This window comes from Tursiops truncatus, chromosome 15 (assembly GCF_011762595.2).
Source record: "Tursiops truncatus isolate mTurTru1 chromosome 15, mTurTru1.mat.Y, whole genome shotgun sequence".
NCBI classification, from domain to species: domain Eukaryota; kingdom Metazoa; phylum Chordata; class Mammalia; order Artiodactyla; family Delphinidae; genus Tursiops; species Tursiops truncatus.
The window spans coordinates 85,342,095-85,480,063 of record NC_047048.1 but is presented as its reverse complement, the minus strand read 5'-3'; the positions used below and the strand labels follow the sequence as shown (position 1 = coordinate 85,480,063).

At 57.2% G+C, this 137,969-nt stretch overlaps 4 protein-coding genes across 11 annotated transcripts; 2 read left to right on the top strand and 2 right to left on the bottom strand.

Moving 5' to 3' along the window:
• Positions 1-22,307: 22,307 nt before the first annotated feature.
• Positions 22,308-23,030, top strand: BHLHE23 (basic helix-loop-helix family member e23). The gene has a single exon (XM_004331791.2). It carries the CDS (start codon positions 22,308-22,310, stop codon positions 23,028-23,030), a length of 723 nt encoding a protein of 240 aa, XP_004331839.2.
• A 27,934-nt stretch (positions 23,031-50,964) lies between these two features.
• Positions 50,965-66,539, bottom strand: SLC17A9 (solute carrier family 17 member 9). Of its 3 annotated transcripts, none has more exons than XM_033839973.2 (13): positions 66,263-66,534; positions 60,362-60,559; positions 59,817-59,956; positions 58,010-58,109; positions 55,970-56,100; positions 55,395-55,491; positions 55,124-55,220; positions 54,452-54,539; positions 53,631-53,665; positions 53,155-53,270; positions 52,506-52,561; positions 52,327-52,356; positions 50,965-51,900 (listed from the first exon to the last, which is right to left on the bottom strand). In XM_033839973.2, the coding sequence occupies exons 1-13, from the start codon at positions 66,319-66,321 to the stop codon at positions 51,740-51,742; spliced, it is 1,308 nt and encodes a 435-aa protein (XP_033695864.1). In that variant the 5' UTR covers positions 66,322-66,534; the 3' UTR covers positions 50,965-51,739. The 3 variants fall into 3 exon arrangements, with proteins under 3 accessions (XP_033695864.1, XP_033695863.1, XP_033695865.1); XM_033839972.2 differs by having other exon boundaries at positions 50,965-51,893; positions 66,263-66,531; XM_033839974.2 differs by lacking the exons at positions 50,965-51,900; positions 52,327-52,356; positions 52,506-52,561; positions 53,155-53,270; positions 53,631-53,665 and adding an exon at positions 53,897-54,204 and having other exon boundaries at positions 66,263-66,539.
• Positions 66,540-72,202: 5,663 nt separating this feature from the next.
• On the bottom strand, positions 72,203-78,313 carry GID8 (GID complex subunit 8 homolog). Of its 3 annotated transcripts, XM_073793166.1 has the most exons (6): positions 78,164-78,313; positions 77,791-77,884; positions 75,379-75,508; positions 74,274-74,470; positions 73,770-73,967; positions 72,203-73,009 (listed from the first exon to the last, which is right to left on the bottom strand). In XM_073793166.1, the coding sequence occupies exons 3-6, from the start codon at positions 75,494-75,496 to the stop codon at positions 72,836-72,838; spliced, it is 687 nt and encodes a 228-aa protein (XP_073649267.1). In that variant the 5' UTR covers positions 75,497-75,508; positions 77,791-77,884; positions 78,164-78,313; the 3' UTR covers positions 72,203-72,835. The 3 variants fall into 3 exon arrangements, with proteins under 3 accessions (XP_073649267.1, XP_004310764.1, XP_019800249.1); XM_004310716.4 differs by lacking the exon at positions 77,791-77,884 and having other exon boundaries at positions 78,164-78,308; XM_019944690.3 differs by lacking the exons at positions 77,791-77,884; positions 78,164-78,313 and adding an exon at positions 77,524-77,774.
• Positions 78,314-78,467: 154 nt separating this feature from the next.
• Positions 78,468-130,272, top strand: DIDO1 (death inducer-obliterator 1). Of its 4 annotated transcripts, none has more exons than XM_019944682.3 (17): positions 78,468-78,617; positions 97,752-97,926; positions 98,444-98,556; positions 99,333-100,170; positions 100,834-101,155; positions 103,094-103,306; positions 104,098-104,311; positions 113,017-113,494; positions 113,742-113,901; positions 114,682-114,798; positions 114,952-115,056; positions 115,320-115,455; positions 115,679-116,207; positions 116,643-116,796; positions 117,524-117,613; positions 118,420-118,615; positions 125,744-130,272. In XM_019944682.3, exons 4-17 carry the CDS (start codon positions 99,335-99,337, stop codon positions 128,788-128,790), a joined length of 6,597 nt encoding a protein of 2,198 aa, XP_019800241.2. In that variant the 5' UTR covers positions 78,468-78,617; positions 97,752-97,926; positions 98,444-98,556; positions 99,333-99,334; the 3' UTR covers positions 128,791-130,272. The 4 variants fall into 4 exon arrangements, with proteins under 4 accessions (XP_019800241.2, XP_019800247.2, XP_019800245.2 ...); XM_019944686.3 differs by lacking the exon at positions 78,468-78,617 and adding an exon at positions 86,067-86,201; XM_073793164.1 differs by lacking the exon at positions 78,468-78,617 and adding an exon at positions 86,468-86,620.
• The last annotated feature ends 7,697 nt before the right edge of the window (positions 130,273-137,969 follow it).

Genomic DNA, 137,969 nt, shown 5'->3' with positions numbered 1-137,969 from the left:
GGGCATTTCTTTTTGGCCATGACCAAATTCAAATGTACGATTTAAAAACACGCCTGCGGGGCTTCCCTGGTGGCGCAGTGGTTGGGAGTCCACCTGCCGATGCGGGGGACGTGGGTTAGTGCTCCGGTCCGGGAAGATCCCACATGCCGCGGAGCGGCTGCGCCCGTGAGCCATGGCCGCTGAGCCTGCGCGTCCGGAGCCTGCGCTCCGCAACGGGAGAGGCCACAACAGTGAGAGGCCCGCGTACTGCAAAAAAAAAAAAAAAAAAAAACCACGCCTGCACTTCCCACCCCAGTGCCTGTGACGATTGTGCTGAAGTTGTCAAACACCTCATAAATAATAACGTGACATCTTCCGATTGGGCGTCTGATTACCTAGCTGTCATTTGCAGTCTGAGACTGGGACTGTCCCCACAGCCCCCCGGGGGCCCAGGAGTCGAGGCCCCCAGTGAGGTCCAGCACAGACGCGGCCCTCCCCCCAGGGCAGAGGGAGGGGGAGCAGTGCCCCCCACTCCAGGGCTTGCTCTCTGCGTTGGGAGCTGGGCGTCCCCAGCTGTGTGTTTCCCACGAGCCTGCGGCCCCCCAGACACCCCCTCCATCTTCCTGACGCCCGGCCTGCCCGAGTCTGGCCCCGGCAGACGAGAATGATGAGAGAGGGCGGAAGAGCAGGAGGTGTCCCCACCTCCCGGAAAGGGCGGAGGGCGTGATGCGCTTGACGGGCACCAGCTCAGGGCCTGCTGTGCCGGGAGAGCCCCGTGGATGCTGATACCGGCTCCCCGGTCACCACCAGCAGAGGCCTGTGGCTGGCGTGGGGTGGGAGGGCGGAAAACGAAGCCCAAGACACAGGAGGCGTGTTTACCTGCCTCACCTGGTAATCTGCACGGTGCCAGGTGAAGCACAGGCCTGATTCAAAAGGCAAGGAAAGCCGCGAGAGGCATGGAGACACCACGTCTCCCTCTTGCCTTCTCTGCAGCCTTGCATGGGTGACTTTTACTCAGTATTCAGTGTCGTTCTAAGTGAAGAAGAACGAAATGCCGAAGTACTAGCATAACTGTGCGAGGCCGATCGTGAGTGAAGCGTAAGAGCCACGGAAAGCACGGTCTTGCTTTGAGGCTCATATGCGCATTGTTCTCACAGCCCCAAAACACCGCACGCGCTCGTCTCATTTCACAGCTTGCTACGCGACCTTCCACCAGCGTCGCTCCCTCCCTCACCGGTGGGTCCACAGGGACACAGTGAAGGACTCCGGGTTTCTTGTCTTCTCTACCGCTCCTTCTACACCATCCTTTTCACCGTAAGTGGCTGCCTAACAGGGAAGTGACAGGAGTAAGAAAGAGGCCACCGGCTCTGGCCGCCGTGTCCCGACCACCTTTGCTTCCCTTCTGTGTCTGACGCAAGCTCTGGTTCAGAGGGAAAGCGTGGCCCTCGGGCCGTGGGCGGGCTGCGTGCTCCCCGCGACGGGACCCCTAGCTGCCTCGTCCTTGCCTCCATCTCGCGGGACCCCACGCCTGCTGCCCCTGAGCATCCTGAACCCTCCAGGTGAACGAAGGAACGGCCGAGAAATGACAGGCTCGCCCCTTGTCTCGGCCATCATCACTTACGAAGCCCAGGTTCAAAGATAAAATTATTAAGAATCTCAAGATTGCTGCAGAGCGCGGGCCCAGGGCCCCGTCACTGCCATGTCACAGCCTGCGAGGTGAGCCTGGTCCCCACGAGGGTGGGTGTCACCCACACTGGGAGGGCTGGGGAGCAGGGGGCCGGCGGGGCAGGAAGATGAGGCCCCTGGGGCGTGAGAAGCCACGTGGCACACACTCGAACACACGCACACAAACGCACGCGCACTGCCGCACACGCACACACGTGCCCACTGTGCGTACAGGCGCACACAGTGTCTGAAATCCCATCGGCACTTCCTTTCTGTGGGCTTCCCTCCTCGTTCACTCCTGATCCTACGTCCCAAAAGGATGGCGCTGGGCTCCTCCCCGGAGGGTGGAGGAGAGGTGGACCCGGAGATTCGGGTGCTGTGCAGGCCTGACCGGCCCAGAACGCGCTACTGGGCAGTTTCCATGGAGACGGGGATTCCTTCCTGGCCCCCCAGCGGCCGTGCGGCAGGCTTCTGCCTCCTTTCCGTGGACGGGGACAGTGCTCCAGGCTCAGGCATGGGGAGCCCCCCCAGGTCCCAGTCTGAGCCCCGGAAGCCCCGCCAGCCACCCTGACCACCACGTGTGCCCTGGCCGCTCCATGTGGGTGGCCCCAGGAGCCACCTGGGGGCCTGGGAAGGGCTGCCACACAGTCCCACCTTCCCCAGGACCCCTACGAATTTGGCTGGGGTGGGCTCTCTGAGGGCAGCTCTGGGCTCCCCTGGCCGCTCTGCTCAGACCAGCTGCCCAGAAGCAAACCCGAACCCCTCAGCAGCCCTTGTCCACCCCTCCGAGGCCTGCATGGGCTCCATGGCCCCCCAGCACCTCTGAGTGGCCCATGTGGGGAGCCCCGAGTGCAGCTGAGAGGGTGGCGGTCCAGGAGAGGTGGCCTCACGTCTGACTGCTGGCCCTCGTCCTGGAGTCTCGGTGACGACCCGTGGAACCTGCACGTGCACCGGGCACCTGCCATGAGCCCCCCACATGGAGGGGTTCATTCTTCAGATCCACCCCAGCCCAGCAAGGGCATCACCTGCCCAGGTGAGGACGGAAGGAAGTGGAGGGACCCAAGCTCGGCTCCTGGCGCTAGAGTGGGGAGACCGTCCGCCCTCCTGACCCTTCTGTCCCGTTCCAGAGTCACCTCATGCAGGACCCGCCCGGCCTCCCGACCAGCCAGGCCCCACCCGCCCAGCTCCCAGCTTCTTCCCAGCATGTGCAGCTGGCCATAGGATGCCTGCTGGCCTCCGGGAGCTGTGACCCCCGGGGGACACAGGAGACGGGGTGCAGGGTGGATGCCGGCTCACTCGGCCAGACAAGCACGTGGCCTTAGTGACCTGACAGGGAGCAGTGGCCCTGCCTGAACCTTCTAGAAGCTTCTTTCTTTAGGTCAGGATCACATGACCAGTCAGTGAGCAGTTGTGCAGCCTGAGGCTGGAGGCTGGGCCCAGGCTGAGGAGCCCACACGCCCGACAGGCTCAGGAGGCGGGAGCCACCTGCTCAGAGCACAGCCTGCGGGCGGTCGAGCACTGAACGTTGGCAAAGGTCACGCGGCTTCGGGGCTCCAGCAGACACAGGGTATCCGGGGTTCCAGGCCAGTCACTGGACGCCAGCTCAGACCTGGCCTCTGGCCCAGCGCCCCCTGCACCTGCTGCAAACAACCCCCAGACCCTGAGAGGCCTGGTTCTCTGTCTCCAGCCCCGACTCTGCCCCTAGCACGACTGTATCTTGGCGGTTTGCGATTTTGCCCTAAAAGGATTAAGAAAACAAGAAAGCAGAAGGCAGGACCCTCCAGCCCCTCTGTGGAGCCTGCGCTTAACTCTGTGGAGCCTGCGCTCAGTTGAGGATGCGTCTATTTATTTCCTCCCCTCAGTGGTCCAGAACATGAAATAGTTATTTTTCTTGTTGCGCCTCTGCACTCAAACAGCCTCAGACCCACTCCCTGCAGGACCAGAGAGGAAACTGTCAGTAACTCAAATGAGGGCGCAGACCACATGGGCTGGAAGCTCCAGTGGAGCCCAGGCTGGGGCTTCCGTGGAGGGACGCATGCCCCCAGGCAGCTCCTGTCCCCGGCCGGGGGGCAGCCCCACACACTGAGCTCGTGGACCTGCCCTTGGTGGTGCCGTGTCCAGTGGAGCTCGTGGGGGGACCTAAACGCACCCCGCGGCCCAGCGGTCCGGCCCAGCGGGGAGGTGGGGCGTGCAGGCACGTCTTTGAGCTTGAACTGCAGAAAAAGATGGGAAAGGCCTGGGGGGTCTGAAGCGTCTGGATCCTCCCCCAGGGAGGGCAGAAGTCATCACAGGCAGAGAAACAGCCCTGTGTCTCCACGGGGCTCTGCTAGCACCTCCCGGCTCATAAGTAGGGCAGCTGCTTCTGTGGAACATGGTTCCCCCACTTATTCTGAGAGTCGAGCTTCTTAAAACAGAAGTCATTTTTGAAAGGAGGGCACCCCAGCTCCCTGGAGCTGCACGCAGGGCAGCTGGGGGAGCACGGCCTGTTAGGGGCAAAGCAGGGGAGGGGATGTCTCCCGGTCTCCCACCCCCCAGGGCGAGGCTGGAAGGAGCCCCCGCAGGCCTGGCCAGCCCTGCCAGGCCCCTGCGTCTGTGGCGCCTACACCTGCGCATTGGGAGGCGTCCGAGGCCCTTGGAATCGGGGGCGCCCGGAGCAGAAATCCTGGGGGAGGGGCCGTGGGAGATGCAGGGGTGCCTCTCACGTTCCAGACGTTTGGAGGGAGGGAGGGGCGAAGTGCCCAACCCCCTCCCCATCAGAGGACTCAGCACAGGAGAGGAGGGAGGAGAAAAACGGGAATCCTACTGTCAGTAACGTCACACCTTAATATTGTGGCACATTAGGGCAATCTGGTGGCTGCGCCCCCGGAAAGTGGTACCTGTGCTGTCACTGGGCACCGCCTGATGCCCCCTACACACCCTGCCGCCGCCAGCACCCCCTGCTGACTGTAAGCCCAATTCAAGGGCATCGAATTAACTCCACCCGTCTCCACTCAGCAGACCAGCCACAGGACCCTCTTTGTCTCTCTGTTAAAAGGAGGGGGGGGCTTCCCTGGTGGCGCAGTGGTTGAGAGTCCGCCTGCCGATGCAGGGGACATGGGTTCATGCCCCGGTCCGGGAAGATCCCACATGCCGCGGAGCGGCTGGGCCCGTGAGCCATGGCCGCTGAGCCTGCGCATCCAGAGCCTGTGCTCCGCAACGGGAGAGGCCACAACAGTGAGAGGCCCGCGTACCGCAAAAAAAAAAAGGGGGGGGGGAGCACCCACCTGCACAAACTCGCGTCAGGAAGTTAGGAAAAGCAGGAGAACTTGACTTCCTTCCCCCCAAAATGACTCTTCTGACTGAAAGGGGAAACAGTGCAATAAATGAGGGGGTCCATTGACATCGCCAAAGAGTGGCCACAGGTAAATTACCACATTGATAAGGTGCTGAGCCTGGGACTCTGGATGGAGGACAGGTCTGAGCCCAGCTAGGTTTGTGATAAGGAAGACCCTTGTGGTCTATTACAAGTTCATCACTAAAGGGATGTTGCCTATAAGCCTAAATTACACTTAGTGGCCCATCTCTGAGGAACCTGCCTCCCAGGTAATGAGCATTCAGCTAAAATATCTTTGTTTAGCTCCCAGGAAACATCTTGCCCAGGCCCACCTGTGAATGGCTGCAGGAAGGAAGGAATTAACACATCCGCTCCGGAGGCTGACCGGAAGCAGGACATGTCTGACTTTACTCCCTCCCCTTTTAGTGTAGAGGGAGCCTGAATCCTAACTCAGGCGAGAGGGTTCTTTGGGACATGAGTCCACCCTCTTCTCCGTCTGCTGGCTTCGAATCAAGTCACTATTCCTGGTCCCAACAACTAGTCTCTCGATTTATCGGCCTGTCGTGCGGCCAGAAGTAGGACCTTGGACGCAGCAACAATTTCAGTTTACTTTTAGGTGAAAATGTTGAGGCTGCCCACAAGGTAAGTTGTCCAGACACAAGAACCCACATGTTGTGTGATTCCACCTCCATGAAATGTCCAAACCAGGCACAAGTTGTCAGTGGTGGCCGGGGGCGGGGAGGGGCTTCCTTCTGGGTGACGAGGGTGTTCTGGAGTTAGAGGGTGGCGACGATTCCACAGTGTTGTGCATGTGCTAAATGCCGATGAATTGCACACTCTAAAGGATGAAATGTACAGAGTGTGCGTCATATTCCAATACAGCTGCTCCCGAAAAGGAAACCCCAGCCACGTGGTGCAGGCAGGACCGAGGCAAGGGGGCAGCATCCCCGGCTCCCAGCAGGCACCGTCCCACCAGGGTCGTGAGGTCGGCTGTGCTCCACTTGGGGGGACACTCTGGGGACACAGGCTGTGTGGGGGGCTGACTCTTTCCTGCTGTGCATTAAATAGATTCCACTGACATCACCGCTCGGGAGGCAGCTGCAGGCGGAAACTCCTGGACAAATTCTAACCAGGCCTCCTGAGCTCCCTTTCGGATGAGCCTCCACCCTGGCTTCTGGGTCCCCCTCATAGAGTCCAGTTCTGGCGAGACCCCTGCTAAGTCCGCTTAACCAGAACCCCCAACCCGGCCTCAGGGGCAAGGGACCCGGGCAGTCACTCCAAGTCCCGAGCTCAGACATATTGATGATTAAGGCTCTGTAGCTTCCATCTGGGACTCAACTTTTGAACAAGGGCCCTGCGTTGTCATTTTGTGCTGGAGCACATACATTCTGGGCTGGTCCTGCATCCCCCGTTGGGGGAGATAAAGGCTGACCACATTCCCGGCTTCCTGGTGTGTCTGGAGTGAAGGCCAGTGGATCCTCGCCCTGCCAGCCCCCAGAAAGCCACAGCCGCCAGGAGGGACAGCTCTGGGGATGGGGCAGGTCAAGGCCGGCTAATCCCCGGGGGTAGGACCCCAGGGGTCCCGGGCTCTGCCATCCACTGCTCTCAGCATCTGAGCCCCAATGACCAGCAAGGGGCCAGCGCACGTGGAAGGCGGGACGGAGGGGGCTGGCACATGTGGAGTGAGTGAACGAGGCGGGGGCTCGGGTGAATTCGAGAAAAGAAACCACAGGGACAGGGGCTTCCCTGGAGGTCCAGGGGCTAAGACTCCGCACTCCCAATTCCGGGGACCCGGGTTTGATCCCTGGTCAGGGAACTAGATCCCACATGCTTCAACTAAGAAGTCCGCGTGCCGCAGCTAAGGATCCTGCGTGCTGCAACTAAGACTCGGCACAGCCAAAATAAATAAATAAATAAATATTTAAAAAAAAAAAAAAAGAAAGAAAGAAACCACAGAGACAGCCAGGGAGGGAGACGGCAGGAGGGTAAACTGTCCGTGCCCCACGTGGTTCTGGCCTCCCTGTTACGAGCTGAATCGTGTCCCCCCAGATTCGTCTGCTGAAGCCCCAACCACCAGGACCTCGGAATAGGACCTTATTTGGAAATAACCCAGAGGCCACTGCAGATGCAAATAGTTCAGGTGAGGTCCTTAGGGTGGCCCTGATCCGACCTGGCTGGTGTCCTTAGAAGAAGGGGACATTGGGACACAGCCACGATCATGGGGGGACAGACGCAGGGATGGGGTGAGGTGTCCACAAGCCCAGGGCACCGAGGAAGGCCGGCACCACCAGAGGCTGGGAGAGCCGGGACAGACGGTCCCCCAGACCCTCAGACCCAGAAGGACCAGCTTTGCCACACCTTGACCTCCGATGTTGGCCTCCAGAACCAGGAGAGAATGGATTTCTGCCGTGTGAGCCCCGCCACAGCGTGTGCGCTCTGACAGCGGCCCCGGCTGGTCCTGGGGGAGGCGGACGCGCCCGAAGAGGCCGGGACTCCCTGCGCTGATGGTCACCGCCTCGCCGTGTGCAGCCCTCCCCCCACCCCCGTGCGGATGGAGGGCCTCTTCTCGCGGCTCCCGAGGGTCCAGTGCCCAGCAGACCAGGCCTTCGTGGCTCCCTGGGTCTCCCTCCTGGTGTCACTCAGAAGCTGCTGGGATGGCGGCGGCCGGGCCGCCCACCCAGTTCCTCCAGCTCCCCGGGACCCCCGGCCGGCCCCACCCTCTCGAGGCCCACGGGGCCAGTATGTCGCTTCCCGAGCCATGGAGCCCCACGGTGAGCGTGTGTGCACACGGCAGAGAACAGCAGGGATGGACACAGAAACGGCAGCTTCCGAAGAGGCCTGAATCCCAGCCACAAGCATCTATCGGCTCAGAGGAGCGAGCTCGGCACCTCGGTCAGCTAAGCGCCCGCTGTTCCGAGCTTTCATCCTCACGGAGTCCTGGTCGTGGCGGTGGATGTGAGATCGCGCCCGCCTCGCGTGTGGACACGGCAGGGCCGCCCCCAGGCCCCCAGCCTCTGACCAGCCTGGGGAGCGTCTCGGCACTGGGAGGAATCTGGTTTCTCAGACATGAGAGCCTGGGGCTCTCAGGAATTCCGTGTTTTCCCCAATGTTGACCGTTTTCATCATCAAAATAGTTCAGTTGTTTACTCGGGTCCTTTCTTCCTCCACTTTCCTCCTCGCTCTGTGCTGCGCTCAGCCCTCGACGGGAAAGAAAACTTTGGAGTACGTGAAATATGATGGGCTCAATGCCACCCTCCACCCCATCACCCCCTCCCATCAGCAATCCGACTGGAGAAATCACAGCAGGACCCCCTCCAGGGGCTTCAGAGAAACTGCTGGAAATGAAGGGGCCCCGAGAGAAAGTGGACAGAGTCGCTGACGCGTCAGCACGACCTCTGCTCACGGCAGGGCCTGGCTCCAGTGACACCGACCCCACACCGCCGCTGGCGCTCCAACAGCCCGGGTCCCAGGGTGCATTCCCAGGGACCAGCGACCCCACAGCGATGGACCCAAAGCCATTTCTATCTCGTCAGGAGATGCTGTGTGCGTGTGCACGCGCGTGCGCACGTGTATGTAGGGTGGCGGCATTTTTTGCTAATTAACATTTTTATGCTGAAATCTCTAATTTTCACATTGTTCTAGAGTCTACTTTGTGTGGAAAATGTGAAATAATTCTGAGCTCCCACCCTGTTTTTAAAAGTCGCTCACATTTGACTAATTTCAAAACCTGGGGCCAGGTCAGCTGCAACTGTCGCCCGTCCCCACCAGGTGGCGCCACCATGATGAGCTGCTTACTCGGGCCACAAACGTGGATGCCGGTAGTGGGGCTGGTCCCAGCCGGGCCAGGGGGCATCTGGCCACATCTCCTTCGGGTCGGCACCCACGGCTGCGGGCACTCTGCTGTTGACACGCGTTGGAAGGTTCCGGTCGCCTCCGGGGCACACAGCCCTCGTTCCCTCCCTGCCGCCCATTCCCCTTAATTAAGCAGAACGTGGGGCGACACTGTCCCTTTCACTAGGGTGCACCCGGGAAGGCGCAGGCACAACGGAGAAGTCCCAAGTGCCAGCTGGGCTGGGGCAAAAGGGATGGCGCTGAGTCCGATGCTGAGCAGACCCAAGTCCAAGCCCTCCTGACGAAGGCAGGAGGCTGGGGAGACTGTGCCTCTCTGGGAACCAGAAGTGACGGGCGGGCAGGGCCCTGTGCAAGCCGAGGGGTAAGACCAAGGGGCTGGGTCTGCCCAGCTCTGGCCCCCAGGGAGAGTGATGGGGGAGAGGGCTGGCAGCTCACAGCACCAGCGCGGGCCAGTTCCCAGCAGGACAGCAGCCCTCTGCTCAAACAGGACACCACCCAACGCAACCTCCTCCAGGAAGCCTTCCTGGAACCAGCCCAGCTACGTGACTCCCCATCTTCCCACTCCCCTCCCCTGGGCCTGGGTCCTGCCGCTTTCCAGACTGGCTTGGGGGGTCTGCAGGGTATGACGGAGGGAGAGGGGGAACCCACAGGAGACGATCAGTCTAGGTTGGGGGCGGCTCTAGGGACTGGGCTGCCTGGGCAGAGGCCAGGTGCTGGCACTCGCTGGACTAGACGGAGCTCGGTCTCATGTGGGAGGTGGAGGGGCGGGTTCTGATGGCTGGGTGCCCATCCCTGGAGATGGGGAGAGTCAGCCACCCAAACCGCAAGGACCAAGAGTAGGGAATGAGACTCTGGATAGAATGTTCAGGCTGAGCGAGCAGCTGCTAGAAGGGAAACGAAGCGCCTGCTTCCCCTGGGGCTGCTGAGCTGGTAGGACGCTAGCCTGCAGCTCCTGACACTCTGGGGGGCCCACCTGCCCGAGAGCAAAGTCAGCACAGAACAAGCCGAGCTGAGAGACGGGGACGAGTCCTCGTGCCGTCATCAGGGCACCTAGACCCAGCTGTGCCTGAAGCCATCCTCGGTTCACAGAGCTGAAAACTCCAGAGGCCCCTGTCTTCTTAAACCACTTGGAATTAGTCAGGATTCCTTCCATCAAAAGTGACTGGATTCCAGCAGGTGGTGACTTAAAGAGAAGCCAGACGGTCACAGAGTCAGTACCAGGAAGCTAAGGTGTCGGCTGAGTCAGTGCCCTACACACAGATCTCTGGACCCCAGCGCCCCGTGCTGCTCACACTCTGTTGCTTGGACGCCCCCTTCCCACCCCCCACGGAAACGGTGGAGGGGCGGTGGGTCATGTCAGAGGCTGTGCCTCGTGTCTGTGGGTCTGGAAGGAGGAGAAGGCCCCACTCCCACCTGCCTCGCCATGATAAATGGCAAACACCCACTTAAGGAAGCAGGGGGCCAGGCCGTACGGGCTCCCTGCCCCCTGTCACGGGCGATCCCCCTCCTGACCCCAAGACTCCAGCCAACAAGCTTGCTCCAACAAACACCATTCGTTTGCTTTTTTTTTTTTGCGGTACGCGGGCCTCTCACTGTCGTGGCCTCTCCCGTTGTGGAGCACAGGCTCCGGACGCGCAGGCTCAGCAGCCATGGCTCAAGGGTCCAGCCGCTCCGTGGCATGTGGGATCCTCCCGGACCGGGGCACAAACCCGTGTCCCCTGCATTGGCAGGCAGACTCCCAACCACTGCGCCACCAGGGAAGCCCCATTTGCTTTTAATTGTGCCGTAAGTAATTGTTTAGGGGGCTGAAGATCTCCTTTTTAAATTTTCTATGTATTAATATTTAATCTTAACGAAGTACAGAATCGTTTGTGCAATAACGTGGGAGCCATGGAAGGAGGAATCAGCCACTGACACGTCACCAGGGTCCCCGGGCTGCTGCAGGCGTCACGCCTCCACACGCACTGCAGGCCCCTGGGTGCTGCGGCCAGAAGGGCTGCCGGGGAGCAATGCAGCCAGGGCAGCTCCGGGTTCAGGCCAGGGCCCAGGCCAGGGTCCTGGGCCATGTGTGATGTGTGGAAGGGGACATTTGGGGGAGACCGGCTCCTCTCCTCCTGCCTTCAGAGGGTCCAGGCATGCAGGTCTCCACATCCTCGCAGACCCCTCGTCCATCCAGGCTGCCCTCACACCTGCTGGAGGCCCTGACGCAGACAGCTGCGGCCACGTCCATCCAGCACTCGCCCACGTGAGACACAGGACATGGAGATGGGGGGAGGGGGCAGAGCCAGATGGGCCTCAAGTCCCCCAGGTGAGAGTGCAGCACCCCCGCCCAGGACCCTGCACCCTCCCAGCCGGGGTTTCAAGCCCAGGGCGCCCCTGATCCCGCTCTGTAGCCAGAGAGAGGCCAGTACAAGCTCGGGCTCTGCCCCTGAGGGCCGTGTGACCCGGGCCACGCCGACCCTGCTGTAGAGCAGGAGGAAAGAGGGCGCTGGCGCCTGGCAAGGAGCACAGTGTCGGCAGAACCTGCCCCTCCGCTGTTCAATAAACATCAAAGCCTCAGAAGCCCTGGGTTCCAGGTGACGGGGAGAAGAAGACCCCCGAGAACCCAAGGTCAATCCAGAGACGAGAAATACAGCCGACGCACAGAGACGGAATGGACACGGGGAGAAGAAGACACCCGAGAACCCAAGGTCAATCCAGAGACGAGAAATACAGCCGACGCACAGAGACGGAATGGACACGGGGAGAAGAAGACCCCGAGAACCCAAGGTCAATCCAGAGACGAGAAATACAGCCGACGCACAGAGACGGAATGGACACGGGGAGAAGAAGACCCCCGAGAACCCAAGGTCAATCCAGAGACGAGAAATACAGCCGACGCACAGAGACGGAATGGACACGGGGAGAAGAAGACCCCGAGAACCCAAGGTCAATCCAGAGACGAGAAATACAGCCGACGCACAGAGACGGAATGGACACGGGGAGAAGAAGACCCCCGAGAACCCAAGGTCAATCCAGAGACGAGAAATACAGCCGACGCACAGAGACGGAATGGACACGGGGAGAAGAAGACCCCCGAGAACCCAAGGTCAATCCAGAGACGAGAAATACAGCCGACGCACAGAGACGGAATGGACACGGGGAGAAGAAGACCCCCGAGAACCCAAGGTCAATCCAGAGACGAGAAATACAGCCGACGCACAGAGACGGAATGGACACGGGGAGAAGAAGACCCCCGAGAACCCAAGGTCAATCCAGAGACGAGAAATACAGCCGACGCAAAGAGACGGAATGGACACGGGGAGAAGAAGACCCCGAGAACCCAAGGTCAATCCAGAGATGAGAAATACAGCCGACGCAAAGAGACAGAATGGACACGGGGAGAAGAAGACCTCTGAAAACCCAAAGTCAATCCAGAGATGAAAAATACAACTGAGGCAAAGAGACAGGATGGACAGAAGTAACAGATGAGACTTTGCAAGAAAACAAGTCAATTTGAAGACAGCAATATTAATACCCAAAAGGAAGCCCGCAGAAGAAAAAAATATCAAAAAAAAAAAGAGCAGAATGTCAGCGGCATGGGGGCAATATTAGGGTGGGTGGTGGAGGGACAGAAAAGTGGACCCTAAAGCGTGATGGTCAATTTTCCAAATCTGTTGGAAATCCAGAGATTGAAGAAGCTTGCCGAACCCCAAGCCAAATTAACGTAAGAAACCACCACAAGCCTAACAAAACCGTCAAACACCAGTGAGGAAGGAAACTCTGAAGCCATCAAAGAAAACAGACAAATGACATAGAGACGGACAGGCGTCTGAGTTAGAGCAGGATTCCCGTGGAACCACACAGGTTAGAAGACTCAGAGGTGACGTACTGCAAGTGCTGACAGAAGGAGGAAATCGATCCAGCTAACCGCTCCGTCCAGTGAAAACATCCTCGCCATGAAGTTCCTCTAAACCGACGCACGAAAAGTCAGCCCCAGGGCACGCACAGGACACAGGAAAGTTCTTCAGGCAGAAGGAGGGTGACGTCGGATGGGTCTACACAAAAGAAAGTGGGCCAGATGTGGGAAAGCCGTGGATCAATAGAAAAACTGTTACAATCATTTTTGATTTTTCAAAGGTAATGGACGGTTGAAGGCAAAAATATTAATCACGCGCTGTGGGGATTATAACCTCTGTAGATGGGTAAAATGCACGACAGGCGTAGCACAAAGGCTGAGGGTGGTAAGTGTGTACAGTCGTGCATACATGACGGGCACACGGCTGGTCAAAGACCGCGGGGCCGTTTGCAGACTTGCGTCCTACACCTGCCGGGTGTGAAGGATCAACCCCTGAGGATGTGAAACGCGGAGGAGAATCTCAGAAGCCAACAGTAAAGGTAGAAAGGGAATCACCTGAAAACTCAATCCAAAGTGACGCAGGAAAAGAGGGGAAGAAGAAACAAGAAGAGACGGGACAGACAGCCAGCAAAACTTGTAGGAGAGGCGGATTTTCAAAAGCGAAAAGCATTGAAGAGAAAAAGACGTAAATAAACACAGAGACCCCGAAAGCGCCTCAGTACATGGAAAACAGGCCATTCAACACCGTCGAGACAAACTGCGCTGGGCTTCATCAGGTGAAGCCCTGCCCGCAGAGGACCCCGGGGGACACCCGCCAAACTCCACAGATGATGGGGCTCACGGGCCAGAGCTGGATGGACACACGGACAGACAGACTTTCCTCAGCACCGCCGACTGGCAACGGCCCACGTCCAGGCATCCACACGGGGTCTAATGCGAATATGGCAGCCAGGACACAGCCCGCGGCCACGAGTCACCCACGCAGCTGTGGGCAGGGAGCTCAGACCGACGGAGACGCAGGACTGCGTGTCTGGGGAGGGGGGGGCGTCCGATGCCAGGACAGCGCCCAGGGCACACACGCCCCAGGACGTCATGACCACTAGCCCAGTGTCGGGTCCCTTCACCTGGACACGCACCACGCGTCAGGGCTCAGAAGTGGTGCGTCCAGGCTGAGGGGCAAGGAGAGGGGGACCCCCAGGGTGGGAGACCGACCTCCACAGTCTCTCCAGGCGACCTCTCGGCCTCACTACCCCACTTTGCGGAAGGGGAAATGGCTGGCCTCCCACTCAGGAGGCCCGTGGAAGAGCAGGGCCTGCTGGACGGCCAGCTCCACACGGCGGTCATCCCAGCGGGGCTGACCTGCCGGAGTGCGCGGGGCGGGTGGCACAAATGGGACCCTCCCCAGACTCGCCTAAGCCCACAGCGCCCGAGAGGCAGGTGCCACAGCTGGGCCTCGGTTTACCCATTTTACAGGTGAGGACAGAGTTGGGGGTACAGGGTGGGCTGCCAGCAGCCTGGCTCCGGGACCTGGGCCCTGAGCACCGTCCATCTGTGCCTGACGCTGACTCCAGCCCCTCCCTGGGGCTGGACCCACCTCCCTTCCGGCACCAGGCAAGCATCACACAAACGCCCGCCCCCAGCCCGCTCCACTGCCCTCCCAGCTCAGTGGTGCCCAGACCTGCTGCTGGTGTCCGCAGCACCCCCTCCAGAGCTCACCCTGACCCGAGGCTGCTGCCTCCAGAGCAGGACGGTGGGGCTGGGGGTCAGAGGTGGGACAGCAGGCACCCGTCCCCCCCTTCTGAGCCACTGTGCAGAGCCCAGCACTGGCCGCCCTCCTGGCTACACCCCCATTACTCCAGAGGGTCCAGGGCCTGAGGTCTGGCCCAAGGGCACCCAAGGCCACACTCGGACACCAGCATCCTGCTGCCCCCAAGCCTCCCCCGGACTCGGCCACGCAAACCCCGGGCCTTGCTGCCCCCTGGAGGCCAGGAGGCAGATGGCCCCTAAGGGGCGGCCCTCCTCCGCCTTCCCCAAGTCAGAGGAGCTGGGTGGGGGCAGGGGTCTTGCCCTGGGCACCCAAGCTGTCCCCTAGCCGGCACCACGAGACCTCCCCTGGGCAGCCCCCCTGCCCACGCAGAGCCCGCCACTCACACCCACACCTATTAAGTGCTCAGCAGGGGCTCAGGGCCCCTCGGGGGACCTCAGGGAGGCCCGGGCGGGTGGGCGAGGCTCAGCACAGCTAAGCTGGCGGACAGGGGGCGGGGAGGGACACGGGCCTGCGGGAGGCCTCTGCATTTTGTTGATTTCCCATCAGGGGTCCTGGCCTGTGACTTTCTTCTCTCCTGTCCTTGTCTGGCTTTGGTACCAGAGCAATGCTGGCCTCGTAAAGTGAGTTTGGAAGTGTTCCTTCCTCTTCAAGTTTTTGTAAGATTTTGGGAAGTCGTGTTAATTCCTCTTTAAATGTTTGGTAAAATTCACCAGAGAAACCATGGGCCTGGGCTCTTCCGTGTTGGGAGGGTTTTAATTACTGATTCAATCTCCTTACTGGTGACTGGTTTGCTCAGAGTTTCTGTTTGTTCATAATTCAGTGCCGGCAGGTTGCGTGTCTCTTGGAACTTACCGATTTCTTCAGATTTGTGCAACGCACGGTGTCTTGTCCACAGCAGCCCCTCCCGGTCCTCCGTGCTCCTGTGGCACCAGCTAGAAAGCACGCAGATGTTTATAGCAACTTCACTCACAAGTGCCAACCGCTAACAGAAGAAACAGACGATATTTGTAAGTGTGTGGACATGGTTAACAATGCACTCAATACATTTGATCACATTAATTTGTTTAATATTTATTTATTTTGGCCGTGCCGGGTCTTAGTTGAGGCACGCGGGATCTTCATTGTGGCACGCAGGATTTTTTAGTTGCGACATATGGGATCTAGTTCCCCAACCAGGGACCGAACCCAGGCCCCCTGCGTTGGGAGCGCGGAGTCTTAACCACTGTGCCACCAGGGAAACCCCAAGCAAATTAATTTATAAAGAACACCACACTCCCCAAAAAAGTTCACAAAAATTGAGCAGATAAGTCACAGAGGCTTGGGGTGAGGGAGAAACAGGTGGGGAACAGGAGATTTTTGGGGCCATGAAACTATTCTGTATGGTGGACACATGTCATTATACCTTTGTAAAAACCTGTAGAGTACAACACAAAGGGTGAACCGTAACGTAGACTATGGATTTTAGGTAATAATGATGTATCTGTTGGTTCATCAGTTGTAACAAACGTAGCAACCAGTGCAAGATGTTAATAATAAGGGACACTGAGGGTGGGGTGGGGGAAGGGGTGTGTGGGAACTGTGTACTTTCCCATCCATTCTTCTGTAAACTTTAAAACTACTCTTTAGGGACTTCCCTGGGGGTCCAGTGGGTAAGACTCTGAGCTCCCAATGCAGGGGGCCCGGGTTCGATCCCTGGTCGGGGAACTAGATCCCACATGCATGCCGCAACTAAAAGTCCACATGCCACAACTAAGACCCGGCGCAGCCTAAATAAATAAATAAATCTACTCTTTTAAAAAAAGTGTATAAAAATCTTTGATTGACCATACGCTGAGTCTAAACCAAGTTTGAACAAAGAAAATAAGTAACCGTATTAATGTCTTTGGGGAACAAATTTTTCAGATGAATCTTAACGTGCCCAGTAGAAGGGCTTTATGGGTGGTGTCAGTTTTTCCTCGCCATCTGTCAATTTTTGTCTGATATATTCAATAGCACAGTAAAAGACTTTATCACGGCTCTTTCAGCATCTATCAGACAAATACACACACACACACAAAGAATTTGAACAACACAGTATGCTTGATTGAATATATATATATAAAATTTCAACTATGCCCAATAAAATTCCCATCCCCTATTATATATGAGCCATGTTCACTGACCACGATGAGATAAGATTAGAAATCAACAAGAGAGCAAAATCAAAAAGTATTTATACATCTGGATATCTCACCCGAGATTTACTTACAAAATGTAGACTAGCTTTCCTGTGAGAAAATCTTCTAACAGACGCTGCTTCAGAGGAATTCAAAGGCTCCGGGTCTGAACCTGGAGAAGCAGGCAGTGTTCATGAGCCTGGACTGAATGTCACGAGGCTTTTGGCCAAGCTTGTCGCTCCTAATAAACCATGGTGGAGGCGTACCTTGTCCAGCTGGGGGAGGGCGTCAGGAGGGCTTCCGGGAAGAGAGGTGCGTTCAGCCCTGGGGAATGGGCAGGGGTGTTCCAGGTGGGCAGATGGCCAAAGTCAAAGTACAGAAACCAGAAACATCCCACATCACTGGCGCCAGCGTAGCCCACCTGGCTGGTGCCGGGGGCAACACGGGACGTGGCTCACGCGTGGGGATGGGCAGGACCTGGAATGCCCCAAGGAGCAGGGCTCTATCCTGCCGGTGACTGGGAGCTACCAGGCATCTTAAGTGGAAGGAGATCAGGTCAGCCGGGAATCTATGTACTGATGGAGAAAGGGGGGCAGAGAACACGCAAGGAAGGGCAGAGCTGAAGCCACCTGCGTCAGAACCCCGGGGGCCCCCTGCTTCCTCCCCGAGTTTTCGCGCGGACTCAGCAGCTCTCTTTTTATTACTCCAGGTCAACGCTGTGCCACTAACCAAGGCGTCTGTTTGGGGAGGTAAATTCAGGCTGACGCGTTCTGGGCATCCGCCCTGCACGCCCGGCAGGGCCACCTCTGAGGCGATCTGAAGGTCCAGTTGGTGGGACGTGATCTGAGTCTTGAGCAACTCCCGGGAGACGGTCAGTACCAGGGGACTGTCTCCTCTATACCCCACGCAGAGGCCACAAGCCCGCAGCTCATAGGGCGTTAAAACCTCCTCTCCTGCGATGTGGATGGACCTGGGAAACACGCTCAGTGAGAGAAGCCAGTCACAAAAGGCCACATAGCGTATGAGTCCATTTACACGAAACGTCCAGAGCAGGCAAATCCATAGAGACAGAAAGCACGTTGCTGGTTGCCATGGGCTTCATTTGCAAAGGGAGGAACGGGAGTGATAGGTAATGGATACGAGTCTTTTGGGGATGACGAACGTGCCCTGGAATAGACTGTCATGATGGACACTGTGAATGACACTGTGAATAAACTAAAAACCTTGAATCTTAAACTTGAAGTGGGGGGAAGTGTATAGTACGCAAATTATATCTCAGTAAAGCTGGGTTTTTTTTTTAAATTTCTTTTCATCACCCTGGACTAACCTGGCACGGTGTCCGCTAGTGGCGTGGGGGGAATAAGGGAGGGGGGAGGGAGGGCTTTGTAAACTGTCAAGTCCTGTCAAAATGCAGGAGGTGGTGGTTTTGTGGGGTTTCTAAAAACAACTTGAACAAAAACAGGTTCTTGTAAGTGGATTGGGGGCCATCTTTACCTTCCCCCCAGGGGGACATGGAGACTGCAGACGGTCAGAGGCCAGAGCTGCCAACCAGAGGTTCTGAGGCGCAGCTCGGGGGACTTAAAGGACAATTACCAAGTGCTACCCAGAGGCACTTGGTGAGAGGTACACGGAGACACAAGCCCCTAAAATGAGCCTCGGGACTGGCGCTCCATCACCAGAGACCCATGGAAGCAATGGGGGCAGGGGCGGAGTCTCAGCTGAGACGCAGGACCAAGGCTGCCCCAAAGGAGCCTCCGTTGAGCCTCTTCCCTGCCTGGCGAGGCCCGAGGCTGTCTTGGCTGCCCCAACCTGCTGCCCTCGGCCTGCCCCCGGAGACCTCCCCCCGGAGACCTCCCCCCGGAGGAACGTCCACACCAAACGGCAAAGAGCCGTGACCGCGTTTAGCCTTCTGCACTTAGGAAATAGCGCAGAAAAAAAATCACAACCCAAAAGCAAGTGTGGGGCTGCAAAACAAAACCAATAAAAACACGAAGAGGTTTGAAATCAATATTCCTGGGGTGTCTTCCAGCCCAGGAACGGCCATGGGGCTTCTTAACGTTAAAGCAAGCTGCTTGTCAGTGACGACTGCAATGAAACTGTTGAAACATCAGAAATTATACAAGGAATGAGGAATACCCTCTGAACAGGTGGCGGGAAGTTGAGCGGGGTTCTCATGCCCAGGTGTGGAAAGCGGCATCTTCCACCCCAAGGCTGGCGTGGCCCCCAAAGAGGCCAGTGGGTCTGCGTCCAGCAGCCATGCTTGGGTGCCTTGTCTTTTACCTGATTCTGGTGAAGCGCTGGCCTCTGGAGCCCCCGCCTCCGAATTCAGGGAGGGGGGCTTCTCGCTGTGCCCCGCTCTCCCCGTTGTGGACAGGAGGTGAGGCTTGTGTGGACAGGGTCCGGGAGGGCCTGAGAACGAGTATTAACCAGCAGGGCCAGCGGGTGGAGCGCAATCTCCCAGGTGGCCAGCAGGTGGCAGCGTCTGACCAAAAACCATGCCTCTCCCGGCGCTTTCAAGATTTGCGGCCGAGCATCGCCCGGATTGGGCCCTCCGGGGAGGCTGCTTGAGGGTCTGGGACCCCAGAGGAAGGCCCGCGCCCCCCACCCCGCCTCCAGCCCTTCTCTGAGCTGCTGAAGTTCAGAAACTGGCCCAGAGCCCTCGCTTCCCGGACTGGAGTGTAGACATCCCAAAGGCCAGGCTGGACCCCAGACTGACACTGTCAGACCCCTCTGGCCCGGGCCCAACGTCGGATTTAATTTAATCTCCCAGCGATGCTGACCTGCAGCCACAGCAGGGGCTCTACTCCAGCCCCTCTTCTGAAAGCCAATATCCTGGGTGCCTGTGGCTTCAATTACTGAATGCTCTGACGACGTTTCCATGTCCCCGTGAGGGCCTGCCAGACACCCCTTGGGTGGTTCAAACGCCCTCACACTCAATCTGTCCACAGCACACCCGCCCCCTCAACCCTCCCGCCCTCCAGCCCTGAGTCCCAGAGGTAGGAGGTCATTGGCCCCCATCAGGCCACACCGCTCGTGTCGGCCGCGGCGGTAACAGTGGAGCTGGCCCACCTCTCTCCACGTCCCCTGTCACCTCTGGCAGCTCTGCCAGGCCTGGAGGGACAGCCAGGAGGAAGTGCCCCATACCCCCTGACGACAGCGGGAGCAGTGATCTGCAGAAAACGCTTCCTTGAGCTCCTACGGTGGCGGCCTCAGCCCTCCCAGCAAAGACCGAACTCCCCACCAGACTGGCCGCCCCTTGGTCTCTGGGCCCCACCCTGGCCCCCTGCTGCCCCCTCCAATGTGCCACGCCCCTTCCAACAGCCTGTAAGCCCCCTGCCCCCCAGGGTGCTCCCCCACCCCAGGTGCTTGGCCTGACACCCACTCACCCTTCAGACCATGGCCCAAACACCATGGCGGCCTGTCCATGCTGAGCTGTCCCCACCGCCCTGCCCGTGCCTGACCTCAGCCCAGGAGGCAGTGCAGGGGCTCCTTGGAGAGCCCCCCCAGACCCTTCTTGTCCCTGAGCCCACCTTCAGCCCCAGACGGGACAGGCCCCCCTCCCCTCATCCATCCGCAGGGCCCAGAGCACAGCGACTCTGGTGTTTCCCGCGACTGATGACCCACGTGTTTGTGCCTGTCTCCTCCCACCCAGCATGGAAGCCCTTGAGAGCCAGGATCCCCATCACTGCTGGATTTCCAGAACCTTCCAGAGCGCACACAGCTCTCAGCCATTCGCTGCACAAGAGCACCTGCACCTGCTCACGTTCCCCGAGCACTCGACAACACCGAGATCATCTCTGTTACTCCTCTCCCTGGGAAACCTGGAGAACAGAGAGGTTAAGCTACTCTGTCAAGGTCACACAGGAGGGCCTGGTGAGTGGTTCCCAGGCAGTACTGAGCTGGAGGCCAGGGGGACACCATCTCTTGACTGAGTGGGAAGCAACCACCACCCGCCAACTCCACAAGACCTCCAGGCACCTTCCCACCTGGAGAAAGTCTGGGGTCCTTCATCTCTCATTGGAAAGATTGAAAAGGTGAGCCCCGCGGCTGGCAGGATTCCCCCAGATGGGGCTCAATCCGCGAGGAGGAGGCACCTCTGGAAACTCCGCCGAAGCCCTGCAGCCAGTGTGCGCTCCCTGCACTTAGAATGTGGAGAAAGGTCAGGTGGCGCTGCGCTGGCCGTGCACAAAACCGGGACCCAGGTTTGAAAAAGGAACCAGGCTGCTCTCAGCTTCCTACCCTCCCGGGGTTTTTCAACCTGTATTAGAAACTCCATCATTACCCCACCCCTCCCAAACCTTCCGACAGGTCTGGCCTGAATCCTTGCCCCCAACCTCCCAGCCACGGGGACTCTCCTGGCTGGCAGCCCCAGCTCGGCCAGCGCGTCACCCTGAGGCGAGCTGCGCCCAAGGACCAGCCCCCACACCCTCCCCGGCCCAGGCTGGCGGGGAAATTGCGGAACCGGGCATCGTGCATCCCGGGGCCCCGCAGGTGCTCAGGCGACACCCCTGGTCTGACGTCCCCCTGGGGGCACCACAGCCGTCCCTGGAGGGGTTTCTTGGATGAGACTCAGGCCAGGACAGAGGACCCGCCCCCGCCCCAGCCTCTCGCCGGCGCAGCCCCCACCTGCTTTCTGCAGCAGAGCTGCCATGCTCCCCAACTTCATGGTGGAGCCCTCGCCCCCGCCCCCAAGTAGAAAACAGAAAATTCCTCCTCTATGGTAGGGCAAACCATGGAAAAAACCTTTCACTGGAAATAGCAGAGAATTGAAACAAGGTTTTGCCTAAACAAGAGGTTTTTGTCCTTAAGTCTCCGATCCCCGCCTCAAATCACTAAGACTTCAGGGAGCGTGGAAACATCTCCAGGACGCACTTGTCCCCGGAAACGGCGCGGCGGGGACTGGACACCCACGAGAGGGCCAGCTGTGGGGAAGGCCCAGCCCAGCCGGGCCTCGGGGCGTTCGGAGCGCGCCCTTTTCCCCGCGGGTTACCCAGCTGTGAGGCCGCTCCTGGAGGGCGCCCACCGAGCGCCCCGGGCGTGCGCTCCGCACCTCCTCCGGCCTCGGCGGGTCAGGCGTCCGCGGTGGGCTGCGCGCTCCCTGCTCCAATACCTGCCTGCGCGGCGCCTGAGGTGGCTCCTGCAAATGGTACCGAAGACGAGGACAAGGCGGCCTGAGGCGGGTGCCCACGAGCGACGGGGGCGCACAGTGACGGCAACCCCCGGGGGTGGCAGGAGGCAGAAGCTCGAGACGCCGGGAAGCAGGAACAGCTCTCCCGGGTCCCGCGGCTTCCACAGCTGTCTCCAACCAGACCTCCAGCTCCTTCCATCCCGGCGGCGCCCCACCCCTGACCATCGGTCTGCGCCGCCGGTGGAGCTGGGCTCCGGGAAGAGGCGGTCACCAAGTTCCCTCTGATTGGACGGCCGCGAAGTCCCAGAGGGCGCCTCCGCACCTTAAAGCAGGAACGGGAGAGGAGAAGGTAGAGCCCTCCGCAGCCCAGCCCTGCGCGCGGCAGCGAGAGGTGGAGAGGAGGGGGTCGGGGGGAGAGGACAGAGACGAGAGAGGGGGAGGCGACCAGGAGGCGGGGCTGGGGCGGGACCCAGAGGCCCCGGCGCGGGGAGGCCCTGGGACCGACCGACCGACCGACTGCCGGACGGAAGCGCCAGCCGGGAGCGGTACCCAGGCTGCGGCAGCGGCCAACGCGCGCGCGGACCCCGGGGCGGCTCGGGCCGGGCCGCATGAGCGCCTGCCTGCCCGGCGAGCCCTCGGGCCCCGGAGGCGCGGCCATGGCCGAGCTCAAGTCGCTGTCGGGGGACGCGTACCTGGCGCTGAGCCACGGCTACGCGGCGGCGGCTGTGGGCCTCGCCTATGGGGCGGCCCGGGGGCCCGAGGCGGCCCGCGGCTACGGCGCGCCGGGCCCGGGCGGCGACCTCCCCGTGGCGTCCGCTCCCCGAGCTCCGGCCGCGGCGGCCGAGAGCAGCGGCGAGCAGAGCGGCGACGAGGATGACGCCTTCGAGCAGCGGCGGCGACGGCGCGGGCCCGGGGGCGCGGCGGACGGGCGGCGGCGGCCCCGGGAGCAGCGCTCGCTGCGGCTGAGCATCAATGCGCGGGAGCGGCGGCGCATGCACGACCTCAACGACGCGCTGGACGGGCTGCGCGCCGTCATCCCCTACGCGCACAGCCCGTCGGTGCGCAAGCTCTCCAAGATTGCCACGCTGCTGCTCGCCAAGAACTACATCCTCATGCAGGCACAGGCCCTGGATGAGATGCGGCGCCTCGTGGCCTACCTCAACCAGGGCCAGGGCTTGGCCGCTCCGGTGGCCGCCGCGCCCCTGACGCCCTTTGGCCAGGCTGCCGTGTACCCCTTCTCCGCCGGCGCCGCGCTGCCCTGCCCAGACAAGTGCGCCGCCTTCTCCGGGACGCCCTCGGCGCTTTGCAAACACTGTAACGGGAAGCCGTAAGGGCCCCGGGCCGCCCCTTCCTTCCGAACGCGTCCTTCATTTTACCTTGACCCCATGACTGTGTCACCCTGCCCCCACCGGACCCCGCCCACGGGGAGAAGGCGGCCAGGCCTCGCTTCCAGCCCTTGCGTGCTGAACATTTGGGCCCGCGGGAAGCGCAAAGCCCATCCGGGCGCGGGATTGAACCGGACAGCGGGGCGCTGGAATCCATGCCCTGGAGCCCGCAGCGCCCAACGGGCACCCTCCCGACGCCCCAGCCCTCGACCCTGGGGACGGGACGGGGGTGACCAAACGTGCTTTTCCGGGCGCCGCCGCTCAGCCTCAAAAAGAAAACCAGGATGGTCGCGACCCCCGGGCAGGTGGTCCTCCCCTGAGCCACCCGGGGGTTGGCGGAGCGCGGGACACAGCGTAGCCCACCTTGGCGGGTCGTGGCCCTCGCTTTGGAGCGCGTCTTTGGCCCCCGTCGGCCGCTCTCGCCAAACCTCCGGGCCGCGCTCCGGGTGGGCGTGTCCCCGAGGACGCACCGCGCCCGGCACCTTCCCCCTCTGCCTGCTCCAGGACCCCCGCGCCGAAGCAGCGGAGCTGCGGATGAGCCCCGCCCCGGCCCCGGCTCCGCAGTTGTCGTTTTCAAAGAAGCCGGGCCGCAGCCGCAAGAAGACCCTGGCCAGGAGCTTTGCGGCTCCCAAGTCTGTTGTGTTTGTTTTCTTGCTTGCCTAGGGGTGAGCGGACGCTAACGCCGGCTGCAGAATTCGTTCCCTAAACAGCCCCTGGGCTCCCCAGCCACCAATGCCCCCGCCGGATCGTCCACACCCTGGCGCGGCCCAGGTGGAGCTGGATGGAGACCTCGGCGCGCCCTCTGCTTAAAGGCGGCTGCATGGAGGAGGAGTCCTGGGGTGTCAGGGAAGGGCCTGGTCTAGCCCTGGCGACCGGCCAAGCCCCCAGCCCACCAACCCCGCACATTTCCGGGAGAGGAGACAGGGCCACGGTGAGTACCCTGGTGGGGGCCGCGCCCTGGCCGGTGCGAACCGCAATGGGGTCTCTTTTAAAGTCGGTGTGAGGACGGGGTCTGTGTTTTTTAAAGTCGGTGCTCAACTCAGAACTCTGCCACCAGCCGGGGTCCCCCTCGCCCCCCCGGCCCGCGCCCCCCCCCCAGCACAGCCGGCGGCCGCCCTGGGGGACCGAGCTGTCCGCGCCAGTTTGCGCCGGAGCGGCTCTGCTACGATATCCGGCTTTATTAACCCAATTTCTTCGGCTGTCGCTAATGCTATGCTAATAGGGAGAGAGGACCAAGGCCCTGCAAAGCAGCCTGTCTACAGCAGTTAACTTTAATTAATACATTTCAAAAGACCCTTTTGTATTTGCAAAATGAAGTGGGTGATTAAGTCTTATTCATAAAGACATATGCTTAATACTGGTTTTTGCTAATTTCCGTATTTATTTCTTATTGTCTTTTTTTCCCATAACGGACTAGTTTATCAGTTTTGCACATTCAAAAAGCTGAGTGTTGGAAACTGTTTCAAATTTCTTTTAGATAACTGCATACCCAAGTGTCACCAACTTCTAGGGTCATTTCAAAGTGACCCTAAATCAACTTTATAAATTACTTATAATCTGAAACAGAGTTGCTTATTCTGGTTAAAGTACATCATTTATATTCAGAATAAAGTATTTGATTTCAACTAATTTTTTGAATAATATATTAAATTTTAATATCAATTTAAATCGTGTTCATTTGTGACTGAACTCATAATTTCAGTGTTCAGGGAGTTGTGTCAGTTTGGGCCACATGCTTCTAAATCACAGAGTCCAAAAAGTCTCTAAGACACAGACAGCTTATCTGTAAGCAGCCTCTCGGCAAATGTATGAAATAAGAAGAAAACGGTGAAGGAAAAAAATCTCTCTGCCTCCTCTAGGTGAAAAATAAGAATTTTAAAAAAGCCATTTAAGTAATCAGAAGTTCTTCCAATAACTTCGTTTAAGTAAAAGTTAAATTAAATTTAAACTTTTCTTTTTTTTCTTTGCAAAGCTGTTTCTCAACTGTTCTCCGAAAATGTCAGCGTGCGGCTCCCTGGGGTTGTGCGGAGTTTTTCAAAGTGAAGTTTGCTGGGTTTCTTGACAGCAGCTGCTAATCAAGCAACCTGGAGCATCAAAATAAATGGCGTCCGGCCTCTCCCAAGTCTGCACAGCAAACTCACCTGGAGCATCAAAATAAATGGCGTTTGGCCTCTCCCAAGTCTGCACAGCAAACTCACCTGGAGCCTCAAAATAAATGGCGTTCGGCCTCTCCCAAGTCTGCACAGCAAACTCACCTGGAGCATCAAAATAAATGGCGTCCGGCCTCTCCCAAGTCTGCACGGCAAACTCACCTGGAGCATCAAAATAAATGGCGTTCGGCCTCTCCCAAGTTTGCACAGCAAACTCCTCATTCTAAGACAACCTAGACATTGGAAGAACATTCCCAGCACGAAAGGTCTGACTGCCCCCTCCCCACCGCCCCAAGTATAACCAACCAGGGGTGCCTATTGGCGCTGCCTGTCTCTGTTGCCAGAGACTCTCTGGAAACTTCTGATGGGGGTTCTGGTGTTTTCCCTGAAAGCTTGCTCTCCTACAGGGGTGGCACGAATTGCTGTGAATGAACTTGAAAAAATTCATCACCCCACACCTAACCCAGAGCTCGCCCCCCTCCAGCACTGGGGGAGGAATTAAGCACGAAAGAGCTTTGCTAGTAGCTAGGATTTGACACAGCTTGTTCTCAGAGGAACAAGATATTAACGAGAGCCCTTTAAACCGGGGTTGCCGCAACAAGGAGAGTGCCGGCCACGTGTGGAATCTTACAATTTCTGGTGGCCACGTTAAGAAAAGGAAAGAGAAGTAGATGAAATTGGTTTTTTGTTTTTTTTTTTTTGCGGTACGCGGGCCTCTCACTGCTGTGGCCTCCCCCGTTGCGGAGCACAGGCTCCGGACGCGCAGGCTCAGCAGCCATGGCTCACGGGCCCAGCTGCTCTGCAGCATGTGGGATCCTCCCGGACCGGGGCACGAACCCGTGTCCCCTGCATCGGCAGGCGGACTCCCAACCACTGCGCCACCAGGGTAACCTCAGATGAAATTAGTTTTAATGACTTTTATTTGTTCCAACATAGGCCAACTATTATCATTTCAACATGCAATCAATATTTTTTAATTATTAGGAGATCTTTCACGTTCTCTTTTTGGACCGAGCCTTCAGAATCCGATGTCTCACACTCAGAACCCGTCTCGATTCAGAACAGCCCACTTCAAGTGCTCAGCGGCCACGTGTGGCTTGTGGCCGCCCCAGTGGAGACAGCAGCTCTAGACGGTAAAAACGCAAACCATTCAAAGTGCATTCGAATAATGAGCAGGAAACCTCCGCAAAGTCGGGGAATACATTGTAGCGCAAGACACATAGGGAAGGCTTTGTCCTAGTCACTCAGTCCTGGGTCACCAGATCTTGCTGGGGCTGGGGCAGGCAGCAAGAACCACCGTGACTTCTCTACCAAGAGTGGAAGCCGTGTGTCTACTAGTCGCTGGTCCCAGTGCGTCAGCCTTGCACGAGCCAGCCACACCCACACCTAGGGAGCCAGTGGAGTGACTGTGGGGTCCTCCCCGCTCTGGCCAAGGGATTGCCTTGAGCCAACAGAGCCTCTTCCTCTGTTGACCCCACAAATGAAGGGGTCGGCGCACTGGCTGCTGCTTGAGTGACTCTCAGACCAAGACTCCTTCACGCTCAGGTTATGAGCCCGTGAAGCCTGGCTCCTGGGGGCTTGGGGCAGCCTTCTCAAGCCCAGTGGCTCCGTAGGGGTCCCTGGCCGGGGTCAGAGGAGGCAAGTTGCCCCGCCAGTGTCCTGCACCCCATCTTCATTCACTAACCCACGTGACCGGCGTGGCCCCAGCGCTTTTGGTTCAGATGGTGCCCAAAGATCTTTGTTTTCCCCGGTAGGAAATTCACGCACCTAAAGCAGCATCCCTGGTTTCCAGTAATGGCACCCAGACTCTGGGGGCAGAACTCTACCCAAACCTGGCTCTGCCCCCAAGGACCGGGGGTATGGACCACGCAAAGGGCACCCAGCCCACGCGAGTTCATACACAGGCCCGCAAGTACCAGGTACGTGGCTTCCACCGTTTCATTTTGTTGATTTCATCCCAAAGGTGGGATTTCCTTTTCACTGCTTCACAGAAGACTCCTTGGGGAGCCTTGCTTCCCCTTAGGAGTAATCCGACCCTTGCTTTGCCAGATACGCCCGTCTTATTTCCTCGCAGGTTGGGAACGTTCACAGAAGGGGTTCTGCCTCATAAAGGACAGATACTGCTTTCCTGAAATGATGGGGGAAATGCACCGACCATCACTCCGACCGGCACGGCCAGCCTGGCCTCTCCCTTGGCATCTGCGAGGGCGCCCACTGCAGTCTCGGCGCAGAGGCCCCTGGGCCCTGGTTAATCCAGCAGAGAGTGATTACAGCAATGTTATCATGTGAATTTGCTTGTGATATGTTTTTAGTCTTTAATCGCTTTTGGTATCCCATTTGAAGGGATGGAAATAGAGGGATTTATGATGTATTAAATCATTTCTCCAACAATTACCTCTTTGGGCTCGTAACTCTAGATGTTTCAGCTCCCCAACTAAAGCCCGTTTCATAAAATTAGAAAGTTAATACACGTTTGCACATTTAACCCCAAAGGAGCAAAACCCACGTTACCATAAATGCAGAAAGGCTGAAAGAATTAGCAAAGTTACCTTTGACCCAGTGTTTTCCCTGTTTTAAAAAGTGACTTGTGCTGTTTTCTTTCCGGTCTGAAGTGCCCGAGGCCTGTGCGTTCGTATCATGGTATAAAAGCTGATTTTCAGGTGTGGCTCTCTGAGTGGGAAGACGGCCAGAATTTTATTCTGGAGGTTAACATGAGGCGGGTCACACTTGTAAGATGCACGCGTGCGAGGGGGTCTCTGAATAAACCCTTTCTGCTCTGTGGTCGGCTCTGTAGAACTGACCAGCTGGTGCCTGGTGGGGATACAAAGGGAAGCTGCTTCGTGGCCCCAGGGCCTCAGCCTGTGTTTCCCCGAGGCACAGCCCTCAGAACGCAGTGCGGAGCCACGCGTGGGCCTCTGTCCCCCACGGCACACAAGGCCTCCTGGGGTGGCAGCCCCACCCGGTGGCAGCCGGCCTGCGCGTACGGTGCTGCCACCGGGGACGGGAGCGCGGTCCTAGCTCAGGGCCTTCGCGGAGCAGCTCGCCAGTGCGCTGGAAGTGGCCCAGCCTTCCCAGCGGCCTGGTTCCGCCTCCAAGCCCCGTTTTGTCTAAAGCAATGAGCCCACAGTCAGTTGCTCTCCTGGGGGCCCTGATTCGGCCTGACGGGAGCCCAGTCCCCCCAGTTCCCGAGGACGGCTCATGGTGCCCTAATGAGGCCAGGCCAGCCTGGGAACCTGGCTTCAAATCCCGAGACACATTCAGGACCCGCAAGGCTCTCTGATATCCACAAGGCATCTGCCAGGATGCGTTTCTGTCGCCTTCGTCACCCTGCAGCCCGCTGGCCTGCGGCACCGGAGCTGTGTCCCAGCCCTCCCCGTGTGTCCCTGCATTTGACTGCAGACGGCACCCAAGTTACAAGATCCCTGGGAACAAGCGGCCGGTCTGTGCACCTTGTGCATACAACCAGAGCCAGCGGACACCTGGGGACGCGAGTCAGGGTCGGGCTCAGAACGCACCAGCCTGGGGGTCCGGAGAGCGGCTCGCGTGACCCAGCCCCGCATGGCCACTGAGCAGGCAGGAGCCAGGTCCCCTCTGCCAAAGTAACTCCCAGTCCTGGGACGGTTTGTACAGAGCAGCCTGGACGCCGTCCACGGACCACAAGCTGGTCGCTCAGGAGTGGACGCATCTACACGGTTTAGTAATAGAGATGCAGAAACCCACTGTCTGTGAGTCGCTCTCTGGCCTGTGGCGCCCAGAGTGTGGGTGGAGGGGCCGTGTCTCAAGCCTCTGGGTGTTAAGACCCTTCCTCCTTCCAGCACATCCCTGACCAGCACCACTGCTGGTGCCCTTGCAGCCCTCAAACAGCTGAGGGTTCCAGCAGGGCATCACAGACACATGGGAAGGTGTTTATTTTCTGTTCAGGGGTCTGGGTTTCCAAATAAACGTAAAGCCTTTTACCTGAGGCCAGGATGTGAAAACAACTGCTCTTCTCACACCTTTCCTCTGGGCTGTGGGGTCAGCAGTGGTGTTCCAGAGCTTTCCATTAGCTCCTCCCCCATGTCGGGGACCTGAGGCTGCCCGATGGGATGAGAAGCGCCGTCCCAGAATGTCCGAGGGCTGCTTCCAGGCCCCCAGCACACATCTGGCTCGTTCTCTCTCTCTCTCTCTCTCTCTCTCTCTCTCTCTCCTGCAGCTACACTTGGGAAAAAAGAAGGGTCTATAACCCTTTCCCTCCCTCTGGGTAGCCCTATTGCCCTAACACGCATGCTTCTTAAAATATCACAGATGTGGGGTCTCATGACCCTCGTCACTGCCCCCAGTGCAGTGCTGGTTGCTTCTGGTTTGGGAAGGGGTGCCTGATCCAGGAGAACCGCTGACCGGCCGCCTTCGGCCTTCAGCCCGGCCTGGAGCCAGGCGGGCACGGGCCGGGGCAACCACCCTCTCTGCGGAAGCATCACTCACACGCGGGCGTGCGCGTGGCTGAGCACGTGTGTGTCCGTGCCTGAATATACGTGCAAGTCACGCTGTAAACTGTTTCACCCCCTGCCGAGGCCAGCTCGTGCCCACGGGGGCCGGAAGAGGAGCTCGTTGCTGCCCGGCTGTCCCGGAAGGTGGGTGAGATGCCCCTTCGCGGGCAGCGGACAGGACCCGAGAGAGGAGGTTTCCACCTGGTCTCAGGGAATGTCCTCACAGTGAGGGAGCCTGGATGGCCGTGTGGCCACAGTCAGGAGTGACCGCAGAGACGGGTCATGGAGAGCTATACGGGGGTGAGAGTGCCGTTCCCTGAGTTGCGGTCAGTTCCCTGGTCACCCAGCCTGGCCAGCCCCAGCGCCGGACCCTCCCCACCTAACCCATAGCCCATCCTGACTTCAACAGAGGTAGAGGGGAGCCCTCCCTGCAGGACAGAGGCCTCTGGGCGTCAGGGGAAGGAGGGGGCCACGGCTGCTAACCGAGCTGTAGGAACAGGGGCCGCTCAGCGCCTCCTAACAGGATGTTGTGGGCGATTCCGCCCTCATCTTCTGCTTAATAAGGCTGGTTAAACAGTGATTTTGCAGGGCCTTGCATCCCCTAAACCTGTTCGTTCTCATGGCGCACTCCCTCTGCACTGCAGGAGGTGATGGTTAATTAACACCGTGCCGGGAAGTGGCTGTGCTGACAGATGAGGGTCACCGGCGAACTTTCAAGGATGCTGACTTCATTAAGCGGCCTCATTACAGCCCACAGAACCGCTCAAGACGTCGTTTGAAAGGAGGTGCTCTGCGTTCAACTGCCCCTCGCCGCCTTCCCTGTAGGGGAACGAACAATGTTTCCAGAATAATGACAAGTGAACAAACAAGGTCAGGGGACCCCGCAGGCGGCTCCGGCAGGCATCCTGCCCAGTGTCCTGGGCCAGGACCGCAGAGCCCCGGATCCGTTCCCTCCCCGTCCAGGGACCCTGGAGAGGCAGCCGCGGGCTCTGAGCTGTCGGGAGGACTGAGGGGGGTCCTGACATGCGGCTTCGGCCCCCAACCCCCTCGGTGCTTCATCAGCGCCAGCTGTGCTCCAGGCCAGGTGAGGTCGCGTCTGCAACCACAAACTCGGTGTGGCCCTTTGCTGAGGACCACGACCCCCCTCGGGCCACCAGCAGAGCCGCAGTGGAGGAGGTGCAGGGCAGCCACTCCAGAGGGACCGTCCGTTCATTCTTCACAGAGCTGCTCTTTCCTCTTTTTATTGTGGTGAGACATACTTAACATAAAACTTACCGTTTAACCGTTTGAAGTGTACATTCCGCAGCACTAAGTACATTCACAAGGTCATGCAACCAACCCCACCATCTATTTCCAGAACTTCGTTATCACCTACAGTTGGATTTTTTCAGGTCAGGCTTATTGATGTGTAACTGGCACCCAGTAAAATGCACCCCCCCTTAGATGTAGTCCCTTGAGTCTTGGTAAACGCACACGGCCGTGAGCCACCCCTGGGCCGGGTGTGGGATCTTGCCCGCACCCAGAAAGACCTCCTGTGCTCTCCTGACTCCAAAACTGCCGGTCTGCTTTCTGGCCCCATAGTGTTGCTTTTTCTGGAATGTCTTCTAAACGGACGCTTACAGTGTGAAATTCGAGGGTCTGGCCTCTTCACTCGGCCTAGTGTGTCCGAGCCTGGCCGAGGTTACCATCCGTGAAGTGGGGTGGTGATCTCAGTGGCACAGGAGACTTGGGGGAGCTGGATGAGCTAACCCTTAGCCCCTCCTAACCCTTAGCCCCCCGCCTGCCCCACGGGCCGTGCGCTGCCGTCACCACGATCCTACTGCACCCACCGTGGGTGCCAGGCTTTGAAAGTCATGGGCCATGATTTCTGCAGAAGCAGCCCTGCGTGAGCCGCTGTGACATCAGAGGCTTCGGGGGGGGAAGTGAGCAGGCCCACCTCGCTCCTTAAGGGACGGTTTCCAAAGATGGCTCCTGCCGGCCGTCCAGGGCGGGCCCAGAACGAGGCCCAGGTCCACAGCCCCGTCGATGCCGACTGCCCGTCTGTCTCCTGAATGTCTTCCTCTTTCCCAAAACACGTCCTCTCAAGGAACACCTGGGCGTGGTTTCCTCGACAGGGTGAGGGGTGGTGAGGGTTTGGGAAGGAGTCGCTGAAGTGGTCCAGGCTCGGGAAAGGCGAGGGAGGGTGACCGTGCCCGGCCCCCTGAGCTGGCCCGACGGCCACGCGCGTCCTTGTGAGGGGCCGGAACAGCACGGGCCTGCGGTGGACGCCCTAAGCACTGATTAAATGAGGATGACAGCAGTGGTCACGGAGGGGCCCCGGGAGGGCCAGGAGGCAGATGCCCCGTGATATCACTTTTCTGTGAGCTCAGCGCCCTGGGCTGCCACTAAGCTGCTTGTCAGTTAGCATTAACCTGGAGACACCCAGCCCCTTACTGGGAACCACAGAACAGAAGCCAGAAACCACGGACTCTCGTAAGGAAACGGAAACGCTGACACGCGTGCACAGGGCCTCGGCCGGGGAGATGCGAGCAGGTCGTAGCTGGGAGGTAAACCAGGGCCCGAGGGGCCACGCCTCACAGCCACCGTCTGAGGATTTTCTGCTCGCATCTGGTGTCAGCGTTTTTCTCCTGCTGCACTTTTTTGATAGAAAAATATGGAGAAGAGGCTCTAAGAAGCAAAGTGCCTGGAACGGGCTGTCGTCAGGGTAAATGCTGGTGCCGTTTACATGGGCTGCGGCCACGTGTGACCTGAGTGCCCCCGATATGCCGCCTGCCTTGTCCCGGTGGGGCCTGCGGGTGCCCAGGGCACAGACGTCAGCGGGAAGCTGTCTTCACAAACAGGAGGCGTTCCTAATCCTCCGTGTGGCAGCTCAGTTGTCTGTCCGGTGGCGAGGGGACGTCATGGGTGAGGCTGTGATTAAATTTCCTCATGTAACGACCCTAAGTAAATCTTTGCAATTTTCATTTTGCGGAGATTTAATATAGATCGGGGCCCTGTTGTTGGCTCCCATTTTAATCCCAAATCACTCATTAGATGAAGGCCAGCGGACGCCAGTGGGCGAGGCCTGTGGGCTGAGCCGCAGACTGGACCCACAGGAGCGCGTCCAGATGGACGGCTGCTGCCCTCGTTCCGTGATGGGTGCTAATCTCAAACCGACCTGCTTCCTCCCCATTACGCATATTAAATGCAGCCAAAATTCTGCGGGTGGTGCGGTCCACGCCGCTCTCCCCAGATGCCTCTGGTCCCGACCCCGCCTGCCTGCTCCACACGGAAGCAAACCCGCCTGGGAGCCGGGGCCGGGCGGTGCCCACTGACAGATCCACCTGGCCGGACACCCCAGCTGGGTTGCCAGGTAAACACAGGAGTCATTTTGAGTGAGACTCTGCCTGAAATAATTGCGTGGGACATACACTGAAAACGCGTTTCTTGATTATCTGACGTTCAGATTTCAGTGGGTGTCCTGTATTGGGATTTGCTGCCCTGGCCACTGTCCTCGGCCCCTGCACACTTAGCCCTGAGCCTCCCTGAAGCCCACTGACCAGGGCCACTCACGTGGCCGCAGACCCCACCCTGGCAGCCCTGCCTCCAAAGACTCAGTGGGTTTCCTGGGGGCCAGATGAGCTACAGAATAGCAGTCCCAGCATAAAAGGAAAATGTGGGAGCCTAGTCCCCAAATGATTCAGAATTACAGGATGGCGACAGCCTTCTGAGGGCCGGGCTCTAGGCACACTGTTCAGGCCACCAACCGCAAAGCCGGTCCTGCTGGGGGAGGAGGGTCGCAGAGCCCACCCAGGCTGCACGCCCAGCCCGACCAGGACGCCCCCTTCCGACCACCCTCCTCTTCATCCCACATGGCCCCTTTCATTCCGAGACCCAAGAGACACCCCCCGCACGGGCACGCACTTGCACACATACCTCCACGTGCATGCATGGACCACATATTCAGATATGTGCTCACATCTACACGCACACGGAAATATGCACACTTTTGCACACACCCACACACATACTCCATGCGTGCACATGCCTGCACACACGTGTACTTCCTTTGGACACTTTGCTCATTTGGGAACATGGTGACAGGTCTGGCTTAGCTGTGTCGCCCTCTCTGTGGAAAGGCAATCTGGCCTTGTGGAAAAGGCGCAGGCCTTGGGCCAGCAGTTCTGCTGTGGGAACGCGTCCCTCGGCACAGTCGGGGCCCTGGAGAAAGACACCTCCAAGACCTCCTGCCAGCGACAGGGCCAGGAAGCCGCTTGGCCGCACCTATGGGGCAGAACCAGGGTGATCACACTCACGGATACGGGCCGTTTCCACGACTGACCATGTGAAAAAGCAACAAGAAGCACTGTTTACAACAGGCTTCAAGGGGGGATATTTACACAGATGTAAAGCCTCTCTGGAAGGACGAGACCCTGCCCTGAGGGGCTCCTAAGGAGGGCGCTCAGGGCCCGGCAGGCAGGTCAAAGGGGGAGTGGCTCCCGGTGGGTACTTCTATACTCTGAGCCCTCTTCCCACCACCGGGAATGTCTTCTTTAATTAAAACCAGAAAGCAGCAGTCATGGGCTGAGTGGTGGCCCCCAAATATGTCCACATCCGAATCCGTGGACCCTGCAAATACTACCTTACATGGCTGATGACAAACTGAAACTATAAAGGAGTGACCACAGTTCAGGTGAACAAAAGTCGAGTCAAGCGGCCATCGAGGATCCGATGTCAAGACGCGGCCCTGCCCCACCGGGAACTTGAACTTTCTCTGAACTGTACCAGGTCCGAGGACACCACCTGCTGCTGCAACCTTGTGGCCTCAAGGTCTCCCCTGGTGACGATGCAGCCGTTTCGGACCCCAACCAGCAGCCTCACTTCTCACCAGCTCCAATTATAATTCTTTTTTTAAAAAATTAATTTATTTATTGTTGGACGCCTTGGGTCTTTGTTGCTGCGCGCGAGCTTTCTCTAGTTGTGGTGAGCAGGGGCTACTCTTCGTTGCGGCGCGCGGGCTTCTCATTGCGGTGGCTTCTCTTGCTGCAGAGCACGGGCTCTAGGCACGCGGGCTTCAGTAGTCGTGGCTCGTGGGCTCAGTAGGGAGCCTCTGGAGAGAACACCTGCCTGCCTGCATTCTGACCTTGGACCTCTGGCCCCCAGACCAGGAGAGACTGCTCTTCTGCTGTTCAAACGCCAGTCTGTGTACTCCGCTATGGCAACCACGGAAGCCACTGCAGAGCCCACCCTGGAGGTTACAAGGGCGCCCACCGCCCCTCGTGGCGCAGCCGACTCCTCCGTGGCTCGGCCAGGCTCCTCCGTGGCTTTATTCTCCCAGAGGAACAGGAAGGCAGGGAAGAGCCAGTGGCAGCTGCTCCAGGCCCCCGGCCGATGGCGCACACCACCCCCTGGGTGCACACAGCACCCCCGTCCCGTCTGCAGGTCAGCCCGCAGGCCCCCAGAAACAGTGCAGGGCCGCGTAGATGGACCCACGGCCTCTGCACCACCAGGAGCCACGTCGTGGAGTTGTGGGAGGGTCACGCGGACTCAGGCCCTGACAGTCATGTGATGGGCGCGCCTGCTGGATGCTCTGGCAACCCCCAGGCATCAGCCGTCCTAGGAAAACCTTCTTCATGTGTCACAGGTGGGAGGTGACGGAGCAGGTGAAGGGCCGTCTCGGGTCACGGCAGCTGCTGGGTCCCTCTGAGTCCTTTCCTTCCTTCCTTCAACAAGCGCTGCCCAGTCGATGGAGGTGGATGACTTCCCTCAGGAAGGGACTCCGCAGGGTCCCAAGCCCCCCGAAGGGCTGGTGAAGCAGAACCAGCCTTGGCCTCTGACCCCGAGGGGTAGATCGCGACCCACCCAACGGGGTCCAGCTCGTGGTGGGAGGTGCTTTACCATGAGCAGAGCCGGTGGGGACGTGGGGAGAGGGGAGGAGACCCTAGGGCAGAGACCAGGGGCCAAGGGGTCCCCAACCCAAGTGCTGGTCACTCCACAGCAACCTTAACATTTTCTTCCCACCTGGAGACCTGACTGCGGCGTCCTTACCGGGTGTGTCAGGTAGCTGTTGCTGCATTACAAATAAGCCCCAAACTTCGCAGCCTGAAACAATAACACTCATTCGTCATCTCTCCGTTTCTGCGGATCAAGATTCAGGAGTGGCTCCCTCAAGGTGTCTGGTGAGATGCAGCCTGGGTGTCAGCAGAGGCTCTGGTCATCTGGAGGCTGGACGGGGGCTGGACGGTCCCCTTCCAGGTTGGCTAGATCACACAGCCCTGGGCTGGAAGCCCCAGTTTCTGGCCCCGTGGACTGTCCTCACGACGGGGCAGCTGGTCCCCGGGGCCAACAGTGATGGATGATCTCGTCTCAGAAATCATAGACCATCCCTCCCACCACTTTTTATTCGTTAGAAGCACATCATTGGGTCCAGGCCACACTCAAGAAGAGGGAATTAAACCTTTTCCTGAGGCGAGGGTTGTCAAAGAGTTCAGAGATGTATTTTAAAGCTACAACGTTAGCATAGTTCCCTTGAAGGGACTGAAAGAAAATCCCCCATAGATACCCCATCCTACATGTAAAAATGTTCCCACAAACAATCACAGGGTCTGAATTCAACCTTTAGATGCTCATTTCTTTGACTTAAGCATAAGTCAAAGTCCAAGTGTCCAAGTTCTATAGTTGGACGTGACTGTCTCAACCAGGGGTCCCATGTGAGGAACCTCCTCGTCAATCCTTTCCAAGGGCAGACTGCTATTGTCTCTCTGGGGATCTCTGCTGACTGTCTTCTGGGCCACATCTGTCCCCTGGGCCCCACCTTCAGTGCCTGGGTCGTGCTCGGAAGTAGGAGGCATTTGATAGGCAGATGTGACCTGTCACCCTGGACCAGAAGAGGGTCCCCAGCCACCTCCAGTGAGTCGCCCAGCCCCCGACGTCCAGCCCGAGCACTCAGGAGGCGCAGCGTCCGATACACTGGCTCCATCAATCCCCTGGTATCATCCTTTATGGGCAGCAATAAGTGCTGCACTTATTACTGGAATGGGTTTAACTGCGGTAATGATTTTATATCACAGGAGTGGCCATTCCGGGTCTGATATAAAAACCACAATAATAAAACTTCCTCTGTGGCATTTTCGTTGTTCTGAAATGCAGTCTGTGCTAGAAGATTCCGGAGGGGGTGCTCTGCTGGGACATGGAAGGGGTCCTGGGACTGGAACAGCCCGCAGGCCCTGTCCCACTGCAGACGCTCTGATCTGGCTGGAAAGGGGGAGGCTGTGAACAGCGGGTGAGGCGTCCCTGACCAGGTAGGGCCTAAGGCCTGGACCAGCCGCTGGCCGCCGAGAGCCTCAGCGTCCCGGGTTGTGAAATGGGGGTTAAGATTCTGCCGGGCCGGGAGGTGCACCTCAGCCCTGCCGCCCGCGGGACCAGCAAACACCCAGTGGGCTCCGCCCTCTTACTAATGGCCCGCCTGGGTCCCCTGGCATCACATGAAGGGTCGATCAGGGTCCCAGAAACCAACTTGTGCATGACTTTCCCAGCGATAACGCTGTTCTCCAGGACATGACCCTTTTTCTTCCCCACGTGGATCAGCTCCCGGGATTCATTCGGACCCTCACTAGGTCTCCAGACACCAGGGCTAACTGGGGTCCGTGCAGCCACGGGGAGGCCCACGGGGGTGCGGTGCTTCTCGGATGCTGGGACCCAGGACGCAGTGGCCTGAACCAGCACCCCTCCCCCTGGTCTCTGCAGGGATCCCTCCTGAGCTCAAGGTGATGGGGACACCGAAGATCAACACCACTGTCACCAGCATGGTCAGAACCAGCAACTCCGGGGTGCAAACGAGACCAGGACCAGCGCACCTGGAAGACCGGCTCGTGTACCCCTCCCCCCATGGGCGAGGCCAGCTGTCCCAACTATCCCGGACCCCGTGGTCGGTTCTTCCTGAGCTACGTGCACAACGTTTGGAGAGCAGTGTTGGAACTCAACCCCAGGATTTAGAACCAACAATTGAGTTCAGGCTTCCTGCTGATTCGGGTAGTTTTCAGCATATACCCCTCCCCCCAGGGCCCCCTTTCTCCTTCTCTTCCTCTCAGTCTGGGGAGAGGTCTGCCTTCACGGGAGCCCTGGGCTGACCTCTACCTCTGTCCAGGCGAGGACAGCGGCCTCCATGGGTCCCTCTGCCTCTCGAGTGCTTCTGCAGACTCTGGAGGACTCTTTGCAGCCAAAGCAAAAGGAGCCGCCACGGCGAGAGGCACCTGCCCCGCAGCAGCCCGACCATGAATACTGACAGCCCTTCCTTTGTGACATGAGTCCCGCCCGGGCCTGCCGCAGAGCAGAGTGGCGGCCGCTCTGAGATCCATGCAGCTTTGTTGAGCGTCAGGACGCATGGCGTGACAGATGGACGCTCGCCTTCAAACCCCCTGCCCGAGCCCGGCGCCGAGGGCCGGGACGCTTCTAGTATCACACGTTTGCCTCGGGGCTTGTTTTAAATCCCGCTTACCAGGGGCGCTGGCTTTTCATCAGTCAGATGCCTTCAGCGCTTTGTCAACTTGGACATCTGGACACACAGTTTAAAAATGTTTTATTTGCTAAAATATTTAAGAGTGTGGCATGGGTGTCGCTGGGGACTTGAGCTGCCAGGCATATGTGGATGCCAGCCACTCCAGCAGAGAACCACTGAGCCCCTAGGACGTGGCCCTGGCAGCGGCGATAGCAGGCCCCGTCCCGGTGGGCGCGGCCCCTCTGGCTGAAAAGCTAGTATTCACTCCATTCGGGCTGGGAACGCTCTGTCCCCCTCGAAACCGGGAGCAACTGAAGGCCGAGGGAGGGGTCTGTGGACTCTCAGGACAGTCACAGTTGAAAACAGGATGCAAGTCCTTGGACACACGTGTCCACGCAGACCCTCGACACACTCCTTGCGCCGTTCAATACCAAAAAGGAGCCCAAACCGGGGACCGACCAAATGTGCGCCAGCTGTGACCAGCAGAAGGCGTCCGCCAGATGTGGGTGTCACTCAGCTACACACTGCACGTGGATAAGCCTTGAGGGCATTACGGTCAGTGAGAGAGGCCAGACACTAAAGACCGCACCGTGTGTCATTCCACTTGCAAGATGCCCAGAACAGGCAGATCCAGGGGGACAGAGAGTAGCTTCGTGGCTGCCGAGAGCTGGGGGTCGGGGGGGGGGTCGGGGTGACCGCTAAGGGGCACAAGGTGCCCTCTTCAGGTGAAGAAAAGGTTCTGGAAGTTGACAGGGGTGTTGATTGCATGCTGGTATTGATTGGAACGGCCCTAACCCTGATTGATTACCAAAGGTTGTTAATGATCAAGGGTCCCTGGGCGCTGGGCACAGCTGTCTGCTGAGGACACAACAGTGAGCAAGGACGCTGGCCTCGACTCCGACAGAGCACACAGTCGAGAGCAGGCACAGACAGTCACCAGGTAAGTTAGCCTGAACGAAGGAAGGCCTCCCGGAAGAGGTGACCTCGGACGGAGCTTGGGAGAATGGCGGTGGGGGATCCAGGCAGAGGAAGAGCAGGTGCAAAGGCCCCGAGGCAGCGGCATAGCCCTAAGGGATGAAGGAAGGATGACCTGGTGGAGAGGGAAGAGGTTGGGGAGGTGATGCCAGGTGCCCGGCTGAGCAGAGGTCAGGGGTGCAGGACCAGAGTGGGGAGGGTCCCCAGAGCAGTGATCACCCCTGTAGAAAGATCACTTCCAAGTGGGTTCCAGGAAATTTCCTCCCATGATGGCCTTGTTTTAGCCGTGGTCCCTCACCCTCTCCAGAGACCCCAGGGTCACTGGCAGAGGCCATGCAGCTTCCGGGCAGGGCCTCAGCCCAGGTCTGGGTCCAGAGCTCCCGTCCAGCCTGCCAGCTCCAGTGAGGACCCTGGGATCGAAGACTCCTGAGAAGTCCCGAGAGGCTGGCCAGGGCCGTGGGGCTACAGCCTGGCCCCGGCAGCCGAGGGCCCCCAGTGTCGGGCAGGGGGCTTTGTGCCAGGTGAGGGCGCATCTCCATCCCGCACCCTCTCCTGGGCCACCTTAAGGGGCCACCACCGAGTTTCACACACATGCCCCCTTCCGGAAGCAATAAGAACCCCCTGCGTGTCCAGTGAGGCGTCTGTTGCTTGGACAAGAGCAGATTGTCCTGCCCACCTGGCGCCTTCCGGAGAGTCCTGAGGGTCAATTCCAGGATGAAGGGGCCACGAGATGGATCTATCTTCGCGTGTTAAGGAGGCATTACCCGGGAGCCCCGGGAGGACAGGAGTTACAGCCCGCAGGTATGGTCCTGGGGGTGGCGACCTCGGGCTACAGGGGCTGCGTGGGGCAGGCAGGGGAGGCCCTCACTTGTTTTCTGGCCTAAACGTAAGACTTTCTCCAGGCTCATCCCACTGCCCTCAGACTTGGGACCAGGGGAAAGGATGCTTGGTACCAGGACTGGACCTCAGATTAGAGCTGGAGGGGCTGCTCCTGACCACGCCCCCTTGGGGAGGCACCAACTCCTGGGCCCTGGCTGGGTCCAGCCTCCAGCAGAGAAGGGCACCCAGCTCCGGGGCTGCACACAGCCTGGGGACCTCATCCCCAAACGCCCACCCCAGGACCAGGCCGACGGGAGACGTCAAGAGGGACAGAGCGTGGAAGGACAGATCCTGGACGCCGGAGGGAAACTGAGCCCCCTTGGGTCCGGAGCGTCCACCTGGCCACGACAAGGACGCTCCTGGGGGGAGACAGAGGGGAGGAGAGGCTGGAGGAGAGGGCACCGTAGGGCACAACCTGGGGAGACGATCCAAGTGGCTGCGGGTCCCACGTCCCGTCCCCAGAGAGGCCGGCGGTCAGCGAGCAGGGCTCCTGCACCCAGATCCCGCCCGCCTTGGATGGGCCCAACCTGCTCTCACCAGCCCCGCTGCCTCTTCTCCCGGCCCATCACTTCTCACGACCCCTGGGGCTCCCCGCTGTCCCCCACCCTGTGTGCAGTCATGGCACTGGCCCACCCCAGGACCCCTGCCTCCACTCAGCCTGCCTGCTCCCCCCAGCCTCTTGCCTGCATCACCCATCTGCAGGCTCTGGGCGGGAGAGGACAGAAACAGCCCCCCAAAGAGACCCCACGACACGTTGGCCAGCGCACCTCTGCACCCCTGGATCCATCCCCAAGCCTCGTGCCAGGACTTTCCGGGCAGCAGAGGAGACCCCGGAGGCTCCCACGCTGCCGACTCAGCCCGACAACCTCTCCAAACAGCGGCTCCCTGAGCTGGCGCGGCGAGGCCTTTACCTGCCCCTCCGTGCCCACTGGGCCTCGCACGCCTGTGCCCGGAGCCCCGGGGGCCCTTCACCCATCTCGCCCACCACATCCCAGCCGGACGCCACCTCGGGGAAGCTGCCCAGAACCCCCTCGGCCTGCTTGTTGAGCTGGGTTGGTGCCAAGCCAGCACCTTGAACAGGGCCTGGGGCGGGGAGCCCAGCAAAGACCCCGAGAGGGGTTCACAGGGCGATCACCTCGACTCCCAGAGGGGACAACAGCAGGTGTGACGTAGCAGCAGGGGTGAACCGGCCGGGCCTGGGAGAGATGTCAGAGGCCGGGAGGTGGGTTGAAGGAGACGGGGAGAGCAGGCATCGCTTGGCAGCCCTCGTGCCCACATGACCCCCAGCCGAGACGCTGTGTCCTCGCCACTTCTTCTAAGGGGACACTGTCCTCCTCTCAAGGAGACAGGCTCTTCCCTCCTCCTCAGGGTGACCTCTCATGTCCCACAGAGGCCCACAATCGACAGGAAATGGTCTGCCCCTCCCGCTCTCCGATGGCCTCGTGTCTCAGGCTGACCCAGGTCACCTGCGTGCCCTGACGATCCCCCTGCTTCTGCCCTGTGCCCGGTCCCTGGGGAACCCTGGTGGGTCTGGGGCCTGCAGCCCCCTCCGCCAGCAGCACCAGGACACAAGCCAGCAGGTTTGGATTCTGTTGTTTCTCTTACCTTTAGATGTTCAACAGCATGAATATTCTTACTTTTTATTTAAAGCTAATTTGGAGCTCTCGCTCTCCAAGCGGCTTCTAATCACCAGAAGGCGCCTGCAGTGAGGGCTGACTGACAGGCGGCGGGGCCGCTTCTGAGAGCAAGCTGGCCACTGGCGGCGCCTCGCACAAAGGGAAGCGCCGAGCGCTCGCTATTCATGAGCTATTAGGGCAGCGCAGTCAGCATCTGCGCCCCACATGGGCGAAAACACCTGGCAGACACCAGGGGGCCGCAACACGCACATGCTTCACAGCCACTTTGTTTAAAAAGTCATTAAAATTGAATGTCAGCTAAAACCTAGGAAAACATTTATTCTCCGAAGCCCTTTGAATCTTGCTGGTGAGCAGGAGACAGGACTGTTTCTGCCGGGACGAAGACACGAGTTTGTAAACAGGCAGGCGAGTCCCCGGAGCGGCCACAGTGACAGAACAGGACACGGGCGAGGAGAGGCGTCCGTCAGGGCCCCGGACGGAGTGTGGGACCTGGGACGCCCGCTGACCCCGCCCGCCCCACGCTGACCGGGGCCGAGGTCGGCCCTCCGCCCACAAGGAGGCAGCTGCCGGCCCCCCCCCCCCGCTTCTTCTTCCCCCAGTGCCGCCCATTAGGGCCAGTTCTGGAGACGCGTCCGCGTGGGGACTCACGGGCGCAGGCCCAGGATGGGGTCCGAGCAGCAGGCGGGGCCGGGGGTGCTAACTCAGGAGCCAGAGCAGGGCCGGGCTGGCTCCGAGGGGTCTCCTGCTGTAGGGTTGAGACCCCTGGCCGCCCCTGCCCATGTCCCGCTGCTTCCCAACAGAGGGTCCCAGGGACAGAAACTGGCCCGAGGCCGCCTGCTGCCACAGTGTCCACTCAACATGGAGGACTGTTGAGGATGCGGAGGGCTTGCCTCCGGCGGCGCGGCAGGAAGCCCAGCGTCACCCCAGCCCCGCCGGACGCGGGGAAGGGAGGACAGGCTTGCAGCAGCCGCGCCCTCGGCCGGGGCTTCAGACTCGGGCTGGGCACAGGCGGGGAGGAGGGATCGACCGGCAGTGGGGACCTTGGCTCAGCTGTTTTGGCCCAAGAATGTTGGTCTTGCCCAGATTTTGCCCGGTTTTGCCCGGTCTTTGCCCGCGGCCTGCGAGGTGCTCAAGGTCGTGTTTTGTGTTGAGCAACGGTCATTGGAAGGAAAAGGTCTGTTTGGCAGAAGTTAAGGCTTCAGACGTGCCCAGGACAAGAGGGTGAGGCGGCCACAGGCCCCAGAGTGACTGGACCTCATGATTGGCAGATTTTGACGTAGACCAAGTAGCTGAGCCTTGTCTGTTTTTCACATAAAAGAATTAACCCTAGGAATTCCCTGGGGGTCCAGCGGTCAAGACTCCGCACTTCCACCGCAGGGGGCAAAAGTTCAGTGCCTAGTCAGGGAATTAGGATCCTGCAAGCCGCGCAGCGTGGCCAAAAACAAAAGAAAAACAGAAAGAAAAAAAAAGAATTAACCCTGGTGAAAATCATTTCAGAAAAGGAAACGTGGAAACAGAAATGATGGAAGTAGTGAGCGGCCCCATGGACGGATGACTGAGGAACCCAGCCAAGCCCCCCGTCGGGAGACAGTGGTGGAGACAGGGCTGCAGGCCTGGGACCCTCCCCACCTGGCTCCTTTGGGCCCGTCCCTGTGCAGGTCATCCACTTGGGGCAAAAGTGCCGGAGGGGAGGAGGCCGACTCATTGGCCTGGGGAGAAAAGTCCGGGAACCCGTGCCGCTGAGGGTCCTCGGGGACACACGGGCCAGGACCGCAAGGCCGGGACCCCTGAAGCCCCAGCCCGGCCAAGCTCGTCCCGCAGCCAAGGGGGGAAGGGCGACCCATGCCCAGCTCGAGGGTCCCTCACATGAGCGCCCGGGCGCCTGGGGGCTTGCCCCACCTCCTCTGGGAGCAGGACCCAGCTGCACTGTCACCAACTTACCCCCGTTCCCTGGGCGTTGGGAGCGGGTCACCCCTGGGAGCTGCGTCTCCTAACGCAGCTCTGGCATTTCTTCCTTGTTTAGCGTATGGAGAGCCCCAGACATGGCAGACGTAGGTCCCTCCCAAGCTCGGAGGGGCTCTGGGAGCCCCCAGCTTGGGGTGCGGGGCCTGCCTCAGGTCGGGCCCCCTGCAGGCGAGGCCGAGCTGGAGACTGGCTGCAGGAGGTCATGGGGGTGGCCTTGACACCAGCCGGGGGGGAGCAGGGGCGGAGTTGGGGTGCAGTGCACCACAACAGAAGCCTCCACCCCCCCATGGAGAACTCTGGAGCCTGATGCCCTTTAGGGTTGTCCCCACTGAGGCCTAGAGCAGGGCCTTAATCCCCTGCAAGATGGCGAGTCACACTGGGGGTCAACCCCGGGAAAGAGACTCAGCTGTGCGCTGTCGGCAGCCCCCTCCGCACCCTTACGGGGGGTCCGGGCGGCCCGTAGCACCCACTAGGTCTCCACGGCAGCCTCTCCTGGCTCCTATGGCCCTCGGTTCAGGGTAGGTGGAAACGGGGGAGCCACACTGTTATGAGCTGAATGATGTCCCCCCAAATTCATATGTTGAAGTCCCAACCCCCAGGAACTCAGAATGTGACTGTATTTGGAAATAGGGCCTTTACAGGGGTGATTAAGTTAAACTGAGGCCCTTAGGGTGGCCCTGGACCAGTCTGACCGTGTCCTGATAAGAAGAGGAGATCAGGGCACAGACGCACACAGAAAGACGACCACGTGAGGACGCAGGGAGAAGACGGCCGTCTACATGTCCAGGACAGAGGCCTCAGGAGGAGCCCTGCCCACACCTCGACCTCAGACTTCCAGCCTCCAGGACTGTGAGAGGATCTGTGTCTGTTGTTCAAACCCCCCTCCTGAGCGCTTGGTCCTGGTAGCCCTAGGACAACCCCACCGGACCCATCCTGAAAGCGCTGGCTGCTCTGTGCGGAGGTGCCAGGTTCTGTTAGTAAAAATGCGTCAACGGACGCGCGTGAGAGTAGAAGGCAGGAGGAGAAGGGGCCAAATGGTGCAAAATGTCCCACCGGGTGTGGCAGGGAGGGGGCGGTGCAGGCAGCAAGCGGGTCTCCACGGCCCCACCCCCTGCCAGGCCTCCCCTCCCCCAGGTCTCCCTCCAACCCCAGCCTGAGTGCCGGCTGAAGGTTCTCCCAGCCAGAGGCGGGAGGGAGAGCAGGAACCACGCGCAGGCGTGCAGGATGGTGGTGGAAGCTGACGCATTAGCTGACGCATCAGCTGGACAGGCTGTATCTCACGCCGCGGTCCCCGCACGCTCAGTGCTGTCTCCCAAGGTCTGTTCTTGGCTCTGTCCTTCCGGCTCTTCCCTAAAGCAGCTCCTAGGTCCGCTGCCCGCCTGGCCAAAGGCAGGACACGCTTTTGGGAGGGGGCCAAATTCTCTCCCAACTACTGGACAGCCACAGAGTGGCCGGTGACCCTCCGAAGGGGGCACTGACTGGAGCCAGGTCCCCACTGCCTGGCCAAGCGGGACTGTCCCTGGGGCTGTGCTCGCCAAGCAACAGCCCCCCCTCCCGCCGTCTCCCCCAGACCCAGCTCAAACACACCTGCTCCTGCAGCCCCCTGGACAGCCCCTCTCCTGAAGCCTCCCGTCCGTCCTGTGGGATCTTCTCTCCAGCTCTTACCTGGTTGCTATTCTGCTCAGTTAATCATCCCAAGATCTGGGTGCTTTTCTGTCCATCATCGTGTGCTCTCTGCCTGTGTCTGTGCCGGGCATCTGGCAGGGGTGGGCTCCTCCAGGTGTTCCGATCGGGCTTCCTCACAGCATGGCGGCCCCAGGAGGGCAGGGCATAGGCTCACCAGCTCCAGTGTCCCATTCTGGTCTCACAGGCCCACCCAGATCCCAGGGGGACACAGGCCCCATCTTTCCAGAGAAGGAGTCTGGGGGCCAGGTTTTGAAACAGCCGCAGCATCCTATGCTAGATTGGCTTCTGGGGCTGAGTGGGGTCCTCCCCGCTACCTGCCTCCCCCAGCCCCTGATATGGGCACCAGAAGTGCCCGATCAATGCCGAGACCACAGGCCCAGGATTTCTGCCACCCAGCGTGGGACGCAGGAGTCCCGGGTCCTCCTGGCGGGCACCCCTGGCAGGCGGACAGTGTGTGCCACGCACCCCCAGGCCAGGCCTCCTGTGCCCTGTGCAGGCTGCACCCTCGCCAAGGAGCACACAGGCGGGGGGCACAGAGGAGCCCCTGCCTAGCAGGGACCCCCGCGTCAGCACCATGCGCGTGTGTGCCTGAGTGTGCTCACGCGTGTGCCTGTGTACACGTGTGCGTGTTCACGAGGGTTGCACACGTGTACTAGATGGAGTGGGGAGGGGGTCCAGGCGGAGACAGAGGCCCGGCCAAAGTCTCCAGGTGGGAGAATACGGGCAGGCGCCTCTAGCGACCGCGAGAGCCTGGGAGCCAGGGCTGGGGGGGCAGAGCCCTGTGGCTCAGAGGCTGAAGCAGGAGCCTCTCAGAGTAAGGCCCAGAGAGGCTGGAGGGACAGCTGGACTTCGTCGTCCGGGACCTTAGGAGAGTCGTGTCAACAGATGGCCAGGGTGAGGGGCCCGCGACCCCTCTGGGGAGAGAGAGGCAGAGACAGACAAAGACAATGAAGAGAGACAGAGATAAAGAGGCAGAGACAGAGACAGAAAGACAGAAACGGAGATAGTGACAGAGACAATGAAGAGAGACAGAGATAGAGAGAGACAGAGACAGAGGGAGACAGAGATAGAGACAGAGACAATGAAGAGAGACAGAGATAGAGAGAGACAGAGACAGAGGGAGACAGAGACAGAGAGCATGAGCTGGAAAGAGACGTGGAGCTGACACAGCTGTTGCTTCACATCCAGCAGGAGGCAGGAGTGGCAGGGAGGGCACCCTGCAGTGCCCATGAGGAGCAGCGCGGCTTCGGGTGGGCTCGGGGGCCTGCCCGCTGGGCTCAGCGTGTCCACGTGAGAGGAGGGGACCACCACGCACTCAGGGCGCTAGGCGCATCCTTCCCCACCGTGCGGGTGCCCTCGACGAGCACTGTCCCTGGACTTCTTGCTGTCCATCAGGACAGAGCAGAGACGCGAGCCCAGTGGGGGGCGGGCGGGCGCAGCTGGCCCCGGGGGTCTTCCGTCCGGCCTCAGGGCACTGCTCTCAGCCCCTCCTCGCAGGACGCTGCCAGCAGGGTGGCGCAGGCATCACCCTCTGGGTCCTCCCTCCCACCCCACTGCTCCCCTGCACCGGCCTGTGACCCCAGGAGAACCCATAGGGCCACGTCCTCCAGGTGCAGGGAGGAGAAGCCAGAGCCCACGCGCCCGAGGAGCGAGGGGCGGCCAGGCACACAGTCCCTGCACCTGCACCAGCCTCCCCGCCAGCTTCCTTGAAAGCTGGGGGCCTCTTTTGTATTCCAAAGTTCAAAGGGCCAAGCTTGCCTGTAATTAAAATGCCCCGTCCTTTAATTACAGGTCCCATAACACATGAAGGGCATCTACTGAAATACGACGTGTTACACAGTCATTTCTCTGCTGTTAATTACTAATTAATGAAGCTATTTCAATTAATAGCTTCCCTACCTCGCTCCCCCTTTGACAGGCGCCGTGCTGGGGCGCGTCCCGCAATCAGATGAGGCTTCCAGCCACCTCGCTGAATATTCATGCCACGGCTTCAACGGTGTTCAATTAAACATGATAAAGCAAGTGCCCATCAAAAGTGTGTTCCTACGCGCAGCCCTGCTCCTTCTGCAGGAACCAGCGGACGGAACGAACGGCAGGCTCCACCGAACACTGGAGAGAACACGGCCCGCGGCCTCGGGGGCGCCCCAAACGCCCAGGATGGCCCCTGCACATCCCGCCCAGGAAAGGCGAGCAGGGGTCCCCCAGGGGCAAGGGGGCACCCCCAGGGCCTTGTCCTACAGCTGAAGGACAAAGCCAGAAGTGGGGGTGGGGGGAGCCCAGAGAGGTGGGGCTAATTAACATGCTAATTACAGATATTAACTGGCCATTAAAGATCCTGTTTTAAAGAAATGACAGAAGAGTGTCACTTATGGTGACCAGGAGGGGACACCCCGCCTGAGAGCGGGAGATGGGGGAGGGAGCCCGGCGAGGCCTGTGTGGGGCTGGTGGGGTCTGGGGACAGGACATCGGGGGGAGCCTGGACTGGCACATCCTGGGCCCCAGAGGGACCCCAGCCCGTCCTGACGCCAAACTCCTGCAGTCCCAGGTCGGGGGACAGCCCTGCCCCTGAGGACACCTGTGCCCTGGGGAGAGGACCGGGGGACGGCCCCCCCAGGACCTCCAACCCCGAAGTCCTGCTGCTGTCTGTCTTCTTGTTAGAAGAGGACACAGACCTTCCCTGGTGACGCAGTGGTTGGGAATCCGCCTGCCAATGCAGGGGACACGGGTTCGAGCCGTGCTCCGGGAAGATCCCACATGCCGCGGAGCAACTAAGCCCGTGCGCCACAACTACTGAGCCTGTGCGCCTAGATCCCGTGCTCCGCAACAAGAGAAGCCACCGTGGGCTTCCCTGGTGGCGCAGTGATTAAGGATCTGCCTGCCAACGCAGGAGACATGGGTTTGAGGCCTGGTCCAGGAAGATCCCACATGCCCCAGAGCAATTAAGCCCGTGCGCCACAATTACTGAGGCTGCGCTCTAGAGCCCGCAAGCCACACTCCAGAAGCCCGGGAGCCTAGAGCCCGTGCTCTGCAACAAGAGAAGACACCACGATGAGAAACCCACGCACTGCAACGAAGAGTAGCCCCCACTCACCACAACTAGAGAAAGCTCGCGCGCAGCAACGAAGGAACCAACGCAGCCAAAAATAAATAAATTAAATAAATAGTTTTTTAAAAAAAGAGAGAGAAGCCACTGCAATGAGAAGCCCGTGCACCGCAACGAAGAGCAGCCCCCGCTCGGCACAACTAGAGAAAAGCCCGCGCGCAGCAACAAAGACCCAACGCAGCCAAAAATAAATAAATAAATTTATAAAAAGAAAGAAGAAGTGGACGCCGTAACCCCGTGTGTGCAGGCCCAGCAGCCAGCGGGAGGGACCCACAGTGGGGACCCAGACTGGGGGAGGGGTGGTGGGAGAGGGTCCCCGCTCCCATACGCGCACCCCCAGGTCCTGCCGCTCCTCGGGCCCCCTCCCGCCTCGGGGTCCAGCCTCGAGCCTCCCTGCGCCTGGAATGTCCTTCCAACCCGTCCCTTCCTACAGAGCTGAGGGGCAAGAGCACCGGCCTGCACGGCACAGGGTGGCCAGCTGGACCCCTCGGCTCCCACCTGGCGCCCTAGGGAAGCGTCAGGTCGGCTGCTCTGGGGCCGGGAAAAGCCCTGTCAGACGGCGCCCTCTGTCAGCCAGCTGCAGGAGGACAGCAGCCTGGCCCTCCCGAGGCGCCTCCTGGCTGTGGGCCGGGCAGGCAAGGCGTACACACACGCGTGCACAAATGCACACACACACGCACTATTGCACACATGCCCTGCACAAGTGCACACTCACGGCCCCGGGCGGCCAGAGCCCCTCCTCTCAGGAGGGAAGTGTCTGGGGTTTGGTGGCCCTACAGACTCCGCACCGGCTCTCCCCCTACTGCACTCAGGGTTGGTGTCGGCCCTGGGATCCTGCCAGGGCCAGCCGGGCTGGGGACGTGTCTGAGCCTGGCTGCACCAGATAACACAGCGGGGCCCGGCCATCCTCCCGCCCGTCTGCGCTAACGCTGCCCTCCCCGCCAGCAACCATTTCACCTGGAATCCTCGGAGCCCGACCCAGGGCCCAACACTGGCATTGGGAAGGGTTGAGGGGCCGCACCCAGCTCCAGGTGACACTGAGCACGAGGGACGGCAGTGACGGGAGGAGGCTGGGCCCAGCTACTGCACAGCAGGCCCAGGGCCCCCACATCCTGGCTTCTCCCTCCCCTGTTCTGCCAGGTGCTAACAGAAGCGTGACCAGACTCGGATTCCAGGAGGCCGGGGATCCCAGTTTACACGCATGCCCTAGGACCCCCTGCTGAGCAGGACCCACCAGCACCTTCTGGGTCCCGCATCCCTTCAGGGCTCGAGCACTGAGACCCCAGACGGCTATGTTCCCACGGGAAGGGCCGTCTCTCTCACGCTCTCCAAGAGTTTACAGTTTGCTGTGGGTTAGAAAGAAAGGTGTTACTCTCACATCCATGCTCACAGCAGCGAATTCACGGCGGCCGAGAGGTGGAAGCAGCCCAGTGTCCACCGATGGATGAAGAGCTGAACAACACGTGGTCCCGCCATACAATGAAGTATTACACGGACTTACAAAGGAAGGAAATCCCAGCACGCGCTACAGCACGGACGAACCCTGAGGACACCATGCTTAGCGAGATGAGTCAGTCACAAAAGGACAAATGCTGTAGGATACGTTTCCATTGAGGTCCCTGAAGGGTCAAGTTCATAGAGACGGAAAGCAGATGGTGGGCGCCAGGATCTGGGGGAGGGGGAGGGGAGAGCTCCAGTTTGGGAGGAGAAAGTCACGACGATGATGGCGGTGACAGTTGCCCAACAAGAAGGCAGAGCATCCCTGCGCTGCAGGCACGAGGACACACCTGCGTCCTGTGTCCTGTGTCCTGTGTCCTGTGTCCTGAGGAAACCACCCCGCCCTGGGGAGTTTCCCGGGCAGGGCTCCCAGCTCGGGAGAGCACAGCCTAGAAACCCACCCGCGGTTTCTCATGAAAACCCCCAGCCGAGCAGACAGCGCGGCCTTTATGGCAAATTAACATTCTGGCTGCATCTCCGTGAACAGTCAGGCCAAACCTACAGGGGCCAGACTCACTCTGTAATCGCGAATCTTTCTTTCAGAGTCTTTCTGATCACAAGTGGGGGGGCTGCGGGAGGAAATCTTTGCTTACATGGAGAATTAGGAGTTGTCTGATTCTAGAATCTACACAGCTGACAGCTACACCAAGCAGCTCCGACACAGACGCACAGGCGGGGTCTGTCCAGAGCGGGAGCTAGGAAACCCCACCTCGGCTGTGTTTGCACGTGTGTGTCAGCATCCTGGAGGATCAGTATGTCTGTTCTTGGCATTTTCCTTCGACTGTTTGAAACACGTTGCTGGTTTCCTCGAACTAGTGAAATAAATCTTTAACACTCGTTTATTCTTTTCATAAGAAGGGCCTTAAATAACATTATGTTTTTCTTTTTAAATAGTTTAATAGTCATCATTTAAATAAGGCTTTGGTGTGCTTTTCCATTCTCATAGTTTCTTTTCTCTGCATATACATCTTGCAAAATCTATTATTAATCCGCGAGACGACCGGCCCCTCTATTGTAAACAAGGAGGGAGAAAGAGAATGCGGACCGGTGGGTTCACTGGTTCCGGGGCGTGTCCTGGCCAGAAGCAGGTGCCCACGCGCCCTCCCCAGGCACCAGGGGAGCAGGACGCATCGCCAGTGCCTGGGAATCCACGGGAGGGGACGCCGGGGGCAGGGTCCCCAACGATGCACAAGGGCCTCGAGCCCCCACTTCTGCCCACCCATCGAACTGGGGGGCCTCAGCCTGGGTGCCTAGAGAAGCGGAAACACCACAGCCCTCCCTGGCCTTCTTCTAGAGCTGTGGTCCTCAGCCAGGGGGCGGGTCTCCCGGGGACACTTGGTGATGTCAGGAGACAGGGTTGGCTGTCATGAGTAGGGGGGTCATCTAGTGGGTGGGGGCCAGGGACACTGCTAAACGCCCCGCAGTGCACAGGACGGCCCACCACAGAGATCCGACCCCAAGAGCAGAGAAACAGAGCCAGGCAGGTCTGGGGAGAGACTCCCGTGGGGCGCCCTGCCCTGCAGTGACACGGCCCCGGGCGGGCTGACCACGTGGGGCTTGGTCTACGAGGAACAGGCCGTGTCTGTGACGAAGCTGCTGCTACTGAAGATGCTAATCCACCCACCGTGAGGTCCCACCAGCCCGGAAGGAGGCTGCTACCCCCAAGGGCGGGGGAACCGGACCGCACTCTCCTGCGGGGCTGAGGCTCCCCCGCCTCTGCTCACCCTGCGGGCCAGGAGCAAGGGGCCTCTAAGCTGAACGCTGTCCCCGAGGGGACGGCGCTGGGTCCTCGGGGACAGGGGGTCGGTCGGCTAGAGGTCTTCATGGGCGGGGCTCAGGTCCACCCGCTGGGCCTTCCCGAACACCAGGAAGGTGCATAGCCCGAGGCTGCTGACTGCCGCCACCAGGTCGAACACGGACGTCCAGGAGCCCGTGGTCTCGATGAGGTAGCCACCCAGGCACACGCCCACGACTCCTGCACCCTCGAGAGGGGACAAGCAGACGGGGTGATGGGCCATCCCGCCCCTTTGAGGACAGCTTTGAGGGGAGCTGAGGGCGGGGGGCCTGAGGGCATGAGCCCCGTCACCGTCACCCAGGCACTTGGCCTCTGGGGACCCTGGACCTCGGGGATTCACTCACATCTGCGGGTCACGTGGTTGGGGACGGTTACATGCCATTGGAAGCATGAGCACCGTGGTAGACGGCTCTGTGCTCTCCCCCGGCCAGCTCTGGGGTCTGGGCTCCCCCCCCGCCACTGCTCTGACACTGTGGGGACCCCCCAAGGGGTGCCACACCCCACCCTGAGGGCCGAAGCAGCGGAGCAGGTGGGAGGACACAGGCGTGGGGCGGCGCCCCGGGGAACTCTGGGTTTGAAACCCGCAGGCAGGGGACCCCAGCCCACTTCTCACCTGCCAAAGCCCCAGCTGTGTTGGCCACACCTGAAACAGGACAGAGAGAACGAGGACCAGTCAGCGGAGGCCCACTGTGACCCTCCCATGGCGCACCCACCTGGGGGCCCTGGGAGCGGGGAGGGGGTGAGCAGGGGGGCGCAGCCACTTCCTGTCCAACGAGGGGCCAAGGTCCTCACCAAACAGAAAGCCGGCACAGGACGGGGCCAGGTCCTGGATATTAACGGAAATGCCGCTGCAGGAAGAGGAAAGGACGCAGGTAAGTGACCACAGGGCGGCCGCCACCCGCCAAGCCGGCGGTCGGTCCTCCGATCACCTGGATTCCGGAGGCTGGCCACGCCAGGAGCTCAGCTCCAGCTCAGCGGTTACGCATGGGACCCACTCCCAGGATGAAACAAGACAGGGAGGTGAGTTTGCCTGGACTCACACTCATTTGCCACCCGATAATCTGGAAAACGACATCAAGGTGCCGATTCCCAAGACAAGTCAGTGCAGTTTTTCTGACTAAACACTGAGCTGCTGCGCAGGCCGGGAGGCCCGCAGAACAACACGTGGGATCCGATGGGCTCGCTCCCCACCTTTGGTTCAAAAGATGCTGCTTGGGGACCCTCATCTGCTCTGCCAGCCCCTCCCCAAGCACCCGTTTTGCTTTCCCAAAAGGCCCAGGTCCTCACCGGCTTGATACCCTGACTGCCCTTCGCCTCGCGGCTCACTTGTGGGGACCTGCCATGCGCCCGCCCTCCATGTGCGCCCCGAGCCAGGGGCCCCAGACCCGGGAGCCCAAAGGCAGCGTGGGTGGCTCTGGTGGACGAGGAACCTGGCCCTTACCTGTGGTTGAAGGTCTGGAGGCCGATGGAGGCTGATGCAAAGACCACAGACTTACAAAAGCTCGAGGTGTGGCCCAAACACAGGGCAAAAACGCTGGACAGGCCGAGGCCCATCGCCTGTGGGAGAGACGAGTGGGGACGGGGTGGGAGTCTCGCCCCTTCCTGGGCTGTCTGGGCCACACTGAACGAGGGTCGGTGGGCACCCCTCCCGGGTTGGGGCCTGCCTGGAGGCCACTGGGACGAGGCTGCACGAATGATCTGGACCTGCTGGTCGTAGCCCATTCGACGTGAGCCGACCCAGGCCCCCAAATGGGCACCAGGACTCAGGGAAGGGCCTCAGGTCAGCCAAGCCAGTCCCAAGCACTGCCCCACAGTGCCCTCCAGCCACTGTGCCACACCAGTCCCCTTCTAGGTCAGGGGCCCCAGGAACGAAACAGGGACGTCCGGAGGGAGAGAGCCGTCCCACGACCCTCCTACCTGCATGAACTTCCGCACAGTGATGGTCCTGTAACCTAGACGGGGAGACCAGGAGACATCCTGTCGGCCCATCTGTGCTGTCCCACCCCAGACGGCACCCAGAGTGGGTCCCACCCTCACGGCTGCGCGGAGGGAGCGGGGAGAGGAGGGCCGGGCTGGGCTGGCGGTGGGGCAGCCCCTGCATCGCCGTGAGCCGCGCGCACACGTGTATGAGCCTGTGCACTTAGAGGGTTCCCAAGGCCGAGGCCTGGCAGGCGCACCTGAGGAAGGCCACTCTATGGTTACAAAGTGCTTGCTTTGTGTTTCTACCAATTTTCTAATTTTTCCACAATGAGTGGGTGGTTCTTCTGTAACTAGGACAAGACTGACATTTAAGGACGTGCAGTGCAGGGTCGTGGGGAGCTTGCGTGTCTGCGGGACAGTCATCCTCGGGCCGTGTGCACTCGGGTCTCAGGCCTGAGACCTCTGACCTCACCAGGTGCCCTTTCCTCCTCTGAAGAGGCCGGGGGCTGTGTCCAGCCCCCAGGTGGAGGAATTCCACCGTCGCAGTGTGACTGTGTCCCAATGTCCCCACCTGGGGAAACAGGCTGGGGGGTGAGAAGCTGGAGGCAGTCATCAGCAGAGTCGGGCTGGGAGCCGGGCTCCACGGGCCCACCTGGCTGGCTCTAAGGGCCAGGGGTCCCACTCTCACGGCCTGGTCCTCGGGGGCGTGGCCTCTTCCCATCGCTACAGGAGCACCCCAGGAGGGGTGCCTCTCTGCCCCCCAGAGTGAGGCAAAGCCCAGGCATGGCTCCCTGCCCGGCCCCTCCCCCAGGGCTCACCCTGATTGATGAGACGGTCTGAGAGAAGCCCGCTGAACAGACTGGCAGGAATGGCCACTAGCCAGGGCACCACGTTGAAGACCCAGCCCTGCAGGGAAGGAGGGTGCAGGGGCCTCAGAGGCCGCCAGGGCAGGTGCCCGACCACGGGGAAAGGACGAACAGCCCAGGCGGTCATCCACGCCCACCACTGCCCACCAGGCTCTCTGCCCACAGGCTGGGCCTCCGAGATCCTAAGTCATCCCCGACCTTGACTGAGCGCTGGGCCCCCAAGTGCTATCACCCCTGCAGGCAGAACCTCCCTCACGGCTCCCCACACCCCACAGGGCAGAGCTGGGGGGCCGCACCCTGCCCAGAGTGTGCAGCCAGGGGGCCCCGGTCACCAGAATTAGGAGCGTAGCCGGGCGGCTGGGGTGCAGTCAGCCAGGCTGACCAGCAGCTGACATCTGTGCCCACATCACAGCCCCTGCGTGCCCCCCCACCCCCCGGGAAGGACTGTCTGCAGACAGGCAGGCAGCCGGGGCAGCAGCTGGGCCTCTCCTGTGTGCACCCAGGTGCGGCCGCTGAGCCAGGAGGCGGCAGAGCTGCCAGAGCTCGGCGGAAGGAACCCAGGGCCCCTCTGCGTGTGCTTCGCGGCGCCCCCCAACCCTGTGAGCTGCTGGGCGGCCAACCCACCTTGGAGCTGGGGAAGGTCTCCTTAAAGAAGGTCGGCAGCCAGGAGAGGAGGATGAAGAAGGAGCAGGCCGCCGAGAGCTGGGAGATGATGGCCGCCCTGGGGGGGCGGGGGCCAGGCTCAGGGTCCACACCCCAGCCCCTCCCCACACCCAGGGCAGCCAGGGGCCTGAGGGCGCGGAGCCCAGAGTGGAGCCGCCCCCGCGTGGGCCGCTCGCCCTGTGGCCGAGGTCCCCAGGGCCCCAAACCCCATCCCCGCAGCAGCCTGGCTCACCAGACAGAAGGCTTTCGGAAGAGCTGTCTCCAGGGCACCTTGGTGTGTCTGGACACCGGCAGGCCCTGCGCCAGGACGCCCAAGGCCAGGATGAGATCTGAAGGGCAAGGCATCTCCACGTGAAAGCCATTCAAAGAGGGTGGACGGCTCTGCCCCCACAGGCCAGAAGCTGGGGGCGGCTCGTGGGTCCCCGGCTGTGCCTGGGGGCCATCCTGTCCTCTCCGCCAGAGCCTGGGGTCGGCAGCATCTGCCCTCGAGGGTGGACAGTAGTGTGGCCATCTGTCCCCTGAGTCCTCAAACCCTCCAGGCCCCACTCCTGTCACCGGGAGCCACCTCTACCCCTGCAATCTGCCTCTGCCGGCTGCACAGCCCCCTGCACGTGTGCGTTCACCCGGCGACTCTCACACCAGACTTGACCGTAGCCGGCTGAGACTCAGGGAGTGGGCGTCTTCTGTGAGGCTCTACCTAGGGGATCCTGGGGCCCCCGAGCTGGCCTGCTCTTGGGGGTTCGGTGGCCGCTCGCTGGAGGGGACAAGGCGCCAGGGCCCCCGCCCTTCCCAGGCAGCAGCACGTACCTTTCTCACCCAGCAGACACCTGTACACGTAACACACCCACAGCAGGGTGAGCCCACCCGAGAAATAGAAGACGCTCGGCCAGCCGTACCAGTCCAGGAGCAGGGAGCCTACGGCCCCCGTCACCAGCGTCCTGGAACGACAGAGAGGGGCGTGGCTGGGACCCTCGCTTCACTGGGGTGCAGAGACATCTCCGAGATCCCTACCCCAGGTGACCTGAGTCCCTAGAAAAGAGCATTTCTATCCCCTGTGAGGCAACTGCCCGGAAGGCTGGTCCCCAGGCAGCTTGCTAGGGATGTGATAAATGGAATGTTTATAAATGGAATATTTCCTGCCATATCAACAAACAAAGGATGTCACATTCATCAAGGATTGCAGCCCTCCAACGTGAGCCAGTGAGCCCTGAGGAAACTCAGGGCTGAAAAGAATACCTGCTATCCTGCAGCCGTCTGACCGCAGCCACTCCCTGCGGTGAGCCCTGCGGAAACTCAGGATGTGAAAATACAGGACACTGGCCCCAGAGAGCTGAGGTGCACATCAAAGGAATGATTTCAGTGAGCCCAGACTCTTGCATCTTCCCAGACACAGAAAAGCACTAAATTCCTAAACTTGAGAGATCCGGTTTTCTTTAATTAACAATAATTTTTGACCATTACCTGCCCTTTTGTTGCAAAACTCCTCTATATCCCGGCTCCTCCCCTCACCTCCTGGGAGCAGTTTCTCTGAAATGCTGTCTCCCGGGCTGCAGCCCTCATTTTGCCCCAAATCAAACTTAACCTCATGTTGTGCATTTTTTTAAGACAGATGCAAGCTTTCCGGGGACTCCCGGTGCCACGGGGGCCAGCGTGGACGTGGCAGCCGTGATGTGGCACACGGGTCCTGTGTTGCCCTAGTATCTCCTTACTAGGCCTCCCAGTTGGCCTACAGTTGTGTGTGGATCCTTTTAAAATGAAAAGGGCAACGAGAAGACAGCGGTGACAAGAACACGCTGAAACATAAAACCTCCTCGCTGTTTTCAGCTGCTCATATCAGAGAGGATGAAATTTCAAAAAGATTTCAAAATGCAAAAACAACCACCCAACCCAGCTGCCTCCCCAGGTCCTGCCAATGCTATTGTCCCAAATATGCCCTCGGGGCCCACCCCTCCCCCAGGCTGGCCTGTCTGTTCAGAGGCTACCCCTCAGCTGCCCCCCACCTGCTGAGGCTTGGCCAGGAGACAGTTAAAGGAGAAAGGCTTTCCCCCAAGGCCGGTGGAGGGATGCCTTCCGCTCTGAGCCTCCATTTCCCCATCTGCGGGGAGGGGGTGGGCACGGTCTCTCCCTGTACCTCCCCTGCACCCCACTCCCTCCCCGGAAGGCCCAGGTCACCCAGTGAGACGGGATTTCAGATAAACAATGAAACTCTCCTGTCCGTGTATTGCTTCTCTGAAATTCACATGTCACTGGGCCCCCTGGGTTTCTATCTGGGCCACTCCCAGCCCCCCAGCAGGTACCCCTCACCCCTCTGCATTCTGCTTGGACCTCGGCAGCAGTAACGTGAGGGCCCTGAGCCCGGGGGGTCGTGAAGCCCCAATAGGACAGCAAGACGTCCTTCCAGCCCCAGTGTGGTCGCCCCACGGAGGGTCTGGCGCTCTGTGGGGTGCAGTGGGGAGGGGCACAGGTCTGGCCCTTACAGGTCTGGACCTTTCATGTCTGGACCGTGACGGGTACCCTCTGGGGCGAACGCAGGCCACCTCCCCCATCGGGACGGGCACCCCATCCAGTTCTGTCAGCACAGATGGAAGGGAACGTAACACCCCAGCCCACGTGCCAGAGCCCCAGAGCTCTGGTCACGTGCCGCTGGCCCGAGAGGGACAGAGCATGCATGGAGATGGGGGTGGCAAGCGCCTCCCAGAGCACAGAGTCACCAGACCTGCGTCACCCTGTCCCAGATGTGCACGTGGCCCGTCCCCACCAGACGCACCGAGGCGCTCTGCCAGGTGCACGCCCTTCGCCTCCCCACACCGACCCCCCCCGCTCGGCCCCCCCCAGGCCGGGACTTACCCAAACTGGGAGCCGGCCCCCACGGTGCTGTAGGTGAAGGCTCGCTCACTCTCCCGCACCTTCTGGGACAGCAGGCTGGTCAGCGCAGGGAAGTAAACCCCTGGGGCGGCAGAGAAGGCAGAGGCCCGCGCAGAGCTGTGTCCCGAGCTGGCCCGCGGGCCCTGCCGGGGTGGCCGGCAGAGGGGTGAGACGGGCTGGAAGCTCCGCGGGGCCCTCGGTGATTATTCAAGTCCGGGTCTCCTTCCTCCCGCTGTCACCCCCAGGGATCAGCAGGGCTGGGCTTTTCCCAACACTCAGCTAAAGAGACAGCTTGGGGAGCGGGGGGTTCGCTCAAGGTCCTGCCACCAGGACGGCTGCAGGGGGGCTTCTGGGGCCAAGCTGGCGCTCCTCCACTGTCACGCCAGCTCCCAGAGCCACACGGCTCCAGAGTCCTGGCACCAACACGCAGAAGCACACACACAGGTGACAAGTGCACACGCACACACACTGACACACACGGTGCGTGTACGTCGGTGAGACCGGAACAGCCCCGTGGAACTGCACTGCCAGGCCCTGGATGTGATGCTGCCCTGTAGCTACGCGAGATGCCACCACAGGGAGGCGGGGGAGGGAGCTCGGGACCTCCCTGTACCGTTCGCTGCAACTTCCTGTAAAGCTATAATTATTTTAAAATCTAGTTTAAAAAAAAAAAACTGCACTGGCGAAAGCAGCTCTTGCCCGTTACACTGCGCTTTTCTCCAAAAGCACCTGGGGAAGCTCAGAGGCCAGGGCACATAGGGACAGGACTTGGTCCCTGTCTTCCCTTTGGGGCCCCGGGCCCCTGCTCACACCATGTGGGGAGCACGTGGGGTGAATTCAAAGGCGCGCAGGCACTGGACTGCCTGGACCACCAGGACCACATGTGGGCCGGCCCGGTGGGGCTGATCAGGAAACAGGCAGAGGCCCATTCCAGGATATACATCTGGGGTATTGGGGGTACGGGCTAGAGGCCCACGCCCCACCAGAGCTCTGGGAAGTGGGGAGGTGTGGTGAGGAAGGGGTCACGTCCAGAGGACGGATGCTGTCAGATGCCATGCTGGTGGAGGGCAGGAGCTCAGAAGGCCGTCCCACTCCCTGGAGTGTGGGTGTGCGCCCCTGCCACCAGCTCCCCCAGGCCACTGGGGATCTTTGAGGGGGGCTCTCTCCGTAAGTGTAATATCCCCGAAGAACGAGAGCGGGGGGTTTGGGAAAGCTGGCAGCCCCTCAGCCTGCTGGCCCGGCCAGCGCGGGTGTGGCCTCCGACTGGCAGCACGCAGAAACTGGGCACGTGCCCACCATGCGGCTGGTGGAGCCGACGGTGCCGCGTGGCAACCTGGCTGACACCGGATCCCTGGAGCGGAAGTTTTGGCAGAGGAGGACACGTGACATTAAAACGTGCCAGCCAGACTGTGAAGTGACTCTAGACACGGAAAGTGCCTTGGGCGCGACGGCCTCGAAGCACAAACAAAGCCCGGTGCAGGGAAGCGAAGCCCAGAGCCGGCAGCCCGCCAGCGGGGACGGCCCGAGCTGTCCGCCTGCCAGGGAGGAGAGCCCATGACCTCAGCAGCAGCAGCGCTGCAGCACTGACGCACCCGCTCTGAAGTGAGGCACACCACATGCAGGGGCACACACGAGGACACACGTGCACGCCCACGAGCACCCACCTGAACACGCGCCCGTGCACACAGGTATGCATGCTCATACCTACGCGGGCACACACACCCGTGCACACACTCCCCTTGCTCTGCGGCGCGTGGGCCCGAGGTCCAGCCCCCCGCAGCCCCCCTACCTTGGAGCAAGCCCGTGAGGATGCGAGAGAAGGTCATGAAGGCCAGGTGGGCGCTGCTGAGGCGGGAGAGCAGCGGCGTGGCGGCGGTGATGAAGCCCCAGGCGGAAGCCGACAGCAGGATGACCTTCTCACCCCCGATCCTGCACGGGGGACGAGAGGGCAGTGACGGGGAGCTGTGCGGCTGGGCTGCAGGCCGGACCAGGAGACCCTACCGTGGAGGAACCCGGGGAGGGGGCCGGCACCGCCCGTCACTTGGAGCTGCCCTCTGGGGTGGGCACTGCAGCCACATCCCCTCTGCAGAGGAGGCCGAGGCTGAGCGCGCAGGGTACAGCCGGGTCCCTCTGTCCCCATGGGCCCCAGAGCTGCCTCCTTGGGTGCCGGTTGCTCCCCAGGGAACCAAGCACCCCAGACGAGCTGAGCGCCGGCCCCAGCCCACCCCTGCGCAGCCCTCGGGTCTCCCAGCCCCCGTCCTGCTGTGGGCGGGGCCTCCCCCCATTCCCTTCCTAGGAGCCACCTCCCAAGCCCTGCAGCGCGGGAGGGATTACCGGTCCCCCAGGTGGCCGCCCACCACCTGAGTCAGGCAGTAGCCCCAGAAGAAGCTGCTGAGCACAACACCGGCCTCTTTCTTATTCCAGCCGAAGTCCTGGCTCATGGCGGCGGCACAGACGGGCATGCTGACGCGGGCGCAGTATAGCAGGCATGTCCCCAGAAGCAGCGTCCCTGTCCACACCTGGCACTCGGGTCTGGGGAGAGAAGGGCCCGGTCAGGCCCAGGAGAGGCTGTTGGATGGGGCCCCTCGGCCACCTCTCAAATGTCCACCTGCTCGCGTCTGGTGACTCCTGGGAGAAACGGGCAGACACAAGAAATGATGCACGGGGTCCCTCCAGCAGCAGGGATGGGAGCGGCCGGATGGCTGTCGCAGGGCAGAGGCTGAATAGCTGCAGCTGGGGAGGTGCTGCTCTCCAGGCCCGGGGCTCTCGGTTTCCATGGACCAAGGGCCCAGGAAGGCAGCAGGCTGACAGCTGGTAGCCGGCCAAGGGGGCGACGGGCTGGGGAAGAGGACCCCAGCCGCAGCAGAGAGGGAGGGTACCACAGCACCATGGGCCCCCGCAGGGTCCCCAGGAAAGCTGGGTCTGCCCAGCAGACCACCTTGGGGCAGACAGGCCCTGGGAGGAGTCTGGGCAGCAGTGAGGCAGCCCTGGCCGCCTGGGAAGGTTGCCAGACCAAGTCTATACAAGTCCCCAAAGCTCCTGGCCAGCACCGTCGACTGTCAGTCACCAAACCAGGAAGTCAGAAACTGCCAGAGTGCAGAGCCCGGAGGAGCCCAGGAGACGCAGGTGCCTGTGGGACCCTGGGTGGGGCCCTGGGACCTCGGGGGGGGGAGTGCAGAGCCCGGAGGAGCCCAGGAGACGCAGGTGCCGTGGGACCCTGGGCGGGGCCCTGGGACCTCGGGGGAGAGTGCAGAGCCCGAGCACAGCGTGGGCTTTGGCAGCAGGACTGTCCACGGCAGTCCACTGATGGGGACCAATGGACACTGACCTAGGACGTGAGTGGGGGCACGTGTGGAGCGCGTGGCAGTCTGTACTGCCTTTGCGGTAGCTCTGTACATCTAGAACCGCCCTAAGAGACAAAGTTTGGGGAGGGGGGATTGGTATTTTTTTAACGAAAAAGAGAGAGGAGACTCAGTGCCCTTTGTGCAGGTGGAGGGGGGCTCAGTGGGGGACGGCCTGGGGGAGGAGCCCCACTAGTGACTTGCGATGTCTTTGCACAGGGCGAGGACGTCCCCTGAGGGTGGGGGCCACAACTGGGGGGGGGGTCGGGAGAGTGGACAGGCCTTGAAGCAGTCTCAGTGGGGCCTTGCGGGTCCTGCCTGCACCTGGACTCACCTGCCCAACTGGGGCAAGGGTTCTCCCCAGGGTGGGGAGGGGTGGTGGTGCGAGACGCACAAAGGGAATAGGTTCAGGCTGTGGGGAAGGCACGGGGCCGGGGCTCCAAGCCCAGGGCCCCCGAGGCCTGCCCAAAGCAGCCCGAGGCGTTAGTGCTGTAGACCTTGGGGAGGCCACTGGACAGGTGTCCAGGAGGGTGAGGCCGGCAGGAGCCGCACGGGCAGTTCTCAGAACAGAGGGAAGGACGCCTCTCACCTGGCGGATGACCCAGGACACTGGAGTCTCACCCTCGCTCCCCAAACCCCCTTGGACCCCTGTCTGGACCTGGCGGGGGCTACCCCCACTGGCCGGGCACGTGAAAAGAACAGCCAGTGGGGCCCAGGGTAGTGGAGCTTGGACTCCATCTGCGGACACGGGCAGGTCCCCTGCCTGTGGGCCCCACCCAGGCTCAGGCTGTGAGCCGACTCCGGGGGACAGTCCAGGGTGAGGCCAGGACCACCCCTGGGAGGGCCGGAGCCCTCGCCTGCACGCCTCCCGGGGGTGAGAGACCTCGGAGGCCCCGAGGGTCTTGCCCGCTGGCAGGCAGCACCCGCACCAAGAACTGATAAGTGCATGCGGACGGCTGTGTCCGTCATCTCCGGGGCAGGACCGCTGGGCCGGCAGCGAGGTGGGGCTGCCCCCCACCCCCTCTGGCCCGCACCCTCCTCCTGGCAGGGTGGACTCCGCACCCCTGGCGCTGGGGGAAAGTTTCGGGGAGGGAAGAAGCTGCTGTCCTGGACCTGGTCACAGACAGGGCGGGGGGTGGGGGGTGGCACGTGGGGCCCGTCGCCCGGCCTCCCGAGCTTCAGTTTCCTCGGTGAAGATGGGCTCATGTCCCTGACACCCAGCTCCTTCTCGGGTCAGTGAGCAGCAAGGTGACCCACCAGTTCCTGGAGCCCCAACAAGGAGCTGTCGACCGGCCAGCGGGCTGGGAGAGGCCTGGCACCAGCACGGCCCTCCTCCACAGGCGCCTCCCCCGGCTCCGCTCCCCCTGGCACATCAGTGTACTTTTCCACAGTCCAGGGAGCGAGTCGGGGAGCCTTCCCCGTGTCTCAGGCCTGCAGAGGCCTCCCCGGCCCCGCTGCTGCCCTCACAGCTGAGGAGCTGTTGCCCCAGGAGGCTGCAGCGTCTGGCAATCCCACTGGCGGAGACAGCTGCTTCCAGGCTCGAGCCCCTCCCTCGGGGGGTTTGGGGTGAAGGAGCCCGGCCTGCTGTCCCCAGACAGAGCCGTGTTTGTGGGCGGCGCCCGGTTTGGAGTTTGGGAATTACAGTCCAAAGTGTTCTGCAGCCCTCAGTGATGTGTGTGGTCTGATGTAGTGACCAACTCTCCCGGAGGAGAGACTTGGGTGCCGCTCTGGGCCCTGGCCTGACTCGGGGAAACCCGCCCTTCCCTGTGCCTCAATTTCCCCGTGTGCACTGGACCACGGATTTCAAACTGGGTCTCTGGGTGCCCGGAGGGGTGCCATGGGTGGGGCTCCCAGGCAGCACTCTTGGACGAGTTGCTTTTTATATTAGAACCTCCTATAGGAGTCCAATGGGAAATAGGGTCCCGTGCTGGAAAGCCTGCCGTTCTGCAGTTCCAGGAGCCGGCCGCTGGACCGTGCCTCGGCAGGGGCTGGGGGGCTCCTCCCTTCGGAAACTGCCCGGTGACCCTCAGTGACGAGGGAGGGGCCGTCACGCCCCCACCCTCCTTCCTGGTTCGTAAAGTGTGCCTGGAATGACTCAGAAGCCAAGATGCTGAGGATGACGGTAGCACAGCGCATGCGGCAGGTCTCGGTGGCCTCCCCCCTGGAGAGGCTAAGGCGGCGGGAGGGGGCGGAACCCCACGGGGCAGGTCGCAGACTCACCTGGGGCCTGGTGGTCCCAGACGCTAGTTTCCTTTACAGAACCAAAGACTGTGAGGGGCGGGGCAGGGGCGGGGCGGGGGTTCTGCCAGGCCAGCGAGTCCCCAGGAGGCACCCGCTCAATGTCTGAGTTTGTGACATGCAACCCCTGGGGGCTCAGGGCCTGTCTCCTCCGCGGCTCCAACCGTGGGAATGACACCCCCAGTCCACCCTCTTGCCCCCTGTTTCCCAGCCCCGCACTTCAGGCCTTCGGGGACACTGCTCCCTCTGAGCAAACATCCCACCAGGCCTACTGGGAGGCACGGTCCAAACTGCCCACCAAAACCAGCCCAGCCGGCCACCCGGGCCCACCAGGACGGAGCCAGCAGAGGACTCATGAGCCCAGCCCTGCCGTGGCCTCGACGCCCGTCCAGGGCCACCTGCACGGCCCTGCGGGCGAGCCCTCGGCAAGCACACACGCACGGGTTGGTGCACAAGGGGAGTGGCAGGGGCTGGGGAGCAAGGCTTTTAACTTCCCACGAACAGCCACAGCCCGAAGTTGCCTTTAAAAGGAAGTTTTATTCCTTTATGTGGTCAGAGCAGCGGAGGGTCACCTGCGCGCAGATGGGACCGCGTGCCCGGCACCTGCCCCTCCCTCGGATGCACTGTGCCGGCACCCCGGGAGCCTGGCTTTGTTTGCTCTCTGGGTGGGAAGTCCAGTTAGAAACAGGGGAAAGCCAGATGAGACTGACCTGCTCTGGAAGGCTGGCAGGGTACCGAGAATACGGTGCTGCCCCCCCGCCTCCTTGTGGCCCCGGGAGGTCAAGAAGGGCCCGTCAGCTTTCAGGCAACCAGCCCACTCTGAGTTTAAGGCGCTGGCATGGGACGCCCTCTGGAGCTGGGGGGCCAGGTGCTGTGTGCTTCCTCCCTGGGCCCCGGAGGCCCCCGCAGCCCTGGCCCTGAGTTGGCGGGCAGCGCCACTGGGTGGGCAAAGGGACGTCCTCCACAGCTGCTGGGGACACAGAACAGGCCAGCTGGAGGTCTGGCTGGAGGGGGTGACCCAGACACGGCCAGCTGCCAGAGGCCCGATTAGGACGCCAGACGCAGAATCCTGGCCCTGCGGACGGGCTTGCTAGGAACACGGAAGGTCATGGCAAAATCAGCCACAAAAGGCCTGAAGACCTGCCTCCAGCCCACTCTGTCCACTCCCGAGCCTTGGGTCTGAGCCCCCAGCTCTTCAGGGTGCTTCCGTGAACCTTCTAGAACCTTCTGCATCCTGCAAATGGCCCCTGTGCATGAGAAGCACCCACGGCTGAGCAAACACAAGGTCACGTGGACCCTCGATTCAGAAAAGGGAAATGAGTCGGCGCTGGGGGCAGAGGGCAAGCAGGGGCAGAGGGCAACCGCCGGAGTGTGCAGGCCCAAGGCTGCCGGCGCCCGGCTGGGACGTCCCTGGGGAGCCGCCCTGCCTCGGGGGTCATCCACACGGCGGCAGCCGCCCACGGTCGCCCTTGTCACGATTCTCATCACCTTTAGCCACTCGGGGGTGCGAACCACCTTTTCCCGCTGAGCCCCACTCCACCCAGGACCCCCGCTACCCCACCTGCAGGTGCTCCTTTCTAAACTGGGCGGGGAGGGAGGCGGTGAAGGCAAAGCCGGCCAGGTCTAGATCCGTTAAAGCGTAACCGAGGGGGAGGTTTCAAAACATTCTTCAGAGGTCCCGGCCCTCTGCCCAGCTGGCTGCGGAGCTGCCTGCCACCTGGGTCGGCGGGGCCTCGCCTCGACAAGGGCGGGGAGAGAGCGAGGGAGCAGAGGCGGCCGCAGGGCGCTCCCCAGCCGGGCACACCCCGCATGCCTGCCGCCCTCCTGGGCACCTGGCAAGGAGACCCCGTGCTGCAATTTGGGCTTTGGGGCTCCCGCCCTCACCAGGCCCTGTCCCAAGGGAGCCTTCTGGCTTCTGAGGCCTTCCTGTGACCAGCTGTGGGAGGCGGGTCCCGCAGGCAGCAGGGCAGGCCCCGGGGACTCAGAGCTGGAGGTGGACGGGCCTGGAAGCGCAGGGCCTGACTGTGGGCCTGGGGTCCACTGGAGGACCTGAGGGAGCTCTGAGCGGCGGGCGGCCTGGGGGCTGCTCTGAGGGCTCGCCTCTCGGTCCTGGTCGCCCTGTGAGTCATGCTGGTGAGCAGATCCCTGTCCCAGGGCCTTCTGCACCCGGCAGCAGAAGAGGGCGGCCTGCCTGGGCTCTTCCTCCCTCACAACCGACACCCCCGTGGGGACCCTGTTGGCGTCACGTCTCTGGCACACGACGACAGCAGGGCTCAGCCAACTGCTGCAGGTGCCGGTGTGGTCCCCCCAACGCCCCCCAGCCCACTGCCTGCCTGCGCAGGTGGCACTCAGTGGGTGGTCACAGGTGCGGTCCTGGGGGTGGGGAGGCCGGGCCTGGGAGCCACCCTGCCCAGCCAGGCAGGCCTCCCGGGACAAGACACTGCGCACACCACCCCCAGGACCGGGGCGGCCTGGAGAGAGTGCAGGGGGCTCTGGGTGGGTGGGGGGTGGCACTGGCCCTGGATGGGAGGCGTGGAGGTGCAAGGCCCCCCAGGCAGAGCAAAGGTGCGGGGCGGCAGGGAGCCATCTCTGCCCAGGACGCCCGCTCCCTCCCCTGACCGCCGCCCCGCCCCCACCCCCCGCCGCGAGGCCCCACCTGGACCACTGGGCGTCCTCGGCCGCTTCCCTGCGGGCCTCATCCGGGAGCGGCTGCATCGGGCGCGGACGGCGTGGGCACAGGGTGTCCGGGTCCGTTCCCGCCCAGCCGACCCACCGGGCAGCGCCGCCCAAGTCCACGTGTCAGTCCCAGCTGCGCTTCCGACCGGCGTACTCCCAGGACGTGTCGCCCCCGGACGGCCACCGCGGCGGGCGGGGCGGGGCGCGCAACTTGGGTCTCCGCCCTGCTCACTCCGTCGGAAAGGCCAGACCTGGCGCTCCCGCGGGCGGGCGGGTCAGACCCTCGCGCGCCCGGGCCTCCTCGCTGCCGGTCGCGGAAGTTCGGGATGGCGCGGGCACTTCCCCTGCAGGCGGCAGGAAGGATGGGGCTTTGGAGGGGCTGAGCCGGCGTGATCCCGGCCGGACACATTGCTGGCAGGGCAGCCTCCGCGCACACACACAAATGGAGGTGTGGTGGGGTGGTCCTCACCTCGCAGGGCTGCCTACGCATCCGTTGACAGCTCGGGGTAGTCTCACCTGTGCAAGGACAGCAAGACTCAAGGGGAACCAATTTTTAAAATGGATCTTTGGAGGTGGGCTCCAGCCCTGTGACCCTGGACCAGCCTGGGAGCCCTGGGCAGCCCAGCGCTTGCGGGGGGTGGGGGTGGGGGCTGAGTGTTCTGAGTACGGACACGTGCCGGGCCCCACGCTGAGCCCTGTGGATCCTCAGTCTCAGGGCTCCACCTGACCTCAGAAGGCTTCACACCCACGTGCTGCGCACAGCCAGCGCTGTGACGGTGGGGACACATTGGAAGCAGGTGGATTTCTGGGCGATTCTGCTTCCGCCAGCTGCCCCCTCTTCACCCTGCAATGCCCCCTCCACCTGCTACCCCCTCAATCCATCCTGCACACGGCAGCCTGGCGAACGTGGCCACATCCCACCCTGCTCCATGTGTGCCTGCTGAACAAACTGCTGTTCTTCCATCCACGCGACGCTCAACGGGGCAGAAGGATGGGGCTGGAGCGAGGTGTGTGCCCCCAGAGAGCCTGTGACTCGGAAAAGTGTTCAGCTCAGCTACGACAGTACCCCACCCTGCTCCTGGCAGCTCACCCTCACCCACTGCCTGGGGCTCTTTGATGATGATTTTACGTACAGACCTAGAGCCACACTGTGGGGGGCATTTGTCATTTGCCCAAAGTCCCTCTCCTTCTGGAGCTGATGTTCCAGGGCGTGTAGACGAAACACAAAAAGGAGACCAAGTGGGGCAGGGAAGGGTGGCTTCTGCCGTGGGACGGGCTGAGAGGTGCTCCCAGAAAGACATACGCGTCAAGTCTGAGAGCAGGGAAGGAGGAGGCCGTGCGGGCGGGGCGGGCGGAGGCCCAGGGCCAGCTCCAGGACCACAGGGAGCCCAGCCGGGCTGAGGAGGGGGAGACAGGAGGTGGGGACAAAGTGCTGGTGAGGTCATTACTTGAACCTCACAAACACTGCTGTTCAACACTTCTGTTTTACGCTCAGGATACAACAGAACACCCGGAGATTAAGGACTCATCAGTCCCACGAGTCTGTGGCCAAGCAGGGGCCAGTGCCCCGTCCCCTCACCCTGGCCAGGGTGGTCGACGGCCTTCCAGGCTTCCGGCTGACCGCCCACCACCTCCCTTCCCGCCCCTCCAGCCCCGGCGTGGCATCCTCCGTGACGGCTGGGCTGGCTTCACTTGCAGAAGCCAGATGGTAAAATTAGTGTGACTGTAAGACACCACGACCCGTGGGAGAGAAAACCTCATGTGACAGGGCCCGCGGCTGAGTCTGCGGAGAGCGGGAGCCACGACTGGAGGAGGAGACGTCCCTCCGTCCTCTCCGGTGACTAAGCTTACGTGCAGCCCAAACACGCAGAGTGCCTTGGGGTCCCAGCGGCCAGGCGCATCCCACCCCCAGCTCCAGAGGCGCGTCGGGGTCTCAGCCTCGTGCCGCAGTGAGCCTGCTGCTCCACGGGCATCTGACATGGAGAGAACGCAGCCGCTCAGAAGCTTCACGTGGGCAAAATCTGCTCACCTCCAGTCGCTGCTCCACTGGTCAGAGCTGGGGGTAAACGAGCCCGGGAGACTTCCTTCTGTGCCACGGTCGGATGTGACCGTGAACTTGGCCTTCCAGCTGGGAGGCTTCCAAACCGCAGACAACCCGGGCCCCGTGTTCCTATCTAACTCCACCCCCCAATCCCCACAACGGGAAACACCTCCATGCTGTCAGCGCAGGGTTATCGTGATCAGTGGCCCCAGACCACCCCTCCCCTCCTCCCCCCTCCCACCGCTGGGGCTGGGCCAGTCTGCTCACCACGGAGCCGTGGCCGGCATCCTGCAAAGACGAAGCCACTCAGCACACTCCACCCGCCCCAGCGACTCGTGCCAAAGGCCCACTCGAACCCCGTGCCCGACATCTACGTAAGTAAACCACCACAAGGAAGGGAGAGCCTTGACGGCATCTCAGCGTTGAGGCACAGCCTCCAGGGTGGGCAGGCCCCGTGCCAGGACCAGCCCCTACCGAGCACCCTGCGGGAGGTGAGCACAAAACCAAGGGCTTGGGGGCATCGGCAAGGGCCACCTGGCTGCGCCTGTGAGGTGGGAGAGGTCCCTGCCGTGGGTCAGCGATGGGGGAGGCCCCTCCTTTCCTGTCCCCATCACCACCAGCGCCGGCACCGCTGCGCATTGCCCGGCCCGGGGCTGCACTCTGCACCCCGCCCATCGCCCTCCAGCTGCGTCCAGGGTCCCGCACTGGCCTTCCACAGAGGGTGCTCGGGAACCCGCCCCACTGGACGCCAGCACGGGCACCACGGCGGCGGCCCCGGGCTTGTTGGAGCAGCCCTTCTTCTTTGAAGGTTTGGAAATTTCATCTGTCACAAAAAAATTACTTAGAATGTTCCAATTCAGCTGAAAGTCATACGGTGGGCATGGAGCCCGACTAGCTCCATCTCCTTCACAAAACTGAAACGAGGTGCCAGTGCAGAAGAGCAGACGGCAGGCTTCAGGGTGGGGATGCAGCCACAGCAAAGCACGGACGCACGGCAACCAAAGTTCCGCCACCCTTCCAGGTCTACGTACAAACGTGTTAGTGTGGCACGGAACTCTGTTCTTATTAGAATGTTGTCGGTGGGGGGTGCGGTGGGGAAGAGCTTTCAGACGAACACTCTGAGAAAAATGTGCAAACTTTTACTATGAAATTAAGAACAGGCAGCAAAGGCAACCTATTCTGCGTTTTTCAGAAGATGTTGTGAGTGCTGCACGCATGCGCCCCAGGAATCGCCTGGAACGACAGAATCAGAGGGGCACCAAGTGCTAGCGGGTGACTGTTTTACACAGGCTCTCACACGACTGCTGCCAACAGTACAACTGACTGTAAACCCGAAAGAGCAGGTACTATTTCTGAAATGGAAACACACCCATCGTCAGAACAACACGCTTGGTGTCCAGGGGCTGGGGACGGGCAGCCCAGCCTGCAGTCACCGCACCTGATGCCTTTAATCTGGTCTTCTGTTCAGACCGAGACTTGGCAATAGTCACCCAGAGAGGAGTCCTGCCCCGTTATCCGGAGGACGGCAGTGTCTTTTTTTTTTTTTTTTTTGCGGTACGCGGGCGTCCCACTGCCGTGGCCTCTCCCGTTGCGGAGCACAGGCTCCGGACGCGCAGGCTCAGCGGCCATGGCCCACGGGCCCAGCCGCTCCGCGGCATGTGGGATATTCCCAGACCCCAGACCGGGGCACGAACCCGTGTCCCCTGCATCGGCAGGCGGACTCTCAACCACTGCGCCACCAGGGAAGCCCCGGCAGTGTCTTTTAACACAGAATGTGTACGATTCTCTCCGAAACTCCTGGTTCTGCCACGGTCCCCTAAACTAGCAGCAGAGAGAAGTGGGAAAGTAGACATCACGCTGCGTGAGAAAAGCTGCCCCCCACACATTTGCTCTGCATGTCTGTCTTCAGAGGGCGTCCTGGCTGGACGGCAGAGCCAGCCCTGCGACCCCCAGGCTTGCTCCTGGCATCTCAGTCCACGCCAGGACCAGTCCCAACCAACAGCTGCCTTTTCTAGAAACTGGAAAACTTAATTCAAATGGCAAAATACGTTAGATCTCATTTGCTTTGCGATAATCCCTGTGCTTCGGAAGAATCCCGACTAGGGGTCATTGCTCACGTGACTTCACAACACCAGGAACACAGAGCACCAGAATATTCGCACATTTTATTCATTTCAAGGCACTTTCCACCAGAAAGTGTGAAAGAAGAAAGAAACTACCCTGGTAGAACATTACATTTTGACAAACACAACAGCGAGATCCAAATGAGACGAAGCAGAGTCAGCACACTTGACGCTCGTTACCTTGAAATGGCTTAAGGTAGCCTGCTTGCTGCAAAAAGAGAGACTGCAAAAAAGAGGAAACAGAGGCGTCTGCAAAGCCACCCCCTTGAAGATTTCCAGCCCATGGGGAAGGAACTAAACCCCTTAAACAAAGGTAAAGAGCTGAAGAGTAACATCTGAATTCTCCGAGTCTGGCCAGCACCCAGCTCACGCGGGTCTTAGCACTGGCCGATCAAGTCACTCACTGGCTGAACTGGGGAATGAAAGAGCAACACTTCTCATAAGCATTTAACATTTCATGCACGTGACAAACCCCATTCAAGTCCTGACAGTTTATGGATGATCCTTGCCCATTACTGTACATCTCAAACCCTCTCCTTTGAAAAATATTTCAAATCGATTATATATTAATTATGCACATAAACAATCTTATATACACTAATAATAAAGGATGCTTTTGAAAAAATGTAGTTTTATGTCTACTGCCCTAATATTTTTCTTCCAGCTTCTGCTGTATTAAGTCTTAATTACCTGAAGATTAAAACCCCCTTTCTCCCTAACTTATTTTTATCCTCAAACCTCAGAGGAAATGATCCTACGGAAAGGTCACACCTGAGGCTGACGACCGAGAGAGGTGAAACTCATCACTTCTGGGGGTAAGGAAAGGACACCCCACGCCCAACCCTCACAAGGCCCAAAGGGCAGCATGAAGGGCCAGTCCAGGGCCCGAGTGGCCTATTTGCCTTTGCGCCCGTGACTGAATTACACAACCACCTGGGGAAGGGAAATCCTGCCTGAAGCTGTACCCACTGAAGACCAGTGACCCCGCAGACTCAAGTGCAGGTCGAAAGCGGGTGGTAAGTGGAGGGAAGAGCTGGTGCCACAGATGCTTCAGGACAAACACTCGGGGGGTCGGAGGCAGAGCCCCGACCTCCCCGAGGACCTGCTTCACTATGCATCCAGGCCCACGGGCTCCCCAGATTCGGCTGCTGATGGCATTTCTCTCCATCGAGCCCGGAGGCCAGCACAGCCCACCCTGCACAAGGGCTCAGACGAGGGAGAACTGAGTCTCGGCCACGTGGGCGCTCCCACCAGAGGGTGCACAGGAGCCCCCAGCCCCAAGAGCTCCGCGCGCTGGGGCCCCGTCCACCTCCACCTCCACCACCTCGCCCAGGGGCCGGCAGCTCTGCAACAATCCACAGAACCCTTCCAGCACCGGCGCCCCAGGCCACCTGCCACAAAGCCCAACACCCGAGCCTGCATCTGGGTATCACCGACCGCACTGGGTGCCGGGCAGGGGACAGACATGAGGGCACAGAAGCAGGACAGGCACAGCACTGGCTGACAGCGTGAGAGATGCTGAAGTACGGCACACGCCGCGGCGCAGTCACCCGTCTCTCCAGCTGCAGATACTAGACGGTGTCACTGCCGTCACACGGGGAAGCCAGCCCCAGAAGCAAAAGGTGTGCTGGAGATGATGAAAACTTTTGAGAGACCATTTTGGTCATTCTTGAAATTAAAGAGAAACCTTTATTTTTAACATAACTGCCCAGGAGAGATGGTTCATTGATCCACTAGGAAAGAGTCTCTCACCACGTACAGCACCAAAATATATATTTAAAAATTTAAAAAACACACAGCCCGCCCCTCATATACACACGCACGCACGCACTTATCTTGCCCAAAGCCACACAACCCCGACCAAAAGGGAAAAAAATCAAACTCAGGACCCGCACACGAAAGAAGTCTTTGAATTGGGATTTACAAATTTATATAGTCTTTCCTATGAAAAAACAAAAACAAACCAAAAACCAAGGGGGGAAGGAAATACTTCTACACGAAGGCCAGCCGAGATGTGGGAAGATGAGGATGCGCTGTCTGTCCAGACACAAACAGAGAGCAAGACGGCCATCAGTGCTGCCCCGGTGCTCCGGGCGGCGGCCGCGGGGTGGACCAGTGTCCCTAAGATGCGGCGCCTTGGGAGCCGAGACGCCCAGAGCACGGAGGTCAGGCCATGCTGTGGTCCTCACCAGCCTTCCGGAGGAGACGGTGTCTTTCACCGCACGTTCTCCAGCACTTAAAAGGGCTACTTTTCCCTTCTGAAAAGATTCTGGGTCAAAAAAAAAAAAAGTAAAAGGGGGGAGGAAAGAGTTCTCTGCTGCCGTAAAAATCTTCAGTCCCAGACGGTGCTCTGCCGGCCCGGCGGTGAAATGGGGCCCCTGCCCAGACTCTACTTGGGCTCCTCGATCACGCCTTTGCTGAGGTCTGTCATTTTGGGATATTTGACTTTCTTCTGGTCCAGCTCATTCTGAGCCCAAAGGAGTAGTTTCAGTAACTTTGCCAGCTTGGGTGTTGACTCACGATTTTCATAATCCAGGACAGCTTGGTTCACTTCACTCCACACCTAGAAAATAAAGGCAGCCAATAAAAACCACCACACACGCAGAGCGCCCGCAAAAGGGGTCCATCACAAGATGCATTTCGTGCGTCCTAGAAACCAATTTTATGTGAGAAGCTGGTTACTTATTTAACAAACATAAAGCCTGTGACCGTCAGGCACTCCAGAGGATGTAAAGCACACTACTTGTCCAGAGGAGCTCGCGGTGTGGTCAGCAGATATCACATCCGGCCTGGACGGCAGTGACATGCCAGAAGCTGGGCACGAGGGGCCTGGCAGAGAGGGCAGACCAGGGTGGGGGTGGGACCGGTTCCAGCCTAACGAGCCCCAGGACGACACCTGAGGTGGACCCCAAGGACACCCTCGTTCCAGGGGAGCGGAGGGTGGCGGGGAAGCCACCATGCCGTCGGGGACACAGAGGCTGCGACAGGGCGCGCAAAAGTGTCCAAAGCAAGTGTGGGCTTTTAATCAAAAGGTACTTGAAACCCCTCTTCCTACGAGTCTCCAGCTATACAGGAAGAAGGCTCAGATAAACAAGAAAAATGGGCGAAGAGGCTTGCCTGCTTTGTAACAGCTGCGACGCCCTGGGCTCCCGGTGTGACACAGTGGAAGTGTCAGCTAGGGAACAGCCGAGGCCCTCCCAGCAGCGTCCCGGCCAGAAACACCGTCCCGTTCGACACCACCCACCACCGCCCCGTTTCTTTGGAAATCCTGTGAACATCTGTGGAGGATGCAGACGGAAGCCCCCTACCCGCCTGGCGCCCACCTTCTGCCTCTGCATCATGTTGAGCAGGTCTCCGAAGGGCGAGTCCTCGGGGTTGTCGAAGGCCAACAGGGCCAGCGTGCGTTCCATCTCGGTCAGGCACTCCCGGCTCTCCTCGCCCTGCTCGGCCAGCTGGGTCTGTGCGAACTCCAGCGCCGCCTCCGTCTCCCGCTGGCGGATCAGCTCGATCAGGTGCTGTTGCTGGTCGGGGCCCAGGCAGACGGGGTGAGCGCCAGGCGCCTGGCCACTCGGCCAGTGACACCCCCGCGGTCGCGCCTGCTTCTCATGGAAAGGGCCTCTCAAAGGACAGAGTTGTCTAGCAACTCCGAGTTATTACATTTGCATTTTTAAAGCAAGAAACAGCTTCTGAGATACACAGAAGAGCAGCTAACTCTAACCCCTTCCCCACGTCAATTAAAGCAACGTTCTATTAAGGCGAATTAGCCTCGTTACTTCTGAATCCCATAAAGAACCTTAATTTGTCAAGCATCCGTAAACCAGACTCACTTGTAGGTGGAAGTAAAGATAGCGGTTTGTGTCCAGAAGCTCCGGGTGGAGGCTGTTGACCAGTGCGATGGCCTCGGGAATCTGGCCTTCCAGTATCATCTCCCGGATTTTGATTCGCTCGTCGAGCGTTTCTAGATCAACACTAGGTTCGATCCCAGATTCCATCCGAAACTTCTCTGCTGCTTCCTTAAAGCCCTCTGGAAATGAAAACCATCCTCACTGCTCGGAAGGTCAGCAAGACATCAACGCAAAGCCCTTTTGTCTCCAGAAAGCCCACCGCCTTGAATAAAAAGCCTCTGCTATAACCGCACTTTCTTGGGGATCTGGGTTTAATACCTTTGTGACTTATCAGTTATGTCCCAGAAATGCAGACGTAGGACTTCATTTCCTTCCCCCCACACCCCAAACGCTCTAACCTCCCAGCCAGGTGAGGACGGGTGCTGGTGGAGGGCTGCGGTCCAGGCCCAGTGCAGAGAAGCTGCCAACCTGCTCCAGGGGAAGCAAGGCCCTCTCAGCCTGCAAGGCCCTGGCTACTCCCACTCTTAGTGAGTTTACAATTCTCTTCAACATCAGAGACTGATGGGAGGGGTGGCGGCCACTGGGAACTCACAGGAAGGAGACTGACTTTCTGGAAACACGTGGGTTTTCTCACCACGTACAGAGTTACCCTTTTGCTTCCCAGTGTCAAGGAGGACTGAGTGTTAGCCGCAGAGCATGTGCGTTTCCTTCCATATGCCCTTCCCCCTTTCTTGAGTTGGACACATCTTCTAGAAACAGTCCAGTATCATTTACCAGACTGGCCAGAAGAGGTTAATTACTTGGGTTTTAAACGTACTTCAGCACTTTCTTAATTATGCTGATCAATTGCAAAAACGTCAAAGGCCAAGAAACAGGTTTTTTCCTTAGGTCTCAGAGACCCGGAATCATGATCTCATCTCCGGAAGAGGATATCTCTTTAAATCCGTAACTACAAGTTTATCAAAAGAACACTGCATTTTCACGACGCCTGAACACAAGTGCACCACAAAACTTCAGTAAGTCCTGACTGTGTGCACAGAAAGGGATAAGGATGTCCAAGGGGCAGCACCCTCGTCACACCCCTTACCTGTGACCAAGTAGTTCATGATGAGACGGTTCATGTCTGCTCGCTGGACGTGTAAGTTATTGAGCTTTTCCATCCACTCATCCTTTGTGATTTCATCGGGTTTTTCTGTATAACTCATTCTGATTTATTTCTACAGGGAAAAAAGGTAATATTTTAAGAATCGGTGAAGAATTCTATGACAATTGCGATCACTTCAGACATAAACACGGCGACAGAGCAGGAAGTAAAAGGGGGAGTGGGAAGATACTTAAAATGTGGAAAACAGCACATGCAAAGGGCCTGAGACTCAAACACAGATTCAGGGACCAAAGAGAAGGTTGGGGTGTTTGGAAGGTAGGATGAACGAGAGGAAGAGCCAAGGGTCTTAGGACCAGGAGGTCAAGGGTCGGCTGGGGTCCGATTAAGGCCCTACAGGACAAGGGGGATCTAGATGGACTCCCCTCTAAGCACGAAGGGCAGCCATGAGAGGTACAGGCTGAAGAATCACGTGCTGCGATGTGTGTTCTCCAGAGAAGCCCACATCACACCCCCTTCAGACTGAGAAAAATGAAGCGGTCTGACAACACCAAGTGTTCACAAAGACGTGGAGTTCTCCTGAACCCCTTTACCCTGCGGTCAGAACGGACCGCACAGCAAAAACACTTGGCATCGCTTTGCAAGGCTGCGCACATGTGCCCCTCACAGCCGGCTCTTCTACTCCTGGAGACTGAGACCCAGACACAGACGAGCCTGTCCACAGAGACACTGCTCGGGATGGCGACAACATGGAAGCCATCACCCGGATGTTCAGCCAACAGCAGCACAGACAAATGGACTGTGGTTCACAGGACCACAGTCCCATAGGACCAAAACCTTGGGGCAGGTGGGTTTCGGACTTCAGAACTGTCCAGGCTGCACAAAGACTATCTGCACATTTGACCACGTATCGTACGCCATCCCCTCTGTGGTGTGGGGCAGCACCCCACAAGCAGATATGATTTCTTCAATGAAACGTATGAGGCCTCATACCAAGTGGAACAGAAGCTACTAAACAGCCTTTGGCAGGTGAGGTTTTGCCATCTAATAGATTAAAAAGAAAACCAAAAACTTTTGGTTTTCAGAGTTATGTGGATTTTAGAACTACTGAGAAGGGACTGTGACTGTATCCACGAAACAGGATTTACTAAAGCAAGTAAAATAAATGAATGTGACCACATGGGGGACTTAGAAACCAGCTGGACGAAGAGAGCAAGTCACAGCGGAGACCCCAGTGCGGCGGTTTGTAAAGAACAAAAGCAAGACAAGCTGTACAATGCTTGCTTAGCAGTAAATACACTCATACGTTCGTAGCAAAACCGTTTTGCCACTGTTTTAAGTAAGGGCACGAGACATGAAACTCAGGAGATGGTTACCAAGGAAAGGGGGCCCTGGGAGCACCAGCTGGGCTCTCGCGATGGGTGGTGAGCCCACCACCGTCCACGTCAGTTTTATCCTTTGTAACTGACATAGACGTTGTGGATATTACTTTATACATAGCAAAGCACATGCCAAACCAATTAAAAAAAATTAAAAGACAGCTCTGGTGCCCAGTGGACATGGGATGACCGTGGGGTGGTGAGAGCTGAGCAGGAATACCAGTGAGGAGCCACCCAAACAAGAGAGGACGGCAGCAGAAGAGCCACAGAGCACAGCCCATCAAGACTCTGTGCACGGAGCCAGGGCGCCTTGCTGCTGGACCCAGCGTGGAAGGATAAAAGAACGGAAGACTCAGGGACCATGGTGGGGTTTCAAGCTTGAGACCTTGCAGGATGGAGCCACAAATGAGGAGAGGAACAGGTCTGAGGAGCCGGGCAAGTTTGGGCTATCAGACCCACAGCTGGAGAAGTCAAGCAGGCACCCGGATTACAGGTCCTGAGCTCAGCGCTGGAAACAATTAGGGAAACATCCGCCACAAAATGACTGAAAGCCAAGAGTTCGCCAAAGATCGCCCAGGGAGAGAGTGTAGGTGGGGAAGCAAAGGGGTACAAGACAAAGTTCTCGGCCCGTGGGGGGATGCCATGCCCAACTCTAATCCGCAGAAGAACACTTGTCCTAAGACAATCAAGATGTGCTGTCCCTCACCCAAGGACCCATCTCTCCAAGCTACGCGCCAGTGGTGTAACTCACTCAGATCAAATTCTCAGTCCTGGACGACAGAGCGACGTTTGAAAAAGTAACAACTTTGGAGAACTGTCTCATTCTGTTTTGTGCAGGAAGAACTCAGCAGTTAAAAATCCCACAGACATAATTTAACATCCCATTGCGGACGGCGAGGAACACTTGCTCGCAAGAGCAACGTCCGGCCTCTGCAGCTCAGCCTCTGCTCGGACGCGGTTCCGGGTGGAAACGGTTCCCGTCGCAGAGACACCTGTGCGACGTGTCGAGAACTATCACCTCCTAGTAGGCGCCGCCTCGGAATGTGCAGACCTCCCTCGAAACGCGCTTCGTCAACAACAAACACCGAGTCTCGGCGCTCGGGCTCCGTCGCCTTAGGAGAAGGGGACATTTGGACCTGCAAACCCCGAGGGCGCCGCCTCCCCGGACAACGCGGCCCGATGACACCTGCTCGGACCCCCAACCCCGGAAGGCCCCCCGGCGCGGTCGGCCAGTCGGCGCACCCCCGCGGCCTGGCCCGTCCCCTTCCCGGGCCGCCTCGACCCCTCCCTGGCCCCGGCCCCTGCCTGACCCTCCGCCTCCCCGCCCCGCTTCGCCGCGCTCTCGCGGGGACGCTCCGCCCGACCGCCTGGGCCCGCCGCGGCCATCTTACCGTGAGGATCCCGCCTGCCGCGCTGCGCGGTCTCCGCGGCCGCTCGGGGTGCCGGCCCGGGCGGGAAAGGGGCGGCGGCGGCGCCGGGGAGGGGGAGGCAGAGGCGGGGGCCGCGGCGGAGGCGGGGAACGGGAGGGCAGACGCACCGGCGGCCGCCCCCTCAGCCACTTCCCGCGAAATCGCGAGATTGCAAGCCGACAGCCAATCAAGGGCTCTCGCGAGGGTGCGGGTCGCGGCGGCCGCCCGGAAGCGCGGGACTCCCGCTTCCGTCCTTGCGCAGAACTCCTCTCACGGCGCCCTGGCTCTACGGATTGGCGCGAGAGTCAAAAGGCGGTGGCCGCCTCTGGATAAGATGGCGACCGTGGAGGCGTCGTTGTGGGGGAACTTCGAGCCGGGACGGCGACATCTGGACTGAGTCGGAGGCTAAGGTCCCAGCGTCCCTCCAGTCGTTTGTGTGAGCCCGAGGGCATGGGGCGGGAAGGGGGGACAGGCGCCGGTGCTCCGCGCAGCCCAGAGGCGGGGTCCTTGCCAACCCGGTGCTCGCCTTCGCGCAGGCCCGGGAGGAGCCTCCCGAACTCGGCCGGCGGGAGCTCTCGGTTCCGACGGTTGGGGCAGGTTCCCGGGCACGCGACCGCGGCGGGGAGCGCGCACCCGCTCGCTGCCGCCTGAGTCAACCCGGACGGGCCTGCCTTCGGGGAACCTTCCGGGGACCCGGGGGCCTTTTCCGCCTGTGGTCCCTGCGGCGCGGGGCCTAGTGGTTTTTCCCGCCCGTGATCCCTGCAGTCCCAGGCCTGGTGGTCTTTACAGCCCGTGATCCCTAAGCCGCGCTCGGGTTGGGCGGGGACTGCAGGCCTGTGCGACAAGGGCCCCGAGATGCTGCGGCCGGCACCTGGTGGTCGCGGAGACGCAGAAAGTCATTTGCGCGTTTATTTGGTTATTACTGTCCGTTTGCTGGAGAAGAGTGCAGATTCCTTCAGATCAGGGTCTCGTTTTCCCGTTTCTGGAGAGTAAAGTTAAAAGATTTTGGAACCCTTCAGGAAGGAAATTGAGGGGCAGCCCTTTACTCCATCGGATGAAGTCCGGTGCCCTCCTGAGTTAGAATTCGGGGGTTAGTTGGTTTCCTGTGATTGCTGGGGAGTGAACTAAATAACGTGGAAGTGGTATGGGACTTCTTGCAGAAAGTAAGTGGAATTTGGCAAATAGGTTTGACAGTGACGACTAATTGTGGATATTTCCCATTAGGGTTAGTCAAATGAGCTAAATCTGCAGGTCCAGAGCTTTGACCAAATCTATTTAAAACGCAGACGCAAATGCAGTATATGTCTGTAATTACATCCTCTTCAAGTACTTAATCCTATAAACAACTTTAGATGTCAACTTTATAATGGGCGAGGGGGTGCAGATTTTAAAAATTCTTTTCAAGGGAGCAAAAATCTGGTGCCCTAAGAGGCTAGAGAGTTCTAAAGAAGGTCCATCTGCACCTTCTGTGCGGGTCATAGGTTAATGGCCCGTCACCCCCAGAAGTGGTCCTGCACAGCCTGAATTCTGTCTAGATACCGGCTGCTTTTTGAAACCCACACTTCGGGCAGGATCATCTCTCTTTGTCCCTGGCTCCCTCTTCACACCCATCGGCAACTCTCCAGTTGCCTGTGTAGAGTGAGCACAGCTGAAAGACTCACCACTCCTACCCTGACTCTGGGCTCTCAGGAGCTGGGTCTGCGTGCAGCGCTCCTGAGGCCAACTCCTGGGAGTGGGGACACCATCCCGACAAGCAGGATGTCGTGCCACCCCTTCATGTTCACGTGGTCCCTAAACGATTCCTTCGTTGCCTTCAGCACACCGTTCTATGTCACTGATGCCTGTTAGTGTGTCACAGTTCACCACCACCAACACATGACCTTCATAAGAGCTGAAGCGGCTAGTATGTGGCAGGGGTTCTGTAGATACTTGCTGAGAATGTGGAGGAATAGATGAGTGAGGGTGAGGACCTTCGCTAGAAGCAGTCTCAGCAAAAAAGGACAAAGGACGGGAAGTTAGTCCCAGTGGAGTGAGAGCAGAGGAAGAAGTCGAGAATGGCGCTCGGATGTGTAGCCTGGTTGGTGGGGTCGATGGTGGCACCAACTGAGGAAGAGCCGGCAGGGTGAGGAGTGAGATGGGAGGAGGGAAGGGGTGGTTAGGGGCCCAGGGTGGACCATGGAACGCTGGAGGGAACGATGAGGCTGGAAGTGCAGGTTTCTTGGTGACACCGTGAGAGTCCGTAAACGTATTACTTGGAGGAAGTCCGTGGAGAGGAGGAGCGGGGAGGAAGGGCCGGAGCGCTGCTGCCGGGCTCTCCAGGAGCCTCGGGGCGCAGCTTCCAGCAGAGCCACTGGCTGGGGCGGGCCACTTGATGTTCACCAAAAGCTGCCCTTGTGACAGGGCAAGAAGTTCGGTGAGCCGGTGAAGGCGGAAGATGTCAGATCGCGGTGAGCTGAGATGGGGTGGGGTGTCTAACACTGAGAGGCGCCTAGGGCCCTGCAGCATGTGTGCAGAGGAGCTCGCAGGTGGACTTGGTCACGGGAAATGCTAAAGCCATGGGGTTTGATGGCTGAGGGGGAGGCCGGTGTGTCGGAGAGAACCCTGGGCTTCGGGCTTGTGCCTTTGGGTTCCCAGGGCCGGGCCGCCACTGAATGGGGACACCAGAGGAGGGCTGGGATCAGCGGGGGGCTCAGAAGTCAGGAGCTCGTTTCGCATGCGTTAGGCTTTGCAGTGCGTTTGAGGCATCTAGTGGAGAGGTTAGGGGAACAGACTAGTGGATAGTAAAGGACAGCCGCACGGCCAGGAGGGCGTGAGGCCCCGGATGAAGAGTACGCAGTGAAAAGAGAGACGGCCTGGGCCGAGCCCTGAAGACACCCGCATGCAACAGGGGAGCGGGGAGCAGGAAGCAGCTGGGGGTGCAGGGCCACGTTGGTCATCATCTGGGGCAGTGAGCAGGTTGACCAAGATTTCAGCCCCTTGGGGTGGTTGACTGACTTCGTGATAGGAAGGCAGGGGCCCAGAGCTTCTGCTCTTCTCCAAGCCCTGATGGAGAGTTTCATTCTGACAGATTAACAGTTCTTTTTTCTCTCTCTTTGTAATTGGTTTTCTTTTCTTTTTTTTTTTAATTGAGGTATAGTTGATGTACAATATTATATGTTCCAGATGTACAAGGTAGTGATTCACAGATCAGCAGTTCTTTAAAGAGAGATGTTAAGGTTTATTAGTTTTAAAAGAGCAGGCAAGAGTTTTTAAAAAAGGAAGCGCAGGGCTTCCCTGGTGGCGCAGTGGTTGAGAGTCCGCCTGCCGATGCAGGGGACACGGGTTCGTGCCCCGGTCCGGGAAGATCCCACATGCTGCGGAGCGGCTGGGCCTGTGAGCCATGGCCGCTGAGCCTGCGCGTCCGGAGCCTGTGCTCCGCAACGGGAGAGGCCACAGCAGTGAGAGGCCCGCGTACTGCAAAAAAAAAAAAAATTAAAAAAAAGGAAATGTGTTTTGAGAATAAAATACACAGTGTTCCTTTAATAAAATCCTGGACTGTTCAACAACCTGGGTATCAGCCATGTTTTACAGAATTGCAGTATTTTGGAGGGCGTTTCTGTCTTATTCTCATACCCTCAAAGCATAAAATCAAACCCCTACATGCTGGAGCTCTGCTTTCCAGGGGATTTGGCAAATCAACCCTGATTCTTCAGGATAAGGTATAAGCTGATCGATTGTTGCTGCTGGGAATCGTTACCACAAGTGGGCAGTAAACTCCAAAAAGTCAGTTCCCATAGCCTTAGCTTCACACGGTATCTTGTCTTCAGTTTCTCTGTGAAGCTGTTGGAAGAAGGAAGACTGTTGTTACTGTTTAGTTCTGCTGCATGTATTCAAGACCCTGTGAAGCACGTGTAATGGGGTCTGAGGTGGTCGCCTTCCCCCTCCTTGCGGGATTGTATTTCCCTTTCTCGATTATATCACTAAATCAGAAAGCACTGGTTTCGTCATAAGTTTCTTTGAATGGGTAAAGTAATATTTTAGAGTAATAGTTTTCTTGACCTTTTAACTCCTGCAGAGGTTGTAACGTAAATTGAGTCCAGCACGGTGCCACCTGAACCGCTTGGGGTGGGGTGGGGGCCGGACGGAGGGGCACAGGCAGCGTGCTCACAAGGCTACCAGTCAGTGCGCTGCTCGCAGACTGTCTCTGCTGAATTTGACCCTTCCCTTCACACCTGGCTGGTTAGGGCTTTGATGCACACCTCGGAGATCCATACAGACACATGCACGTGTATATATAAACGCCTATAGCGTACCCGTGCGTAGCTGTATATCTGTATATGCTTTGAGGGGTTTCTGGTTTCTGTTGGTTTTGGTGGTTTTGTTTTTGCGTGAGCCCAGTTCTCATCACATGTCTGACTTGGGAGACGGAAGCACTGAATGAAGATGAGGCATTTTTTCAATCCATACCCACGCGTTCTTTTAAAAAACACTCGCCAAATTGATTTTCTTTTTTGACTTTAAAGTCCTCTTATATTTACTCTTTTAAATGTTTTTACTTTCCATTGAACGAGAGGAATTTTGTATGTCTGACAGACTCCCAAGATTTGTCACTTTTCTGTGTAGCTGTAAAAGGCAACGTTCTTGTCCTCCTACCTTCTGTAGACAGATTTGGGAGATCCTGTTTCTCCTTGGGTTTCTAAATTTCAGAAGCAATTGGTTCAATTTGGAACTCAAAACTATTTTGGTATTGAAAAGGGTAATTTATGGGTATTGATTTCATTGAAATCAGGGATACCCCAGAATAAAACCTTTTGGGTATCCTTTTGAAATTCCTAATAGCTCAACCTGTGTTACTCTTGTTGGTATTTTTTTCAAATACTCTTTTCTCTCTTTCACCATTTTGTTTTTGTGACCCAGGCAAGAGCAGGAATTTATACATTTTTTTCTCTTTTGGACAAATCCAGAAAGCCACTGTTAGACCTGACTTTCAACTATCTTTCACTTTTCAAGTATTTTCTTTCAGAAAAAACGAATCTCTTAAATTGTAGGCGGTACAGCTATTTGTCGCTGTGTGCGTGCCCCTGAGGCCCCGCCGGCCAGGTGAGGGCCGAGGACCGGTGTCAGCGGCCCTGCCCTGGGCCCTCCCGTCTCAGTTGACTGTTCTCTCCCAGCCTGTGGAGGTTCCTGCTCACCAGCTGCCCTAGGAATTCGGTTCAGATCTGTGGGCTTGTTTCTCCCTTTTCCTGTTACGTACTTTGTGGTGTGATGAGGGTAAATGGTGTATCTGGGCACAGTGCGGTGGTGGATCCAGTACACCAAATGGTGTTTCTGCTTTACTCTTAAACTGCTTTTCTGTCAAAATCTGTGAAAGGCGTTGATTTTTCTGGCTTTTTCATTTGGTGTGTTCCTTTAGAGACTGCTAAGAGATGAAACGAACCAGAAAAGAAATACACTTTTTATGCCTTATACTTTTTAAAGTATTTCTTCTGAAGTTAACTTTATTTACTTTTCACTAAACTCACGGGAAGAAGTAGATGTCTCAGAGTTACAGGAACCACCCTGAAAGGCAGGAGTAACAAGCGTTGTTCTGACGTCTGAGCCCTGCAGCCCATGACCCCTGGGTCAGAGGGCACCTGCGTAGCTATTCTGAAGAAACCCTGAGGGTTTTCCTCCAAACTGCTGGCCGAGGCTAGGGAGGAGGAGCTAAGGGGGGGGGGGTCCCACCTTGACTTTGCCCCCTGGCTTCTTCTCTCCTCCCTGGCATCTCTCCTCTGCCCCAGGTCTGGGTCTGAGTTTGGGTCCAGGTTCACTGGGGACCTTGCCCAGGGCCAGGCAGTGGCCCCACCCTAGACCTTGACTACCCAGCCCCTTCTCTGCCTGCCTGCTGGGAGGGCGCTGGCTTGCTTGCTTGCCTTTGAATTCCAAATGAGAGTAGCAATAAAGCTGCTTGGCTGTCACCTCGCCCAGACGCACCTTGCCTTGTCTCTCAGGGTTGCACTTGACTGCAAGGAGAGGGGTGCTCTGCTCAGGACCCAGCTTGCCAGTAGGCTTTAACTCAGGGGTGAGAAGAGGCTGAACGCCAGGAAGAGGTCTTGTAAAAGGATTGCTGACCTTTCCAGATGTGCTTTTCTGCTTTTATAAATTTCCTCCGAATTGTCCATGGGTATTGGTGGCAGGACCTGGTGTCCACACACGTTGGGCAAGCACCAATCATACATTTTCTCAAAGACTGAAACCCCCTTGAGTCCTGGAAGCCTATTTAGCTCCCTGCTCCCTCCTGCCCTCTGAGCTACTCGTGTTGTCCCCTGAACTTTGGGATTTTTCGTTGTGTATTTGGGGTATTTAGGAAAGAATCTGAGACAACTGGAGACTCCTTTTTAATCTGTTTGTTCCTCTGGGTATAAGGTTGTTAGGAGAAGGTATTCCTTAGCTAGTAGACTTCAACTAAAAAGTATCCAAACTGAAGTTCCAGAAATGCCTTTTTTACCAGGGAAGAGCAGCTCCCGTGAGGAGTGACAACAGGTGAGCTGGAGTTACCTGAAGAGGTGGGAGAAGGGCGAGGGCCTGACTCCTCCCACAGGTGGCAGGTGCCCCTGAGCCTGGAGGCTCATGGTCAGGGCTAGCTCCTGCTGGGAGATCAGAAAGGGAGGCGCAGTTGCAGGGCCGGTGGGGGTACGGTTTCCTTTCCTTTGCTGCCCGAGAGCCCTCCTGAGCCCCCCAGTACTGCAGTGATACAGCCGGAGCTTCCCCTCTGGGCCTCCCTTCTGTCCACTGGGCTTTCCACCCAGAGCTTCCTCCTGTTCCACTGGCAGCCCGGTCCTCTGTGTCTTTCGTGCGTTCCAGCACCCGCCCGAAGCTGCAAGCCAGTTAAAACCTTGTAGAAAGACATTACTGCTGGGTTTGCTTCATGTAAAGATTTTCAGCTAAAGAGGCTGGGTGGGGTTTCCCCGTTGCGACTCCCATTTAGGGAGCCCTTTGCAGGGAGGCCTTCTGTGAGCTTCCCCTGCACCCCAGCATGAGTCCCATGTTACACACAGCTTACCCACTTACACACTGTTGGTTCAAGCCAGTTCCAACTCTGTCTGGTTTATGAACTTCTCATACACCCATCTGGAGCAAACCTGGAGACAATCAAGATGCTAAGAGCGCAAGATTCATACTTGGGAGAGGCCGTGGAAGCAGTCCTGATGGAATCACATCAACAGAAACAAGCTGTGTTGGATTCCTTTGAAGAAAACGGACAGTCTGCGAACCTGGCAGGCCGTGTGATCTTCAGAGATGTTTATTTAGAAGCACACCTGCTCCCAGGCCCCTGGTTCTCACGGAAGCACCTGGCAGTCCTCTGTAGAGTCACGGGTGGAGCTTTACTGCACACAGGGCACTTTTCTGCTTTTTGCCCAGCGGTTCCTGCTACTAAGGGATGTGGAAGCAGGGAGCTGTAGCGGCAGCGATGGGGAGTTACTGTCTTCGGGGGCCATTGTCCACTGTCCCAAGGTAGCAGGTGTTTCCCCTCTGAAGCCCGTTTGTTGAGTATTTGGGGATGGACAAGTGCCCTGCAGCCCTCGTGGGCAGGTGTGCCCGGTTGAGTAGGCGGGGGCGGCCCGGGCACTGAGCTCTTTGGCCCGTGGGGAGCGGGCTCGAGTCCCAGAGAAGCTGGGAACGCAGTCTGGTGGGAAAGGAGCGATGCGCCTTGCTCCTCCATCCTCTTCCCGGCCCCTTTTGGGGCCCGGGGTGGCCAGCCGACTGGAGCCGCGCCGCCTCTGCTCTCAGCTTTGGCCCTATGGCTCGGGAACAGCGCGGCGCAGGGCAGGGGCGGGGCCTGGGCCGGGCTCCTTCCTCCGCCAGCCGCGCGGGGACGCTGTTCTCGGGGCGCGGCCGGCTCCTCTACCCGCCGCGTCTCGGTGGCCGGCGTCTTCTATTCGCTTAGCGCGGGCGGCCCCTCTACCCCCCGCATCTCGGTGGCCGGCGTCGACCCCGCCCGCCCACTCTGAGGCGCTCGGAGGAAATGGCTGCGAAATCTTGGAGGCCTGCGGCCCGCGCAGTGAGTGGCGGCCGGGGCGCCGGGCGGAGGGTCGGCCGCTGCGAGGCCGCATAGGGACGGGCGGGGGTGGCGGCGCCCGAGCCCGGCCCGGCCCGCCCGGCGCCGCAGGGCCCGCGCCCAGCCGCGCTCTGTCGAGCTGAGAAGATGGCGGCGGCCGCGGGGAGGGCGAGGGGAGGGGGGAGGGACGCGCGGGCCGTGGGCAGGAGCGGGGGGGCGGTGTCGGGGGGCGCCGGGGCTGCCGGGCAGGGTCCACTCCGCGGGGTCCGGCCCGGTCCGCCCGCCGCGGGCGTGTCCTGGGGGCTGGGTTACGGTGTGGACGACTTGAGAGGTGCGCGAGCAGGACGCCGCCCGGTGACCCCCCAGCGGCAGTGCAGGAGGAGGGCGATGCTTTTTCCTAGAAGTTCCTGGTCTCGCTGCTGGTGCGTGGAGGAAGTGATTCTGTTTCAAGTAACTGTAACGTAGGATTGAATCCCCCCCTCCGTTTTTTGTTTTTCATCAAGTGTCTAGTTGCTCTGGACACCTTAAAGGAGATGAAGTTTCATTCTGGTTTTTTTTTTTTTAGTGTGGTTCTTTTTGCTTTTATTTCGCTTGATGGTTTCGGTTTCTGGTCGACTATTCCTGTAAAGAATAACATTTCGATAGTTGTGTGATATTTGATGCTATAGGAAGCAAAAAAGGCCTTCAGAAAATCTGTTTCACTCTTTTAAAGAGTGTGTGCCTAGCCATAAAATACGGATTTTTAGCTTTTATTGTGCGACGTGTCGATTTGATGTAGGACACAAATTTGTGTTATATCTTATCTTCTGGTCAACCTCAGAGTAGAAAGGGGCAACGTTCACCTTCCACCGGAGGTGTGCCCGGCCGGGCTCACCAAAGACGGGCTCACGTCTTTGGGGCTCAGATCCCACGCCCTCATTTGCTCACTTTTCTTTCCCCCTCGGTTGCTCCCCCGCCAGGTTGGGAAACTCTGGAGGTCAGGGCAGGTTTTCTGCTCTGAATCCAGCACTTCAGTCAGTGAGCTTAGAGTTAGGACCTTAGAACGACAGCACCTGAGCTAAGTTGAAGATACTCTTTAATTCGTGTTTTGGCCTTAGATAATATCCATATAATTTGCACATTGGTGGAATGAGATTTGAACCTCATGTACTTGGGTATTTTGCAGGAGGGAAGGGCGGATATTGAGATCTTTTCAGTGTGCTCACATAAGCTCATTACCCATAGCTTGGTAAGCGGGAAGCTGAGCCTCCACTTGGCACCAGCAACAGCTCACAGTGGGCATTCCACCAAGGTTGACCCTGTTCTGGGCAGTTGATGTGTGCTAATTCGTCTCAGTGAGTAGGATGCTTCTGTACCTGTTCTAACCTCCAAGAAGCCAAAGCACCTTTAAGGAGCTTGCCCAAGATCGCAGAGCTGCGTTCTAACCGGGCCGTTGGGCCAACCCCAGACAAATGTTCCATGATTTCCCCAGAGCTACGTAGTCCCTGGCTTCATGTTTCCAAGAAAGGTGCTTTAGCCATGGACTTTTTTTTCAACATCTTTATTGGAGTATAGTTGCTGTACGATGGTTTGTTAGTTTCTGCTTTATAACAAAGTGAATCAGGCACGTATCCCCATATCTTAGCCATGGGTTTTAAGGAAATAAGATCTGTGACCTTTAGAACGATTTCTCGTTGTATTCAACAAATATTTATTGCATCCTGTGTGCCAAGCACCCTGGTTGTAGCAGGGACCAGAAAGGTGGCCTTCCCAGCCCTGGAGACGTGTGTAATGGGGACCTGTGAGGGTCGGCAGCCATGTCCCTGGAGCCTGGGGCCCCTTTTTGGCACTTGAGGGTGGCATGTATTGAACATATACGTCTCCACGTCTAGTCCTCTACCTTCCCATCTTAACACGGCAGGCGTCTCAGGTGTCACCTGGGGAGGCCCAGCCACAACCCTGTTGTGAAGCATTCTGCCTAATGCATTTCCTGAGCACCTTCTGTTTCCTAGCTGCCCATGTTCTTGCAGGCTTACGTTAACAGTGAGTTTAGGACTAAGGTGTATCTTTAATTTACTACTGATTTTCCACCGAGAACTGTCTTCTATTAGTATTCGATTAAATTCAGGCTGTTTCAGGCGAAGCGAGTTATGCTCTGATAAGAAAGGGTAGAATGAAAAGTTGGGCAGTTGGCCGCTCCCCTGATTGTCTGCTGTTACCGGCGGTGACCATGTATGCGTGTGTGAGCATCACAATGGCTTGTTGAGGAACTGTGTCACTGGGGCTTGGACACGGGGCGCCCAGTGCTTCAGGTGGCCCTTCGTGTGGATGGGGTTTGTCTTCTTGGTGAGGAAGGGAGGGTTTGGAGTGGGGACTTGGCTCCCATTTTCTTTTTGGCGGTGGAGTTGTGGGTCCTGCTGTTGATGCTGGAAGTCTCTGTGACTGACCACAGGGTGCCTTATTGGCTTGGAGCCCCTTCCCTGGCAGCCCGCGGACTGGGTCTTTTTAGTGTGTGTTTCCCAGATGTTCCAGGTCCTGATTGTTTTTTATTTCTGTTAACATGATGTGTTTTACCTTTTTTGTACACGTGTTGCAAGCTACCAAGTGACTTGCATTTGGCTCTTACAGAGCCAAGGTTGAATGTTTACAGGTCAGCTCACTGTTGTCCTTGGGTCCCGTCCAGTAGAGGCCTGATTTCTCATACACCTGGTGGCTTCAGGAAGTCCTTTAAGAAAAACGTTCCTTAAACAGTCCCTTTTGCATTTTTTCTTATTTAAATGGTGGCGTCAGGTACAGTGGAAACCTAATGTTACTCTCTTTAGGGCCAGCATCAAATGATGTGTGTTAATTCCACTGCAAAGGCTCTGTGATTAACAGTTAATGGACATGTACTATTTGGGAAGGAGGAGGCCTAACGGTCTACATTGAGCTCCCTTGATCTTAAGTGCCCACACTTCCTGGAGTCTCTTGCTTAGGCCTTTTTTTTTTTTTTAATTCCAAACTCTATTTTATCCCCCTGCCCGAGCATGCGGGCAGTGGGATAAACTTTGTTTTCTACGCCTGAGTCTATTTCTGTTTTGTTATAAGTAAGTTCATTTATGTAAATTTTTTTAGATTCCACATATAAGTGATATATATTAGTCTTTCTCTGATTTCATTTAGTATAATGATCTCTGGGTCCATCTATGTTGCTGCAAATGGCGTTTCATTCTTTTTTATAGCTGGGTAATGTTTTGATGTATACATTCACCACATCTTCTTTATCCATTTCATCCATCAGTGGACATTTAGATTGCTTCCATGTCTTGGCTATTGTGAATAGTGCTGCAGTGAACATTGCGGTGCATGTATCTTTTCAAATTAGAGTTTTCTCCAGATACATGCCCAGGAGTGGGGTTGCTGGATCATGTGGCAGCTCTAGTGTTTTAAGGAACCTCCATACTGTTCTCTTCATTTTATTTTTTGAGTAGTATGGTTGACCCTTGAACAACATGGGTTTGAACTGTCTGGTTACACTTACGCAGGGACTTTTTCCAGTAGTAACTACAGTACTACACAATCTGCGGTACACGGAAGCCAAGTTAAACACAGGAATTGGATGGGAGTCCAGTTCCTGCGTTGTTCAAAGGTCACCTCTAATTTTGAGGGTAAGTTGTTATGTGAAGTTGAATAGGTAATTGTACGCATTTTAATAAGAATTGTTGTAGCCATGATTGTAAAAACTACTTAGTAGGTGTGATTATCTTGTTTGTAATTTGTAAAGCAGATGTTTCTCTCTTGAGTGTCAAACTTAGGTGCTATGGTTTTGTTTTTCATATGCTGATAGAGACACTCCAGAGGTATTTAATACACCTTTACAACAGGAAGGTAAATGAGGTTTCCTCCCCAATGTAAAGATAGCTGTACGGTGTTTGGGTTGCAAAAATAAGTTTATAGAGAGAGAAAATTAGGATATAAAGAAAGGATATAAAATATGAAAGGATAGAAAGAAAGCAGAAACCCCAGAAATGGCACCATTTGGAAGCCCAGTTACAGCTGTGGATGTGTTTGTGAACTTGGTTGGGGTGGGGTGGGGGGGTCAGGATGTGCTGGGAACTGTTACCTGCTAGCTTCGCTCAAGGGTGTGGGGCTCTTTCCATGGCAGGGGCTGTAGAGTTCATCATCCTTTAATTACAGTCTTAAAGAATTGCATCACATGGCTGTTTCTGGGTTTTTCTCAAACTGGTCTCCTGGTGATGGACATTGGTTTGTGTCCCTTAGTTTAAAAAAAAAAAAAAAGGCATGCTGGGAGCGCCCTTATAAACGCACCTGCACTTCCCTCGTTATCCCTGGCAGGTCACAGTGAAGCAGTCCCACCTGGCCGGGTGGAACAGAGGTGCTGCCTGCTCTGTGCCGAGCATGGAAGGGGCTCTTTGTAGACATTTGCAGATTCTCCTGTGAGGGCCTGTTTTCCCAACCACTCACCAGCAGACATTGTCATTTTAATAAATGACACAGGCTATTTATCATAATCTGACTGGCACTTGACACGATGGAGTTTCACAGTTGTCCCCATTTCCCTGGGCAGCACACCTAGCTGTTAGGTTTGCAGTTGGGGTTGAAGGCAGGGACACCCTGGTGTGAAGCCTGCCTTCTTCCGTGGTGCTGCCCCTTGAGCCTCTCAGCCCCCTGTCTGCTTATCAGAGGACTTACCCTACTTGTTAGTGTGTGGGTGTGGTCATGCTGTGGTCAGCAGAGGAGGACACGGGTGGCTGCCTTGGTCAGGACTGGGGATGCTGAGCCGGCACAAGGAGTGGTACCCCTGAGATGCCCCCCGTGCCCCATGGACACAGGGCTAGGTCAGTGCTAGCCATTGACTCTTCAGGTTTGTTAGATTGTAATTTAAACAGTATTTGTGTTTTTAGTAGTAAGGTGGCTTTCTTCTGCACTTTCCCCACCCGGGCAGTGGGCAGGAGTTGGGGAAGCTGCCTCAAGTTGAGCTCTGCATGGATCTGTAAAAATCAGTACAGAAAATCCTGTTTTTATTTAATAACTGCTTTATTTAAGCTTGGACCTTCCCCACTGCCCCCCAAAGCTAGACATTGGCCTCTTCTAATCTCAGAGAAAGAAAGGAAGATTCCAGCTCAAGTATACAGTTTAATTCTTGACTTCTGCATTTCCAAGGTCTCCAAGCATTATTTTTGCCCCTTGGCCTGTGGCATGAGATGCAGCTCCACTCATGAAGCAGATACTTGTGAGGCAGCAGCAGGCCTTTGGTTTTTTTCTCCAACATTTTCTCTTTGGACTTAGGTGGCAGTCCCTCTGAATGCTGCAGTTTCGTAATTGGTGCCTTCTCATCCGAGGAGAGGTGGGGAGGGTCTGGGAGAGCAGCCTCCTGGAGCGTCACTGTCACGGCCCATCAAGAGCAGCCCCTTGACGTTGCCAGTAGTGTCAAGTCTGTGGTGGTGGCCATTCTCAGACTGACCCCTTTACACCTAAAATTAACAAGGACCCCAGAGGGCTATTGTTTACGTTGTATCTATTGATATTTCCCATATTTGGCATTAAAAATGAGACATTTAGGGGCTTCCCTGGTGGCGCAGTGGTTGAGAGTCCGCCTGCCGATGCAGGGGACGTGGGTTCGTGCCCCGGTCCGGGAAGATCCCACATGCTGCGGAGTGGCTGGGCCCGTGAGCCATGGCCGCTGAGCCTGTGCGTCCGGAGCCTGTGCTCCACAACGGGAGAGGCCACAACAGTGAGAGGCCCGTGTACCGCAGAAAGAAAAAAAAAAGAGAGACATTTAAATTTACTTACTTAAAAATAATAACATAAATTACACTTTATGGGAACTATGTTCCAAAACAAAAACAATTTAATGAGAAAGGTAGTGTTGTCCTAGGGTTTTGCAGCTCTCCAGAACGTCTGGCTTAAGCGACAGTAGCCAGATTCTCTTGTCTCCTTCGTCCTATCTCTGTCATTTGGCTTCTGAGAAACCACCACATCCGTGCCCTTAGTGTTGTGCAAATAGTTTGCCCTTGGGGGGGCCCTCCTGAAAGGCCCGGGGGCCACACTTTGAGAACCTCTGCTCTGGGTCATGGTTAGAAATGCTCTTGTTGTTGAGAAATGGGAATTTAAAAAGGCAGTTGACTCTGAACTTGTAACACCTGGGGAAATGGGTTACTTTTAAGATAGGCAATGTTTTCAGGGGGCCCTCAACCACGTTCTTGCTTTTTGGGAAAAACGTGGAATATCTGGCTAGTTTGTGGTCCCTAGTGAAGAGGGTTCAGTGCACACGTCCCCCTCAAAGTGGACCGCCTGGAACCAGAGCCCTAGAGTACAGCCGGGGTGCGCTCTGGGTGAGGAGGCCCCAAGGGTCTTGCGGCCTGAGGGAACGGTGGGTGGCATTTTGCCTTTATCGTAGGCTGTCCTCACCCACAGCCTCTCACCGGATCCTTACCAACAGCTCTTGCTGCAGTGAGACACGGTGCGCCGGGCCTGCACTGGGTGCTACGGGTGATACGGGGATCTGGCAGCAGTGCCCCCGTGGGCGCTGGAAGGGAGTAGCCAGCCCGGGTGCACTCGGGGCCCAGACAGACCATTGCGGATATGAAAGCGATAGGGTGAGCAGTTAGGGGGGCGGAGCTGGAGGACCAGGGTCCCTAGGAAGCAGCCCCTGAGGTGCCCAGCAGGGCTGACTGTCCTGGGGAGCGACTTACTGTGCCCAGGGTCCCGTCTGTGACCCTCCCCCCCTCCCGCCTCACAGTCACACCCTCTGTCTTGGTTGGGGAAGGAGAGGGGAGGCTCCCTCTTGGGGGCCCATCCCAGTGTTGTCCTGGATATTTAGCCAGACCTGCCCCATCTTGCAGACTCCGTGAGGACAAGAGCCTGTGCAGTTCAGAGGGGCCCTAAGACCCTGGCAGGAGCCTTGTCTTACAGGCACCAACCCCAGGGTGTAGGATTCAGATAGTCCCTTGCCAGTGTCTGAAGCCATGTTTTCTTGTTCCTTGAGAGACAAGAGGGAGCTGCCTCAGTCCCCTCGGGCTGCCGTGGCAAGGACCACAGACTGGGAGCTTTTGCACAGTGGACTTGGATTGCTCGCAGCTCTGAAGGCGGGAGGCCCAAGGTCAGGATGCCGGGGCAGTTGGGTCCCGGTGGCAGGGCCAGGTGAGCTCTGGGGCCTCTTTTCCAGGGCAGGTATCCCATTCAGGAGGGCTCCGGGGGCACAAACGTGCAGACCACAGCAGGAGTCCATCCAAGGAAGCAAGTGGTTTCGTAGAGAACAGGGAGAGCCTCGTTTCCTCCACCTTAACCTGGACGCATTCAGGTGGCTCTGCTGGTTGTTCCTGAAGCGCTTTTGGAGAGCTGCCCACCGAGGTCACAAGCCTGTGTTTTCACTAGGAAGTGGATAGAGAGAAACCAGAGTGCCCACTGCCCACCCGCAATGGGGGAGCTGGGGTCCCGGCCTCACCAGAGCTTGGCCGAGGCACCAGTCCTGGCGAGCTTTTAAGCAACAAGTTTTACTTTTTGTCTGCACAGACCTGTAAAGCAAAAACACCTAAGAAATTTTGAACAGCAGGTGGTTCCTAGATTTCTCTCTGTAGTTACTGCTTGAGAAGCTCACCGTGCTGTGGGTCCTTTTGCTTCAGTGGAATTTTAATAATGACAGTGTTACTTGGAAAGCAGCATACTTTGGATTGGCCACCTAAAGGACTGCAGTGCCACTTGTGCAGTCGAGTCAGGATGAGCGTGGGGTAGCGTGGGGTCGCTGAGAGGGAGCGCTGCCAGGTCGGCAGAATGTCGTGTGTCCTCTCAAATTCCCGGACGTGCCCTCGTTAGTGACTATCCCATTAATAAAAACGGAATTGTGAAAGAGGCTTTAATTGGGAAAGCTTGCGTTTTTAAGTACTTCATAGAACTTTCAGCATCTTCTCAGTCCCTCCTCATCCCCAGCAAAGGATTCGTCATGAGACGGAAGACTCTTAACGTGAAATATCAGTAACTGTGAACTTTGGCCCAGCCTGTTAGAACCATAAATTGAGTTAGCAGAGTCCGAAATAATGAGGTTATGTTGTAGCATTGGATATAAATTGTGACCGGCAGGTTAGAATTGTTTCAAAATTAAAATTGTTAGCTTTGAATATTGTTTTGGGGGTGTGAGATTCGGAGGACCACCTTGTTTTGCCGCTAGGTGGGCAGGACAGGTGTGCGCTTGTGTGTTATCTTTTTGAGAAGCTGCAACTGTTTTCTTGTGTTTGTTGTGCTGTGAAAATAGGAGCTTCATTGTGGTTATGTATTATATTTTAAAGTATCTCAGAGAAATTAGTCTCCAGTCCATAGAACTAAACATCTTCAAATGGGTAAGAGGCGGTTACTTACCCGTCACGAGCTTTGTAGAAGTGGAGCCTTCAGATTTACGTGGTTGTAGAGTTGGGCATCACTCACGTTTGGGGAGCGTATTTTTGGTTTTGCTCTACAGAAAATCACTTCTGGCAGCTTAACGTTTTTCAAGGGTTGGATAGTCTGAAGGGAAAATGAAGTGGTGGTTTTAGAACAGTTTTGTGGAAGCAAATGTTTCCTCTCCTCTGACACTGAAGTGCGGATATGTGTGACTGCTTGGCGTGTATCCAGCATGTTCTTGAGCTACCGGAAACGGTGTGTTTTGAAACCCTTTGGAGGCTAAGAGCTCAGAAGCCCTGTCCAGGGTCACAGTCGGCCTCGTGAGCCGGCCCTGCCGGGTCGGCGTTTGCACTGCTGGCACAGAGGTTCCTGGTAGCGCCCCTGAGGGGCCAGAGGGGCCTGCAGCCGGGGGCCGCAGAGCATCACCGATGGACTGCATTTTTCCAGGTGGTGTGTGGCAGGCATTTTCTCGAAGATGCACAGTGTGAGACTGGAGGAAAGTAACTGACAATGTTTGTTACTGATGACAAAATTCCAGCTTTAAATGAAAGTTAGCATTTTGAAAAGCTTCTATCTGCCACCCTGAGCTTGATGGCTTCCCAGTAATGAAAGACATTTCAGGAGATGGGCGCTAACGTTAACAGATGCGTCTCATGTTGTCTAATGAAATGTGCCAGCGTGTGGACTCTGCATGTGTCCAGCTGGCCACCGTGCACACAGGCAAAAGATGTTTTCAGAGTGCGTTACGACCCAGGAAGGTGTGGAGCATTCATGGACGTGGTTGCAGATTCGTGTCACAACTACTTTTCATGTAAATGCGGCCTGTCGAGGTTTGATGTGGTATCAGGGAACATCCACAATTCTGAAAGCCTTTCTCAGGTTTAATTTTGGAAATACATATCCCACATAAGCAGCCGCTCTTTGGGGTCCTCAGTTTTTAAGGGTATAAAGGGACCTCAACAGCAAAAAGTTGGAGAGCTGCCTGGGAGGTGGTGGGCTGCTTCCTGCCCTTGGGTGGTCTGGGGGAACCTAAGGTTTCATGTTGGTATTCGTAGGTCTGCTTAGGAAATGGAGCAGTTTTCAGCTGAGAGGACATTTGCACTTAGAAATGTAAAGATATAAAACTATCTCAGTGCATTATGTTCGCCTCCAGGTTTTCTTTTTCCCAGTTTCAGGGATGCCCGCCCACCGTTCTTTTCCTCTGGGGAAACGTTGTTACTAGTATGGTGTGACCACCGTTTGGTGACCTGCTGTTGTGTGTGGACCCACATTTTAAGTTGTGTTAGGAGCATAACACAATTTTTCTTTTTTAACTTTTGCCTTCATCATAGGGGTTTGTTTTTGTTTCATGACCTGAAATTTTACATTAGAATTTCTGGGAAGAAATTATGAAAGTGATCTTGCAAATGTAAAATCAAAAAAAAAAATGAACCAAAATGAACCAGATTATCTACAATGATATGATCTATTCTGAATAAAGTACTTCATTCCACTTAACAGAAATAACTGGATTTTCCTTTTCTGATTATTCAGAACTCAAATCCAGAGGCATGGGGTTTTTTTGGGGGGGGGGGGATTCATATTAACATAAATTTAAAAAACTTTTTAATTCCTGAGAACATCGTAATTTCTTTGCTTTTATAAATGTTCACTGTTGTGAACAGTTTCTCCTGAGAAGTTTCTCGTTTTGAGATGGGTTGACCACATGTGAGAGAGGTGGTGGCCACGGGGGGGGCGGGGGTGACCAGAGTGAGATGGTCGCTATCTCTTTAAAAGGAGGTGGGACGGAATGTTTGCTCTGAGGTCACCAAGGAGACCACAGTTACAGGGGAGGCAGTTGGTGTGAGGTGAGGAAGAGGTGAGGTGCGGGCAGGGAGTCCTGGGTCTAGAATGCGAAATGTGTTAAAATGTTAACATCGAGGACTTACCTAGAAACAGAGACACGTTTGTGGAGCAAACTAGGTATCGTGAATGAACGAGGGCACAGGAGGAGAAACGTTCTTTAAATATGTAAATACACGTAGATGAGCTGTACCACGGTGATGTTCAATAATCATAACATTAGTCCTCTGAAATCTCTCTTAGATTTTTAACTAAAAGGATGACATAGGTATAGTGTTCTAGGGCTTCCTCGGTGGCACAGTGGTTAAGAATCCGCCTGCCAAGGCAGGGGACACGGGTTCGATCCCTGGTCAGGGAACTTAAGATCCCACATGCAGCGGAGCAACTAAGTCCATGTGCAACAACTACCGAGCCTGCGCTCTAGAGCCCACTCAGTAGCCACAACTACTGAGCCCACGTGCCACAACTACTGAGCCCGCATGCCACAACTACTGAAGCCATGCGCCTAGAGCCTGTGCTCCACAACAAGAGAAGCCACCGCAATGACAAGCCCACGCACCACAACGAAGAGTAGACCCCCGCTCGCTGCAACTAGAGAAAACCCACGCGCAGCAGCAAAGACCAACGCAGCCAAAAATTAAATAGATTTTTTTAAAAAAAGGATTTCTAGGGCTTCCCTGGTGGCGCAGTGGTTGAGAGTCTGCCTGCCGATGCAGGGGACAGGGGTTCGTGCCCCGGTCCGGGAAGATCCCACATGCCGCGGAGCGGCTGGGCCCGTGAGCCATGGCCGCTGAGCCTCCTGCGCGTCCGGAGCCTGTGCTCCACAACGGGAGAGGCCACAACAGGGAGAGGCCCGCGTACCGCAAAAAAAAAAAAAAAAAAAAAATTTCTAAATAATGACTTTTCACGTGTAATTTTTTTGTTCATGTTTTCATGTTTTGTTCCTTTCTCTCTTGTCTCTGGGTTTTTATTGACCTTGGTCCATCTCAAAAGTAAGATTGTAATTGGAAAGCATCTGGTACCAATTATCAGTTTTCAAACTCTCCTTGCCACTGAGGCCTCTGCCCTCTGCCCACCAGCTTCCTCCCCACCAGTGTGCCAGCCGAGGCCTGTCCAGCCCGCCCCCTGCTTTCAGAGTGTAGTCAAAGTATCTTCCCTTCTTTAAAAGTCCTTAAGGGAAGCAGGGGACTTTGTTTTGTGGATTTTGTTTGTCGACTCGCTGAATGTCTTTGTGGGTCACGTAATGTACATTCAAATAAGAGATTGTTTGGAAAGTTTCATGCCTTTTTTTCCCTTAAACATGATTTTAGTTATAGTTGCTTTAAATCTTTAAACTATTTTGTTGTTTTCTTTTAGGAGCTTACTCCGTGATCACAGTCTCGAGATAATCTGCGTTGTAATCTGTGAATAGTGACCGACAGCAGCAGTGTTGCGGGGCTTGGCGCTTCCCTTGGACCCTGCAGTTGCATCGGCCAGGTTTTGGTTGTTTCTAGGAAGTCGGAAGAAGCGCCCAAGCTTCCATGTGGGGCAGGTAACGTGGCAATAGTGTTAAACGCCAGCAACACAATTTTAAGTTTTGATGTCATGTTTTCTATTTCAAAAGTGGCATTATATGTAAAGAAACTAATGTAACATTAGTATTTGTTTGAAATGGTTTAAGCTTTAGCCCGAGATTTCTTGAAGAGTGTCTAATTGTGTGTTAAGAATCTGATTCAGAGCACTACTTTATCTTCACATGAGTGGTTTTTTAGTGCATTTACGATGACGTTTTATATTCTCTCTGGTGAGAACTGTATTTTGTAGAGGAGAGTCCTTCCTGCAGAAAGCCTTGGGTGACCAGGACAGTGGCGTGGTCCTTGGTGGCACAGGTGCTGATGTCACAGCTACTCCTGCAAGCTTCCGAGTGGCCTGGGAGAGTGTGGGCCTAGGCCCAGGGTGGGGGAGTTACAGACCTGGACACGGAAATGGGAGGTGACAATACTTAGTGGGAACCAAAAAGAGAATTCAATTGTGTGTGATGTTTAATTTTGTGTATTTTCTGTTTGAAGGTTTTCATTCTGTATTAGTCCTTCCCCTGGGATGGAACATGGCATAAAACCTGAGTCATCGTTAGCATTTAAATGTAATTGAAGCCTGCACAGCTTGGGAAAAAATTCTCAAGGTATATACTATCTTTTTCAGGCTTTTTCATTTTAAACAGGAGTGAAGTTTTCACAAACATGACCCTTTAAACAGTCTGTTAGAAAGAGGAGAGAAGAAATACACACCAAAGGTGCCGTGTGGCTCAGTATTTTCTCAGCGTCCCCATCGACTGCTGCTGCAGACCCTGCGCGCAGCGCTGAATGGGCCCATCTTGTGTCAACAGTCGTGGCTCGGGAATCTGGGCAGGGTTCAGGGTCCGAATCCCCCATCTCCATGTGATCCCTCCAGCAGCGTGGTCAGACGTCTCACACACAGCTTGGGGCTTCCAAGCAGTAGGCCCAGAGCCAGCACAGCGCTCTGTCCACCGAGCTCTGCGGGCAGAGCCAGGTGGGCCCCGCGTCTCTGTGCTGGAGAGCCCGAGGCACCCGCCACCCTGTCCTGTCCTGGCAGCACTGCTGCTCGCTTCCTCTTTCCCTGCTACCACTTGTACAAATCCTCGTCCTCAGCAGTTGACCAGTTCACAGATTTGGTTTGCTAGCTGTGTTTGTCTACTGAACATTAGATACGTAACTGTTACACTTTTCTTCAAGAACCCCCTTGAATCCTCTCAGCGCACTTTAGGAAACACCTTCGGTTTTTGTAGGTGGAGAATTGTTGCGATTCACTGTGTCTGGGTTTCCTCCGTGTGGGTGTTGCCCCTTCTCGTGCGCTCTCGTGGCTGGTGGGTGCCTGTCCTGGTCCTGGACCGCGGCCCTGGCTGACGCCTGGTGCGGTTTGATTGCATTTTCCCGTTAGGTATGGACGAGAAGGGTGACCCGAGTGGTGAGGATGCGCCCAAGGCCATCAAGCCCACCAGCAAAGAGTTCAGGAAGACGTGGGGGTTCCGGAGGACCACCATCGCCAAGCGCGAGGGCGCTGGGGATGTGGAGATGGATGCCCTGGACCCGCTGCCCCGGCAGCAGCAGAGCCCGTCGCTGCGTCGCAGTGGAAGGCAGCCGAAGCGGACCGAGCGGGTAGAGGAGTTCCTGACCACGGTACGGCGCCGGGGCCGGAGGGGCACCCCCGTGTCCCTAGAGGACTCGGCGGAGCCGGCGTCCTGTCCAGTGACAGATGCGGAGAGCGCCTCTGAGGGGAGCGTGGAGAGCACCTCGGATGGGAAGAGCGGTCCCAGGTCTGGCTCCACGGGTGCTAAGGAACGAAAGGCCGCCTCGGCAAAGGCCAGAGGGCGTGGCGACGAGGATGACACCTCCGATAGCGACAGTGATGGGCTGACTTTGAAAGAACTCCAGAATCGCCTGCGGAGAAAGCGCGAGCAGGAGCCCACGGACAGGCCCCCCAAGGGCGTCCAGAGCCGCCTGCGGAAGAAGCATCGGGAGGAGGACCCGGTGGAGACCATGGACGTTGAGGCAGGCGATGCAGTGGAGGGCTCGCTGCCCGTCCCGCAGGAGCCGGAGGCCGACCTGGGGGCTGCGTCCCAGGCGGCAAAAATGGACAGAGAGAGCCAACTGGAAGGGAGGGCGGCCCCAGGGGGGAATGCAGAGGAACCCGGAGACGCAGTCCGACACAAGCCCGAATGTGAGGTGTACGACCCCAATGCCCTGTACTGCCTGTGCCGCCAGCCTCATAATAACAGGTGGGTCGTGGGAGGATGGAGTGGCTGCCCAGGCTTCTGGGGGGAGTCCGAGCTGTGGAAAGTGCCAGAGAGCGTTTTCCATTCGTCTTAGTTTAGAGAGTCCCGGGGTGGCCTGAATGAGGGACTTGTTCTCTTGGGAAAGACGAACAAGTCATTGTCCAAAAACAAAAACAAAAACGGCGTGGGTGGGCACTGCCGAGAGCCACACCCTCCACCAAGGTGAGGGCTGGCGTGGGACATTGGCTGCCTCGGTCCCACCAGCCACGGACAAGGCGGCCTGGACCAGAGGGGATCTGCTGTCCCAGAGAGCTCGCTGGGTGACGCTGCTCCAGACCGGCTGAGACTGGGCTGTGGTGTGGACATTGGGGCAGCTCGGGGTGTGGGGGGGGGGGGTATAGGCGTGGCTGCCCTTCTGTGGACGAGAACTGTGGTGTCAAGGGCAGAGTGCTTCCCTCAAAGAAAAGATGAAGCAAATTTGATTGAATGTTAGTAAAATTGAGAAGGGCACGTGGATGCTCTTTATTCTATTCTCTCCACGTTTCTGTAATATTTTTGTTTTTTTCATAATAGAAGGTTGAAATTTGACTTGTGTTTAAAATTGAGTTGGTCTCTCACTTTCCATTCCTATACTAATAATATCCATTCTTTATTTTATCATTCCAGATTTATGATTTGCTGTGACCGATGTGAAGAATGGTTTCATGGCGACTGTGTGGGCATTTCTGAGGCTCGAGGGAGGCTCTTGGAAAGGAACGGGGAGGATTACATCTGCCCAAACTGCACCATCCTGCAAGTGCAGGACGAGCCCAGCTCTGAGACCACAGGCACGCAGGACTCGAGGTCGAGACCTGCGGACGCCGATGGCACAGACTGTACAAGTATAGGAACCGTGGAGCAGAAATCGAGTGAAGACCAAGGAATTAAGGGTAGAATTGAGAAAGCTGCAAACCCAAGTGGCAAGAAAAAACTCAAGATATTCCAGCCCGTAAGTACCTGTCTCCCAAGGTCAGCGGTAGAGGTGACCGTGGAGCCCTCAGCTGCCATTGGCAGAAACATCAAGACAGGAGCGTTTGTCTTCTGAGATAAGTTAGCTTTTCCCAGGAGTGGCACTGTGCGCAGGGCTGGGCTCTGCGAGCTCCCAGGTGCATGCACCTGCTCCAGGCTGGCAGGCCTATCTATTCTTACTCTATGTTTGTTAATCATATCTATCTCCTATGCTGTTATTACTGACTTAACATCTTCCATAAGTGGACTCACTTTTTTAAGTCTTCCCTTCAGTTTTCTCATGAATGGATCCTGAGTTTGAAGTGCATATGTGAACAAACAAAATTATTTTTGAGTCACAGGGGCACGTGTGCACCTATATTACCCGTCACCGCCTTGAGAGAACCAGTGGTCTTGTCCCTGCCTCGCAGCAAGATGCCAAGGCCAGCGGTGGTGACCGCACGGCTCCCCAGGGTGACAGTTCAGCTGCGGCTGGCACGCCCTCTGTTATGGTGGTCTCCCGCTCCCCAGTGCTTGTGCAGCTCTATATGCTCCTTCCCTAGCTCTGTTGACTCGTTTCTCCTGCCCAAGGGCCGTGATTCTTGGTCATGGTTTCCGTGCATCTTGAGAGCTGTCTCAGGCTCTCAGGATTGTCCTACTCAGAGCATGTTTTCACCCCAGGCCTTCCTTGAATTGGGGGCCCATGCCGCCCCCACAGCCCATTCTCTAGCCAGTGTTGGGCATGCAGACGACTTTGCGGTGGCCGTGTCATAGCTCCCCGCCGTCTCCCCCTTGCACTGACGTAGCCTCGAGGGCTGGACCATTTAAATTTTACCTGTCATGGGGGTATGAGGAGGCATCGAGTGGAAGTATGATGATAACTGGTAAGGAAGAAGAATTAATGGAAATGTAAGTCAGTAGGAAACGTCATGTTATTGCTGATGTGTTTGAGACTACACATAAAGTATTTTTTTGAGTAAAACTTGGATTCTGTGGAGAAAAAACAATTAAGTGCATAATTTGAGATACAAGATTTTGCTCAAGTACATTTGAGGGGTATGTTCATGTATCTTATTAGTCTCGACCATCAAAACATGTTCTAGTGATCGTGGACAGCTGTGTTCAGCCCTTGTCGTGAGCCAGGCTCCTACTGCACGGCAGGCAGCCACAGACTTGTTTAGCGGCTTAAACAACACACATTTATTAGCTCAGAAGTCCAGGCCTGGCTTAGCCGGGCCCCCTCTGCTCTGGGTCTTACAAGATTGCCCTCCAGGTGTCGGTGGGGGCTGAGGTCTCATCAGAGGCTCGGCTGGGGAAAGATCCACTTCCAAAAGCTCTGACTTGATTTAGCAGGTAAAATATGTCCCGGGCAATTTTTGTGGCATGGTGACACCAAAAAGTTATCTGTTGTTTTCTGAGACCCACGTTTAATTGGGTGTCCTGGGTGTCGTCTCACAACCTTGCCCGCCGAGCCTAGGCCTGGGCGCCCTCTCAGCAGAGGCAGCAGTGGAATCCTTTCTCTTCTGGAGGCTCAGTTCCTCTTTTAAGGGTTTTCAGTTGATGGAGTTGGACCCTTTGGACTAACTCACAATCCTCTCACTTGGGATCTTAATTTCGTTGGTAAAATCCCTGCCCATTTGCCCGATAAGGGAACCTACTTGTGGTGTGAAATCCCATTGTGTTCAGAAGTATGCAGCATGAGTGCCGGGGTCCCCTTAGAGTTCTGCCCTTCATGCGTGGCATGAAGGGCAGTTAAGAACTTGAGGGCCTTACTCAGGGGAGGTGGATTTGTGTGTTTTGAATAAACAGAGGTACATCTTTATTCATAATTTCTTCATACATGATTAAAAGCAGTAATCTCGGTACCGTGAATAGTTGTGTTACGAAGTGCCACAGCCACCAAAGCGGGCGAGCACTGAAGCCGCGTCTGATCCTGCAGGTCGTAGAGGCGCCTGGTGCCGCCAGGTGCATTGGCCCCGGGTGCTCGAGCGTGGCGCAGCCCGACTCTGTCTACTGCAGCAGCGACTGTATCCTGAAACACGCCGCGGCCACCATGCGCTTCCTGAGCGCAGGGAAAGAGCAGAAACCAAAACCTAAAGAGAAACCCAAGACAAAGCCGGAAAAAATCATTCTTCAGAAATGTAGCGTTCAGGTGAGTTGACGGAGGCCAACCATTTGTGTAGTTGAAACCAAAAGCGTCTGGAGGTTACGGGCTCGGTGGGTTGGTTTGGAGAGTGTAGGGCACACAGGCCCAGACAGGATGCAGGCGCCTTTGCACTGCCCTCCGCCTTGCCCACGAGTGTTCTCGTCAGCATTACAAATAGGCACGTGTTCTCATGTTTTCCTTCTCCGCCTCTAGCCGAGGGATTAACTGATAGAAACGTGGGAACCGGCTGCTGCATGGAATAGCTCTCCACCCACACACCAGCCCCGCCGGGAGGAGAGCGGTCCCCGTTGGAGTCTGTGTGGGGAGTTGACGCGCAGGCAGCGGGGTGGCAAGTGGGTTCTGGGGGTGCCGCACTGAGTTCCTGGTGGGGTACAGGGATGTTGTTTGGACGCCTGTCCTTTCTCCACGTGCTGTTGTGTCTGCAGCTCCTGCCTGTCAGTGTTATTTGGGCGCGTTCTCACACAGGGCCCCGGCCAGCCGTGCTCTCCGCCTTGCTTCACTGCCTCACTCCATGGCCCCTCGGTTATCCTGGTGGCCTAGCACCTCATCAGGATGCTAGGATGACGGGTTATTCTGTCAGGGACCTTCTCATCGCTCGGATGTTGATGCGGGCCTGCTGGATGTGGGGGAGTAGCCAGCCCGCTGCTGAGCAGATGCAGTGTATTGGGCTTAGGATGGCCCAGGAGCTGATTGAGTCGTGACCCTCACTGCAGAGTGAAATGAGCAAAGGTTAATTCCTGACCTCATTAATGATTGGGGCTTTACTGATTATCCAGGCAGGCATTAAAATCTCTTCTGTGCACAAGAGACTGGCTCCAGACAAGAAGGAGAACGCAGCGAAGAAGGTGGCACTGGTCCCTCCAAGGAGTGAGGTCCTCGCTAAGGAGCCGCCCTGTGAGAGCAGCACGCCGTCCTGGGCCAGCGACCACAATTACAATGCAGTAAAGCCAGAAAAGACTGCTGCCCCCTGGCCGCCACTGTTGTATAAATGTATGTATCACCCGGGGGGAGCTCTGGACCCTTCCCGGTCTTTCTGGACGGCCGTGCACTCGGGCCTGTCCAGAGCTAGGAGTTCTAGCCGTGTTTTCTGCTGCACCTGCAGAGATCAAAGCCCTTGCCCAAGTCCAGGAGGCCTCCTGAGCCCCGCGTGCCCATCCTTAGTCTGTCGGGACTTCTTGTCAGTGTTTCCAAAAAGCTGTACGAGACCCGTTGCTGAATGTCTCACCTCTGACGATTGATGTCTTTAATCGCTTTTCTTTACTATCAGTCTCTGGTAAGTATGTGTAGTATCTTCAGCAGAATGTGACAAGGGGGCGCGCTGCCTGGCACTCAAGGTCCGCCGTCATCCAGATGTTCACCACAGCGCCGTCACCGCCGTGGGCTCTCCACGCGGGGGTCTTTCCACACAGTCTGCTCCCAGCACACGTGACCCTCACTTCCTTGTATATTGTGGGAACCTATTACTATTAGCACAGTAGTGTTGTAGCTGATTTTCAACTGAAGCATGAGTTTCAGGAGTTATATTATTTTTGACGGAACCGGAATTTTTTTTATGTCCAATTCACATACTACACACAACATAAACACACATGCCAGTCTTGAAGGCCGTTTACCCTGCTTCCTGTGCTTGAAGGTAAGTGAGCACAGTGTCTCCACTCTGAGCAGCACCCAGACCAGGAGTCTTGGCGTGCACTGCTGGGTCATCCCACCCCAGGCTTCAAGTTCAGACAGACCTTTGCAATCCCAGATGAGATCATGCAGCTTGAATCTTTTCTCTTTCTTCTTTTTTTCAGCTCATTCTCCAAAATTAAATTTTAGAAATTTAAATTGCTCTGGGGCACATCTTATTCTTATTCTATGGTTAAGGTCATTTTGTGTTCAGTTTTTATTTATGCTATCTTTTATTTATACTCTTGCAACTTTTTTTAAAAGCACAAGAGGTTAAATGGCCCCAAATCCCAGGATTATAGCCACGTGCTGCTTCCTCCTCTCAGCGGGCTGTTTAGGCCAGTGGCCTGAGGGAAGGCCTCATGGATGTAGTGTGGCTAGAAAACTGCATAACTAGATGCATTTTGAGAATGTAAATGACCCAAGACCTGGGAAATGGAGTTGCAAGTGAACTGCAAAGCAATGCTGTGTGTGTATATATATGCATATTTATCTATTTTATTTTATTTATTTTTGGATTTTTGGAGTGAGTGGTTAAATATAGAGTTAACCAGTTGCTGTATTAAAATGAGTCTCAATACACCTCAGGTTGTTTGAACCAAGAACTTCATGCTAACAACGTGTCGCAAATACCCATCAAGTTCTAGCACCTCTACACAGTAGCGCCTCTACAGGGGTTACGAATGGACCTAAATATAAGCATCGCCCAGCTGGGAAGGGGTGGGGAGCAGTCACGTTGGAATCCTGTGCTAAATGTTCTCAGTTGGTTATAGGCACGTGACAGAATAAAAGGAAAACCGAGGTGTAGCCACAAAACCCTGGGTGATTGGTTTCAATTCAGTTAATTTCCATCTCTGTTGACCAGAATTGGGAGACTGCCCCCAGGCTCCGAGTGTGGAGTCAGATGTAGGGCGCACAGTGAGAAAGGAAAGTTGGTGGGGTTTGGGGGAGGGGTGGGTGCTTACTTATCCCCAGTTCTGACTTCCTGGTTTTTGAGGGAAGACTGGGGTGGAGGGGCGGGGAGACTTGCCCCCAGGAGGTGGTGGCTCTGCTCACAGGCGGGGGTTTCTCTTCCCTCTGCCCCACCCTCCCTCTCTGCACATCAGCTCCTCACTGATCACCTTCCCAGCACATTTACGTCTCAGAACTACGTGGATGGATAGCCACAGCTTCTAGCCTGCATAAGGGACATGGTTTTGAGCTAGTTGCTTCTGATCATTTTTTGTTATCCCAGAAATGTCATCTTCCCAAAAGATGATTGGGAGGAGTGTAAAAGGTCGCTGGTAAACACCCGACTTCAGCCTCGGTGAGTAGCAGCTGTGCCTCTGCCTCTTCCCCAAACCATTACTTGACAGTGGCAGTGGCTGTGGACCTTCCCCGGGTCCCCACACACAGGCACAATGGGAGGGGGCCCCTCGCATACACTCAGCAGAACCCTGCATCCCCACCAGGGCCCCCACCTGCCTCCCTGGCTGCAGAGCGTGATATGTTTCTGGGTGCAGGTGATGCCAGGACAGCTCTTAGGAAGGGGGTGTTTTCCATGTTGACCTGGATTCAGGTCAAATCTTGGGTAGATCCTTGGGCAGCCAATGTGCTGCCCCTGGAGGTGCTCTGCCCCCCACCCCCTTCTCCCAGGCCATTGGCGCTGGCCTTGGGTTGTGGGTTCAGGGCAGCCCTTCATGAGCGTCACGGGCAAGACCTTGCTACACAGAGGCTCTGACCTGCTTCTCTCATGGGACAGTCAGTAGATCTTCAGGTCCTCGGGGTGGTGGGATTAACACGTACTTGTTCTCTGATGAGTTTTTTTTTTATAATTTTTCAGAGTTTCTGAGAACGAAACCAGTGTAACTCATGGAAACGATTGCCATTTTCTTTCCCCCCAGGTCACTGTGTTTCTTACTCCTCCTCATGGTTCCTCTTCATTTCCTCTCCGTCGCCTCTCATTACTGTCCAGGCACAGGCACGAAGAGGGCTGAAAACGTTCTTCGAAAGTGTCCCTGGCTTGTTAGGGTTTGGAAGTGGAATTGTGATAGGCATAGGCACATTTCCCCATGTTTGGGGCTCCCTAAATGGCCCTGAGATGACTTAAAACTCTGGGGACCTGAACAAATTTTGACTGGAAAATCAGAGTTCTGCAGTTTCATGTAGCTTTGAGAATTGAAATGGGGACCCCTTGCAGCACCTGTGCACCCAGGTCCAGTGATGTGTTAGCATCCTGCCCGGATGCGAGCGTTGCCCCGTGGTCCCCGTGTGCCACATGTCCGGTCCCCGTGCTATGGCGAAGTGGATCTGGGGACGCGGGTTTCACAGGGATTGGTGTGGGTTGCGGGAGCACGCTTCACAGGTAGTAAGAGAAGACAAGTCCCCACGGTGAGATAGATGGGGGGGGATGGGGTGCCTGGGACCCAGGGGTGTTTGGTAGACATGGAACGGTGGGAGAGGCATGTTTTATCAGCTGCACGAGCTGTTTTTATCTGTGTCTTCCAGATCTTCAGTGGCAAAAAAATGTGGGTGGGGACAAAGCAGCCTTGTACATCTCACCAATCTCCTCCCCCCATTTGGAGAGAGAACCAAAACTTGTCCTGATAAGGATTTACCTTGACAGCTGTTTTTAAAGTTATCCAAATAGCTGGAATTTTCTTGGTCATTGACATTCTCTCGTATTTTTAAGTGTTTTACTTTTTACAGTTTTTTTTTTTTAATAGCCAACTTCAGAAAATCAGTGCAGGGGAGGTTTCGCATGTACATGTACTTTTTCTGACAGAGACCCTCAGATGTGTCCTGGCTGCCCCCCTTAGTTCTTGTGCTTTAGCGGGGGTGGGGGTGGGTAGAAGTTTCTAGCAGGAGTGGTCCTGCTCACCTCACCTGCCCTTTGGCCTTCATGTGGCCTCTGGGGCTCTGCATCTCCTGTGGCACTGTTCACAGACGGTCCCGCGGCAGAGTCCCTTAGGTGGCATCGAGTCCCGAGGGTTCTTTTGAAGATGCAGCTGTAAACCCTCCCACACGGTGTAGGAGTCTCAGGCATATTTGAAGCTGTGAAGTAATGTTTTTGATTTTTGGCGTGTTGCACGTCACTGTGCACGTAGTCATAGTCTTACCTTCTGAAAGTTAAAGAAGTAAACCTGGAAGATCGATAAGAAGGGTTTCCACTTTGATTTCTGTCAACGAAGGTCGGGGCGTTGCCATGCACCTGGAGGCGTCAGCGAGACGAGCACAAAGGTAACGGCCGCTTAACCCGCCGGGGTCAGCAGGTGCCGCGGGCTATGTGCCCCAGAGTCTCACCACGCCCCCGGCCCCATCATGTTGCTTGAAGTAGCAGGTGATGCAGGCACAGATAACGGTTAAAGTTGAGCCTTGTCAAAGTGGTGAAAGTGCCTGTTGGCGGGTTTTGGAAGTGAGGGAAAGCAGCAGCTCTACTTCCAGCTGAGTCTCAGGTCTGGCGGCCAGTCCCCACCAGTCCAGTTGGCGTAGACAGGAGAGTGGAACGCCTGCCTCACACACAGCCTCGGCCCCGTTTCCTTCTCGTGGTTCATGCTGAGGGATGATGTGACCATTTTTTTTCATATATTACCAGTCCAACATGAATTGGGTTTTGGTTTTCAAAATCTGTGAAACTCTGAAAACAAGGAAGGGTCCATTTGCCTCCGGAGGTGTACTTGGTTTTTTTGCAAGCTTGTTATGGCCAGTTCTCTGCACCTCTCTTGAGGTGTAAGTCGCTCAGATACTGCACATCAGTAAGAAAAAAGTCAATCTGGACAAGCTTTGTGTAGCCCCAGATCATGGCAGTTTGGCTGTGGACCCACATACAGACCCCTAGCGATGGAGAGCAGCTGGCGCGAGGGCCCCAGAGATGGAGATCAGGCCTCCCAAGTCTTCAGTGGGGAGTCTCTCTGTTTCTGTGTAAGCACAACTTTAATTCTCCAGGAATAATGCACTGCAGAATATTTAAGCAAAGGCACAAAAGCAGAATGTTCTCTCTTGCTACTTGAATTTTCACACTAGGAAACGTCTTGACAGCCAAGAAACAAAGTTGAAATGAGAAACGTCTTCGTACACGTGTCAGGCTGAGCTGAAAATAGAGCTGATGTCACCGTGAGCAGAGCCCACTCCCCCCAGCCCCTGCTGCTCCACTGTGTCCTCTGAGCCTTGGCTGGTCCCGTTACGTTACCCGGGCCTTGTGGCGGTAGCTGCCTTGCCTCGGCCTCACCACTGAGCCTGGGTGGATCTGGGGCCCTGTGGGAATGGGGGGGGAGGGGACGTTCCGACCTGCACCACGTGGGCTTGCTTGGCGCCTGGTCACAGAAGAAGCTCTTTGATTTCTTTGGCGTTTACAGCCAATCATTCTGAGTAGTGTCTCTCCTCCTGCCCCCCACCGTGTCAGTGTGACTGAAAGCCTCATATCTGGGGATTTTTAGGGTAAATTGGCACCTCTTTGGGGCAGGACAAAAGGTATAAAGCAGTGACCGTCCCTCAGGGTTTCTCACTGGTCCCTGTGAGGGGCCACCCCGACAACGGCTGTCACTGGGCGGGGGCTGCGCGATGCTGTGCGACTCGGGCTCCTGCCCGGCGCTGGCTCCTCGTCCTGCTGCACAGCACTGGCTGCTCGGAGTAACACAGCTTCCACTCCCGTTTCCTCCTGTCCCCACCAAGGCCCACCAGTGCCACCTAGTGGCCAGCGATGCCACAGCACCACGGCCCACCTTGCCGTGTGGCAAGGCCCCCAGTTTCATGCTTATTGGGAAGTTAGCCAATTAGATTGTTGCTGGTCCCTGAGCGCACTGGCCTGCCTGGTTCCTACCGGGCTTCACCACAAACAACTCGTTTCCAGTATAAACCAATGGCCAGACCCAGCAGAAACGACGTCATCTGGGGCAGTGGCCTGGCCACCGGCCAGCATTTCCTCCTGTATCTGCTCCCCAAGACAGCACCTGCCCTGGAGCTTGGGCCACTCTTTTCCCCATAGGCAGACCCCGGGATGGCCCAGACTGGGTGTACACTCCCAGGAGGCCGTCTCTGTCCGGCACATGGGCAGGTGGTCACGCTGCCTCGAGCTGGCAGCACTGGGGGCCTGCCACTGCTGGAGCCACTCTACCATGGGGGTGTGCTGCTTTCCTGTTCTAGAACTGGTGCTTCGTGGTTGGTTGGTTACGCCTTGCTCTTCTGTGAATGTATACACCTAATACAGTTAAAAGGGAATTTGGATGAAGTTGCAAATCTGATTTTAGCTCTACTCAGAAGTAATGCTTCTGTCACTGTCAGACGCTTTGGCACTACACCGCGTCACTGCCATTCCAGCAGCAGCTAACCCACATCCAGCTGACGGTGGGACCAGGTGCAACTGTTTTCTGTTCTGAGCATTTTTCCTCAGAGTAGGAGAGGGATAGAACTGACTTGCTGTTGGGGTCCACCAGTTCCCACATCTTACCAACTTTTTATTTATGTAATTACACTTACATACGCTCTGAGATGCAGGTGAGGGATGATGAAAGTTGACTTTTGAAAGCCAGAAGCAGCTAATTTATAGAAGAGCAGCATAATGGTTAAGGAAAGCCATCCCCTGCTTTTTAAATAGATTACGTTCATTTACTGTTACCACTCTTGGATAGCAGGTCACTTTAATCACCTGTACTGTGAATGTCCTAAAAATAAGCTCCTGGCTTCTGTTTTCCCTGAATGAGAGAAAACACCGGTTAGACCAGTGGTTAGACCAGTGGAAGCGTTGATCTTAGGGAGTGAATGTTTTCGAAGTCAACAGGAATTGTCACTTGAAACAATGTAAATGTCACATGATAAGATTTGTTTGAGGCCCCATCGTGGGTGCCTCACTGAGGGTTCTGGAAGCGCCTTAGGCCAGCTTTTTACGGTTGTTTAAAAGCGTGCCGCTAAAATCTCAGCAAAGTTTGTAAAACGTCAGTGACTGAGCTGCTCTTAGGACTCGATTTTAACCCTGACGGGCTTGTTCCTTCATCCCCTGCTGGCAGTCACAGCTGGCACCGCGTCCTGCTCCACTCCACTCTCGTTCCTTCCCCCAAGAAGAGGGGCCTCTGTCCATTTCATTTAACCTAAGCTCTAGCAGTCGTGTCCCCGCCCCCCCCCGCCCAGGTTAGGTGCTGTGGACCCTGTTAGCCAAGGCTGAGCTGGTAAAGATAAGTTTCCATGTACTGAGGTATGGTAGCGCCTTAGGAATATGGATTTGAGCTGATGAAATAATATACGTAGAATCATAGTACTTAGTCTTAGTTCCTATGACGTCCCCAGTTCCTACTTTGTTAGCTGTGACTTGCTGACGGGGCATGGGTGACAGCCAGCAGGGTGGTCTTGGGAAAGGGCTGCTCAGCAGGGAGTGGGTGGTCTTGGGAAAGCCTGGACAGCATAGCCCGGGGGTGCCGGCACATGTGGGGCCAGTGATTGGGACACCGTGGACAAGGGGACATGAGGTCGGGGGGTGCTCTGTGAGATGAAAATAGATTTGCAGTCAGGGTTGTTGCTTGATGACAATGAGGTACTTCTAACACGGTTCTAAGTTTTGGATGTGTGTAGCGCTGTTGCAAACTGTACAATTAGGTAATTTCGCCTGTACTATGAAATGGAAAAATCTTGCGGTCCCTGGGCTTTTAACACCTGTGGCTGAACTGGCCTGACCAGTGCTGGAGGAAGGCAGTCCTGAGGGCAGCACTCCGGCCCTTTGCCAGGATGGTCACGCAGGGTGTAGGCTGTGAACGCCTTGGGGGCTCTTGTGGGGTCAGGCCTTATTTGTAGACAGGCTCTCGCCTCTCTCCCCAGACTTCAGATTTCTCCCTGCTTCACTAGGACAGTTGCAGGAAGCCCCGGCAGCTGACTGGAATTGGTGGGTCTTCAACCCCTGCGTAAAATTGGAAGGCTGCTAGAGCATCTCGAAGTCTCCCGTTTAGAATCTAGGGGCTCACTGCGCTGTGGGTAGTTGAGAAAAGCCTGCGCCTGGGGAGGCGGCTTCTCCGTCGGTCCTGTGTGACGTGGCCCTAGGTGGTGTCCCTGTGCTCTCCTGGCTTGCTCCCTGGACCTGCCTGCCCCCACCCCCACCCCATTCTGCCCTGGGTCCCAGACGTTCTGGGCGGTGGGCCTGAGCGGGGCCATCTGGAAACACGCCCCTGCTCTCAGTCACGGCTCCCCACGTACCTCTCCTGGGCCGCATGCCCCTAAGACTGAGGAACTGGTCTTAGGATGAATCTCCTTGCTTGCCGCTGACTGTAATTCTGATGGTCTGATACGGGATTAAGTGTAATCAGTCCATGCGAAGTACTGGCATAAAGATTCTCATTTTAGCTTTTGGCTGTAATCCTTGTTTGCATTGAAAGTGCTAACCTACTGTCTTACCCAATAGCGAGCTGCAGCTAGAGGGGTGTGAATGACAGCAGGTGGCGTTCCTGCCACCCAGCTCCTAGTGTAAAAATAACTGGTCTCCCCCCATGTTGCAGTTTTCTGCCAACATTCTATATTTTATTAACATCACCACGTCCAGTTGCCTTTTGTCCAAGAGGACGGTGAACACCTGTGAGCCGCTAACCCCAGGGTGGACTCTCACTAGTCCTTCCAGTGCCCCATGGGCCCCCGAGGTGGGGCTTGGATATGCATTCGAAGAGAATGTGTCTGATCCACGCTGGAAAGATTTTCTAAGCTCCTGTTCACCAAAAACTGCACTGGGACTCTCCATGAGAGTGGTCTTTGAAATCTATACCTTCTCTTGATACAGCAAAATTTGCCCTTCGAGTTCCAAGCTAAGCTAACGGTTTAAATCAAGCCTTTGATAGCTTACTGGTTTATCGGTTGAAGTCAAAGTTTTAATAATAAAGCATTTATCTCTGAAACAAAGTATACTCGCTATCATAAATGTTGCTGGTAGCCCTTTTTACACTCTTTTTCTGAATTTAACAGTTACTTTAAATCTGTCTCAGTGATGCCGGGTTATTAGCTTTGCTGGTTTCGGGTGCACGTGCTGTGTGGGGTCCCCTGCACCCCTACCTCACTAAGCGGGCCCCTCTCCTTTGCAGCTGTGAAGGAGGACAGACGCGCAGAGGCAAAGGTGGCGGTGGCGGCGGTGCCGAAGAAGGCGGCTCCTCCAGGCTCCTCAGGAGGCAGCAAGCAACCCTCGCCCAGAAATCTCCTTCCAAAGAAGTCCCCTCCTTTTGCAAACGCGGCAGCAGCCAAACCGGCCATCAAAAAGACGCCACCGGGTTTCAAGGGCACCATCCCCAAGAGGCCGTGGCTCTCGGCTGCCCCCTCCCCCTCGGGCAGCGCTCCCTCGGCCAAGCAGGCAGGGCTGGCACCTGTTGCTGCCACGTCTGCTTCCAGAAAGTTTCCCAGCTCTGCTGCTTCGGTGGGCGCCATCAGGAAGCCTGGGACCACCTCGGTTCCCCTGGCCTCTCCAGCCCCGGGACGCCTGGGCCCCGCGAGCCCCGCCTCGTCACAGCCAAATTCTCAAATTCGGCAAAACATAAGACGCTCCTTGAAGGAGATCTTGTGGAAAAGGTGGGCTGTTCCACTTTGTTTCTTAAATGTTAAAGTGGAAAGTTTGCCACGTAAAGGGTGGTTGTTTCGCGATGGCTCCGCTGTTTAAGAAAAATGTCACATGTGGGACTTCCCTGGTGGTCCGGTGGTTAAGACTCCGCGCTTCCACTGCAGGGGGCACTGGGGTTCCATCCCTGGTTGGGGAGCTGAGATCCCACATGGCATGTAAATGCAGCAGTTACCGTGGGGTTTTTTTCATTCCATCTAGAGTCACTGACAGCGATGACTTAATCATGACAGAAAATGAAGTAGGAAAAATTGCACTGCACATCGAGAAGGAGATGTTTAACTTGTTCCGAGTCACAGACAATCGGTACAAGAGCAAGTACCGCAGCCTCATGTTCAACCTCAAGGACCCCAAAAACCAGGTGCGTGTCCGACCGTCAGGAGAGGGGGCAGTCCTGGCCAGGTGCTGCCCAGGCCTGGGTTAGGGCAGTGGGTCCCCCTGCAGCTGTGGGTGAGTGGCATGCTGTTCCCGTGGGGCCAGGCGCTCGCCCGCTGAGGTTCTTGCCACCCGCACGCCTGTGTGCCTGCCGGGGCCCACGCTGTCTGGATCGGCCTCTTGACCTCTTACCTGTGTTTAGAAGCAGGGCACATACTCTGACTTTCCATTTCGCCTTGTTAAGCCCCTGGCAGAAGGGATTTCTTCTACCTTTGTCCCTGACACTGTACCTTCTTCAGTCGATTGTGTTTTCTGTGAAGTGGTCTTTGTAGCAGGGTCAGTGCGGCGGGATACTCGAGATCAGCTGCCTGACCTCAGGGCCCTTGTTCTCCGAGCATCGATGGGATGCTCCGGGCCCTCGTCCTGCTGCGGGGCAGGGGCTTGCCTTGCTGCCCATCTCCACATCCTCTCTAGTATCTTAGAGGGTTTTTTTTGTTTTTTGTTGTTTTTTTGTTTTTGCGGTACGCGGGCCTCTCACTGTTGTGGCCTCTCCCGTTGTGGAGCACAGGCTCCGGACGTGCAGGCTCAGCAGCCATGGCTCACGGGCCCAGCCGCTCCGCAGCCTGTGGGATCTTCCCAGACCGGGGCACGAACCCGTGTCCCCTGCATCGGCAGGCGGACTCTCAACCACTGCACCACCAGGGAAGCCCTCTTAGAGGGAAGCCCTCTTAGAGGGAACGAGTGAACAAGAGATGTTTGTTTACAGGGGCTCTTCCATCGTGTTCTGCGTGAAGAAATCTCTTTGGCAAAACTTGTGAGAATGAAGCCAGAAGAACTTGTCTCCAAAGAGCTTTCCATGTGGAAAGAGAGATCGTCAAAGCCTGTGAGTGCCGACGGGAGAGGAGGCTGCGGGTGCCAGAAGCCTGACACCAGCGCCCCCCCCACCCCAGAGTGAATTAATAGCCCGTTGGCATGAGAGAGTCCCTTTGGGAAAGAAGGGCTAAGTTTTCATGTTTGTCTGTCTTTTTCATCTTAGGTGATGGAGTCCAGAACTAAATTGCATAATGAGACTAAGAAGCCAACTGTTAAACAGGAAACTATTCCCGATATGGAAGATTCTCCGCCAGTATCAGATTCTGATGTAAGCGTTTAGGATTTCCAGTGCTCACGAGAATTGACTAAGATGATCCCGTTCCAGACGTTGTTAGGTGCCTGAATTACTGGGCAAGACACTGAGCTGACACAAGTGTGTGTAGTTGTATTGCTTCTCAAGTACTTGTATTCAGTAGTCCTTTTGCTCTTTTTTCAGTGGTTCTTAATCACGTGAGATGTTTCTTCCATGGGTGCTGCTGATGTGGAGAGGGGGTGGCAGAGAAATGACCTTCTCTGCTTCTTGTGCTTTAGGAACAGCAAGAATCGGTGCGGGCGGCCCCCGAGAGGAGCGCAGCCCCGCTGCTGGACCTTGTCGGCAGCATGCTGCAGGACACGACCGGGCAGCACCGGGCGCACCTCTTTGACCTCAATTGTAAGATCTGCACAGGTGAGCAGATCTTGGGGGAGACTGTGGAGACCCTTCTCGGGACAGCTGCATTCAAACCAGGTTACACAGTGGAAAGGGTAGAATCATTTCTTCAAGCTTAGGAAGTGAGCCCCTGCCTTTATAGTGGTGTTGTTTTAAAGCAGTGATCGTCTGTCTACCCACGGGCAGGCTTTGCTCTCGAACGTGTGGGATTTCTCACGAAGGCCTTCCTTCTGTTCTCCAGGTCAGGTTCCATCGTCGGAAGATGAGCCAGCTCCGCAAAAGCAAAAGTGGTCAACTTCTGCCAAGAAGGAGGACTCAAAGTCCAAGCATGACAGCTCTGCCTCTGAGCCCGCTCTCAGCTCAGCCGATCATGCGGCACCAGAAACTCTGCCTGAAAACGCCTCGGAGCCAGACCTGGAAAGCGCTGCGCGCGCCCATTTGGAGGGAAGGTCCCTCCCGGTGCCTCCAGAGGACGGCCACCCCGAGCCCTCCGCCCTGGAAGGCGCCCCCTGCCCGGCCCCTGGGGGCGGCGGAGTGCTCACCACAGTCACGGTGTCTGGCCGAGACCCCAGGACTGCACCAGGCGGGCCGAGCACGGGCACGGCTCCCTCGGCAGCCCGCCCAGACAGCGCCCACCCAGCGGAGCCCCGACAGGACGTCCCGAAGCCTGTGCCGACCTCCGTGACGGTGCCCAAGTCCATCCTGGCCAAGCCGTCCGCGTCGCCCGAGCCCAGATACCTCCTGTCGGTCCCACCGTCGCCAAGCATCAGGTACGGGCCCCGTGTGTGGTCTGAGCAGCTGAGCTGTGGCCTTTCTTTCAGATGAACAGGAGCAGTAATGAGTGATTCAGTCTTTCGGCTCTGAAATCCACCCAGAAATACAACTCTCCTCAATTTTCTATTTTAAAAAGGCGTTTTTTTAAGGCTTCAGTTTTAGGATGACTAATTATCACCTTAGAAATATAGTTCTTGAAAACTGGAATTTAAATTTACAGCCATCCAGTTTATTGCCTATATAGTTTATATTTCTTTGACCAGAATGTGTTTATATCATTATGATTAAAGTAATTAATTTGAAAAAGTAAGCTATCAAAACTTGCAAGAATTCACTTTGCTTTTGTAAACACGTTAAATAAATAAATAAATATTGGGGATTCTTTGGGCAGAGAGAAAGATTCACGTATCTTCTGTGGTTTTGTTTTGCAGCATCTCAGAGTCCCGCTCCCCTCCAGAAGGCGATACCACCCTCTTTTTGTCTCGACTCGGCACCATTTGGAAAGGATTTATTAACATGCAGAGTGTAGCGAAGTTTGTCACTAAGGCGTATCCTGTCTCTGGATGTTTTGATTATCTCAGTGAGGTTAGAACCAGGAGGGAGAGAAGTGTGTGTGTGCGTGTGTGTGTGCGTGCACGCGTTTTCCACGGGCACTCTGGTCCCGCGCTGGAGTCAGGCGTGTGACCACCTTCCTGCTGAGTGTCTGGACACGCGAGCACCTCTGAAGGCAGAATAGGGGTTGCCGGGCCGAGTCAGCAGGTTACGTGGTTTGCACAGTGGCGAAAATTCAAAGAGAAATCAGACCCTCCATCTTTTCTGAAGAAGCTGAAGCTTGTCTTCCTTCTCCCTCTGTTCACTAGAGCTTGTGCAAAACCAACCTGGGTGTGCATGTGCCCACTGCAGGTGTGGCCAGACACGCATGACCTGCCTTGGTGTGGAGGGGCACACGTGACAGGGACACACGTGCTAATTTTTCAAAATTAGCAAAACAGCACTAGCATTTCAGACTTAACAAAGAGTGCTCAGTCACTTCTGAGACATACCTGGATCTTTATGCGTATGTTCCTAAAAGACAACAGTAAAACATATTGCTGACTGTCACCCTATTGAGCAGAAGCTTCTCCTCCTGCCACCCTTGGGTGTGGTCACTCATAATCCCGGATGTTAGTCAGCTAAGCAACATTTGACACCGTTATTGCTGCTTTGTTTGGGATAGTTGCAGTTTTCTTAGTTGTGAATCTCGGGTAGTTTGGGGTCTCTCTGTGACCGCCACGGTTCCACCGGCCATTTAATCAGAGTTCATTTCACTTAGGACCTGCCCGACACAATTCACATCGGCGGAAGGATTGCCCCAAAGACAGTCTGGGATTACGTCGGCAAGCTCCGATCTTCAGTGTCTAAGGTACCTGCCCACAGTCTGACCTCTGCACCCGAGGAGGAAGGGGTTTGTTTACACACGGCTCTTTCTTTGACTCTCGTCTTGCGCGTTAATACCTGAAATGTCTCTAGTTCGTGAGATACTTGCAGGTGAACGTTTAAGTTGATAGCTGGCTAACCTGTGAAGGGGTGTCTGAGTAGCATGACGGTGGAAGCTTTGTGAAAGCGCATGTGCAGTTCAGAGCTAGGAATACAGATGCTCTGTCCCTTTCTTGTCTGAGCTGATGGAGTAGAGGTGGGGGGAGGCGGCTGGGCTGGAGTCTGAACCCCTGAAATGCGGACGCAGCTGTGTGTCTGCGTGTGCAGTGCTCTTTGGGGGAGGGGCTCTTGTTTTCACTGGGGTCACAGAAGGGTTACAACCCTGGTCTAGTTCAGCCCTCCCGTTTCGGAGCTGCGGGCAGCTCATCACACGCTTAGTGGTCACTTAGCTCTGTGTCAGACACTGCCCCAGGCTGGCCCTGCACACAGAGTACCCCATCAGTACGAGCGCCCCAGGAGGTGGGCTCTGTGTTGAGGACAGTGGGGCTGAGTAGTTTTAAAGCGGTCCCTCCGAAACCAAGACCAAACCCAGCAGTCTTGAGACTCGGGCCTGTGTCCTCTTCACTAGCTCGTTGTTCGGATGTGTTGGGCAGCAGGGCTGTGACGGTCAGAATCAGAGCTGGTTGCTCCTGTCCTCGCTTCCCTCCTGCTTTTGGGGCTTAGGTGCAAGGTGAAGCGGCTGCCTTTCCGAGAGGCCGCAGGTCAATGCTCCCCGCCCTCTGTTTGTTGCAGGAGCTGTGTCTGATCCGCTTCCACCCCGCGACGGAGGAGGAGGAGGTGGCCTACATCTCTCTGTACTCCTATTTCAGCAGCCGCGGCCGCTTCGGCGTCGTGGCAAACAACAGTAGGCACGTCAAGGACCTCTACCTGATCCCGCTGAGCGCCGCGGACCCTGTGCCCTCCAAACTCCTGCCCTTTGAGGGACCAGGTAGGCCCCAGCCTTCTGCCCACACGTCCCCCCCACGCCCTGCGGAGTCAGTCCCAGCGAGCTGCGTGCCTCACCCAGACCCGGCCTTTGGCAGCGGAACTTGGGAGCAGGGGTGAAGTAGCGTCGAGCTATGGGACTTCCTGGGTAGTGGAGGGTGGCACCGGAGGTCCCCTGAGGAAGGTGTGAATTGTCTTAGAAAAGTCCTGTGAAGAGGGACAAACCTGTCCGGAGCCCGCCCGCCTCGTGTGAGCAGGGTGTTGGCGGCGGGAGCTGGGCAGTGCCGGGAGGGCGGGGCCTGGGCCTGGCCTGCGGGCTTGCCTCCTTGCAGGCGTCAGGCCAAGCCTCTTCGCTACAGGCATTCGTTTTGAGGAGAAACGAGAAATAGCGTTGAGACAGGAACTAGTTCTAGAAATAGTCACTTTGAAATCTGCTGTTCGAATTCGTACCTTCGGCAGACCACTTTCTGTTCACCCATTCCTTAGAAAGTGCTGCTTCTAAAGAATTACTTCCAGGCTGACCAGAAAGAAAGTTCAGGCTTGTCAAGGGAGCTAAGGGTGATTCCAAGGGGGACGTGGTCTCTGGGGACCCAACTCCTCTTAACCCTGAGAAGTTGACGGGACTTAAGTCTCGCAGAAAGGTGCCTGAATGGGAGTGTCTCCTTGGCCGTGGCGCCCCCAAAACGGCTAAGCCTAGAAGATGCTGAGCGTAACCCGCGGTCAGCGCTCTTGAAGCACTTGCTTCTACAGGCGGTGGCCACGCCCGCGCCCGCTGCCTCCGTGTCCATGGCCAGCGCCCCGGCGGCTCTGCGGCTGGGCCCAGCTTCCTGGTCGGTCCCCGTGACCGCAGGGCTCGTGTTCCCTGACATAACACACGGAACTGTCTCAGTGCCAAACACGTTAGAAGCCAAGCTCTCCGGGGGGCTGTCCCACTCCTCGTGCTAAAGCGGTGCTGCCTGATGGGCAGCAGGGAGGGCCGTGGCCGAGGTTCTTGGCGGGCAGCTCCTGGGGCGCTGGCCGGCTCCCTGGACGCCGTGTTCCTGACACAGCGGTGACGGTGGTGAAGCCGACTTCCCGATACCATGAGGAGCCTCCGGTCAGTCACAAGGGTGGAAGCCTAAGCGGGGCCTAGTGTGAGCGTAGATCCTGTGACATGCACACTCTGCGCGTCTGTAGCAGCGGGACCTGGGAGGTGACAAAGCCCTGTTTCACCCGCGTTGGAGCCCCCCTCACGGCTCCACCTGCAGAGCCTGCGGTGGGGTCTTGCCTGACTCCGTCCCGGTGCACCTTGTCACACGAGCAGGGGGCTGCCAGGTTCGGGGCCACAGACAGACCCTGAGTGGAGCAGAGGTGGTTGAGGTCAGGCGTGGTGAGGAGGCAGGGGCGCAGGGGCCACCGAGGGGACCCCTAGTTGGAGCCGCGGTGGGAGCTGGTGCAGTGCTGGGTTGGGGCCTGGCTGGCAGAGGGAGGGGGCCGCGCTGGGTGTTCCGGGGTGACACGGGGACAAGGAAGGCTGGGCAGGGCGCTCACCTCATCTGCTAAGTGACCACACTTGATGACCAGCGGAGTGGACATCACTCCTCCACCTGCATTCCCAAGGCTGTCACTTCCTGAAGGGGATGCTCAAAGGCCTGCGGGTTTTCATCCACAATAGAGAACGAAGGTTTCATTAAAATCAAGTAGGAAGAGGGGCTTTCGAAATGTGATTGTATGGGAAATTTTACCATAAACTTTTAAAGACTTTTAATCGAAGAGCTTCTAAATCTCAGCTCGCTCAATTTAGTATATGTATTTTTAATTCTCCTGCTACCTTTGTTTGACGTTAACATCCGTGTGTGTTCTGTACACCTGCACATCAGCCAGACTCCCTTGGCCCCAGAGGCCACGTTACCTGCCTGAGCTGCTTCGCACGTTTGTAGCGTGACTTGGCACTCCCTGGGTACAGACGTCCGTGTGTCCCAGGCTCGCGGTGTGTGCGTCATGTGCGTGTTGTGTGTGTGCATGAGTGTTGGAAGGTGGGCCGGGGGTGTTCCTCCCGTCTCTGCACAGCATCCTTTGACGGCACAGGTCCAGTCTGAGGGGCTGCCGTGTCCGTCGACGGAGCAGCCAGTGGGCTTGAGCACATGCTGCCTGGCAGCGCTGGCCCCGCACCCTGAGGGGAGCACCCTTGACCCCCCATGTCAGCCCCTCAGCAGGGAGCGCCCGCACTGCCCAGGGTTGTTGCTGCCTGAGCTCGCAGGGCCAGTAAGCGTGGAGTCAGGGTCCGACCCGGCCGCATCTCCATCCCAAGGCCTCGGTGGGGCACAGGCCTCCCACTTCGGGCAGCCCGCCAGCGGGCGGGCCTCTGGGAGGAGGAGGGCAGGTCTGTGGGGGTGGAGAGTGCCGACTCGGCACGTCCGTCTCTGGACTTGGGAGCCCCGTAGGTTTTGACAGTATGGCTCACTGGAGAAGCAGGCGAGGACACGAGGTGTTGAATCCATGTGCGGTGCCGGGGAGGCCTGCGCGGCCTGCTTGTGGTCAGCGTCCTCTCTGCCCCACGCTTGGATGGTGGACACGGGGTGGTCTCCACGCAGAACCCACAGCCCAGTCCCTGCACGGCAACAGAGCCCATCCGAGCCCAGTCTGCCTCCAGGGCCTTTTGTCCTCCCGGGCTCCCTCGACTTGTCCCAGAGGCGCCAGGCCGTCGCCACGTCACACAGCCTGGAGGACGGCTGGGAGGCCCGCGTCTCTCTGAGCCAGCGGACAGTCCTTCCACTGTGGACACGGCTCAGCTCAGTCCCACACACGCTGACGGGGCTCCACCCCTGGGGACTCGGGTCTCAGCTGGTCCGCGCGTCTAGGGGCTTTATTCACAGAAGGAAGACCAGTCAGATGGGATGCTGGGCCTAGGCCAGGGCGCCCGGCCCTCCCGAGGGGGTGGGGGGCGCCTGTCGAGGGCCCTCAGGCATCTAAGGTGTGGACCACCCTGAGCAGAGGACAGGGACCTGCCTTCCGAGGCATTGCAGGGCGAGGGCCATTCTCTTAGCAGGCTGGCTCCATCCGTGGTGTCTGCCTTCTGTCCTCACGCTTAACTGCTTCCTAAATGAGCAGACCGTTTCCGTGACTTGCAATATTGTCAGGTAAGCACGTCTTCAGTTTCTGCGTGCATAGCTGTGTACAGATGCTGTAATCAAAGGCAAAATCGTGCTGAATGGAAAGTGCTTTTCTCTCCTTTGAAATCAATAAAAATATTTCATGGAAACTGGTCATTGTTTGTCTGAATTTGAACCATTTGGTAGCTCTTGGTGCCCATCCAGGTGCACTGTGACGGAGGACTGTCTCCACCTTGCTTTGCCTCAGCCGACGCCAGTGTGCTTCTGGCTGTGCAGGTGGCGGTGCTGTGCTGGGGGCGCCTGGACACGGGCGGGCGGACGGATGGACGACGCTCTCCTCACTGGGACGCGGAGCCCTGGCTTTGCACAGGTCTTAGGGACCCAAGAGTGGGAGCGGGCGAAGTCTGCATGGGAGCCGAGTGTGGCGGGCGGGCAGCTGCTTCTCCTCGTATTTGCTGCGTCTCTGCCCAAGTCCTCTTCGAGGACGGTTGCGGCTAACTCCAGCACAGTTTCTGTTCCCGCAGGTGTGGACGTTTTGTCTTGTCGGACTCAGACCACAAGAAGGTGTTCACTTTAAACACTGAATAGTGGAGCATTCCAGGTAGATTTAGGGGTAAACGCCTCATTTGATAGTTGGACAGCTTTCATCTGGTTTATTAAAACTAAACCTTGTCCCCCCGCTGCGCCACATCCAAGGTGCATGGGGGCTGCTTCCCCCGCGGCCCTGTTGCTGACACACCTGGACACAGATCCTGGTTTGGGTCTTGGCTCAGGAAATCCACACACACCTTTTCAGCTGTCCCTCGTCCCTGGGTTTGTCCACTTCTTTCCCTGTACGGGTGGTCTGGGGCTGACCCTTTCACCGTGAAGACTCGGGGACCTACATGCAGCTAAGAAGGCTTGTTTCATCCACACCGGACATTGTGGACACGTTTCTCCCGCAATTTGGAGGGGGTCGGGCAGGGGTGCCGACACCCCGGTGCTCAGTCTGATCAGTACCCCGTGTCTGGAAATGATAGTTCAGTGGCCTCCCACCTAGTTCTCATCTACTTGATGAGTCATAAGCCTCCCCACTACCCTCAAAGGGAGGTCGGTAAGTAAGCGCCCCTCTTGTGACCATGGGACAGAGGCCCTGTGCGGAGCCGGGGAGGCGCCCCGGGCCCCAGCGGGAGCCCTGTCTCTGCACGCAGCCAGCGGGGCGCCCTCTCCTCTCCAGGGCTCACACTCAACAGTGGGCGCGCCCACAGGGGCCCCAGGCAGAAAATGGGGCCTTCAGGCGAAGGCTGCCCCTGCCCCGCCCCAGTGGTAGTAGCCCTTTGTGTCCAGCGTGCCCTTGCCAGGCGCCTGTTGTGAGGGTGCGGAGCGGGGTGGAGCCAGACGTGCCCTCACCTCCCTGACGGTCACTGCCGAGGCCCCGGTAGCACAGTGAATCATACTCTTCCACGAGTAAGTCATCTCCACGGTGCTGGTTACATTTCAAGTCTCATGCAGCCATAACGTGCACAGGTGAAGCAGATGAGATTTGACTGCTTCAGAAACAGCCCAATTTAAGTGTAAAGTCCTGGGGAAGATCAGTGGGGAAATTCAAAACTAACACTCCTCCAGCTCGAGCTTTGTTAGATCGCTTACGGGTGTGTGTAGACGAAGTAGTTGAGCTGAAAGCATTTAACAATACTAGCTGCTTAGTTAGGTGCTGGTCTCCAGGGAGTTAACTGTTTTCGAAACAAATGTAAATGTTAAGTAATTTAATTATAACCTCACCTGTGACGCCTGTGCCCACAAAGGGTAGAGTCTAGAGAATTTTGCCACGTCTGGGATATATCAGTTTTGTTAGGAAGCATATAAAGCTGCTGCAAGTTGTAGGGCTGGCGCACCTCCTGAGGACAGGACCCCACCTCCCTGGATTTAACGCAGTGACTTAGCCTCCACACACAGCGTCTTTGACCTGAAACGCGATTCATGCCGCAGGCCCTGGTGTTGGCACCTTAGAAGTTTAGCTCTTCAGAGGTAGCATAGCCCATCCGCACTGAGGACAGAGGACAGTCGTGGGCCCTGGGCTGCTGAGAGGACGCCCCTGGCCGGGGCTCCCCAGCCCTCCCCACCCCCGCCCGCGTGGCCGAGCACATTCCTCCTCTGCTGCTGCTCACAGAGCTGGCCAAGGCTCCAGCTTGTGGCTCGGCTGGGGACCTGCTCTGCCAGCTCTGGGGCCGTGTCAGTGACAGTCGGTCCAGAAAGGGCCACGAGAGCCAGTTGAGCTATTGACTGTGCCCCAAACTGGATATTAGTGAGCTGTAAATTATTCAGTAAGTGGCTGTTATAGTGAGTGAGAGATTTACTATTTTAAGTTAAAATAATTCATTTTGATTAGAAAGCAAACTTGATAGAGTATCTTTCACATCTGAGCAGAACCATCTGGATGCCATGCTCAGTGCAGTGGGCCTGGCCTTCCTGTCTCCACGCCCTCCTTTGCCCAGCTCCTCCTTCCCCTGAGTCACCAGTGTCATCAGAAGGGCAGGCAGAGGACATTCTGGAAGAAGCCGTTCCTCTTATCATGAGTGGGTGTCTTCATGGGCACCTCAGCCCTTGAATGTCAGCCTGTGAAACGAGGCGCTGAGCACAGTGGGGAGGGGGGCTGGCGGTACCTCGCCGATCCATGTGGATGCTGGGCCAGCCCAGCTCACTCTGGCATGCCGGGTCTTCCTCCTCGGGGGCGGGGTGGGACATCCGCCACCCTCGTGCTCGGCATGTCAACCCACCTCTGTTGGAATTTAGGAAGGGTGACAGGCGCTCAGAACTACACAGTGGGTGTCCAGAGACAACTATTTGATCTGTGATCAACTTAAAAATCACAGAAAGAGTAGGAAAAACAGCGCTGATTTTCTTTTTTAGTGATTAAACAAAAAATATATAGCATGAATATCTTTTACACAATAGTGATTTATGTGTAAATTGAGTTTATACAATTTGATTAATTTTAAATATGCTGTTCAAACAAAATTTTGGTCCCATGTTTATCATTTCTCCCTAACTTACCGATCTGTGACTCGGGCTTTTCTGTTCCCCTGTTGGTGTTCCGGGTTTGTTATTAGTGTGAGGGTAGAGGAGCCGTACAGAGACAGTAGCATCCCTGGGACAGTGCACCACGATCCACAATGTTTGGATGAAGACTTTTTAAAGAAATAATTATTTTTTAAGAACTGTGCAATGTTCTGAAATTCCCAGCGTGTTCTCCACGTGGTCTGTCCTTTGTTGCCCCTGCCCGAACACCGTTGGGCTTTAAGCCGCACGTCTTGTGTTGACAGAGACCTGAGCGTTCGGTAGCTTTTGATAAGCTACTGGTCGTTGAACGTCTTTCTAAACCTGCAAGAACATTTGTTTTAGGCATTTTGGTCAGCGTCACTTTTCCCGTCAGTTGTAAATTTTGACACCAGTGACCGATGAACTTATCGAATGGTGTGTGCTATATCGATCAGTATAATTTTGTTGATCATTATAATTGAGTTGTAGAATTGGTCCTTAATTGAACCTTTAATTTTAGTATGAATAGCTTAATTTACATATTGCAGCTCATAAGTTAAAGTCGAAAGGGGGTGCTGCCTTCCTGATTTGTAGCAAGAGTCAAATAAAGGAACACAGCTAAGAGTTCGTTTAGAAAACATCCTGGTACATACAGGCTTCATTCCCAGTAGGTGAACGTCCTGGAGTGTGTGCGTGCTGGCCTTCCCCACCTCCCCCAGCACACCTCTACCCTAGCGTTGCGTATAATTGAAAATCTGTAATAATTTTAGCACTGGGCGAATGAGCGTGTGCATTGGGCCCTTGGTTTTGTGGTTTGTGGGCCCGTCAGGCCGGGCAGGTGCGCGGTGCAGTTTGCATCTTTTGCAGCTGGTCTTCAAACACTTGGTTCTGTTTTGCCACAGAATTTCCTCCTCCTCCCTCTGGAAACCATCCCCCCACTGCCCTTCACACCTAGAGTTTACCCCTGAAGGACAAAAGCTACAATTCGATTCTAAAATTTGCACAACTGTTTTGTTTTCTAGGTCTTGAGTCACCGCGTCCAAACATAATCCTGGGGTTAGTAATCTGTCAAAAAATAAAGCGTCCTTCAAATGCCGGCGAATTAGACAAGACAGAGGAGAAGCGGCCCCGTACTCAGACACAAGAAGAAGTGGATCCCGTCCACCCCAGAGTGCCAGCAGCCCTGCTCCCTGAGAAGAAGCCGCCCAAGTACCCGCTGTGCCCAGGGGACGCGGCTGTCAGCACCACACCCCCGGGGTCTCCCCCACCCCCACCCCCTCCTCCAGAAGCACCAGGCGCGCCGGCCTCGTCTTCCGTGTTACAGATACTGTCGTCGCTCAAACCAGGAGCCACGAACACTGTCACAGCATCACCCGCATCAGTGACGGTGGCCGCTTCCTCTGTCACTTCCTCTTCTTCAAAAACAGCTTCGCCCCTAGAACATATCCTGCAGACTCTCTTTGGGAAGAAGAAGGCGTTTGACCCCCCCACCAAAGAGCCTGCCGAGTCGGCCCCAGCCCCCCACCAGGACTCGAGAGCCAAAGCCGGCGGCGGGCTGCCGGCAGCACCTCTGCTGGACCCAATTGTCCAGCAGTTTGGTCAGTTCTCAAAAGACAGAGCTCTGGAGGAGGAGGAAGACGACAGGCCGTATGACCCCGAGGAAGAGTACGGGCCTGAGAGAGCCTTCGACACTCAGCTTGGAGACCGCGGGCGACGCCAGGACGCGGAGAAGGCTGCGGAGGCAGCTGAGCGGGAGGAGGTGGCCTATGACCCGGAGGACGAGACGATCCTCGAAGAAGCCAAAGTGACCGTCGACGACCTGCCCACCAGAATGTGTGCGGACGCGCACGGCGGGCCGGGCCTGCCGGCGCCCTCCTTGGCCGAACAGCAGCAGATGATAGAGGAGCTCACCAAGCAGATCGAGGAGCAGCAGAGGCAGGTGGAGGAGCAGGAGGAGGCGCTCAGGCAGCAGAGGGCGGCCGTCGGGGCCTCCATGGCCCACTTCTCCGTGTCGGACGCGCTCATGTCGCCACCGCCCAAGGCTGCGCTCCTGCCGCCAGAGCCACAGGCTGCGGCCAAGCCGGCCGCGCCCCCCGCTGGCAGCCAGGCTCCGGGCCCGAGCGCCGAGGCGCGGCTGAGCCGGGACCCCCGGCAGGCCCGGCGGTTGGCCGCGGAGAGCAACGAGAGCGAGGCCGCCCCGAGGCCCCCGCTGGCCAGAGAAGCGCCCGGAGGGGCCGCTGCCGGCCCGGGGCCACTCCCAGCCCAGGAGGAGCCAGAGTCAGCCCCTCCACCGTGGGCTCCAGGTGAAGAGGCCCCACTGCCGGCCAAGCAGGACGGCCCTCTGCGGGAGCCCATGGAAAGCCCGGGGCCTGAGGGCGCGACCGGCGGGGACGGCGCGGCCAGGCCTGCCCGGAAGGTGCTGCTGCCCACGCCGCCGGGTGCCTCCTTCCAGCCCCTCTTCCCTTCGCAGCACGAGGGCCAGACCTTCCACCCTCCCGGAGGAAGGGATCCTTTCTCGGGTCCAGGGTACTCTCAGGAAAAACCTCTGGGCTCTTGCCAGTACGACGATCAGAGAAATGCTCAGTTTCCCGAAAAAAGTGACTCCCTGGCAGCTGAAACCGAAGGAGACAGAGAGCCACAGCCCAGGCCAGGTGAGGGGGCCGGCACGTTCCCTGCCGCAGCACAGAAAGGGGGGCTTCCACCCCAGTTCCAAGGCCAGCGGGAGCCTGCACCGCGTGCTTTCGGGATGTCAGGCCTTCACGGCCCCAATTACACAGGCCCACGGGGGCCAGTCCCTCCGTTCTCGGAAGAGAATTCTAATAACGACGGGCCGAGAGGGGGGCCTCCACCAGCCAGATTCGGGCCCCAAAAGGGGCCCATCCCTTCCTTGTTCTCAGGGCCACACGGGCCACCTCCCTATGGGGACGGGAGGGGCCCATCCCCTTCCCACCTGGGCGGGCCCAGGGGAGCAGGGCCGCCTCCGTTTGAAGACCGCAAGGACCCCCACGGGGAGAAGAGGGAGTTCCCGGAGGCCCCTTACGGTGAGGCCTCGGGCCCCCCTGGCCAGTGCGAGGGGCCCGAGCAGGCCCCGTTCCTGGGAAACAGGGGCGCCACGCCTTTCCAGTTCGGGGGCCAGAGGAGGCCTCTGCTGTCGCAGTTTAAAGGACCCCGAGGTGGCCCTCCTCCTTCTCAGTTCGGAGGTCAGAGAGGCCCCCCTGCCGGCCACTTTGTGGGCCCGAGGGGGCCGCACCCTGGGCAGTTTGAAGGCCCCAGGGGCCAAGCTCCTGGATTCGTGCCGGGACCCAGGGGGATGCAGCCTCAGCAGTTCGAAGAGCAGAGGGTCCACTCACCGCCCAGGTTCACCGGCCAGAGGGCACCGGCGCCCTTGCCCTTTGGGGGACCCCGGGGCGCCGCTCCCTTCCCCGAGAAGAGCGAGTCGGCGCCTCCACGCTTCCACTTCCAGGGCCCGGCCGCCCCCGGACCCAAGCCGGCGCCCCGGCCACTGCTGGAGCTGCCCAGCCACCCGCCTGCGCCACCCGCCGCGCCGGCCCCAGGCCCCGAGGCCGAATTCCGCGAGGGCAGGGGCCACGAGTACAGAGGCCCAGGCTTCGAGGGGCGGCCCCGGGACAAGGCCCCGGAGGAGCCCGAGGCCCCGCCGCCCGACAGCCGCCCGGGCCGGGCCCTTGAGGACCGCCGGCGCGAGCGGGAGCGTGGGAAGCCCTGGGAGCGGGAACGCGGCCGGACCTGGAGTCGCGAGCGGGACTGGGACCGAGGCCGCGAGTGGGACCGACACCGCGACAAGGACGCTGGCCGCGAGTGGGACCGGGGCCGCGAGCGCAACGCGGGCAGGGACAAGGGGCGCGAGTGGGACCGGGCCCGAGAGCGGAGCCGCAACCGCGACCGCGACCGCGACCGTAGACGTGACCGGGAGAGGTCCCGCAGCAGGGACCGTGACCGCGACAAGGCCCGCGAGCGGGAGCGCCGCAGGGACCGTAGTCGGAGCCCGGAGCGACCCCGGGACCCCAAGGCCGAGGCCCCGCGGGCCGCCGCCCCCACCGCCCAGACCTAGGGCCGCCCGTGAAGCCGCGCTCACGTGCTAAGCAGGTGGTCTTGGAAAGAGCTGGGTGCTCATGCACAGGACAGAACCTTCTGGACTTGAGAAATTACTGTAATTTTGTGTATGATGGTTTCTTATAAAATTTCACACCTTTACAATTCTGATGCTTTTTAAATATAAACAAGAAACTAAGAACTCTTTAACATTTCCATTTGAATGTACTGAAATGGGAAAGTACCTACGAAAGCATATTGCTTTTTCAGATTATAAAGTTATCTTTTCTAATAACTTGACTATTGTAAATTTTAAGGGAGTTTAGTGGACCTCAGAGCCATACCTTTCCTGACATCTCATCTGTGATACCTGTTTCCAGAAGCTGACTTCACAGGGTTCGGGGCAGGCGGCCACGTGTTTCTGTGCATGGCTGTGTCAGCTGTCTCTGGAATGTTGAGAAACACCAGACTTAACTACAGGTGCATCTTTCTCTTGTCATGAAGAAATTTGAATTACAAATTCCAACCAGGAAACAAAAACACACTTCTTTGTTTTGCTCAGTGTTTAGGTATCCCCTTACATGTTCCCCCCACCCCCAAACATGATTAAAAGCAACATCTGAGTAGAAATTGTGGAATTTTAAATAACAATTTATTTTAAAATGTTTAAATTTTACCAGCCTAAAGAATGTGAGAAAGTAAAGCAATTAAGTGTACTTTAAAAGGCGGGGCGGGTGGAGGGAATAGGTTTCTTTGATTTGAATAATCAGGAACGTTTTGTTTGTTGAACTTTACCATCTGAGCGGTTCTCTGTCCCGGGAAAAGTGCACTAGCTCCGCACTGTGATACATACTTGTGACAAAATCTCAACGTTTGTCATTGAAACGGAACAATATTTGTGTAAAGCCTGAGATGAAAATAGTGATATTAGCTTAAGAACTACAAACTAGAAAGCTTTTCACTGTGAGACACAGTATACTGCTTCTTGTCATGTATTTTCCAAGTACTTCTGAAGTGCGAAAGAGAAAAAACTTGCTAATTTATTTGACTGTACAAATAAACTTTGATAATTTTTTTATATTTTCATAAACTTACTTTTGCAAATATAAAATTGGAGGATTTCATTTGTCCTTTGGAGTCTGTTCCATTGCACATCACTACAGATCTTTCACTTTCTAGCACAAACGTTTAAGTTATGAGAACACCGAGAACTTAGCAATTTGGAGTGATTGGTGTTAGAGACCCTGTCAGTAGGTTACGTTAAAGTGGCGACGAGTTCCAACATCTAACGAGATGTGAAGGTTTTTTTACGTGTAAAACAAAAAAAATTTTCTAATTTAAATACAACAAATGTAAGAAATCAAGTGTGTTTCTTTAGGTTTACTTGATAGAAATTTCTGTAAATTGTATTTTATATTGCAAAGTATTATATCACTGTACATTAAAACATGGAACTTCATAGCTTTGTTACTTGAAGTAGAATAAACATCTACAGAAGGTTTTCTGTCTCGTGTGGCATCGCGTTGGAAAGTCGGGTCTGCAGAGGGATGCCTCAGCTCCCGCTTCTTGGCAGTCGGCGTGGTGTGGGCAGCGGTGCCCTTTGGCCTGAAGACCCCTGCCGGATGCACCCCGTTCCCGGGATGGTTCCAGCACAGGACCCCATGTCGAGCAGGAAGCCCGAGGCCACCAAGGGAAGGACAGAGAAGCGCACGGTCGGGATGACAGAGACGTGGGGCAGGCGGTACCGGCAGGGTCGGCAGGCACCCAAAAGTCCCCGGCCGCTGACTCGGGCCTTAAAGGAGCACCGGGCTGGTCACGAGCGTGTGGTGAGGCGGAGCTGGTGGCCCAGGCGCCTTGCCGGGTGGAATAAGTGGCAGGGGCTGTACCAGCAGATGCGGAGCCTTCAGGTCAGGGAAGCGGCCGCGGCTGGGAGGAGAAGACAAAGGTGTCGGCCTTGCCCTTGAACTTCAGGGCCACCAGTGACTGGCCCCATCCTGGTGGCCCTTGTGCCAGCATTTAGCTTCTCAACTAGTTTGTGCACCCATCTCCCGCCATGAGCCGAGACACGCAGAACATCCCTCGGGCAGGACAGGCTCTACCCCTGTGGGCTGGAGAGTCAGTAACCTAACGTCTGGTTTCCCGGCTGAGTGCCGCAAAGCGGGGGTCCCGCGAGGGGACGCCGCCATCACTGCCGCCTCAGAAAGGCGTCGGGCCAGGCGAGGCCAGGAGGGTGGCCGCTCGTCTACGGAGAGCCCACAGCGCTAGCCTGACCTTGGGGAAGACCGCCCTACGGCTAGGTCCTGCCAAAGAGGAAATCCCGAATCCTGCAGGATAGACGCGAGCAGGGCTGGGCACGGGGCCCGGCTCCAAAACGTGTGAGTCCCTCTGGCCTGCAGGCTGCTGTCCAAGCAGTTTCCCCAAAACGTCGGGGAAAATACGCGCAAGTTTTGAAATCCTCAGTCCCTCGAGTACAGCTGGGATGTTTGCCTCCTCCCCAAGCCCTGCTTTGTCTGCTCCACAGAATACTCCCGTGGCGGCCGCTGCTCCGTCCTTACCCTGCCAACTACCCCTGCTCTCCTCCAGGACCAGACCTGACGGCTCCAACCCGTGACCCCGTTTAGCCAAAGTCACTCACACACAATCAGGTGCGCCGTGCAGCGCTTGGCTCTCCGGAAACCTGGCATGAGGACTCCCTCCCGCTTGAGGCCTCGAGGGCCGCGGTGCCTGGTGGGGCCCCGTATCCCATCCAGTTCCGCAGAGGCAACTGTCAGGGAGGATGAAAGCAGCCTCCAAGGGAGGATCACACCCCAGGGGCCGGACCCTCCCCACCCCCGCACCAGCAGGTCCAGGGCCAGGGAGACAGCAGGGCGAGGCACAGCGACGGGGACCATCTGGCTGTGCCCTTGAAGGGGCCTGAGCAAGGGTTGAGGAGGCAGGTGCCCCAGGGTAGGAGCCCCAGCCTCCAACCCAGGCCCCTCAGGGTGGGGATGGGAGCTCCTGGCTTGGGATGGCTCTGACGCCTGCTTCCCATCAGACATTTAGGAAAGGGGAGGCCCTCCAACACCACCCACACTTTCCACCCAGTGGTCACCACGGGCAGCCATCTGTATCTTTTCCCTTAATCTGTTTTTCCCTCTATTTTTTTTTACAAAATTGGGATTCTATACATTCTTGTATCTTTTCTTCACTTCTTATAACCTGGGCAATTCCCAAAGGTATCAAGTATTCATCAAAAGCGTCATTTAGGACTTCCCTGGTGGCTCAGTGGTTAAGAATCCGCCTGCCGGGCTTCCCTGGTGGCGCAGTGGTTGAGAGTCCGCCTGCCGATGCAGGGGACACGGGTTCGTGCCCCAGTCCGGGAAGATCCCACATGCTGCGGAGCAACGAAGCCCGCGAGCCACAACTACTGAAGCCCGTGCGCCTAGGGCCCGTGCTCCGCAACAAGAGGAGCCACCGCAATGAGAAGTCCGCGCGCCGCAACGCAGAGCAGCCCCCGCTCGCCGCAACTAGAGAAAGCTCGCGCGCAGCAACGAAGACCCAGCGCAGCCAAAAATTAAAAAATATAAATATATTTATTAAAAAAGAAAGCATCATTTACATTTTTCACGTTGTTCATAATTTTCTAACTTCTACTTTCCAGAGAATGTGGGCTCCCTGGAGATTTGTGGGGTCCTGTGTGTTCCCAGAATGTGGGAAATGAAAGCGGTGTACCAAGAAAATCAAGATCTCCCAAATGCTGCCGTCTGGAGACAAGTGTTCTTAATGGTGTTTCTGGCCCAATTTTCCTGTACCCATGTTGCTGGTGTTCAGGTGGGGGGTCACCAAGGAAGCACAGAGACTTTTTCCATCGTTGAGCTTCACACGAGGGTGGGGCAGGCAGCCCTGGTGGCTTGCAATGTCACTGAGGGTCCCCCGTGCTCTGCATCCTCAGCTCATGACTCTTGTCCTCGTGTTTGCAAGAAGCCTGCCCCTGCAGCCGTCATGTCATCACCTCACTGTTATAGGAGGGAACCAGCAGGAGCAACAGAGCCTCTGTTCCCCTTTCAAATGTCTGGTTTGACCTCATTGGCCAGGTTGGCACCCGGCCACCTCTGGCTGCAAGGCAGCAAATCAGGGTATCAGGGTCTGCCAGAGAAAAAGAAGAGGAATTCAGCCACTGTGGACACCACCCCAGGGTGTCCCTTTATGTAAAGGGTCAGAAAACTGACTGTAGCAAGTGCTGGCGAGGATGCGGGGTGGCGGGGAGGGAAGGTGGCACCGCCCTGGAGAAGAGCTCTGGGTTTCCAATCAGTGACTTTTCATTAAATTCCACACAAGCCGGCCACCCCCCGCTAGACATTCACCCCAAAGCACGCGTCATCAGTGAGGGCAATGTCACCCCAAGGGGATGAGAACCCAAGTACTTATAGTGATTTATTCACAGTTGCCTAAGCCAGGAAACCACCCAGGTGCCCTTCAGTCAACACGGGGGTGGATAGTGGCCGAGCCACGGGGAGGAGGGAAGTGCATCCAGTGAGAGAGGCCCCAGACCAAGGCCACTGGCCGCAGGCCCCCCTGAGGGACATGCTGGAGGGGGCAGGTTGCAGACAGGGTGGGGCGGGGGGCCTCTAAGGGGCAGCACGAGGGAGGCATCTGGGGGACGGGGGCGTCCTGTCCGATGGCAGCGCTGCAGGCACGGCTGTTTGCACTTGTGACTTTGACCGTGAGCAACACCCAGACGCACAGGGAGACCAAGTGGTAGGCTGGCAGCTCCCAGGGATAAGCCCCAGCTCCCGCGCGCACACATGCACACGGATACGCACACACATGCGCACACACTGGCACACACGCACACACGTGTCAGGACCGAAAAGAAAGCAGCTCACGTCTGGAAGGCGAACCGGCCGCAGTCATGCTTCTCTCCCTGGACGACGTGCATCCTTTCATCTGGAGTGGCGCGCTCTTGGTTTTCAGGAAAGATCCCCACCCGTGTAATCAAGTAGTAAAGGAACGCTTTCCTTTTGTTTAGAAAACAAGGAGTGGGGAGGGAGGAGGAGGGCAGAGGGAGGGGGAGGAGCCCCGTGCAGCAGCCTCGGGTCCCTCTGTGCTGCTTTTCTCGGCCGCGCTATCACCCCCGTCAGGACGGCCCTGTGCATCCCTGGCTCTGGCGTCCTGCTGCATCGTGCCTTTTTCTAGGCCAGTCCTGGAATCCCTCCACCCTGCTGGGTATTCGGACCCGATTCTCTCCAGCACCGGGTCCACCACTTGCTGCTTTTACTGTGTTGTGATTTTGCGGTTTTAACTGAAGACTCGGCCCTTCCCCGCCTCTGCTGGCCTCTGACTCCTGCCGCCCTGCCCCTCGTCACTCGAGTGTTCATCTCTTGACCCCGCGAGTTCAAACTCACGTTCATTTCCTTGGAAGTTCAAAAGCAGTTGCCTTAAACTTTCCTTTGGTTTGTCTTTCCTTCTGTGCGTGCGTGTGCGTGTGTGATTAATCAATACTTTAATAGCTGAGGAACTTTCGAGCAAGCAGAAGGAAACTCGTATTTTCTTCAATGTCCTATTTCTCATCTATTAAACAATATTTTTAGAGATATTTAAACACAATATCAAACACTTAAACACCAAATTAAATACTGAACAGTTTTTCCAAATATTTAGAAATCGGTCACAAAGGTACTTAACCGAATGCCCCTAAGCCGCTGGTTGAAATCACATCTCTAACAAAGGCTTCTCCGATTCTTTTACTCCTTAAGGAGCGAACAAAACTCACAAATCACAGCAATGAGATGCTCAGCAAATGGTTGACAGACGCCGGCGCCGTGGGTCTCACCGTCTCTTCGTTATCTGGGTCAGAGAGAGACAGAGAGGGCGGGAGGGAGAGAAGAGGGAGACAGGGATGGGGGATGCATCAGGGCTTGGTCTGCAGGCTTAGCCCCGGCTGTGGGAGCTGCTGCGGCCAGAGCTGGACGGGAAGGACGGGCAGACGGGAGGGTGTGGAGGGCGAGGTGAGGCCAGGCCGGGCCCCACGAGGATGGACTAGCCTCTCTCACGTGTTTCTCTCTACCTCCAGCCTGGACGGTGCGGACATCCGGCCTGAGAAGCTGGCGCACTTTGTCATAAAGGTTAGAGGCACACCTGGCCCGAGGGATCCCGGGAGGCGGCGTGGCCAGTGGGGACACTGCCCCCAACAAGGCGACAGCCCCGCACGTGACCCCAGGTCGACCTCTGGCTTGAAAAATCAGTGCGGCTGTCGCTTCTCTTCTGGTCTCCAGATGTCATGCAGAATGTCTCTGCTGATCCCCTCAACCGCGAACACGCAGCAGAGGGGCTTCTAAGAAAAAGGGCCCGGCTAGCTACCCCCTGCCCATCATCTCGGCCCCCTGCGCGCCTCCATGCCTTGCTTACAGCCGCCCTTTGAGCCAAATTCCCAAAGGAAGACAGGCACAAACTCACCTCCCGCCCAACACGACGCCCCCATCGCCACTGTCCCCGCCCCCAGGAGAGGGGACCGGACCTCCCGTCGCTTCTGGGAGGGCTTCCCGGTCCTGCAGACCATGGGAATAAGGCTGGCCATTCTCGTCGCATCCTACGCGATCAGGGACGAGCAAGGAGGAGAAAACAGAAGCGTGCGGTGGATAAACACGCAGGCACGTTTCCATCAAAAGCAGGACGAGGCGCGGCTGTCACAGCCGTCACTCCTGGTGGCAGCCGCGGCGCTGGTACCGACAAAGACCCTCCTCCATGACCCCGTCCACGCTCCCTGGGCCCTCGAGCAGCTGCTGGGGGTTCGTGGCCTGGTGGGTGACCCAAACCTTCGCTCCTGCCCGGTCTGAGCCTCAGCCGTCGGGCCCGAGGGCATTGCTGTGGCTGTCCACCGGCTTGGAGGACGAAGAGGACCTGGGTTCTCTAGTTCCTCACCCGTGAGAGTCGGGCTCTGCCACCCCTGCTTTGGGCCTGAAGAGTCCCAAGTGGCCAGGCCACAGCCTCCACCGACGGCCCCAGGAAGCCTCACTGCGTCCCCGCGAGGAAGCTCTCTTCCCCTCGGGACTGAGCCCTCTAGAACCGAGAGTCACAGAACGGGAAGCACAGACTCTGCGGGGCATCACGAGAGGTAATAGGGAGAGGGGCCACCCCATTCGCACCCCTTGATTCCAGATCCAGCAATCCTGGAGCGAGAGCAACGCGGGTTGCGGAGCCCAGACCGTGTCCCGGGAGACATCGCCCCCGCCCTGCCCCGCGCGGGGTTGCCACCTAGCTGGCACGGTAACTGAGTCTTCAGAAGGCCGTCAAGCACACCTCTTAGACTGCCCAAAGCATGCAACGCCGACAACAGCAGATGGGGCTGAGGATGTGGGGTGACAGGAGCTCTCGCTCACGCCAGTGGGAATTCAGAATGTGGCGCAGCCACTTTGGAAGATGGTTTGATTATTTCCTACAAAACTAAGCATCCGCTTACCATACGCTCCAGGAGCACACTCCTTGGTACTCACCCAAAGGAGCTGAAAACTCAGGTCCACACAAAAGCCTGCACACGGATGTTTACAGCAGCTGTATTCATAGTTGCTGAAACTTGGAAGCAACCAGGATGCCCATCAGCAGGTGACGGATAAATAAACGGTGTCCCACACAGACAATGGAATATTATTCAGCACTAACTGAAATGAGCTATCAAACCATGAAAAGACACAGAGGAACCTGAAATGCATTTAACTAGTGAAAGAAGCCAATCAGAAAAGGCTGTATGAAGCCACCTCTATGACACTCTGGAAAAGGCAGAACTATGGAGACAGTAAGAGGATGGGCAGCTGCCAGGGGGCAAAGGGGCAGAGGGATGGGTAGGCAGAGCACAGGGGACTTTTAGGGCAGTGAAACCACCCTGTATGCTATTCAACATGCATGTCCCACACGTATCCTGTTGAACTCACACCTCGGTGTGTGCTGAGTGATTGTAGGCGCTAGTGTACTCTAATTGCGGGGCCTGCATGTCCACCGCTAGGGTATAGGAACGTGACTGGTATTAGTATGTTGTTGTGTTCTCCGACCTCGCTGAACTCACTGGCTTTTTTGTAGGTTCTGTAGGATTTTCTCCCTAGGTCATCGTGCTGCCTAGGGAGAAAGTAGACAGTTCCACTTCTCATCCTCCCACCTGCATGCTCCTTTCTCTTGCCCTGTCACGCCGAGTAGACCCTCCAGCACATGCTGAACAGAAGTGGCGACAGTGGGCATCTTTCCTTTTTCCTCATCGAGAGGGAAAGCATTCCGTCTTTTGCCATTTAAGTATGATGTGAAGTGTGGTAATTTCATACACGCCCTTTATCAGGTTGAGGAACTTGCCCTCTATGCTTGGTTTGCCGAATTTTGATTGGGAATGGATGTTAGATTTGCCAGCCACTTTTTTTTTTTTTTTTTGCATTTTTGAGGTAATCATATGGCTTTTCACTTTGCTCTATGAATATAGTAATTTACATTGGTTGATTTTCAAATGTAAACAAAACTTGCATCCCTGGAAAAAACACTACTTGGTTACGATGAGTTATTCTTTTTAAAAAATCTTGTTGGATTCAATTTGCTAAGCTTTTGTTAAGAATGTCTGCCTATCTGTTCCTGTCCAGTATTGCTCTGTAGTTTTCTTTTCCTGTAATGTCTGCATTTTGCTATCCAGCCCTGCTGGTTTTGCTACCCAGCCCTGCTGGTTTTGCTCTCCAGCCCTGCTGCTTTCACCGAATCCATATGTTTGTACAACGGCGTCACGTCCGATGCTCGCCCGCGTTCCTTGAGGCTCATGTGGATGCTGTGCTTGGGTCTCCGGCCGTTAGTCCGGAGCCACTAAACTGACTCTGCCACCCACCGGGGGTCTCCCCCTGCACGATGGCCTGTCCACAGAGCAGCTCCTCCTGTTCTCGAAAGCCAGCCCTTCACATCGGTCCATGATGCTGTTTACTTATTCATTTATTTATCTTTTTGCATGTTTACTTCTTAGCTCAGGGGAGCCCAGGTGGGGCCTTTCTCCCACCCTGACCTGCTCCGCCGGGCTCTGCCTGACTCTTCAGCTAGGGTCCTCAGCTGAGGAGGGCTACCCCTGGAGGCCTAGACCAGAACCACTTGGAGCCACGTTTAGAGTTTGAAAAAAACATGTTTTCTATTTTCTTCACATTTTATTTATAAAATAAGTCCCACTAAAGCCAGATCATTCTCACGTTTCATGTCTAAATAAAA

Excerpts from the sequence above, each read along its gene's own strand:
- DIDO1 (XM_019944688.3), top strand. The coding sequence starts at position 99,335 with ATGGACGAGAAGGGTGACCCGAGTGGTGAGGATGCGCCCAAGGCCATC. Across the intron at positions 116,208-116,642 it reads CCACCGTCGCCAAGCATCAG|CATCTCAGAGTCCCGCTCCC; the intron begins GTACGGGCCCCG and ends TTTGTTTTGCAG. Across the intron at positions 118,616-125,743 it reads CCTGCCCTTTGAGGGACCAG|GTCTTGAGTCACCGCGTCCA; the intron begins GTAGGCCCCAGC and ends TTTGTTTTCTAG.
- SLC17A9 (XM_033839972.2), bottom strand. The coding sequence starts at position 66,321 with ATGCAGCCGCTCCCGGATGAGGCCCGCAGGGAAGCGGCCGAGGACGCC. Across the intron at positions 59,957-60,361 it reads GGCGGCCACCTGGGGGACCG|GATCGGGGGTGAGAAGGTCA; the intron begins GTAATCCCTCCC and ends TCCCCCGTGCAG. Across the intron at positions 54,540-55,123 it reads AGACCTTCCCCAGCTCCAAG|GGCTGGGTCTTCAACGTGGT; the intron begins GTGGGTTGGCCG and ends CCTTCCCTGCAG.
- BHLHE23 (XM_004331791.2), top strand. The coding sequence starts at position 22,308 with ATGAGCGCCTGCCTGCCCGGCGAGCCCTCGGGCCCCGGAGGCGCGGCC.
- GID8 (XM_073793166.1), bottom strand. The coding sequence starts at position 75,496 with ATGAGTTATACAGAAAAACCCGATGAAATCACAAAGGATGAGTGGATG. Across the intron at positions 74,471-75,378 it reads CATGAACTACTTGGTCACAG|AGGGCTTTAAGGAAGCAGCA; the intron begins GTAAGGGGTGTG and ends TTTCATTTCCAG. Across the intron at positions 73,968-74,273 it reads ATCTTTACTTCCACCTACAA|CAACAGCACCTGATCGAGCT; the intron begins GTGAGTCTGGTT and ends GGCCCCGACCAG.